The sequence below is a fragment of the Trifolium pratense genome, linkage group LG7, assembly GCF_020283565.1.
Source record: "Trifolium pratense cultivar HEN17-A07 linkage group LG7, ARS_RC_1.1, whole genome shotgun sequence".
Taxonomy (NCBI): Eukaryota; Viridiplantae; Streptophyta; class Magnoliopsida; order Fabales; family Fabaceae; genus Trifolium; species Trifolium pratense.
The window spans coordinates 57272854-57415699 of NC_060065.1; the positions used below are offsets into that span (position 1 = coordinate 57272854).

Below are 142846 nucleotides of genomic sequence, written 5' to 3' on the forward strand. Positions count from 1 at the left end.
TGATGGTGGAGGAGTATGTGACTTCCATCGTGTAGAGGAAAGTTTGTTGTTGGGAGGAGAGAGGAGAGAAGAAAGAGAGTGAAGAAGAAGAAGGGTATATTATAAGGTGTAGGAGGTGTATGATAAGATTTAATGGAAATGCAAAATCCAACCTCCCATCTTACTTTTTGAAACTTGTGCATGGTGCACAAATTTTACATTTTGTGCACCCTAAATGCCACCGTTCCAAGCAAGCACGTGCCATTTCATCAATTTTTCTCAAAGTTAGAACTCTGTCTTTCTCTCTCAGTCTCATAGTCAACTCATCTCTCTCTCTCTCTCTCTCTCTCTCTCTCTCTCTCTCTCTCTCTCATGCTGCATTCAACTAAGTGATGAACTCAATTTCAAGAATCAACCATAGATCTTCAAATCTAATGTAATGTAATGCTTTCTTTATGAGCTATGTACTTTTTACTACTTTGCATGTTCTTTTACTAATTACTTGCTTAAATTAAATGCTTTTCATATTTATTTAGCAATAAATTACAATTTTGAATCTTTATTATCTTTCTTGTGATGGCTAAAAGAAACAATCTTGAAACACTGATTAAACTGTTCTAAGAGTAACAAGAAAACAAATTTAGTTAATTTCCATGTTAAGAACAATACCCAAATGGATTAACTTGCAAAAGTTTGTTTTTTTTATTGAATTTAGTTATTGTTTGGTGGATTTTGATATAGAAATTAATCATTTTTTTTTATGTTTGTCTCACTTTACTTTCTTCTTCAATGTCAGAAAACTGTTGGAGATTGAAGCATTTTTTTGGTGAATTTGGGGGAAATTAATGTTTTTACTAAAAGGGGATAGAGATTTTTAGTGATATATGAATCATGATTGTTGAAGAAAGGAAAATAATGGAGGAAAGTAGCAACAATAGAGGTGAATTTCAAGCTAGTTTAGCTAAACTTTCTTCATTGAGGTCAGGTGGAAGTTTTAAATCAACATTATCGGGAAGAACAACTCCGCGAAGTAATTCTCCTTCGTTTCGGAGATTAAATACTAGTCGTACGCCGAGAAAAGATGGAAGGGGTTTTGGTGGTTCGGTGTTGTTTAGGAGCAATCGTGTGTTATTGTGGTTGCTTCTAATTACCCTATGGGCTTATCTTGGATTTTTTGTTCAGTCTAGGTGGGCACATAGTGATAAGAAAGAGGAATTTTCTGGCTTTGGAACCGGGCCAAGAAATACTGGCATAGATGCTGATCCGAGTCTTCGTCGTGATTTGATTGCTAGTGAGGACTCGTCATCTGTTAATAATGAGACAGTTAGAAATAAAGGGGGGATTGGTAGAACAATAAATGTAGCTTTGGCAAAGAAAGAAAATGATGAGGATGGTGTTTCCCCTCCAAAAGGTAAAGCAAGCTCGAAGAAGAAGAAGAAGAGCAGGCGATCTTCGAGAGGTAAAGCTCGTGGTAAGAAGAAACCAACAGTGGAAGTTAAGGACGATGATATAGAGGAGCCGGAACCGGAAATACCTCAAACAAATAGTACATATGGATTACTTGTTGGACCATTTGGCTCAACGGAAGATAGGATTTTGGAATGGAGTCCTCAGAAACGTTCCGGGACATGTAATAGGAAGGGGGACTTTGCACGTCTTGTTTGGTCCAGAAGATTTATCTTGATATTCCATGAGCTTTCTATGACCGGAGCTCCACTCTCAATGTTGGAATTGGCAACAGAACTTTTGAGCTGTGGTGCCACTGTTTCAGCTATTGCACTTAGCAAGAAGGGTGGTTTGATGTCAGAGCTTTCTAGAAGACGAATCAAGGTGCTCGAGGACAAAGCAGATCTCAGCTTCAAAACTGCAATGAAGGCCGATCTTGTAATTGCTGGTTCAGCTGTATGTGCTTCATGGATTGGTATGAACAGATTGGTTACATTTCATTTCATTATGTATGGTTGTGGTTTTTTTAGTGACAGAAAGTTAACTTTTAATAACTCAACAACTAAATGCTTTTCACTTAAATCTTTTCTTTCGCCCTTTACTTTTTGTAGCTTAGACCAAACAAATGCTTTTTTCAACCTAATGGTGCCAACATTGAAATTGATCTCGAGCTATCAATCAAAAAGATATGCTTGTTAGTTGTTGCTCATTGAAACCATAAAAGGAAAGGTTAAATAATTTAATTTGCTTAGTCTTACATAGAGGTATGCATATTACTTAGTTCATGGAACCTTCTACCATTATCTAGTTCTAAACCTTGGTGTATATCGGGGTAGATTCATAACTGTCGATTGTAATTATAATTATCATTCATTATTTCCTTTATTATTGGTATAGTTTCCGTAGATAGTTTAGTTGTCAGTGACTTTGCTTCTATTACCGAGGGAATTCAATTATGTCTCTTGTAGTTGTATAGGTCCATTGTAAAATAGCAATACAATAATATTCAGATTATTCAAGTATAATTTGTATTGTTCTTCTACATGTCTTAATAAAAAAAAACCTTTGTTTTCTTATATGTCTCCAGAAAAATATATTGAACGTTTTCCTGCTGGTGCGAGCCAAGTTGCTTGGTGGCTCATGGAAAACCGTAGAGAGTACTTCGACCGTTCAAAGGGTGTCTTGCACAGAGTAAAGATGTTGGTTTTTCTTTCTGAATCACAATCTAAACAATGGCAAAAATGGTGCGAAGAAGAAAACATAAAACTGCGATCACAACCTGAAATTGTTCCTTTGTCTGTTAATGATGAACTGGCATTTGTAGCCGGCATTTCTTCTACACTTAATACTCCGTCTTTTAGTACTGATAAAATGATTGAGAAAAGGCAGTTGTTGCGAGAATCGGTCCGAAAAGAAATGGGATTAACTGATAATGATATGCTTGTGATATCTCTGAGTAGCATCAACCCTGGAAAGGGCCAGCTTTTGCTTCTTGAATCAGCAAGCTCAGTAATAGAACAAGGACTGTTGCAAGATGATAAGAAAATGAAAAAATTATCAAATATAAAGGAAAACTTGTCTACTATGACTAGAAAACGTCGTATTAGAAAATTGTTACCATTGTTGAAGGATGGCAAAGTAGCAAGCAATTCTTTAAGCAGGTTACATAAATTTGGAAATAAATTCTATAACATATAGTTTTGTGATTTCTATTTTTTACTCGTTGCACTGATTATGCGAACTTTGACAACTACAGAAGGAAACAGTTGTTGGCTAATAACAAAGAAACAATGCAACAATCTCTCAAAATTCTCATTGGTTCTGTTGGATCTAAAAGTAACAAAGGGGATTATGTTAAAAGTCTTCTGAGTTTCTTAGAACAGCATCCAAACACTTCGAAATCCGTTTTGTGGACTCCATCCACAACACAGGTTGCCTCACTATACTCTGCTGCAGATGTTTATGCCATAAACTCTCAGGTAGGCCGCGTTTATATTATTTATAAAAAAGTAGGTAAAATGTTTATGCGTTCATAATTTCATATCGATACATGTAAGTATGCTTCATTATCATCTATTTATGAATATTGTTGGCACCTGACGACGTTAATATAGCTCGAAGCAAAGATATATATATTTTGGTGAAAAAAGCAAAGATATTTTAAATGACAAAATTGTTCAATCATCATGTTGGAAATATTATTATGTTGTGCTATCTGTTGAGAGCTTAAGATAGATGAAATATATTATTTTATTTTCTGATTTGCAATCTCTTCATCTTATATTGAAGCTTACATTGTCCCGTTTCTAGAATACCCTCTCATCTATATGATGAGTTTTTGTTACTTAAAGATGTTTGAATTCTCATCTAGTCTATTTAGTCTTCTTTATCAGTATCGAATAAGATTTACTGAGTAATCAATGAATTTGTGGAAATGGTAATGAATGGCATTTTTGGCTTAGTTTTCCATTGGAAAGTTAAAAACTATTGCATCATTTTACAACTTCAGATAATTGCTGAAACTACAAATTCCAGATGATACTTATTTTTAGAGCTATTAGTTTAATTACATAAATATCCTCCAATGTGGGAAGCTGTTGCTAACTAACAAAATGGTGAACAGGGACTTGGAGAGACATTTGGACGGGTGACTATAGAAGCAATGGCATTTGGTCTTCCGGTATGACTGCTAGTAGTTTGCTTTCCCCTCGTCTCTATCTCATGCAATTCATTACATATTTTAAGTGTCGGACTTTGGCCTTTTTTAGATAAACGGCTTATCATATAATTGCTTAAATAAATTAAAATAATCCAATCGAAACAAGCCCTTGATCCTTTTGATAATTGTTACCAAAGAAGCACACACATGTTTTTTATACCGGCCTAAAATTAAAAGAAAGACTAGGAAAAATGCTCCTAGATTATGATATTAAATTATGTTTTGATACTATCATAAATGTTTATGGATTAAACAAGTTATCAAAAACATTCCATCCTGAGTGTAGAAATGAATGAATGAATGAATGATAAGAGTTATGTTCCATTTAATCTAATCTTATGCATGGGAGCAGGTTCTTGGAACGGATGCTGGGGGAACGAAGGAGATAGTTGAGAACAATGTTACAGGTCTTCTTCATCCAATCGGACGTTCAGCAGGGAACGACGTCCTTGCGCAGAATCTTCTTTATTTGCTTAAAAACCAGTTGGCAAGAAAGCAAATGGGGATAGAAGGCAGGAAAAAAGTGGAGAGGATGTATTTAAAGCAACACATGTATAAGAAATTTGTTGATGTTATTGTTAGGTGCATGAGAAGCAAATAAGCCCTTGTAATAATACTCTCATTCTTTCTCTTTTTCTCATAGTTGTGCCAATTTATGACTAGCTAGTTCTCCTCTATTTTCTTTTATCAGAGGAAATGAATGTTATTATGCATTTCTTGAAAAGCAAGATTCATTATGGTTGGTTTGTGTACAACAAATCAATTAACTCAACATAGTACAATAGAATCAATAGTTTTTTTTCTTCCCTTAAAGCTTTTACTATAGTATTTACAAGTTATCATACTTCTCTATAACTCTTTCATATATAAGTCTTGAAAAGTGTTTTGAGTTTTTCAGTTTTGGGGACTAAAAAGGTGAAAGAGGTCAAAGTTGTTTTGCATTTCACATTTCTTTTTTTCTTTTTTTTTTTTTACGGAACAAGTACTCTTGTTAGTATTAATTTTATAACTGATTCCTTAACAAATACTGTTACTGTTATTTTTTTTTGTTGACCAAAAATAAAATAATACCAGATTTTTTGACAAAAATGTTCGAGATGGTTGAAGGCAAACCCGTCGGTGATATATAGTACCATTCATTACGAAGTCGGCAGAACTCAGCGCTGGCAGTTTCCGAATGATCCTTATAAAATCCCAGTATTCGGTTAGTCATTGATCGAAGATCTCACATTATGTTTTTTCTCTTATCATATTAAACCTCGTTGAATTCGTAAGTAAATAAATAAACTTCAATATCAGTAACAAAATATGTATGTATGTATCTGCAGATCCCGACAATATGACTCCTACCTATGGTCCTTCCTGTGGTGATGGTAAAATACTTCCGAAGCATGATCGCATGATCCACCTTATTGTTCCAACCAATTTTACATTGAAATTTTTTGGATTTTAGATTCCTATGTTTTGGATATGTTGAGTTCTTGAAGTGTAACATCATGTAACTTTCAACCATGGCATTTATTTACAAAAAAGTTGAATTTTTATTTTAAGATATATAAATTTACTTGTTTGGTAACATCGTGAAGATATAACTTCTCTAGCAAATGCAATTAGAGCAAGTTGCAGCTTATGGACAAGACAATGAATATGGTATACATATGTCCAGTGGCGGAACTAGAAAAAATATCGTGGGTGGGCCGAAAAATAGTCAATTTATTTTCAAATTGAATTTTTTGCTCTTCTATTTTCACATGTTATTATTTTGGTACCAACAAACTATATTTTTACTCTAAAAATTGTGATTTTTGGCTATAAAGGTAATTTATTGTCTCCAACATTGAATCTAAAGATGAAATATCAAATTTGAGACCAAAATTCACAATTTTTTCCTATTAAAATTCGCTAATTTTACAGCAAAAAAGTAATAAAAAAATATTGAGATAGGACTAAAATTGCAACAAATGTGAAAATATGGGACTTGAAAAATTTAATATTAATTAAACATATTTTTTATGTCATTTCATATTTATATACGCTAGTTCAACTGCTAATTTTATCTATTATTATAAATTCAATTAATTATGAACTAACATTTACACTAATACTTGAACTAATATGTGTACCGAATTACTTATAATCATCAATAATATACTCTAAATTAATATTTATATTAATATTTGTACATATATATACCGGGTGACTTAAAATTATTAATAATACATTTAAATTAATACCCTACATATAAAAAAAAAATTATTTTTTGGGGGTGGGGTGGGACGCGGCCCACCTCAGCCCACCCCTAGGTCCGCTGCTGCATATGTCTGTAATGTAACATATGATTTCAATCCATTATTCTTCACCTACTCCTAAATTAATGCAAACTTAAACATACGAGAAAAAACTATGCTACAACCTTAACTAAACATATATACGAAAATAAACCTTAATTAATGCAAACTTAAACATACGAAAAAAAACTTATTTACTATGTTTAGTGTTTGGTCAAAGAAATTATTTAGTGCCTGTATGAAATACTTCTCTATAACTCTTTTATAGTTTTAAAAAATTAACAAATAAAAAACATGTTTGATACACAAGTTTTCATGTAGTAATAAGTTTTGAAAAGTGTTTTGAGTTTTTCAGTTTTGGGGACTCAAAAGTGAAAGAGGTCAAAGTTGTTTTATTTTTCACATTTTAATTATAATTTTTATGACAAGGAATTTATGGCTTTGGAAAATGATAGTATAGTTGACTAGGTCTCTTGTTTCTTTACAAAAAATATATATATATATATATCGTTTCAATTAATTAGTACTTGATTACGTGATAATGTTTTAATAAATACTATTACTTTTTGTGCTTCCAAAAAATACTATTATTTTTTGAATAAAAAAAATGGTACTTTTTTTTAGGGAAAAAGTATGTCTCTGTGTGTTTCATTGTTCTTATCGACCACTACAAAAACATTTTTAAATGGTCATACTTACACGTGTGTTTAGAATAATTGTTAAGAAAGCAAAAGAATAAAGTTTTATATTAAAAATAATATTTTTTATAGATTTTTAAAAAGTTGATTAATTATAAAATTTCCAAAATACTATTATTATAACTGATTCCTTAACTTTAGTAAAAAAAACTGATTCGTTAACTAGGACTGTTACTAAATTAAATTGTTAGTATTAATTTTCCCTTGAAAATTATGACTAATATAGAATAATTTTTTTTTACAAAAATTTAAATAATACCAGATTCATGCATTTTAACACCTTGGATTCATTTAGTAAAAAAAACAAAAAAAAACCTTGGATTCATAATACCACCATCACTGACTATATATATACATGTTCCAATTGGAAGCACTTGAGGGATAGCATTGCATTAGTAGTTGTGATTATTTAACAATGTCATCTATTTTCAATTTAATAGATGGAATCAAGGCTCCAATTCTTATGGTGCTGATTCAGATTGCTTATGCTGTGAATACCATATTGTACAAATTAGTTGCAAATGAAGGAATGAGTTTGTGTGTATTAGTGGCTTATCGCTACCTCTTTGCATCAATTTTCATGGTTCCTCTTGCTTACTTTGTTGATAGGTATCACTTTTTTGATTCAATAACTATGTGTAACAATGTTCTTTTTTTCTTTTCTTTCATCATTTACTATTTAAGCCACTTTAATTAGGGTTTTATCTCTAGAGAGTAGGCGCTTCAAAATATTACCACAATTTAGTAGGCCTTTTGGGTTCGTTGTGGGACCAATCATCGAGTTGGCGGTATGCGCAATATGTTATTCTCAACTCATTATTATTTGATTAGTTGAAATTCAAATGAGTTTTACAAAATTATTATTCAAAAGCTACACTACCAACATGCTTTACTCAACACACATTTTCACTAACCGGTTGAAAATTAAATTAGTTACACAAAATTTAGATTAGTTGACATGAATTGATCGGTCGGGTCTATTTGAATTTCAACCGATTAGAATGTGCATTGACAAATGACAATATTGGGCTAGAAAGTGTGATGATATAATACTCATCATGCCTCAATTGCTTTTCAGGGTAAACAAAGAAGTAATCTAGAACATGTTTGACCCAAAGAGTATTTTCTGTTTTTTTTAATTATATACAAATATGTTATTTTTTTAATTCAATAAACACAATTGATGTTTGATTTATGCTTCCACAGGAAGAAAAAGCCAAAAATCACAGCACAAGTTCTTGTTCAAGCATTTCTTTGCGGATTATTTGGGTGAGTTGATTCAATATCATTTATTTGTTTTACTAATTAAGATTTTATGAATATAACAAATTTTTATCTTTTTGTCTCGGGTAGCTCAGTTGATACCTACAAAGTCATTATTTTAGAGATGAGAGTTCAAACTTCAAATTCTTCACACTTATAGTAATTAACATTTACGTATATAATTACATCATCAGGGCAAGCTTACAACAAAATTTGTACGCAGAAGCAGTGATATTGTCAGGTGTAACATACGCTACAGTCATGTTTAACCTTATTCCTGCTGTTACCTTCATCTTAGCAGTATGTTTTGGGTAAGGAATCAAGCCTTCATATATGATAGTATATAGTATATAGTATATAGTATATATCACACACATTGAAGATAAGGTTAATGCTATAGCAATTTAACATAAGGTTAATTTGAAGATACATGTTATAACCTATGAAGCACGGACACAGACACGGGCACCGGACACGATACGGACACTGACACGCCGACACCGACACGCCTAATCTAAGGAGTGTCGGCGCTTCCTAGGTTATAACTACTGTAAAATTTAACATGACATGATAAATAATAAGGCTACAATAACTACACATTGCTTACCATTAGTAGTATTTGATTTGAAAAAGAGGTCTCTTTATGTGTAAATATCTAATTTTTGGTTGATGTATATCTACATCTTTTGACACATTGGTGCTTCTTAGATAAGTCATAAGTCAATCATAATTGCATTTGCTTATGAAATTGTAGTTTTATAAGTTTAGTTTTGAACAATACTAACTCTCTCAAAGTGAATGATTATATAAGGCAAAAATGCACTCTATGGTCTTAAAATTTGAGTTTGTATAGTTAACAGAAGTGAAAGTGCATTATTTATAGAGGAAAACCCATATGATTTCATGCATCTTATTGTATATCGCATGTACTTGGAGGGCCGTCCCCGAGAATTTGAGTGCCTTGTGTAAGTTATAATTTGGGTGTTCCATTTTTATAAGTCATATAATTATAAATATATAATAATATAAAAGAAAAGTTATAGATTATATTCATATCGAAAAGTTCAGATCAAATAGATTCAATTGTTAGAATTTATCCGATAACTTTTAAATCTTCAAATAGATTTCACTATTAAGATGAGTCTAAGTTTATTTTAAAATTTAGTTATAATAATTATATAATTTATTTATTTTAACACACAAGGAAGCACGCACGCACGCACGGACACGCGATTGCACATACATACACAAAATAAAAATAAAAATTGGTGCCATTAAAATTTTGGTGCCCTATGCGATCGCTCCTCTCGAATACCTACCAAAATCCTCCTGTGCACTTGAACGGTTGAAACATGTAGTACACATAACAAAAAATATATCTACTTTTGCATGTTAATCACATAATTCGACAGTATCAGTTTATTTTGGTGTGTATTTTTAAAATATTTGTAAGTTATCATGAAAAAAGTTAAAAAGAAGACATAAATAAACATATACGGTGTTACATATGATATTTATATCATATTTTGATGTTCAAATAATGTAATTCTTTAATCAACTATCACACAATGATTTATTTTAATTTTTTGTATTAATTATATTTGGTTTTGTAATTTTCTTAGATTGGAAAGGTTGAAGATTGGAACATTAACAGGAAAGGCCAAAGTGATTGGCACTATAATGGGAATTAGTGGAGCCATGATTCTCACATTCTATAAGAGTATTGAAATTCACATATGGTCTACTCATGTGAATTTGTTGAAACATACACAACCACAAAATGTGTCTTCTCATAATATTTGGGGCTCTTTTCTTGCCTTAGGCACTTGTTTATCATTTTCAATATGGTTAATAATTCAGGTCACACCTAATTTTTATTTCATATAAACAAAAACAATAGATCTAATTTTAACTCATTTTCACTTGTACTAATCATATACTTTTATTTTATGTGTGATATTATTTAATTATAGGCTAAGATGGGTGAGAAATTTCCTTGGCATTACACAAGTGCAGCTTTGATGTCAGTGATGGCTTCCATTCAAGCAATTATATATGCTTTATGTATGGAAAGAGGTGACTGGAATCAATGGAAGATTGGCTGGGATATCAAACTTTTCACCGTTGTTTTTTCGGTATCAAATTACACTATGGTGTCAAATTAAATCTATTTTCAAAAGAACTAATTTTATCAAAAAAAAAAAAAAACAATTTCAATAACCATTTTAAAATTTCTTAAAATATTTTAAATCAAATTACAGACACTGTATTTTCAAGAATTAAAATTGGGATTGGCTAATGTATATTTTGTATTTGCAGGGGTTTGTGGCCTCAGGAATAGTTTGGGTTTCAATTGCATGGTGTGTGCGCATAAAAGGCCCACTTTATGCTTCTGTTTTCAACCCCCTCTTCCTTGTTCTAGTGGTCATTGGAGGGTCTCTCTTATTAGATGAAAAGCTCTATTTGGGAAGGTTCAAACATTTAACTAATATTATTAAATTGTTAGGTCTTATATATTAAACTAATTCTATTTTAAAATTTAATTATAATAATTATTTTATTTATTTATTTTAACACACAGATGCACGCACGAATGCATGCATGCACATACATACATACACTAAGTATACAAAAAATCTGGTGCCCCTAAAATTTTAATGTCATATGCGGTCGCTCTTCTCGAACACTATTCGGAACCTTCCTGTAACAATGGGATACATCAAATATGAATATCTTATGAATATTCATCAAATGAGTTCATTTTAATGTATCTAGTTTTTTTATAAGGCGGAGAACATCTAGTTATCAGAGGTTCCATAATTTTAAGTTTAACATTATGGTGTCAATTGATCATGTTACAATTAGAATTAAGGTTAAATAAAATTTTAAGCCTTTGAACTATAAAGTGTACTCCTCTTACGATCTCAAGTTTAAATTTCTTTGTGTCACTTTTTAAGTTAGGTCAGTCTATATAGAGCAAAACTATAACTTTAAAAGGACTCTCGTTGGTGGACAATAAAATTGGTGTTACTAAAATTAGTCAATCTTTAAATCATATATCGAGTCTGACAATTTTATATTTAAATTATGTTAATGTTTCATTTGGAAAGTTTCAAACTTTTTCTTTATCATTGTTATTTATCTAAAACTTTTTCTTCTAAATTACAGTGTAATAGGATCATTGATAATTGTGATCGGGCTATACTTTGTCTTGTGGGGTAAAGGTAGAGAATTGAAGAAAACTATAGAGCAAAAGCAAACAACGGACTTGGTGGAGGATCAACCATCGAAGATAATTACTACAAAGCTTGAAGATGATAAAAGTGTTGAAATTGTTGTAGCTGTTAGATAGTGAAACTCTATAGATCTTATCATATGTTGTCTAAGACTTACAATTTTCATTTCATTCTCATTTTCCCTCTCCTATCAACCCTTATGTATTAATAGATATTAAAATTTTGTTTATTTTTTTATCATAGATAGACACTATGACAATTTGAATACCATTCTTTTGTAAGCTTATGTCAAATTTGAGGATTTAATTTTTTGACACACCAGGACAAGTAGTTGAGACTTGAGACGGTAAAGGTTAGGATGAACTAGATTCCCCAAGAAAATGTTGATTTTGTGAGAAAAAGAAAAAAGGGAAATTCTATGGTACATTTGATAATTTTTAATGTATCGGTACATCAGGTTATTAAAATGATAGGTAAATGAATTTTTTTTAAAATAAATAATTTTTTCTATCATTAAAAACATTATAATAACCAAATATTATTTATCGAAATTGTCAAAAATATAAAATTTGATATTTTTTAAATTTTTATTCCTTATATTAGTCAATATTGTATTTTTTGATCAAAAATTTTAAAAAATTAGTGAATTGCTTATAAACAGTGAAATTGTGATTTTTCGTGTAATATTATTATCTCTAAAATACAATAATCAGCTTAATTCATAAAAATAATCATTAATTTATAAATTTAACGACTTAATGTATCGGTACATTCGAATTATTCCGATGTACCGTAGAAGCTCCTAAAGAAAAATAAAGAGTAAGATATTGAGATTGCAATATGGAAAGTGATGGAAGTCCAGCCCATGAGAGTAGAAAAATAAATAAAAAATAATCAAATATTTTTAAATTATATATAATTTAGTGTGTTTTGTCACATGCCTTTGTACAAAAACTTGAGATTCGTTAGTTAGGAAGAGACGAAATGTATATTGATAAATGGGTTCCGTTTAATTTGGACCAACAACTCTTTTTGTCCATCTTGGACCAATGCATTTGATTATCATGGATATAATATAAATTTATTTGGATGGCTGAGATTAAATGCTTGCTACCTTTTAGGATAAATTTGCAAAGACAGAGGTGCAGCATGTAAAACTACCATACATGATTCTTTCTTTCTTTCTTTTTTTGTTACCAGATTAGTGGACTGAACCTTAAGAAAGTGGACTGATGATCGATATTTTTTTCTTAAATCAAGAAAGCTAGTAAAAAGCTGGATTCTTCCAAATTGCTTCCACAAAGGAATGAAAAATAAAACTAGCAATCGATCGAACCAAAAAAATGACTATATGAATTATTATCGGTACAAGATTCCAATATTTGATATGTGGTAGTTGTGACTTGTGATGATGATCAAAACAAGAGATTCATAAGCATCGTTAAGAGATATTGTTCAAGAAAAAAACAAAGGAAGGGATATGGTCATCGGATTTTTCGGTAACAAATTAATTAAGGAGCAAATCACATAAAGGATATCATGTGAGTTTAGTAAGTGAATGATTTAAGACCTTTGGATTAACTTAAATGGATGGATTAGATTTGGTGTTCAAAATAAAGTTTGACACCTAGTGTCAATAGATCCTAACTATATATATATATATATATATATATATATATATATATATATATATATATATATATATATATATATATATATATATATTGATTAAATTTATATCTTTTATGAATATGTAGCAGTGTTGTTGTCCTGTATTTGTGTCGTCGTATCCGTGTTGTTTCGCCGCGTCCGTGCTTCATAGATTATTGGCGCGAACTTAATGACTTAAATAATTTTACTTACTTCCTCCGGACACAATTATAAGCAAAAAAAACCACTTTTTAGATTAATTGAAAAAATAATGTATCCGGTCTATATTATTTACTAGATACATTACTTTTTCAATGAACCTAAAAAGTGGTTTTTTGCTTATAATTGTGTCCGGAGCGACTAATTATTAAGTAAAAAATTACTTTCTTTTTTTAGTAAAAAAAATAGTTGAATTAGGATTAATCCATTTTTTTAGTAAAAAAATACTTGAATTAGGATCCGTCAATTCGTTGATTCTGTAATTATATAAAGTGAGTTCTTTGATTCTGATAATCGTAAGTGTGAAATACAATTCCTCGGTCCCCAATTCGTTTTTATTTATTACAATCTAACTTTTGGATTGGTAATGTTTAGAAAGAGTGTTAAAGTCAGTCAGAGTTAAGTAAAACTAGATTTACTCATGTCGGTTGGATAAACTACACACGTTCAAGGGTAATCTACGAAATAAAAAAGGCTAACTGTCCAAGGTCAAAATCGTACAAAATAAAATTGTATAATTGAAAAGTTTGGTCTCTTAAGTTTTTACTATTTGCATTAGTTACTCCTTTTCGTTAGTTTTTCAACTAACAACGTTTGAACTATACATGTGTCAAAGTATCAAAGTGTCAACGTGTCTGATCACACATACAAACTGTCTGTCCACATATACAAACCGTCTGCCACATGTGATAAAATTGACGGAAAGTACTAACTAATGCAAACAATGAAAACGTAAAAGACTAAATTGATATTTTTTAGATGTAAGGGGCCAAATCGAAACATAAAATAAACGTAAGGAACCAAATTTTTAGTTAAGGCAAAAATAAAAAAAATATGCGTAAGTATTATTTTTCTAGTTATACAAGCAAAAATTAAATAAACAAATATTTTAGAAAAGACCGAAATTAAATCTCCATTGAAAAATATAGAGTCTAATATTTTTTCCTGAATAAATAATAATAGTATTCCTCCCTCAAATAGAAAATAAAATAAAATGCAAAACTAAAGTTGACGAAGCAAAGATTGAGGTATCATAAATAAAACATGTTTGATGATTTTTGAGATTTCGATGAGGTTGAGATATCTGTCCTCTTCTTTCCCATAGACTCCTTTATTACTTCATCATCATAGTACATCTGTAGTGTACGACATCGCTCTGAGCAGAAACCATTGCTCCTGAAACGAACAAAAAATTAAAATAAATATTTCAACAAAAGGTGTGTTAAATATTTTGAGTAAAGCGTATTTGTCAACAAAAAAAAAAGTGTGAGCTCTAATTATTTTACAATATTACATTTTTAGCAAATGAATTATGAAACGCCACAAACCAAAATTAATCTTAAAAATTGGTCCCTAATAAAAATAAAAGTTCAATTGGATTTCTAATTATTTAAAAATATTTTACTTTATAAGTGAAGCACCAAAAATTCAAAACTAACTTATTACGTCTTGTGTTGTTCATTTGTTTTCACATCAACAACATAATATTTACTCGCATTCATAAATAAAATAAAGTAAATTGAATGGATACCATTGTAAAATAAGAATTGAACTTTTACCCTACATTGACTATATAATGTAATCACTAAATTTAAAAATAAAAAAAAACATTGACTAGAATTGGGTGACAGAGTTAATAATAATTAAATCAAAAGGTGCCTAGAAGGAATTGAGGAAAATAAGATGCATGATATTGCGAATTCAAATTTTGTTCAAACTAACAAGAATAAAGAATGGAAAGAACAAATCGTTGTAGTCTAGTTGGTCAGGATATTCGGCTCTCACCCGAAAAACACGGGTTCAAGCTCAGGAATAAAAAATTTTCAATAATAATATATTTGTCGTTAAAAAAAAAAGTGGAAACAAATAACGATTGCAATCAACTAATAAATCACTCAAATAATAATAATTCTAACTAAATAAAATTCAATAATTAACTCGTACCTGTACATGTAGATAGTTTTATCATCCATGTTTTTCTTACATACAAAACAAACCCTTAAATCATGCGAAGTCACATTCAAACTAAATTTCAATTCAAATTTACCACCCTTAAATCTTTGTTCACCACCATTTGATGTGTTCGTTGTTTCTTTTGTTGAACAAAGAGGTCTCTTCCCTGACATCTTCTATTTTTTCAAAACGAAAAATCTTGTTTTGTCTTGCCACTACTCAATTGTCTTACCCTTGAATTGTCTTGTCGTGTATATATATATATATATATATATTTATCTTGCCATATTTTGAAAGACAATATTGTGAGAAGATTGTGTTAAAAAATATTCAAATATATCCAATAATAGAAGTAATTTATTTTATAAAGAATCTGGCAAATCTTTTTCAAATATTATATTCAATCATAAAGGTATTAGGATTGTTTCGAAAAAAAAAAAACCAAAAGAATCCGGAGAAATATCCTTTCTAAAAAAAATATAATCAGATTATTTTTCTACCGCATTAAAGAGAGTAGAATCCAGACTAATTCTAACATGGACCTGTCTAACATATGGTCTATGATGGACAAGGAATAACAAGCTTTAGATTAATTTTTAATCCACCATAATATCGTGAGCCCTCCACACATGATTTTAACGGGTCCGGTTACTGTGCATAAGTCATACTTATGCACGGTGCATAAGTCTCCTTCGTACACCCCCTCCTTCGTCATACACCCCCCATTCCAAAACCCATCTCCAAACGGCCCAACTCCAGCCCTCTCCAAACTACACACATCTCATTAATTGCAACGGTTAAACGATTTTCATCATCATCAACATCATAACTGTCATCAACATCATAACTGTCATCACCGTCGACATCATCATCACCCTTGCCGGAAATCAAAACTCAACATCATCACCGTCGTCGTCGCCATTAACGCCTTCCATCTTCAACGTCGCCGCCGTTCATCATCAGTTCATCACATTTCACATCTTCACTGTCACCATCATTTGAACGAACCAAACACAAAATGGTGAAAAGAAAACAGGTTAGAGCTAGATTTTTACTTCGATTTTGGGAATTAGGTTTTATTTTGGTTTGATTATTTTCTAATTTCACAAGATTAAAACCATTGGATGTACTAAATGGTTTCCTAATTATATTTTGGGAATTAGGTTTCCTAATTTCCTAATTTTTTCTTGTATGTTTTTTGGACTGCCTTGCTGCAAAGCAGAAAGTAGGAACGTTTGACAGATTTTGGTAATATGAACAGTGTGGCTGTCTAGAAATTAGATGCAATTTGTAGAGAAAAAAAAATATGAAACTTGCATCCAAATTGGAACCGGCATGGATACGGGCTATCAATCTAATATGAGTTTTGAAACTTAGTAATTCCACAAGTGTTGGTACATTGATAGATTGGTTGATGAATTTTTAGTGTTGGATTTTGCAAGAGTGCATTTGGCTCCAGCCTGTTATGCTGAGATAGATTGTTCTCAGTATTGCTGAAATTAAGATTTACAGTCTTGTCGTTATATTATAGTTAGGATTTAATGCATGTGTGTTGACAGTGTAATGTGTAAAGATTTTTCACACTCTTAATCTAAGCTCGTTACTTTTCTTTATAAACCTTTATAGGTAGGAAAGGTTTTGGAAAGCATTGTGTCTGAAATGTATTAGTTAGTTGAGTTTGCATATGGTAGATGTACCTTGAAATTAGAAAGGTAAGAGTGGGAGCTGGCAAATTCAGTTGAGAGAATTGAGTTCAACATCTGCATATTCATGAGTCCAACATTATTTGACTTATGTACCTTGGTTCTTAGTAGTTTAGTACTTGTAAAAAGTAAAAATAAATTAAGTTGTGAAGCTGTTTGTTACTTACTCTTGTTCTTTTTGGTAGTAATAGCTCCTGCAACAAGTTTGCTTTTCATTTTCAGCATTACTTGTCCTGTTCTATGTATGTAAACAGAAACTATTTTCCAATGCAGATCACCTGCAATTACAACCAAATGAATTTTACTTGTTTTTTCAAACTATATTATGAGTCAGTTTTAATAACTTAAGTTGTAATTGATAATAACGATAATGATACCGTTGCGAGTCCGTTTGAGTAATTCACTGCCCTTAGCAAGTAGCTCTTGGATGCCGGAACCTGAAAAATTATCTCCATTCACAATTTCTCCACTGTCACTGGTGTTGTTGTTTATGTTATTAGCTTTTCCACATACTGTCATACCCCCCATTCCTTTCTCTAGTGGTGTTACTGCAGCAATATTCCATACTTCCTTTAGAGCTCTTGCTTTTAATGTTGCTGCTCCTCGAAGAGCTACATATCAAGGATCATATACATGTATTATATACATACATTTTTTTAAGTAATAGACTACGTTTGACTCTTGGGAAAGCTCTGTTTATTTTTGTCAAAAACACGCTGCCTCATTTGATTTTCCTCTATAATGGATTTCTTTTCATTTACTGGCACAGATTGATTGGCAACGAGCAGGAGAGCCTATTGATGAAACATTGATTAATAAGGCATTGACTTTCTACTTAGAGATCGAAGAAAGCACAAGAAAAGAAGAACCAAAACACTTTGCAGAAACAATGATTAAAGAAAATGCAGCATTCTATGCTATGTCGAGGCTTCAAATTTGATAGCAAATTTTGCTATCTTTCAATTGAAAGTATAAAATTGATTACTACTTTAGTTTCCCTTATACTATGATACTAGTGGAATATTGAAAGATTAAAAAGGATTGCTACTTTGTTTTTTTTTGTTACAATTGCTACTTTACTTGATTGTATATACTTGCTTGATAGTCTTCTATGAGAAACCAAAATACTTGTCTAATGGTTTTGTAATAGAACATTATTATTGTTAAATGATTTTATATAAAGATTATACACTGAAACCATTACTCTTGTTAAATGGTTTCAACATGTTATACACTGAAACCATTAGTCTTGTTAAATGGTTTCAGTGTTGTTAACCCATTAATATTGACTATGAGGGTAAAAAAAAAAAATTATTGATCATAAACATTCTCCTCCTCTCTCCTTTAATAATTTTCTTTCAAACAAAATACGAAATTCCCCATATCTTTCCTCTCATCTCTCAAAGTCACTCCCGTTTTTTTCATCTTAAGTCTTAACTATAAAAAAGCCTAAATCTTTTTACCTTTCACACCAAAAGATAATTCATAAAGAACTAGACAAGTAAAAGAAACATGACACTAATTCTCGCAATTCTTGACTTGAAAAATTATACACTGCTTAGTCCATATCAATAGTAGTAGTTACTAGTATATTTATAATCCATTGACTAATGTTATACACTGAAACCATTAGTCTTGTTAAATGGTTTCAATATGTTATACACCGAAACCATTAGTCTTGTTAAATGGTTTCAGTGTTGTGAACCCATTAATATTGACTATGTGGGTAAAATAGATTTTTCAAATCCTTAATATTGGCATTTATAAGTGAATGTAATAGAACATTATTATTGTTAAATGATTTTAAATAAAGATTATACACTGAAACCATTACTATTGTTAAATGGTTTCAACATGTTATACACTGAAACCATTAGTCTTGTTAAATGGTTTCAGTGTTGTTAACCCATTAATATTGACTATGAGGGTAACAAAAAAAAATATTGATTACAAACATTCTCCTCCTCCCTCCTTTAATAATTTTCTTTCAAACAAAATACGAAATTCCCCTATATCTTTCCTCTCATCTCTCAAAGTCACTCCCGTTTTTTTCATCTTAAGTCTTAACTATAAAAAAGCCTAAATCTTTTTACCTTTCACACCAAAAGATAATTCATAAAGAACTAGACAAGTAAAAGAAACATGACACAAATTCTCGCAATTCTTGACTTGAAAAATTATACACTGCTTAGTCCATATCAATAGTAGTAGTTACTAGTATATTTATAATTCATTGACTAATGTTATACACTGAAACCATTAGTTTTGTTAAAAGGTTTCAATATGTTATACACTGAAACCATTAGTCTTGTTAAATGGTTTCAGTTTTGTTAACCCATTAATATTGACTATGAGGGTAAAATAGATTTTTAAAATCCATTAATATTGACTATGAAGGTAAAATCATTAATAAGTGAATGTAGTATAACATTATTATTGTTAAATGACTTTGAATAAAAATTGTACACTAAAACCATTACTCTTGTAAAATGGTTTCAACATGTTATACACTGAAACCATTAGTCTTGTTAAATGGTTTCAGTGTTGTGAACCCATTAATATTGACTATGAGAGTAAAATAGATTTTTTAAATCCTGAATATTCAAACCATTATTCACAACTTATAGTACACACTTATTCACAAATGCATTTCCATTTTCGCCTTAAACTATAGAACAAATGTGATCAATAACCAAGCACTACCATCACCCCTATCTTATTGAACCAGTATGATCTATACAGTTTGACTTGAGCTGAAGAAGAAAAACCAAGACTCTTCAAAGATATCATAAGTAGTAGTCTGCAAAAAGTTCAGTAAGTGGGTCTTTTTTTTCAATACATCAGCACCATTCAGATGCTTCAGTCGAATGAATATCACCAATTTCAGATGAAGTGGACGTTAAATCCATTTAAAACACAATTGAACCAAAACCTATACAAAAACACAATCGAATCAATAAAAATCAAAATCAAGAACACATTCACTATATAAAAGCCTAAAAAAAGAGAAATATAACATTGAAACCATAAGTATGGTTTTATGGTTTCAGTAAGTAATACACTGAAACCATTTACCAATATTAATGGTTTCAATCTGTTGCTGACCTACTTGACTTGGACAATAAACAGTAAATACTTCATAAGCAACTTTCCAGTCTATATATAGTAAAACAAAAAAACATTAAGGATAATGAGCAAATGATTTCTTTCCTTTTGATTGAAGTAAATAAACTAAATTTTACATTGAGCCAATTTCCAAAGGCAAAGGCAAGATTGAACTTTAAATTGAGTGGCTGAAATGAGGTGATAGAGTTTATTTGTGTGAGCCTTATATATAATTTGAACCACCTTGATTACCATTTGGTTTTTCTGCTTGAGATTTAAAACTAACATAGTAAAATTTTGATAGAAGAGACAGAAGAACTACATAGTCATTCAATAAACAAATTATCTTGAAGAGCTACTAGGCAGGATATCTGATACAATTAAGAAAGTATGTCTGTTGCATTATTGAAGCAAGGATCTGGCACAGTTTTTGTAAATATTTTCAGAATCTTTTTCAGCAAAAAACTGGTTATGTAAAACTAGTTATATAAGACATCTGTATAATGGTGGCAGGGACCTGTGTTTGATTCCTTAGGTTTTTATTTATTTTTGGGATCGGGAATTGCAACGATAGATCAATATTCTCAATTCTCATGTGATGGGGGTCGAGACATCCAAAGTATAAGAAATTATATAAGAATCTTGTTGACTTGTATGAACACAGTATGCAATTGTGAATCCTCTAGTAATATTTTCTATTTGGCATTTAAAGGATATGGTCAAAGAATGTTTTCCAAGCTTACAGAACTATTTTCATTGTTGTTACTTTGGTGATCTTTTGTTGCTGTGATGCACATGTTATAGTTTATGGCTGGGATTTAATGGAACTTAATAATTCACATTCTTCCTACTTTTTCCTAGTATTGATTCAGATCATTTTTGAATCATTAGATATGAATGCACCTTCAATAGATATATAAGGATATTGCTTATATACACATGCTACAACACAAGGGGCTTCTTTTGAATTACTGCTGGTCAATTCATAATTTTGTGTCAAGATTTCAGATTTCACAAACATGCTACAACACATTAACACTCCTACACATGATATGAATTTTATGGAAAATAAGTGAGCTCTTACATGTGTCTTTCCAGATTCAAACAGTGAGTATTTCTACTTCCAAGTTCAGTTAATTGTCCTTCACGTAACCCACCTCCAATTAATGCATCAATCCTAAATTAAACAAATTCAAACACTATCAAGTTTCACTTTGAAGTTTCAAGTTTCAGGCCACACTTATTAAAAATCAAATATAACATTATCAAGAACTCAATAATATAAACTGCAAAAGTTTCAAACACCACAAGACAAAATAAAGCACTATTCAAATTGTGGAAAATCACTCTCAAGTCATAAGGTTTTTCCTAATTAAGCACGTAGCTAGCTTATCATGTACCACATTTTCTTATTGGTGAAGGTTTACACATCTTTAGCTTATCAGAATACCAAAATTTTCAATGTGGAACTGAATTTGGGAACTCGCATAAGATTCTGAAAAGTTTTGCATCATCAAATTACAGTATAATACACAAAATCAATGAAATCAATGTTAATTATTTCAACAAACAGCAGATTGAATTAGGTTAATTATGAATCCTGATAATTGATTAATCTATATAAATTGAATTTGCAAGTAAGAAAACCGAAGAAACGAAGAATTGCGGTTTGGAAAAAGGAGGAATCTAGTACCATTTGATTACGGCGAGATTACAGCGAACGACGGCGAATGACGGCGAGATTACGGCGAGATTACGAAGGGAGAAGACGACGGCGAGACGGCGAGACGGCGAGATTCAGAGAGAATCGCGATGGTAAGACCTTGAGAGAGCTTGAGACTGTGATCCTGTGTGACTCAGGGTCAGATGTGAGACCTTCAGATCCATACACGTGTCATAAAAAAATCACCATCGGATGGCTGTCACCAGCTTATGCACTGTGCATAAAAATATCCTTATGGATATTAACTTTTGCCGATTTTAACTTATAACTCAATTTTTATTTTATTTTATTACTAACTCAACTCTCTCTTCCCCATCGCTCATCTCTCTCCAGACTCAGTTTTCTCTCTCTTAGATGTGCATCATCCTCAACATTAGCAAACTATAGTTTTATCCATAGTTTTCATTAGCAATCTTCCAGTTTATCCAGTTTTTCCATCTATTTCCATGCGTTGCCTCATCGGTACCAATCCAGATTGTCTTGCTTCATCGACCATTTTCTTGTCGCCGACGATTTCGATTTTGAGATTTGGATCTATGTGTTTCTAGTCATATCTTTCTCCTTTCTGATTATCACTTCGATCATTCTGTTTGACGCACATTTTCTTTTTCTTTTTTTTTAAATCCATAGTTCAATTTCGTGTTCTTCGTCTTGATATGAAACAACCCAGATCTGGATTTGGGAAGAAGATTTATGTTTTCTAATACAATAAATGAATTTTTTTTTTTACAAATTTTTGGTTACACGAATGATTTTTTTTTTTTACAAATTTTTAAAATTATGATAATTAAAAAATAAAAATTATGATAATTAAACTCAAGGTGGATTAAAAATACCACGTGGAAACAAAATAAATAGAGAAATAAATAAAATTTAAATATTTTTTATTAGGGTATCATAGCGAGTTTCATAGACTAACGATTCGTACGTTATTTATTTTTATCTTTGAAGTTTCATGACGTGCCATAGAGAATATCAAAATCGATGATATTATACCTTATTTAAGGTATTGTATCATCGATTTAATATTACCTTTTTAATTAAGACAAAGTTAAAAACATTAATATAGAAGGGACTACCCGTTATTAATGTATGATACCTAAAGTATTATCACCATTTGAACAAAATATGTATGAGTTGTATAAATTTACGTGACATTGTAAGGATCACTTATTAGTAATGTATGATACCCAAATTAGTATTACCATCGGAGATGCCCTTAGATTGATCTCCAAAAGTTCTAAATTAATTTTACTTTTTTTTTTCACCGTCAGTATCCGACTCACTAAACCGTCTAATTTGGTTAGGTGGATCAGTTCTGCCATTAAGTGGTTTCATCATCATCTAGATCGTTGTTGCGAGGATTAAACTGTGGTATTTCATACCAAGTCTAGCGTCAATCACCACTAGACCAACTAATGATTGATCATTTTTCTTTAGATAAATTCTAAACTAATTTAAGCCACTAGATTTGGTCTAGTGGTGAGGGGTTTAGGTAGTCCTGTGTTCGATTCTCAGCTCATTGTAAAAGAATTTTGGACTAACAAACAAATGAGAAAAAGAATTTTGATCACCGGACTGCGGATGTATAAAAAGACCGTAATAACAGTCTTACTGGAAAGCTAGTTTTAATGAAAGGTTCGAGAAGTTTGACTAAAACTATCAATTTTGACTGAAGATTTTGAATTTTTTATTTTTTCAATCCGACCGTTCAATATCACCTAATTTGACTAACAAACAAATGAGAATTTTTTTTTTGACCATCGGACTTCGGATGTATAGACAGATCGTATTAACATTCTCGCTGGAAAAACTAGTTTTAATGAAAGGTCAAGAAGTTTGATTAAAACTACCGATTTTGACTGAAGATTTCGAATTTTATCAATCCGGCAATTCAATATCACCTAATTGGACTAACAAAAAAATGGGAAAAAGAATTTTAACAATCGAACATCAAATGTATAGACATATCGTAATTTTATAGTATAATTTAGTGCCTTTAATCACTTTTGATCAGATTTTACTTATTTAGCATTCGAATTTTGAATATTAGACTTTTTTTTTTTATAAGAACAAGAGGTGTAGTACCAAAAGTCACTGTAGAGGTCTCCTGCCTTAGGAATTAGGATAACATTGACATCAACTCATGTTTTATTACTTAAGTCTAAGTCAAGTGTCTTGAAGGAAAATGACAAAATGGATAAAAAATCATCATACTATTGTGAAGATATACAATATTCAACGACAATAACATGATCAAATCCCTCCTCAATTTTATCTCTACGAGTCTATGTTAACTCTATCTAGAAAGTAGAAAGCAATTAGTGTTAAATAATTATTGCCTTCAAATTTATTTTACTTTTTATTTTGCCAAACAATTATTGCCATAAAAATAATATATGTACAGTGTGTTGATATATAAATAGTACTTGCATGCCCAAGTAGATTGCCTAGAATTTTGGTTGGACAGAACTTAAAAAATGGGCTTATAAAGTGAGTTATTTAACATATTTTTAATGTGTTTTTATCCAAATGAGAAACTCTTAAACATATACTGTTGGATTCAATGCGTAAATATAAATGATAAATGAACTAATAACATCTGACTCAATAGATAAATTCTTATATCATCTTAAAATATTTGTTAGGTCTAATAACTCAACCTAATAAAATTATTTGCAATGTAAAATATGAAAGAATCTTTTACATTGATACAATACAATTTCATAACCTTTAAATAATTTACTATAGCCGATTTGACTACAATTAGTCTATGAGAAACAAATTGAATATGTCCAAAGATATGAATGATTAATTCTTATCTTGATTCTTTGTCACACTTTATGTCTCAATCTCAAGAATTAGTGGAACTTTTTTTCCAACACTTTACTTGTCCAGTAAATAAAATATTGCAAAACATTGCAACTTTGCAAGCTTTACTATATGAAACTCTGACACATACACTCACAACTTGTTCATAGAATTTTAGGACTAAGTGGCTTAACCAAAGATAACAAAATTGTTGCTTCATATATTTACATAAAAATATACAATTTAACATAATTTAACAAAACTAAATTCCTAAATCTCCAAAAGGCAACCAGACTGAACATGGCCAGTGTAGTTTTCTGGGCTCTCAAGTTTAGTCCAAACACCACTCTTTAGGCCCAACACAAAGCTCATATATGGTTCCCCAAACCCACTAGACCCAATCAACAACAATGCCTCTTCCCAAGCTGCCATACATGCAACATTCCTTATCTCCCTAGGCACCTTGGCCACTACTTGCCACGTGTCACCTTTGAATGACACCACGTCATCACCCTTACACATGTACATTATCCCCTCCACATCACAACCATCGACACAAGTCCTCGGACACGTAGACTCATCCAAAAACTCCTCCTTCAATGGACCCCACTTCCACGTGGCAACATCGAACTCCTCTGCACTCCTTTCAAATCGTCCTTGCATCTCAGTACAATATCCACCGACCACCCTAATCATGCCATAGCCACTAACACCACGACAAAACACAACTTTGCATTCATCACGCTCCCTCGCCATGTCAGGAAGTTGTATCCACACGTCATTTGCCACATCATAAGCAAAAGCTGACCTCAATGCATTTTTCTCCTCATCGTGTCCTCCTACGACATAGATCATACGTTGATGATCTGACACGCAGGAGAAAAATGTGCGAGGCCCACCAGGCATGTCAGCCCCGCGACGCCACTTAGCAGATAAAAAATTATAGATAAACACCGAATTTGATGCTTTCCATGAATCTGGGGCCCACCCACCCATAACAACTAGATCATACCCGACACCCGCTATCTGACAAAATAAGGGTAACCCATCCCTTAATTCGGGTCCCATTGGTAACTCGCTCCAAATACCCGTTTCAGTTTCTAATACGTTCAATTTATAAACCGGGTTCGTCATAGTCATAGCCTTAACGAGTGAACCGGTTTTACATTTTTCTGAATCAAATTCAGACTGAACCGTGACAAGGATTTTCTGAGCATGTCCGGTACTCTTCCTTACACGGTGAAACTCCGGCAACTGAATCTCCGTGTTCCACCCTTTGCTCACGGAGGCTACCACCGGAAACTGCTGGTATGAAATACGAATCAAACAGTCTCGTGCTATGTCTTCTGGTAAACCTGAAATCAACTCCATCGTAGCAGAACAGAACAGAGCAAAACAGAGCACTTTGAAAATGAATAACAGAATCAGTATTTTACTGTTTTGCTAAAGACCCACGAATTGAAAGTGATTGAAATTAAAGAAAGTTTGAAACTTGATTGAAGGGGTGTTAACTTTTTGAGGATTCAAAGTGTGGGTTATTGAGGTTTTTAAGGAACAGAGAGTTTGAAACAGAACAAGGTTTTTTTTATGTTTTCGAGGTATATTTGAGGAAAATGAATGAGAAGGAAAATTTTAAGTTAGAGATATAAATAAGAGAGCGTATGTGAATAATTTAATGGCATTTAATTGGATGTGAAGATAAAGCTGTACACTACATAGTTTGGATTTTATAGGAGGCACATGCACATGTCAAGTGACATGGAATTTCAGGGTTTTTTTTTTGGGTGAATCAGATGGAGTTTGAGATAAGTTTCAACTTTAGATTGATAATTATGGACACAAAAAATATAAAGAAATAATGTAGGTGTTCTAGAAGGTTTTTGAGAACCGGCAATGGGCAAAGAAAGACAGAAGAGACAAGTGAACATTAAAAGAGAGGTTGTGACTTAGGAGAAAAGAAATGTATTTTTTGGTGCATTGGATGGTGACCATTGATTGGGTTTTGGGTTGGGAGAATCTAATACTGTTGGCCTTTAACTTTAACTTCTTCAAATAAAATATTAAACCTATATACAAAACTTCTTGTTGCTATTATCACATAAAAAAAATTATTTTTAAGTTCATTATTTATTTGTTAATGCGATTTTTTTAAAGTTCAAATAAAAAGTTACACTACTTATAATCATGAGAGAACGTGTTCTAACAATCAACATATATTTATATTATTTATATTATTTGATATATTTGGTTTCCTAGTATCAGATGTTGAGAATATTTTAAAAATAGTAGTTCAAAGAATCATGCATAGCAATCTGGTGTCTCCTCAATCTCTAGATATATAGTATTTAATAGGATTGATTTTGTCATTCAAACATAATTAATGCCGCAACTTGTTGTCCGTTTACCTTTCATTCAAGTATAATTATCCTACATATATTTATTTATAAAGAACACACTCTAAAAGTGCGTTTGATCTGCTAAAAAATAATGAACTGGACTGGATAACTTCTATTGTATTGTGTTTGATTTTAAAACTTTTCTGGTAATGGACAAATTGGGGGCCAAGAGACAATAAAATCACAGGAGAACTTTTTGTCCTCAGCATAAGTTGTCTAAAATACCAAAATAACCTTTTGTCCACTAAACATCGTACAACACAAAGTTTGTTCAATACCTTAAATGTTTGTACTGTGTTGTTCTGTCTTGTACTATCTTGTACTATTTTATCCAGTATTTATATTTTGCAGATCAAAGAACCTTAAGAATATTGAAAATATCGTTTTTAAAATGAATTATCCAATCGTGATTAATATTAGTAATCGGAACTCAACTCCAATTATCTTTCTCCAACCTCTTCTCCACCATTCTGGCCGAGAACTCCGGTCTTCATATACATCACAATTCTTGAGGTTAATTGATGTACCGACTCGCTAACAGACCTCAAATATTTGTTACCTAATGATACTAATTTTTTTTCTCACCAACACTTTGTTCATTTGACTGTTTAATCTAACTTGAGGATCTATTCTAACCTCAAGTAATTTTTACTGTCTCTCCATCACTATTGCGAGAGATTAATCAAGTCCAATGTCAATCACTATTACATCAACTAATAATCGGTAATTATACTTGTAAAATCTTAACTAAGAAAAATACAGAGTATTTTAAGATAAGAGGGGTGTTAGTACTACGTTATTACAATAATTGATGTTTCTTCTTCAACCATACGTAATTGGATATTGACTTTATTGTGGGTCTATGGATTAATTACATATAGTGTGAATCGTTGTATTAATCCTTGTTTAAGTAACTTCAATACAAGTAATAGGCTTATCAACAAGATTGTTTGATTCTCTCCCACCGCCCATTGCCCATTCCATCATTTTCTGCATAAAATTACAAAAAATGTACATTTAAATGCCACTCTCTCATAGTCAGCTTTATCTTTATCTTTTTGCCACAAATAAACAAAAGGAGAAAACTCACAAGATCTTTTTAAGACTATAAAACTATTCTTTTTTTTAATAAAGATCATAAAACAATTCTTTTATTTAATAAGATATAAAACTATTGGCTCTTATAAAGCAGGAATATTATTGCATTATTGCGGCACCGCTGGATTATTACTTGTAAACCACTCATTAAGCATATGTGAAGTGTACTAATTTATCATGCAATATTAGTAATAAATATCCATTCACATCAAATTGAAAAAAAAAAAATTACCTTGAAAAAATTGTGCACAAAGTCAAAATTGGAGTGTATTTTATTTTACGTTTTAGATTCAATATTCGACTCGAGTATTGATTTGATAACATCAATTGTAATGTCCACACTAGTAGTAGTAGGAAAGTTAAGTGAAAAAATTATTTTCTTTTGAAACTAAAACCGTAGTATTTTACGGAACAAATATTTAAGAGAATTCAAATTAGATTTCTAAGTGGAATAGATTTAATTAAATAAATTTAATTTCTCACATAGTCGGAATTCAAATTAATATAATATAAAAAAGAAAAATCAGAGTGTTTCTAAGTGTTAAAAAAAAAAGAAGAGAGAGAAACGGGTTATACACGGTTAACTACACACAATAATACAATGATAATTTGATTGATCCCAACATAAATTAAGTCCTCTGTATAAATACAATTAGTTGGTTATCCTTGACAAAAAATGCTCAAGTTTAATTTCAACCAAAGAAAGAAAAAGGTGCTTATCCGAAATGAAATTATCTAATCATGTCAACATGCAAGAGCCTCACTCACAGAGTTATCTAATCTAGCAAATACTAGTATTGGATAAGATTACTACTTTCAGAAAATGGGACAAAAATAATTAAGAAAGTGTTAATTAATGTTTTTAAAATATTAATTTCTAAATTTAGTTGATATATAGTGGTGATTGAAGCTGAACTTAATAGAGAGAATCATAGTTCGATCCCCATAATTATGATCGGAAGGAGGCTATAATCACTTAATATCTGACTCTAAAATTAGATTATGCGATCCAGTAAATCGGATATTGATGGTGAAAATAAATAAAAAAATATTAATATATAAGAACTTAAATACGATAAAATAATTTTAAAATTTGTGTTCTCTAATTTTTAATTTTTAATTTTTAATTTTTAAAAACATAAAAGTACTTTTCCTAGTACAAAATTTATTCATTTTTCTTCCTTATCTAGTAGTATTTCAAATGGAGTAATTAGCATGACTAAAAAAAGTATAGATAGGGTTGGCATGACTCGTCAATGTGATGGCTATATAATGGTGAAAAATGTGACGGTCCCACTTCTCCGGTGACTTGCGGATAAGAGCGACAACAATGAAAGCTTTAAGCCCAAAATATCCAAAGCTTTCAACATCAACATGATTTTAAATTTCCATTTGATTTTGGAACACAAAATTACTTCATTATAGAGACCAAATATATAGTCTAAATTTAAAATATGGTCAAACCATATTTGACTATTGCAAATTCAAGTTGTAGAACTTTCATGGAGAAACCAAACAAGCATTTGTGTAATCATAAAATAAGACATCAAAATGTAATCAAGTCCTTTATAAAATTCCAGTCTTTTTACTGCATATGTCCGTTGAGATTTAAGAAATGGTAAGTCCGCTATAATTATAGAAAAAGTGTGGGGTCGTGGTCCTTCAAAGAGTTCTTTGATGGGTTGGACTTCCGAATTAACTTTTGATCTAGTTTTATTTAATTTTTTTATATAGTTTACTTACAAAAATATATTGATTTTAATTGTAAAAATAAATTGTAACTTCACCCAAATTTTCCTTAAAATTGATGAGTAATGTTATTTTGCAAAACCAAAATTATGAAACTTGACATGATATTAGTCAATAAATTAAGCATCTACTCTCTCCATTCTTTATTAGTATTAAAAAAAAAAGTTCATTAAATAAAATGTGTCGTTTATAATAAGGAGTATATATGTTTGTCGGTACAAGTCTCACCGATTAGTTAATTCTCAAAAAAAAGAGTTTTTCCATTTTATTCTTCCAATTCCAATATAGTATAGTATTTCAACTTCAACTATTAACTCCATATTGGATAGTTGTCAACGACATTTTAGGAATATACATATGATGATGATGATGATGATGATGATGAATATGATGATGATGAAAAGCTTGCAAATTGGCATAGTGGTCTTAGATATGGTTCAAGCAATTAGCATTCCCACTTCCTATCTTTAATTACATACGTATGCATAAAGTTGAAACGTGAACTATATGCTTTGTATTTCTATCATTTTTCCGATAATTGCGTCATATATGATCTCTCTACTTGCAAGAGGCAAATAATGAGAACACAAGTTGTGTTTAATAGAAAAATTGCCATATGTTATAGTCTATACATTTATAAGTACTTTATCTTTCTCAAAATAAGTGTTATTTAAAAAAAATAAAAATAAAGTAAATGTTATTTTTCACTTTTCAATATAATATTTTTTTGTTACTATGATATGGTACAAAGTTTCTACCACCGTTAGCAATAACTAATCTACGTCAGACAATCATGGGACACATAAAGTGAATTTTTCTATCCTAACCGAACTTTCTCTATATGCATGAGTCACGAATTGTATCTCTGACCGCATGCACTATTCTCAAAAAAAACAACCAATAACTTAAAAGAATAATTTAGTAAAAATATTATTTTTTGAGAACATAATTATATTTGTTAATATATGTGTGAAAATCTTAAACGATGTTGTTTTTAAAACGAAGAAAGTACAAAATTATATTTCTATCGTCTTATAATAACTCATTTTTGTTGAAGGAATAGGAGAGTTTTTCTTCTCACTTTGTATCTTAAAATTTAGTACATTTTTTCTATGTAAGTTGCATGTGGACAGTTGACACTTAGCAGTTAGTTAGCATTGAAAGCAAAGTCATGATATATTAAATGTATATCCATGAAAAAATGTCAATGTCAATGCAATTGTAGCATTATGACTAGATGTTTTCGACCATTCTGTGTGTTTTCTTTATTGCTCCAATGTACTGATAATCTTTTTGGTTTATAACCCACTGGTTTTTAGGGAAAAAAGTCTTAGTAGTCTAGAGTTCGGCCACGAGGTAAGTAAAGTATGACAAAAAAATTTTTTCGTCCAGGAATCGAATCCGGGTTCTTCCGAAATTCGTCATTTTTTGTGAAGCTCATTAATCACTTAAGTCCAATAAATTCGTCAATGTACTGCTATTCTATTATTGAGATTTTTATGTTTCAACGCATCATAATTTCTTCTAGAAGCAATAAAGTTTCCAGAAACAATTATTTGATCATAACTTCAAATAAAATCATAAATATTTAGAGACGTACTCAACTAATTATTTTCATACTTAGAAACGTACATTACTTCAATTATTTGTGCCCAAATTATTTTTGAACATTTGAAGTTGACAATGAATTGAATATTAATTACTTTGAGAGTCTTTGGCTCCTTAATCGGTAGATGGTTAGAAGTTAGACTTCTGACTTTTGTATACGAAAATAATCCGATTGAGAAGAAAAGATCCGATTTGTGTGTCATAGATTCTTCAATAGAGATTAATCATTGTTAACAGCGGTAAAAACTTCATACTTACTAAATTCAAGAAAAATCTTGCTTGCTCCAAAGTCTCTCTCGAAACTTATAGCATCAACGTGCTCTAGCTCCACGACTATGCTACAATTCTTGATTGGTTAAAGAAAATGATCGATAGTTATGATTCGAAAATACCAATTTTGAGTTAATTAAGATTAAGTATGTAAAAAAAAAAGTATGTGCATGGTTTAGTTCTAACAATTTTTTTTATAACTTTAGATGATATGATACCTTAAAAGTTTATAATTTATTTTAGATGATACCTTGATAGCCAATGCATGCCTTCAAATATTGCATGTTGTTGAAAAGTTTTTTTTTTCTTGTCTACGCATGATATTGGTACGAAGTTCCACACTTCCACTTTCGTTAGCGATGACTAATATCTGCCGGGTAATCCGTGGGGCACACAACATGAATTCTCCCCAATCACAAACTCACATCCAATATGTGTGATTGACACATCGATTCGCTTCAAAATAAATATGGCAAACTAAGACCTCTCACTCCAATTGCATTAATCTTCTAATATGTTTCAACACACTCCAACCTTCAGGAATGACACACTCCTCACTGCTCAACCTCTTGACCACACTTAAGGAATCACTTATCAGCTCATGACGAAACCCCAACCTCCAAGCAAGACGCATACCTTCCAATACCTCCCAAAGCCCGGCGATTATAATACTACAATCTCCTAAGCCTCTTCCATAACCTCCCAACCATTCACCACTGCTGTCACGAACAACTCCATCACATCCGACAACTCCTTGCATTAGTCCTTGCGCTCAGTTTCCATACTATGTTTGATATCCTTCTGATTATATTGAACACACTTTGATTAATGAAATGTTATAAACTCTTTCCCGTCAAAATAGTCGAATGAAGCGAATCTTTCTTAAAGTGTACCACAAAGATCATGATTGTTGAGTTGAGATCCATTATAACTATTATTATTTTTTGGGAAAAATATATCAATTAAACTTATCAACTTTTTTTCCCGCAAATTACCTTTACATTTCTGCTTATCAATTTATCTATATTTTCATTAGTCCAGTAACTCACAATAACTCGATATATCCATACTAATTCCTCTTTAAAAAAGTTAAAGAATCCATAATTAAGAACTGTTATAGCCTAATCTTCGATCAACTTTTAAGTTTGACAATAATAATCGACTATTTAAAATCATTGTTTTAACAAAATTTAAAGTCAATTTTTTTATCACAAAATCAAACACACGTCAGTAGAATGCAGGTACAACAGAAACAAATATGATACTAATTAGTATAATTACTTATTCCATATAAATGAAACAAAGATTGGTGAGAAAACACACCAACCACATGCTCAGATGCTTTCAAATAATCAGTTACACCAGGATCTAACTAATTTTTTAATTACATTATACAAAATGATGATGATGCATAGAATTAGAATATAATTCATGTTTTGTCCAAAAGGAATAATTTATGTAGCTACGCGTTACGATTATATCCAAAAGGTGTTTAAAATAAATTTATTCTTTTCAGACACAAACTTAATTATTCTAAATAAAATATATACTCCCTATTAATTATTTCAACAAAAAAATAAACAACCACACTTAAATATCAATCAATATTATGATATATTTACACACACATCCAATAAAATATTTACACCAAAATATGGAGTGGAGAGGGTTAATCAAGGATGGAAGAAATAAGGCGTCGTGTAACTTAGTGGATGTGTCGAAAACTCGTCCTTCAAATCCTGTAGAGGTTTAGAAGAATTGACTGAGAATAACAAGCTCACATATGAATAGCAAGAGGACTATTATGCCCCATGATGGGCCCTTATGGGGAATGCCTCATCTTAGTAAAGATTGTTAAGGATAAAATCCAGAGGCAAGACCAAGAATTCTGACTATTGAATCAAACGTTGGCTCTACTGTAACTCCGTTATTTTGTCAAATCATAACTTTATTTTGCTTATGTTAAAACTCCAGCTGTATCAAACAAATATGAGAAAGGAACATAACTATTTTATTTTTCGGGTCATTCAAGACCATGCTTGTTAGAGTGGAAGAGGGTGATAGAGATGATAGAAAGAGATTATCAAAAGCATTGATTTTATTATTGACTTTGGTACAATTTATAGAGTTACAAATTGTACAATTACTTAACAAACAAGCTAACTAACTCTAACTGACATAGTTAGTTAGCAACTAAACAACAATACACAAAGTAGTTATAACTAACTGTTACAACTAACTAACATCAAATACTAACTTGCAAAGCAAGTAACAAACACAATACAAACAGTGAAGACAAATGTGGTGACAGATGCTCCAACATCTGTTGCAGCATTTGGAGGGATTGAATTGCTTTCTCAACACTCCCCTTCAATTCAATTTCTCTGTCTTCACAACGCCTAACATGCTCCTTAGCTCCTTGAACCTATCAGCCCTCAGTGGCTTGGTAAGGATATCTGCAATTTGAATTTCTGTCCTGCAATGCATCACATTCAGTTTGCCTTTGCTGACTTGGTCTCTTAGAAAGTGATACTTGGTTTCAATGTGCTTTGACCTTCCATGTGCAATGGGGTTCTTTGCCAAGCTGATTGCAGATTTATTGTCAACATTCAATCTCATAGGCTTCACATAGTTGATCTTCAATTCTTCTAGTAAGGATTCAAGCCAAACTGCTTGACAAGCTGCTTGTGCTGCTGCTACATACTCAGCCTCACAACTAGATAATGCCACTATGTTCTGCTTCTTTGAAGACCATGAGATAGGTGAATTTCTGAACCTGAACCAGTAACCTGATGTGCTCCTTCTATCATCTTTGTCTCCACACCAGTCAGAGTCTGAGAAACCTTCAAGTTCAATTTGAGTTTCACTGTTGCTTGTTGGAAAAGCTAGACCATAATCCTGTGTACCCTTCAGGTATCTTAGGATCCTTTTTGCTGCAATCAAGTGAGAAGTTTTAGGCTTACTCATGAACCTACTTACTGAGCCCACTGCATAGTTAATGTCTGGTCTTGTATTGCAGATGAACCTCAAGCTGCCAACTACCTGCTTGAACAAAGTAGCATCTACTGCTTGTTCATCTTCATTTTTTGACAATTTTAAATTTGCATCCATTGGAGTTTCAGCTGCTTTGCAATTCTCCATTTGAAATCTCTTTAATACATCTTCAATGTATTTTCTCTGATGCAATACAATACCATCTGAAGCATAGTGAAATTCTAATCCAAGGAAGTAATTTAGTTTGCCCAAGTCACTCATTTCAAACTCACTTTTCAATCTCCCCTTGAATTTCTCAATGCTAGTTGTGATGTGACCTGTAATCAGCAAATCATCTACATACAGACAAATGACAATAGCATCTGAGATATCACTTCCCTTCATGTATACACCAAATTCAACAGTGCACTTCACAAAACCTTCCTTTTGCAGAAATTCATCAATCCTTTTATTCCAAGCTCTTGGAGCTTGTTTAAGGCCATATAAAGCTTTGTTAAGCTTATACACTTTGTTCTTTTCTGATGCAATTTCAAACCCAGGTGGTTGCAGTACATAAACCTCTTCTTCCAATGGACCATTGAGAAAAGCAGATTTTACATCCATATGGTATAGTGACCAATTGTATGAACTGGCTATTGCAATCACTAACCTGATAGTTTCCATTCTTGCTACTGGTGCATACACCTCAGTGTAATCAATTCCTTCTTGCTGAAGAAATCCTCTTGCAACCAACCTTGCCTTGTGTTTCACTATCTTGCCATCTGGATCCTTTTTCAATTTGAACACCCATTTCACACTAATAGCTTTTTTTTGTGGAGGTAGCTCAACCAATTTCCATGTGTGATTCTTTTCAATTGAATGGAGTTCTTCTTTCATTGCTGCATTCCACTTTGAACTTACTACAGCTTCTTTCCAGTTAATTGGCTCAGCATCTGCCATGAATGCTAAATGTACCAAGTCACCATCTTCATTCACTGCACTATCTGAGGTGATTTCATGATCATTAAGCCTGACAGAGGGAAATTTGTTTCTAGTTGATCTCCTTGGAGCTTGAGCAGGCACTGATGATAGTTGAATTCTATCATCATCATCACTTGATGTATGCATATCTTCTTCATGATGTGTGCCTTGATTTTGATTATCTACTGGTTGATGTGTGATTGCAGCATCATTCACTCCATCTTCCAGTTGCATTGTGACTTGTTTGTTTGCTTCTGAGCTCCATTTCCATTGTGATTTTTCATCAACAATCACATCTCTGCTAATCACAACTTTCTTATTGTTGGGATTATACATTCTGTAGGCACCTGTAGCATCATATCCAATGAGAATCAGCTTTTCACTTTTATCATCTAGCTTTCTTCTTTTCTCATCTGGAATATGTCTGTAACACAGTGAACCAAAGATTCTTAAGTGTTTCACACTTGGTTTGTGACCTGTCCATAATTCCTCTGGTGTGTTATCCTTCAATCTCTTTGTAGGACACCTGTTCAACACATATGCTGCAGTGTTGACAGCTTCACCCCAATAGCACTTTGGTAAACCTTTACCCTTCAACATACATCTAGCCATATTGAGCAGAGTTCTATTCCTTCTTTCTGCTAAACCATTATGTTTAGGTGTGTAGGGAGCTGTTACCTCATGAATGATACCTTTCTGAGTACAGTAAGTTTGAAATTCCTTAGAATTGTACTCTCCACCTCCATCAGTTCTGAGTACCTTTAGCTTATGTTCACTTTGTCTTTCAGCTAGTACACAGAAATTCTTGAACATTGAAAATACTTCACTCTTTTCTTTCAGCAGATAAATCCAGACTTTTCTGGTGAATTCATCAACACAAGTCATAAAATAGCTGCTACCTCCTAGAGTTGGAACTTCAATTGGTCCACACACATCAGAATGGACTACATCAAGTGGTTGTTTTGACCTAGAGTACACTGAACTCTTAAATGAATTCCTGGGTTGCTTGCTTACAAAGCAACCTTCACACAACTTCTCTGGTGTGTGAATCAGTGGTAACCCTACAACCATCTTCTTATTACACAAGTGATTCAAACTTTTAAAGTTCAAATGTCCATACCTGTAATGCCACAGCCATTTCTCATCTTCAGTGATCAAACTTGAAAAACACTGAAATGCAGAAGCTTGAAGATTTACTCTGAATGTTCTATTCTTTGACAATGGAGCTTTCAGAATCAACTTGTTCTTAGGGTCAAATACTTCAATGCTGTGATCTTTTGTGGAATAATTGAACCCTTTCTCAAGTAACTGTCCAAGGCTCAACAGGTTGTGCTTCATAGATGGTACATACAGCACATCAGTGACAAAAGTGTGATTACCATTCTTCCTCTGAACCATCACTTTGCCTTTGCCTTCTACTGATACAGTGCTGTCATCTGCAAACTTCACTTTGCTTTTGAAATTTTCATCAAATTCCAATAACCAATCTCTATGACCTGTCATATGGTTTGAGCAGCCAGTGTCAAGGTACCATAGCTTTGAGGTATCTGTAACACCCCGAACTAACTACCCTTAAAAACGTGATCTTAAAAACTTTTTAAAGATAAGTAGCCGGAGCGCTACGGAAAACATTTTCAAAAACGATCGTGCACACGACACGAAACGTCGCAGCGGAAAACATAACATAAAGGATTTTCAAAGCAATGAACAAAATAGTTCAAAAGATAAATCATTTACATAAAACATAAGTTAAGATGTTCGCATCGATATACGACGGAATACAAACGATCCCCGACTCGATGTTACAACATACCAGAGCACTAATATACATCACAACCAAACTAACTTAACAAAACTATACAAAGGTAGCCTACACTAGCTCCTCACCAAAAGTGCTCCACACCAAAACGATCTGCAGCTAAAACTCGATCGAAACCTCGACCTGAATACCTGAACCCCCAAAGGTCCAGCACATAACAATTAGGTAGAGAGTTAGTAAACATAATCACATACATACGAATATAGAAACGCACCTATATTCAACCTATCACATATTACTAACTCACACACATGCTTCCATAAGCAACACACCAGATAACACATACTCACAAATACACAACCAGATAGTTTCGCGTCGTTTCGGACCACACAAAGAACTCACATAACACATAACACATAATTGCACATTTACTCAAATGCGACTAATGCCAAACATTCAATGTCATGCCAACCTAGACACGACTAATGCATGTGGTACCATCTTCTTTATCAAGGAACTTACCATTGATATCCTTCTTTATTGGACAAGTCCAATATCCTTCTTTATCAGACGAATCTGATATCCCTAAATAATGCATGAGTTTATGAATGCCATGCATTTACCAAACATATGATAATCACTTAGCACGAAGCTACTGCTCACTACATGGATAACATAATCCATTAAACTTCTTTATCAGACAAACTGATATTCTTCTTTATCGGACAACCCGATATACAAAAATACATATACTTCTTTGACATTTTATATAAATGCCATTACACAACACAATTATTAAACATATAATAATTCCAAACCAAAATGAAACCAAATACATGGATACACACACTTTACAAACATTAACAAAAATTGCTGTCACAGGGCTGTTCGCTGAGCGAAGCCGTAGCGAACCCGTAGCGAACAACATCAGAGGGTTACAGGTACATGGCGAACAGGTAGCGAACTTGTAGCGAACTTATTCGCTAAGCGAACAGGTAGCGAACCACACCAGAAAATATCTGTTCTTGAGTTTCTAAGGCGGTTTAACATCCAAATCCATCCAAAATACATTATAACATGTTATAAATGCATAACAAGTGATCAATCATGTATATACCATACATATATACATGTATTAACATTCAAAAACACCAAAACACATCACACATACAAAATCATGTCAATTTCTTGCAAAATAAGCAAAGTTGCATAAACATGCAAAACCATCATCAAACATATACATATTCCCTCCTAGATGTTCATTAAGCATACTAAGATGAAAAGACATGTTTATGATAAAGAAATTTCACCCAAACCCCAAAGAAATTGGATGAGAGAGTTCAGGAATGGAGGCTAGACACCTCCCCTCTCTTGGATCACCCAAGCTTATGCTTAACCACTCTCACCTTAGATTGAATGACGATTCTTGGCCTCTAAATCTCTTCTCCTTGCTCGTGTTCTTCTAGCCAAAACCCTAGCTTAGCTTGTTCTTGCTTCTAAGCTTACAACTTCTAACTTCTCATGAAAAACAAGTTATGAGACTATTCCTTAGTTTGACTTGCTACTTATACCACTCTCCAATGGATCATGAACCAAGCCCAATGGCTTAGGCCCATTAAGCCCTATCACACGCCCAAGCCCACTAACACGACAAAGGTTTCGCTCACAAACTTATGTTCGCGATAAATAATTATAGGTCGCGTAAATAAATATTTAACACTAACCCAAAATATATGCAAATATATAAAATATCGATTTACTAAAAATCGGGTCGTTACAACTCTACCCCCCTTAAAAGAATTTCGCCCTCGAAATTACCTAAGAGATAAAACAGAGAACGAACCCTCAACGCGGCATCTTCGGTTTCTTGCATACCGGACTCTTGTGACCTTCCTCGCCACAATTGAAACAAAACACTTTCACCCGACAAGCATCGGCCTTGTGCCCAAACTGTCCACAACTGAAACACTTGTCGCTTTTCCTCGGGCAATCATATGACATATGACCCCGCTCTCCACATTTGTAACAACTTCCACTTCCTTGCTTCTTCTTTCCATTTCCATTACCCTTGTTCTCATACGGTTTACCACGATCCAAACCTTTTCCTTTCCTATCATTCAGAACCTTATAGTAGTTGGTCTTGGCTTTGCTATCTTCATCACAAATCCTTGCCTTGGTCATAAGGGTCGGAAAATCCCTGATTTCAGAAAATCCAATCAAAAGCTTGATATCCGGACGAAGTCCACTCTCAAACTTGACACACTTATCCTCTTCGGCTTCCACCGTGTTGTAGTGTGGACTAAACACACACAAAGCTTCAAACTTAGCCGTATACTCGGCGACCGATAAATTTCCTTGCTTGAGCTCCATGAACTCGATCACTTTCTTATTCTTCACATCAGCCGGAAAGTACTTCCTTAAAAATTCCCTTTTGAAAGTTTCCCAAACGATAGCAACACCGTCCACTCCTATCCTGAGTTTCACATTCCTCCACCAAACAATTGCCTCCTCTCTAAGGGCATAAGTTCCCAAAGTAGTCTTGTTCTCCTCAGAACAACACATTGCTTCAAAGATGATCTCAACCTCATCTAACCACTTGATAGCCCCCTCCGGGTTATAGCCACCGGTAAACAGAGTCGGTTTATGCGACATAAACCTTTCCAATCTTTTCTCACTATCCCTTCCCGGGTCATTATCCCTTACCACCAATGTAGTCAAAGCAGTCAAAGCTTGTGCAATCTGAGCGTTGGTCCTAGCAGCAGCCATGATTCCTGAACGAATCACAACTCGACGTTAGAATGTATTAACAGTGTACCCAACACATGCTTCATACAAGAGAAAGAAAATCCTAATGGCTCACATGAACCGACCTGCTCTGATACCAACTATTGTAACACCCCGAACTAACTACCCTTAAAAACGTGATCTTAAAAACTTTTTAAAGATAAGTAGCCGGAGCGCTACGGAAAACATTTTCAAAAACGATCGTGCACACGACACGAAACGTCGCAGCGGAAAACATAACATAAAGGATTTTCAAAGCAATGAACAAAATAGTTCAAAAGATAAATCATTTACATAAAACATAAGTTAAGATGTTCGCATCGATATACGACGGAATACAAACGATCCCCGACTCGATGTTACAACATACCAGAGCACTAATATACATCACAACCAAACTAACTTAACAAAACTATACAAAGGTAGCCTACACTAGCTCCTCACCAAAAGTGCTCCACACCAAAACGATCTGCAGCTAAAACTCGATCGAAACCTCGACCTGAATACCTGAACCCCCAAAGGTCCAGCACATAACAATTAGGTAGAGAGTTAGTAAACATAATCACATACATACGAATATAGAAACGCACCTATATTCAACCTATCACATATTACTAACTCACACACATGCTTCCATAAGCAACACACCAGATAACACATACTCACAAATACACAACCAGATAGTTTCGCGTCGTTTCGGACCACACAAAGAACTCACATAACACATAACACATAATTGCACATTTACTCAAATGCGACTAATGCCAAACATTCAATGTCATGCCAACCTAGACACGACTAATGCATGTGGTACCATCTTCTTTATCAAGGAACTTACCATTGATATCCTTCTTTATTGGACAAGTCCAATATCCTTCTTTATCAGACGAATCTGATATCCCTAAATAATGCATGAGTTTATGAATGCCATGCATTTACCAAACATATGATAATCACTTAGCACGAAGCTACTGCTCACTACATGGATAACATAATCCATTAAACTTCTTTATCAGACAAACTGATATTCTTCTTTATCGGACAACCCGATATACAAAAATACATATACTTCTTTGACATTTTATATAAATGCCATTACACAACACAATTATTAAACATATAATAATTCCAAACCAAAATGAAACCAAATACATGGATACACACACTTTACAAACATTAACAAAAATTGCTGTCACAGGGCTGTTCGCTGAGCGAAGCCGTAGCGAACCCGTAGCGAACAACATCAGAGGGTTACAGGTACATGGCGAACAGGTAGCGAACTTGTAGCGAACTTATTCGCTAAGCGAACAGGTAGCGAACCACACCAGAAAATATCTGTTCTTGAGTTTCTAAGGCGGTTTAACATCCAAATCCATCCAAAATACATTATAACATGTTATAAATGCATAACAAGTGATCAATCATGTATATACCATACATATATACATGTATTAACATTCAAAAACACCAAAACACATCACACATACAAAATCATGTCAATTTCTTGCAAAATAAGCAAAGTTGCATAAACATGCAAAACCATCATCAAACATATACATATTCCCTCCTAGATGTTCATTAAGCATACTAAGATGAAAAGACATGTTTATGATAAAGAAATTTCACCCAAACCCCAAAGAAATTGGATGAGAGAGTTCAGGAATGGAGGCTAGACACCTCCCCTCTCTTGGATCACCCAAGCTTATGCTTAACCACTCTCACCTTAGATTGAATGACGATTCTTGGCCTCTAAATCTCTTCTCCTTGCTCGTGTTCTTCTAGCCAAAACCCTAGCTTAGCTTGTTCTTGCTTCTAAGCTTACAACTTCTAACTTCTCATGAAAAACAAGTTATGAGACTATTCCTTAGTTTGACTTGCTACTTATACCACTCTCCAATGGATCATGAACCAAGCCCAATGGCTTAGGCCCATTAAGCCCTATCACACGCCCAAGCCCACTAACACGACAAAGGTTTCGCTCACAAACTTATGTTCGCGATAAATAATTATAGGTCGCGTAAATAAATATTTAACACTAACCCAAAATATATGCAAATATATAAAATATCGATTTACTAAAAATCGGGTCGTTACAGTATCCTTCTCTGAGTTTGAAGTCACCATCATCAAAACACCATCTGAATCTGAATCATTGTGTCTTGCATGATTTGCCTCATTCTCTTGCTTCTTCTTTCCCTTGCTTCTGCACTCAGAAGCATAATGACCCCACTTATCACAACTATAACATTGAATCTTGCTCTTATCACCTTTCTTTCCACCATTCTTGATTTTATTCTTTGAAGATTCAGAATGATCCTCCTCACCATTATGATGATTCTGATCATGACTGCCATCACTCTTTCCCTTATTCTTATTCCATTTATTCTTTCCCTTACCATTCTTGTTCCAAGAACCTCCATTCTTTGCATACAAAGCCTGATCTTGATTTGCCTTGTTATCTTTCCTTTCTTTCCTTTCTTGAAGCCTCTGTTCATGTGCCTCAAGTGAACTGTGCAGTTCATTCACAGTCATTGTGGAAAGATCTTTGGATTCTTCAATTGCTACCACTATGTGATCGAATTGAGGGTTTAATGTTCTGAGAACCTTCTCAATTACTTGCTGATCAGATACACTTTCACCATAGTTTTTCATTGAATTAACCAAAGTCTGCAATCTAGTAAAATACTCACCAATGGATTCCTTATCCATCATGCCTAGCAATTCATATTGCCTTCGAAGGTGTTGAAGCTTCACTTTCTTGACTTTATCTCCACCACCATGAGCATTACTGAGTATATCCCAAGCTGCCTTAGCTGTTCTAGCACCAGAAATCTTCTCAAAATTCGATGAATCTACACATTGATGAATCAAGAACAGAGCCTTACTATCTTTTTTCTTCATTTCTCTGAAAGCCGTTTGTTGAGCTTCAGTCGCATTTGCTGCAAGAGGCTCAAACCCAGTACTGATGATTTCTTCAACTTCTTGATAGGTAAAGATGACATTCATCTTCACACACCATTGATCCCAATTCTTTCCATCTAGAATCGGAAGATTTGCAGGCAAAGAATTACTGTTATTGTTCATCGTGATGAATCAATGAACAATGGAACAAGAAAGAACGAATTTTCTGTGTAAAGGGAATGGAATTGATCGAAAACCTAAAGGCTAACTGATACCACTTGTTAGAGTGGAAGAGGGTGATAGAGATGATATAAAGAGATTATCAAAAGCATTGATTTTATTATTGACTTTGGTACAATTTATAGAGTTACAAATTGTACAATTACTTAACAAACAAGCTAACTAACTCTAACTGACATAGTTAGTTAGCAACTAAACAACAATACACAAAGTAGTTATAACTAACTGTTACAACTAACTAACATCAAATACTAACTTGCAAAGCAAGTAACAAACACAATACAAACAGTGAAGACAAATGTGGTGACAGATGCTCCAACATCTGTTGCAGCATTTGGAGGGATTGAATTGCTTTCTCAACAATGCTGACTATGTGCCAAAAGCTCATCCCCCAAACCCCTTATGTCCTCCTTCGTCTTGTGCACCAAACACAAAATGATTTCACGTTCTTTCATCGATTAGTTACTCTTTTCTATTTGGATTTGGATTATGATTTGGATTAGGATTTGGATTATCTCCTTGTCAATTCTCTACATCAAAGAAGGTGATCCAACTTCCTCACTCAAGATAATAGGCCAAACCTAACAAGTCAAAACAAATCGAATCTCTGTATATATAACCGCAACCATCCGACGAAACAAATTTTATGAGTAAAATTTTTTGTAACAACTTTAATCCTTCAGCCCAAATTGTGAACCTTATAAATGTAATTAAACCTAAGATGATAAAATATGATGATTTTCTATTTTTCTTAGTACATAAATTTTTTTAAAAATAAAATAAAAAAGCGTGGACGGCAGGATTCGAACCTGCGCGGGCAGAGCCCACATGATTTCTAGTCATGCCCGATAACCACTCCGGCACGTCCACTTTTCTGTTATTTATTTCCCAAAACCTTTATGTATCACTATCATATTGCGAAACATTAGAACCGAAACCCACTCAAAAATCAAATTACTCGCAAAACCTTTCACAATACCAAAATCAAACGCTAAAGAAAGAAGAAGAAGAAGCAACTATTCAACCAAAAAGGTTTTTTTTTTTTTATATTCATCAATTTATCATTTAATTTAATATCTTATGTAATTTTATTATTATTTCATTTGAATAAGTGCAACGCATTATGCATGCTAAACAATCCTCAAATTCTAATTAATGTATGTTTCTATCAATTGATGAAATTTTGAAACAATTTATGATTTTTATACTAAACCCTAAATGCAGGTTTTTCTACTGGAACTTGGGTGTGTTTCAAAATTGGTACTTTATCATCTTCCATGTAGTTTTTGTCATGTCTGATATTAACAAAGGTTCTAAGAGAAATCTTCCATCATGGATGAGTTCAAAAGATGATAATGAGGATCAGAATTGTGGAAAGAAACTATCTTTGGATGGTGAAAAATCAAGTGAAATTGAGACTTTCAACAAGAAGACCAAAGTTGAATCCAAAAATGGTGGAAAAGTTTCTACTGAAAGTTTGGAATCTAAAGGCTTCAACAAGCTTCTAGTAAGGAAACTTGTGTATTTTGTGTTTTTGGGTTTGCTTGCATTGTTGTTGATTGAGCTTAAAGCAAAGAACTATTTTGGTCATGGAATGTATGATGTGCTGTTATTGCAGTACCTGAATCTATCAAAAATATGAAGCACGGACACTCCTCGGACTAGGCGTGTTCCAGTGTCGGACATGCGTCGGTGCCGGACACCGACACGACACCGACACTTATATAATTACATTGAATTGTGTCATTTTGTCAAATTACCATCGGTGTCGACGTGTCAGTGTCCGCCGTCCATGTGGCGTCTGTGTCCGTGCTTCATGATTCAAAATTGCAAATGTGTTCTCAAGTGTCTCTTATATTTGTACTTTTATGGATTAATTAAATTGACTAATAAAACACATTTGAGGCTGTGTTTGTAATTTTGATATATTCAGATACTATAATTACATGACCTCACACATTTGGGGACCAAAATGGTTGTTTCCCTTAAGGTTATTAACTTGTTAAACTGGTTTGTGGACAGGAAGGTGTGGTTTTTGTGCTGTCGGGCTTTGTGAATCCGGAGCGTGGCATCTTGAGGTCGCGAGCTATGGAAATGGGAGCAGAGTTTAAGCCTGACTGGAACTCTAATTGCACTCTTTTAGTTTGTGCATTTCCAAATACACCCAAGTTTCGACAAGTTGAAGCTGATTGTGGAACCATTGTGTCAAAGGTTTTCCTTGTCCCTTTCTTTTTACTTTTGCATGCGAATGGTCTCTAGACACATTCTTTGACAAATACTGCTTATCTTTTTAGGAAGGATAGAAGTTGAAAGGAAGAACTCTTCAGGAATCTATGTTTTATAGTTATACTCCTTATGAATATATATTAACTGTGTTATTCTCGCTACTTCTGACATGGATAAGTACATTGTTCTAGGTGTCATTTTATTAATGCCTCATGGTCAGAGTTGTAAACTATTTATCTACAAGCTAGATCTTTGGTGTTGATCCGTTATTAACAAGCCCATAGATTTAAAATTGAAACTATTGTCTTCAATCTTGAACCAGCTAATAGCCAAGAAGCTACTAGGGCATCTCTATGTATAATGTCATTTTTCAAATAATATTGGGTGTCAAGCTTACCACTTTTTTGATTTTGGTGGAGAAGTCCTAGTAACATTACGTTGATCTTGGTTGCTGTATCATTCTCTATATATTATGTTAACAAAAATGTAACTGATGTATCCTTTATTTTGTTATGTGGTGTTAGGATTGGATACAAGAATGTTACACCCAGAGGAAACTCATCGAAATTGATAGTTACCTTATGCATGCTGGAAAACCATGGCGTAAAGGAAGTAGATCACATGAAGTCAATGAAGGTGATGTAATTGTGTATGCACTAGCCACTAGTAAATAGATAGTGCCTATATAGTTAAAGTTCTTTTTTGGCATTTAATAAATGCTTTACTGACTACCGATGCATCTTGTATATTACATGACATTTGAGCTTAAAAGAAGCCAATTAAAGATTGTTTGGACCTTGTGACTTGCATCTTGGATCTTACATTTCATATTCATCACTTTTCTGTGTTTTTTCTGGACAAGTAAATCGAAAAATAAAAATGACATGTTTTTGCAGCAGAAATTACAATTTTCACAAGACCGTTATTTTCAAACTATTTACCCAAGTATATTGCTATTATCTATGCTCAATTTTTTCTGAAATTACTCAAATTTTTTTTTTTTATTGGGGTGCTTTTAAAGCTTTTTAGACCATCATCTTCTACACGTGTGTGTGTGTGTAAAGTGCAAAATCATAAGGGCAAAACCAAATTAACTGATGGCCTATGCATGTTATATCAAATATATTTATGAGGTGGTTTTGCCAACTTCCTACCCAAGTCTCACACCATTATCTCCGTCCAGCTTTACATCTGATAATTCCTTCTTATGAATTTTATGGGTGAGTGCAGAACAAAAACCATCTGTATCGCATAAACCATCAAAGCCTGTTGAAAGAGAGCCTTCAAGGCCAACCACTTCTGTAAAATCAAAGGTGAAGTCTGGCAAAATGTTTTCTAATTTACTATACTATGCAGGAATAATGGATATCTTTATTTTATCTGTTGACAATTAAACTTGCTACTTTTTTGTCTGCTACTTATTTCAGGGAAAAGACATCGACGATGCTAGCAAATGCTTTACCCCTTCTGAAGTCCAGAAGTGGGCTCGTGCTGATTTGAATAAAACAATTCAGTGGTTGGAAAGTCAAGAAGAAAAGGTCATGATCTTCCATTTCCTGTATAAACACTGGTTTTGTTCATTCTATAGGTCACGGCTTTAAGTAAGCATTCAGAATTTGCATAGAATCAGCATAAAGGCAAAAAACAAGTGTGTAGTGGAACCAAATTCATTATTAGAAAAGCATAGTAGTTCGGTCGTCACTCTTACCGTGATAAATGCTTAGAGTTAGAAACGGTGCCTATATGTTGTTCTAACTTGATTGTGTTAAAGGTCATTAGTTATATCCTATGTGAAACTAAATTCTTATGTAATCCTTTCAGCCAGATCCAAGTGAGATAGCAAAAATAGCCACAGAAGGGATTCTGACTTGTTTGCAAGATGCAATATGTTCGCTCGAGGAAAAACAGGTAATGCACATCATTAAAACTGATTGTGATTTGTATTGCTTAGTAAGCAACTATTTTAGTTATTTCTTCCCCTGGGGGATGTTAATATAAGTAAAAAAATTCCTTGCATGTGGATTTTTAGTTTTGTATAGAGACATTCCTTCAAATTTTGTGAGAATAATCAGACTATCAGAGTATTAGACTAATAATAGATGCAGGGTACAGGTTTATATTATCATTTAAATGCAATTCATTATCATTTGAGAGATCGTTGCAATTTTCCTATATTTCTTCTGAAGGTACGAGATCAGTTAAACGGAAAACATAAATCGTTAGCATGTCAAATTTTCTCTTGCATGAACACCAATAATCCTTGGTATTTTCTATTTCCTAATCATTGTCGTCCCAACTTTTTTTTGTCCGTGTCAAAGTGTTATCTCAAACCCTTGCACTTATTTTATCACCGGACAGAAAACGTATAATGCCTACATACTTAATGATGCTGACTAATTATAATGCCCAAGCATCTAAAAACACTGGATAAATTTACTTGAATAAGAATTGGCTAATCATTTGGCCGAGTCATCAGACTGAATGGCAGTCGTTTACATTAAAAGTATCCTTACAATTTTCATCTAGACATGTTGAATTGCTTATCTAGCTTTAGTATTTAATCTTTGTACCTTTCATTTATTTGGCCTAAAACAGATGTTTGAATTCTGTGCCATCTCGGTATTCTTACTTTTAATGTGGTGCTGTTATATCAAGAATGAAATGAAATGCTTGATTTCGCAGCTGATTGTGTTTGTCTTGTTAACTTTAACCAGGACATCGGGAGAGGAACTGAGGACTGGAAATTCCTACCTCGAGTTGTTGAGGAGCTTGCAAAATTGGATGCTGCGAGAAACAACAAGGCTTCAATGTCAAAGGAAGATATCCACAAACAAGCACTGGAGTGTAAACGTATTTATGAGGAGGAACTAGATAGGTTAGATCATGAATCGACAAAGAACTCAAGGATAAATGAAGAACAGAAGAGCAAAAAGGGAAGAACAAATGCTGCATCTTCTAGTGCAGTTGACTATGATAGTGATGATACAATCGAGATGACAGAACAAGAAATATACATTGCATATAAGAGTTTATCCTCTAAGATGTGTCACCTGTGAATGCTGATTGAACTGGTTTATTTAGCGATGAAAAGTAGTTATTTTGGTTTACACAGTTTTGGTTACTTCTTCCGACGACAATATACTACAGAAAAACCTCAATTTGCCTCTGTTTAGAATTAACTTTTTGACACTGATTTTGTTAGCTTTACATCTCAAGTATGTTTTGCTGCATCCATATATATACTGCATACTAATCTTTTCCAGATTCCTTTTTTTACTTAATGTTGAAAGTGGCACCTGAATTTAGGGGGGGCATTTGGAGAACATTTTGGACTTGTGTGCACTTGCAGCAGAAGTATTTGGAAGAACTTATTGTCATAATATACTTTCAGCTTACATGAAACTCATTCTCACTTTTCCCCGTGAATAGACTTATTTTCACTTATTGTATAACAACTTATTCATAAACTCATATTTTTTTGAAGCAATTCATAAACTCTTTATATGATGAATGCTTATCAAACAAGTACTTAATTTTAGTCGTGTATGTAATGTTGCATTACTACATTTTGGTCGTCCTTGTATGTAAGTTTCCAAATAGTCACTACATTCTTATATGAGGAACATTGTATAGACTTCAAATGCTAACACCTAAAGCAACGGAAAATTAAGCTAAAACTATGAAAGACAATAAAGACTAGCTAACAAATAAAAGATAATGCTCGACTATATGATTCATAATAAATATTTTCATTTCATTAGATATTTAAGGAAAATGCAATTTAGTAAGAAATTTGTTTGCAAGAAAGAGAACAAATTTATGTGACATATAAATTTTAGAGCATTGCTATTTAGTAAGAAAATTTGACCACTAAAAAATTGGCTAACTATACATGAAAGGAGAGAATGGTTATGATTATTAAGTGTTAAATGTTGGCACATAATATTATTTTATTTCTTAAAAAAAATCTTCCTAAATTATAACCACTTACCAATCAATGATAAGTGTCAAATTTCATATTTTTATAAACTCTTCTCTTTCTTGTCTAAATTTTTCTTACTAAATAACAATGCTTAATATTTAATATCCGCTACTAAAAATTTAGCCTCAAAACTGGATAATTGGACTCGAGAACTTTTGGCCCTACTTCATAAAATAGGCTGCACTTCCTGTGGGCCGACCCTAATCTTATCTATTAGCTAGAAGTCTGCAAACTCGTGTGAATGCACTAATATTTTGCTATAGCAAAGCGGCCTTTCATTCCCTTGTTTCGTCGTGACACCCCCCCCCACCACCCCCACCCAACAACACCCCCACAAGCACCCCCCGCAAAGGGGGGACCGTAGTAGGTTCATGCTCTTTTCGATTTCTGATAAGCGAATAAGTCGAGGGGCTTGCTTCCCAAAATAAACTTCCCTTGCCTCCTCCTGGACACTCTAGTTATGTTTCCAGTCCCCCTACTCATATTGGAATAGAAGACGCAATGTGTCGAAATATCATAATTGGGTCGACCAGACCAAGCCCATATCTTTTTTCTTTTTTTTTTTTTTTTTCTGGTATGCCGCTCCGCGAGAATGGAGCGAAAGAATCAAGTGATTTGTGGTAATGTCAGAATTTGATATAAATAAAATTTAACAAAATATTTTTTTTAAAATATATTTATAAATGATTAAAAAAAATATTTATAAATAAATAAATTAGAGATATATTTGAGAAAATATTTTACTAGATTTGTCAAAAAAGAATAACACATAAACAATAGTATAGTAAGGACTAAGTAGTAAGTCACTTGTTGATTCCTTTTGTTTCATTCATTCATTCGTGTTTTGTTGTGTTGAGAAGACAAACAAACAAAGAGTAGGGTTGGGGTGTGTGTCTACAACGCCATCCAGAATCTCAATTTCAATTCAATTCAATTCAATTCACAAACCCTAGATTAATTATCTCTTAACTCGCTACTCATAACTCACTCACTCACTCACCGAGTCACGTTGCGGCGGCGACGATAATGGGTGCTTCTCTTCCTCCTAAAGAGGCCAACCTCTTCAAACTCATTGTTGTAAGCTTTCATTCTCTTCTATCTATCTCGATCCAACTTATGCTTCTTTCCCTTTTTCATAAACCCTAGATTTTGTTCACTTTCTTATGCTTACTCTACCTGCTCATAATCCACTGTAAATAGCTCATATCAATATAAATTAATCGAATAGGGATATTCAGTGTGTTAATTCATGTAATTTTACGTTAATTTGAATTTGAACTGCTTTCACTTGGATTATGGATGGGAAATTTTATATTTTTGTTTTAATTTATCAAATTATCAAATATCAATGGGTGCGTTGATTAACTGAGTTAATCATTTGGGTCTGCCATGGAATGAATGAAAAAGATGATTTTTTTTTTTGTTTAAATTAGAAGGGAATGAATAAAGTGAATTTTTTTCTTCTTATAATAGGGACTGGAGGTAGTAACTAGGTTATATGATTATCCTGGTTTTCTAATACCATGTTTTGGGTTGGAGTTTGGTAATTTGGTTTTCTCAACATGAGAAAAGAAAGCAAATGTGTGCTTATAATTTTGTGTAATTAAATTTAATAATCCTGGTGATTGTGAATTTAGGAGTAAGTGAAATGCTTTATTGCCAATATGGCAGTGGGAAATATACTTTTGTTATGTGGGACTTAAGTTTATATTCTTGTGTTGGTGCAGAAATCCTATGAAACCAAACAGTACAAGAAGGGACTCAAAGCAGCCGATGCCATTTTGAAAAAGTTTCCAGATCATGGAGGTATACTTTTTTAGTGCTTGTCCTTGTTTTTTCATGCATTTACTTCCTCGTCTTGAATATTTTATTTTGTTGTTATATGTATGGGCGTTTCTCTTATTTATGTGTTTGTTCCCCCTTTTGGTTGATAGAAACTTTATCGATGAAGGGTTTGACATTAAATTGCATGGATCGTAAATCTGAAGCATACGAACTGGTTCGCCAAGGATTGAAGGTATGTTGCATTTGGTTTTGCACCATCCATCAATCTTTAATTTTTTTTTCATCTGATGCTCCAAGCTTAACTTTTGCTCTGCTGCAGAATGACCTTAAGAGTCATGTTTGCTGGCATGTTTATGGTCTTCTCTATCGGTCTGACAGAGAATACAGGGAAGCAATCAAGTGCTATCGAAATGCACTAAGGATAGATCCTGACAACATTGAAATCTTACGTGATCTATCTCTCTTACAGGTACCACATCAAATTCTTTTGCTTCTATTTGGTTTATTTGATTAGTCGTAGATTTAGAAATCTCATAGCTTTTTCTACAATGGAGTTAACTTGGATGTTAGTTTCTTTTTACTACCGTCATATTTGACATTTCCTGAACGTTGGCCACTGTGATATGGAGAAAACTTTTAGTGAACTCTGTTCCTATCTTATCATGATTGCTAGAAATGTTACTTCCTTTTATGACACTGTACTTTTCTATCTAAATTTGTTTATGACTCTTGGTGAAGTTTGTGGGTACTTAAGTCAGAAATCAGAATGCTACTGCTTATTATCCTTTCGAGTTCAGGATATATCTATTGTAAATATTTCTAGAATCATATATGTCATTGAACTTGTGCTGGATTAACAAAGAGGTCAAAAGAAAGATATCTTTCCAGCCTTTTCCGATTGTAATCTTACAATGCATAAGCAAGGGCCACACCATGGGAGGGTTCTCTCATCACGTACTGGAGCTAACAAATGTTCTCCAATGACATTTTACCGTCACATTTCACAATGCACATGCACGTTCTGCAAACTTAATGGATTCTTCTATGATGTACTTAAATTTTATGTGTCATGTGATTTTATTTACTTCTCGTTGACAGGCACAAATGCGAGATTTATCTGGCTTTGTTGAGACGCGGCAACAACTTCTGACTCTCAAGTCAAATCATCGCATGAACTGGATTGGATTTGCTGTTTCACATCATTTGAACTCTAAGTATGATTTTAGATTACCTCAAATTAAATGGTTTTTCCTAGTGATGAATCTGACGATTGCTTGAACTAACTTTATAATAAATAGTAGCTAAGGATCATCTTTTGTTTGCCAAGATTTCTGTTGTTTAATTTGTTGTTGCTTTTGAGATAGTGTGTTATGTGATTATTTGCATGTTTTTTTAATGGTACATACCACACAGTGGGACTAAGTAAGGACCTAAGGTAATGGGATTTAGAGAGGATCGCCAAAATATCAAACATATCTTAGTCACCTCTCCTATATATCACAATGGGGTCCACAGAGAGATGTTATTTGAAATTTCAGCACAAAAGACTGTTAACTATTGTTTGAATATTGTGTTAGAAATATAACTATAACTGTATTAAAAATTTCAAAGATTTTATTGTTATATTCAGATATTAACATATAATACAGTGGCCCAATTATGGGGAAAACAATTTTCTTTAGTGCCCTTTTTTCGGTTTTTCCTTTCCATTATTTTATATGCAGAAATGGTGCATAGAAAGGTGTAAATGCCTTTTCCCAATCTATCTGACCTTGCATGGTGAAATGGCAATTTTTTTTAAAATTTTATTTTTTGCCGTTTGTTGATCTGAACTTCATATATGAAACAGTGCATCAAAAGCTATTGAAATTCTGGAAGCATATGAAGGGACATTAGAAGATGATTATCCTCCAGAAAATGAACGAATTGAGCATGGGGAAATGGTTTTATATAAGGTATTTCCTCTGGCCATTGTGTTTATTGTTCGATGTACATTTGCCATAATTAAATTTTGCCATAACATGATAGGGTTTTGACTTGGCTTTTACCATTTGTGAGTTTTAGTAAAGGCTGCTGATAGCCTTATCCATCATGGTCACTATAAAATGAAGCTTTCTCAGCTAAACTCTAGTCAAATTATATTTTATTTGAATGTTATTATTCTGCTGTTACTTGTGCATGCTTCGGGATTAGGGAAATGAAATTTTTTTCATATTGTTCAAATATCCTTACTATTATTGCCCTAATATGGTGATTTTCTGCATAAACCATCTTTGTTCAGGTCTCTTTGTTAGAGGAATGTGGATTTTTTGAGAGAGCTTTTGAGGAGTTACAGAAGAAGGAGCCAAAAATTGTACGAGTTTTATTTACTAAGATAATTTGATAATGAACTTGTTATGCTTGAAAGACATGATTTCATTACTTGTTTGGATTATATCTTTTCAGGTTGATAAGCTTGGATATAAAGAACAAGAGGTTTCACTTTTAGTCAAGCTTGGTCGCTTAGAAGAAGCCGAGAAATTGTACCAGACATTGCTTTCCATGAATCCCGATAATTACAAGTGAGCTTTCTGCCTGCTATTTTTAGGTTTGAATGTCTCAATTGCAATGCATGTCTAGATGTTTTACTTCGTTATGTTCTTCCACTATTGCCGTTTCCTTTTTGCATTAGCCACCAGCATTATAGGATATCGGATAACTTCAGATCAGATGCCTTAATATTTGTTTCAGTGGTTCTTTCTGTGTTGATGAACTTTTATTGATTAACTTTTATGTTGTACTTGTATCCGGTTTTGTCTTGGTAATGCTGACCTGTGGAAGCTAGAGAAAAGTTTCATGTTTCATTTTACTAAACATCTCTGAAATGAGTTGGGCTATAGTGCGTTGCTATAATTATATTATAATTCCTTTCCTGGTAGTCTGTATTTTTTGTTCTCCATTGTACTGATTCACAGAAAAATAGATAATTATTTGTGCTCTATGTTGATGCTCAGATATTATGAAGGCCTTCAACGATGTGTTGGGTTATATTCAGAAAATGGCGATTTTTCTCCCGATGAAATAGATCGGTTAGATACCTTGTACAAAACACTTCGGGAGCAATTTAAGTGGTCATCTGCTGTCAAGGTAGTGCAGTCAATACTTGAATTACATTACATATATTTTTAGTTTAGTAGCCTGTCTTCATCTTCACGCAATAAAATCATCACTTATTATTTTTCCATATTATTTTTGTCAGAGAATACCACTAGATTTTCTTCAAGGTGATAGATTTCGAGAAGCAGCAGATAATTATATTAGGCCTCTCCTAACTAAGGTAACCCAAATCCTCTTTGGTGTAATGTTCTGCCTAGTTTACCTAGCCTTCAACATTAAAATGAGATTTCAATTTGTTTCTTTTCTAGGGAGTTCCATCTCTATTCTCAGATCTCTCTTCTTTATACAATCACCCTGGGAAGGTTCGTTTTATTACTTAAATTTGTCCGTTTAAATGGTTTGGCATGTTTTATTACTGTATTGTATATTTTGGTGGTAGAAAATATTGTTTCTGATTTTGTGGATTCTGATTTTTTTATTCCAGGCAGACATTTTGGAACAACTTATTCTTGAGTTAGAGAATTCTATTAGGACGACTGGTCAATACCCTGGGAGGTAAGATATACACAAATAGTCACTCAACAGCTGTGTGTTCCACAAGAGTTACAATTACGGTGTTTATGTGCTACAAGGGAAAGCTTGGAACTTTTTTTTCCCCTTGTGAGATGAAAATTAATTCTTACATTAACCCTTTCCCATTTTTTTTTTTTTAAATTCTTGTGTTAATATATTATGTGAGAAAAGAGAATACACATCTAGGGGGAGGATAAGTCAAATTGGCTAAAAAGTTGCTAAAAGTCTACATGGTGGGAAAAGAGCCCAGGAAAATATTATCCGATTGCTTTGTATAGCAAATAACTTATAGTTGACAATGAAATTTTGATGCTTTTGAGCTTGTATCTTGTGCTGGAATAACTAATCATTAACTATCTTGTATACAGGGCAGAAAAAGAGCCCCCCTCAACTCTTATGTGGACTCTGTTCTTGTTGGCTCAGGTTTCTGACTATTTTTGGGACTTTTTATAATACAATTTGTTTGGTTCCTCCATTATCTTTGTTTTTCTTACTCAGTGAAATTTTATTGGTGCAGCATTATGACAGACGGGGCCAACATGAAATCGCACTTTCTAAAATCAATGAGGCTATAGAACACACTCCTACTGTCATTGATCTATACTCTGCCAAGGTTTATTTTAATTAGCTTTCTGACTGTTTCAAAAATATACCATTCTCATTCCTATGTGGCCTCCTGCTATATTGTCTGTGTGTAAATGTATGCGTATAACTTTAATCTTTAATTCTTTATATTCTAGTCAACAAAATATTTTAATTAAAGGACACTTTTATCTATGATTTTCTAATCATCTTTAGCAAGTGTAAGTAGCACACATAATTTAGAGAGACTTGCTACACTAAGAAGTGTGAAGCACCAGTTACTGTGAAATATTGCATCTCGATATGCATTTCTTTTCAAAACCTTTGGGATAATCACTTCAATTTATCTTTCTCTTGCAAATGCCTGACCAATCTGTTAAACCATATGTTTGCAGTATATAAAAAGAGTTCAAATGCCAGTTATGTATTTATTCTTCAGTAAAAAGAATATTAATATCAAACAAATTGACAATAGAAAACTCTTTAATTTATTGTTTCTTTTAAATATGATATCTGACCAATCTGTTATGCCATGCAATGAAGGCACCAAGAGTATGGTTTTTTTAAAGCTTAAATGTTGTTTTAAGTTTGTATAAAAGCACTATTTATGTTTTAAAGATTTAGAAATTATTGTTTGTTGGTCAGAATTACAATGGCACTAACTTTAAAAGATAGTTGTAATTATTGCTTTAGTTTTAAAAGCTACTCATTCAACTACTTAAGTATTTTATGAAAATTATCATTTTTATTTTTAATTATTGTTTCATGGCGAACAAATGGGTTCTAAAAGTTGAAAAAGTTTATTGAAGATTACTTTCTTGTATTTTTATTACCAAGAAAAGGAAGTAGGTTGAATGATTAAATAACAGTTGTGTTTCATATCAAAAAGTGAAAATGAGTTGATGCAGTTGGGATTAGTGATGAGCGGTGATTTGCCCCGACAGTATAGCATACTGAAAAGCTGTTGAATAATCATTGCATGTCTTTGAATACAGAGTCGGATACTGAAGCATGCTGGTGATTTGGCTGCTGCTGCTGCATTTGCAGATGAAGCTAGGTGTATGGATCTTGGTGATCGTTATGTTAATAGTGAATGTGTGAAACGCATGCTGCAGGCTGATCAGGTTTTTCTGTCTATTACTTGGAATTTCATTGAACTTGAGTTTTGAAATTTGGTTAGCTTTCCCTGTTTCCTTTTTCTGACTTTTTTTTGTCTATGATACCCTTGATATCCAGATGGTTTTGGCAGAAAAAACTGCTGTGCTATTCACAAAAGATGGGGATCAACACAACAACCTCCATGACATGCAGTGCATGTGGTCTGTATTTAACGATGCATATCATTCTGACCTGTCTTTGCAATGTTGAGGTTTCATTATCTGTAATACTGATTGTATCATCTGTCTTTGGAAGGTACGAGCTCGCCTCTGCTGAAAGCTGCTTCCGCCAAGGGGATCTTGGACTATCTCTCAAAAAATTCTTAGCAGTGGAGAAGCATTATGCAGATATTACTGAAGACCAATTTGATTTTCATTCATACTGCTTAAGGAAAATGACATTGCGTACTTATGTGGAAATGCTTCAATTTCAAGACAGATTGCATTCGCATGCATATTTTCGTAAAGCAGCTGCTGGAGCTATCAGGTGAATGTTGTATTTAATTTAATTGGTTTATTGCATGAGTTGTTTTATATGCTAGTTAGTGTTATGCACATTCATCTTTATTCCTACACTTCAGTTGCAAATTGTATCTAGAAACTGAACAGCAAATCCCCCCCCCCCCCCCCCCCCCCCCCCCCAATTGTTTTGGACATGAACCAATTGTCTCAAAAGTTTTAGTTATTAAGTGAAGACACAAATGGCTTTATCTTATTTCTCTAACATGCCTTTTCCATGCAAAAGCCCTTTGAGTTGTGGACGGTGGAGATTACAGGGACAAAACTCTAGACCACTTGATCATAGAGGCTCTGATATCATTTCATGAACTAATTATTCAAAAGTTGAAGTTTATTAAGTAAATAGTGAATACACAGGAATATATTTTTATGTTATTTCTAATAGTGTCTCCACCTTGGTTCTCATAAAGTTTAGAGTTTTCTTATTTGTGCATGTGTGCGCTCATAATTCTCTGGCTTGAAACATCATTTTGGGACTTCCACATCTGTCCAGTTTGAATTTTGTATTAACAAATTGAATTTATTTCTGATCTCATGTCTGTGGTCTCATGCATATAATGTTATCTGCTGCAGATGTTATATAAAATTGCATGATTCTCCTCCAAAGTCAACAGCTGAGGAGGATGATGAAATGTCTAAGTTGCTTCCTGCTCAGAAAAAGAAATTGAAGCAAAAACAGAGAAAGGCAGAAGCAAGAGCTAAAAAAGTATTAATAATTTCTCTCGCTTCTACGCAACTTCTTGCTGCAGAAATTTATTCACGGTTTTGATTTATTTCCTTTTCAGGCAGCAGAAGAGAAAAATGAAGAAACAAGTGCTAGTGGGCCATCAAAGTCCGGGAAACGTCATACAAAACCCGTTGATCCAGATCCTCGAGGGGAAAAGTTGCTGCAGGTTAAATTTCAGTACATATATGTTGCCATTAACATTCTTATATTTGCATTCCGTGTCCAACATGGAAACCTGTTTTAAATTTCTTGATTATACAAAATCAAACTCTCCTCTGTAAGTTCACATACAAGATGAGTAAAACCTGTCAAGAACCATTGCTCCCAAAATTTTGAGATGAGCAAGTTAGGCTTTATATTGTCTCTAACATGCCCCTTTATGCAAAAGCTCTTTGGACCTTTTAAGTGCAGGCTAGGGCAATGCTCATGCAATGCATACTCTACCTTAAGTTGACCTTTTTTTCCTAATTAGGACGGGGGTACAAGAGTGATTAGGACCTGGTCATGGCATCTGTAATACAATTTTAAGCTCTTCTAAAACCCGACATGTTTGGTGAAGATCTATGATTAACTTTAGGGTTTTATTATATATAAAACAAATCCCACTTATTCCAAAGCTGGATCCTCAATAAATTGCTCGTACATTGTTGTTTTGGAAACCTACTACCTATAGTGAAGTGCAACTTGTCATAAGACTCATAACTAAACTGTTAAGACTTAACATCAGTGTAGTTGATTAAAGTATTTGGTTGATCACATACTAACTTTATCAGGGAAATGCTATCAAACAGATTCATGTGAAACATTTCCTGGAAATATTTCTGATGAACACTTCGTGTTATCATAATTTAAGATTGATATTATGCTGTTTATTTTATGGTGCAATTTTGTCCTGCATAGGTTGAAGATCCATTGTTGGAAGCCACAAAATACTTGAAGTTGCTGCAGAAGAATTCACCTGATTCGTTGGAGACACACTTGCTCTCCTTTGAATTATACATGAGAAAACAGAAGATTTTGCTAGCCTTCCAGGTATTAATCTGTTAAACATGGTGCCTATTCTCCAGCATCTTATTTCTGGCTTATAGTACCTTAATAAGGCTGTTTTCCTAGAAATTTAGAGTTAGTTTAAGGGGCTCTGTGTTGTGATTTATGCTGATTAAGTGAATATTTATTTATTGTAAAAAAAAGTGAATATTTATTTATTTTGTATATCTGAAGCTTATATAATTTATATTATACTTTGCCATTTTTGAATGTATGCCAGTCATTCATATATTGTTCTTTATATTTCTATTTGTAGGCATTAAAACAATTGCTGAGATTGGATGCTGAACACCCTGATTCTCATCGTTGCTTGGTAAGTTTTCTTCTGAAGAACAATTCAATTTATGTTACCGGGGTTAGAAAGTATAGGCTGTTTACGTTTACCAGCATCAAAATATAACATAATAATTTCTGTTGTCTAATGTCCTACCGCTTCAAGTAATCTTTTTGAATTGTTTATATTTAGCATATAACAAATATGGGAGTAGTAGAAAAGAACAATATTCTTTCAATTTGGAACCATCCTCCCCTTCCTCTTCTTCCTTTTGTCCTATTTTTTCAGAATATATTGTTCTCTCTTATGATCCTCTCTATTGTGATTTTTTTCCTTTCTCCACTAAGGAAATGGATTTTCTTTCTTTCGTCATTCATTTCTAAGTCTATACGTTGCAGATTAAATTCTTCCATAAAGTGGGATCCATGAATACTCCTGTGACTGACAGTGAGAAACTCGTTTGGAGTGTCTTAGAAGCTGAGCGTCAAACTATAAGGTTCTATAATGCAATTGTTAACATTTTTCTAGGGTGATCATATTCACAGTTTTTTAGATTAATTCATGATTTAATGCATGTCATAACTTAAATTCTAACTCTTCTATTCATTGTAAGCAGTCAGCTACACGGGAAATCTCTGCTTGAGGCAAATAACCTTTTCCTTGAAAAACATGAAGGTCATACTCAATATGTTATGAACATATGTCAGTGAATTTGTGATACATGTTTTAAGCCTGATTGTGAAGGTTTCTTGTGTTTTTTCCCGTCTTGTTTGCAGGTTCTTTGATGCATAGAGCTGCTGTTGGAGAAATGATGTACATTTTAGATCCCAATAGAAGATCTGAGGTTGTCAAGTTGATTGAAGGGTCACCAAATAACCCCGCGCCTAGGTAATGTTCTTACAGTATCTTTTGCTTCATCGTGCTACAAAGCACCTACTCAATATATTCTGTCCGTGTCTTCAAACTTATATGACACTAGCATGTGATGCAAAACTGTATATTCAAATATGTTGAACATAACTTATTCTATAATTCTGGGGTTTGCTGTGTGTATGTGTTTGATAGAATTTTTCCTTCCTTTTTTACTTTTCTGGTCTGGACTTATGTTTAACTTTCTAATATGTCAAATGGTAATATTAATCATGCAATATTTTTTCCTAAAAGAAATGGCGCACTTGGACCAATCCGGGAATGGACACTTAAAGACTGTATTGCAGTTCATAAACTTCTTGGATCAGTCCTTGATGATCAGGATGCTGCATTGAGTAAGTATCATTTGGATCAGTTCTTATTTATCTTCTCATTTTCTCAATAATAATCCATCTATGGCAATCTTGTGCTAATTTGGAAGGGGAAAAACCTCCAAGTACATTGTCATATTTCTTTTTTTTTTTGACAAAACATATTTCATGTTTTATAAATTTGGAAATGGTAAATTCTTGCAGGATGGAAAGTGCGATGTGCTGAGTTTTTCCCATACTCCACATACTTTGAGGGTAGTCAAAGCTCTGCCACACCCAACTCTGCTCTCAATCAAATATGCAAAACCACTGTAAATGGGAGTTCTAGCCATTCACAAGGCGACCATGTGGAACATGTCGCATCAAACGGCAAACTAGAAGCATTTAAAGATCTCACTATCTGATAAATTAGAAGTTCCCACATCCCAGCAAGGGTCACTGAGTTTCGGTGCAGGTTATATAAAATTTTGGGAACAAAGCCGCGATTTATATTTCCTTTGCACGAGTTCTCCCTCCCTCTAAACTGATTTGTATTCCTTTTGCAAATGTGTATAATTTTATCTCTTAGGGTTGAATTTTTTATTTGATCACCCCTTTTTCCTGAGGGATGTTGAAGAGCAGGGTCAATCATCATCGTCCAAGTTTACACCATTTAGGTAGCAGGGAGAGCTACTGAAATTTTAAGTTTCTGGTCCTGCATGCGGCCACAATACATCGAGAGCATGTTGTACCTTTCTATTTGTTGGCTTCTTTATCATGTATAATTATTAAATCATGTGAAAATTTTGGCTTAGATATCATACATTAATTTATGTGAAAACTGTTGGTTTAGTCTTTAGCATGGTTGAGACATTGTAACGAGTTATGATAGAATAAAGACTTATTTCCATTTTTGGCACCCAATTATGACGATTATGTGATACTGGTTTCCTATTTTATTTTTTTTTAGATTTTGGTCCTCTAGTTTTCTCTGTTTACAATTTAGCTTATGTTTTTGTATCACGGTGGATAAGCCAGGATCATACCAGAATCATGGCCTGTGATTTTGGCGTATCCACCATGATTCCAAGCATAGGCTTAGTAGATCCTCTCCCCAATTTCCCTCAATTCTGTGTAGATGTGGCCAAAATAAATACTGACAACCATCAATTTTCATGTTGCATTTCCTTTTAAATTAAATAAAGAAATTAGGCCACAAATAAAATCTTAGAATTGAAATCATCAATTCATAAACCATCTTATGTATTCTTTACTATTTCTTTTCATATTCATTGATTATTTTTGTCATGAATTCTGTTCATTTTGAGATTTTGAATCATTGGAGGTGCTAATAATAAGTATTCCAGTCCTTCATTTTTTTTTTGGACACAAACTCCACAAGTTCACGAACATTTAGGAAAGATAAAAATCTTTTGTAGACTCTTGTAGTTTTGTATGATTGTTCCTCCAAGTTCTGAATTTCAAACTCTTAGCATTCTATGCACAAATTGTTTTTTTATGTGTAATTTAAACAATAGCCGACGTGTAAATAAGAGTTGGCTGCCACAACATATATTTTTGCCACATAGTAGGGAAAAAATGAGGTGGAAGATTGTGAAATTACAATATTTGAGGGGTCCAAAGTGAAATTAGGCCTAAAATAAAAATAAAATGGTGGTACAAAAGTAAAATAGTTTATTTATTCAATTCAAAGTAAGGCTTTACACATAAATATGTATTTTCCTTTTCTCTTTCTTTTTTTTTTTGGTGAATTCTTTTTTTGGTCAAGTTCACTTATTTTTTTTGCAGCCAGATAATATATTAAAAACTTTATAAGCACAGTGCCTAAAAATAAAATAGAGTTGTTACAGAACAAAGAGAAAAAGAACAACACAAGTCGTCACAAACACGCATATCCTAAAATCATCTCACTTTCATAGTTTCATTCTTTTACATTCTTTACTTGCACTTACTTTTCATCCAAACAAAGCCTTCATACCTATAATATTTCAGAAAATGACAATTGTTTTCATTAAATTTGGTTATATATACACATGGAGAGCTGATAAACAAAGAAAGATTTGATACAACCTATTTTCTACACAACTATACATCATGAGTATGTAAAACCAGTGGAGAGAGGTTGAGAAAACAGGAAGAAAAGGGTTCTAAGATGGGGAAACACATTTTACTAGCTTGTAGCATTATATATGCTTAACATACATCAAGTGTCTTTGCATCCATCTTCTGTTCTGACCTTGAAAGCGTAAGTCAAAAGTTTTGATGATTTATACTTGCAAAGCTGCGATTTCATAGGGGATATGTGCCTTCTGTTAAGATAAACTCTCGTGACCTTTTAATTTGGGACCTAGTCCCAGGTTGAAGGTATACCCTTAATTACTGGCACCAATTTCACTTTTACAAAGAGGACAAGATGCATTTATCTTTAACCATTTGTCAACACATCGAACATGAAATATGTGTGAGCAAGGTAACTCTCTAAGTTCATCATTATCTGCATATTTTGTCAAGCAAATGCAGCAAACCTGAAACAAATTTCAGAGTTAACACTTAAATCACGATAATAAATTTAAGCACCAACCTTACGAGGTACTTACATTCAGGTTCCACTTATAACATTTTATTCATTTTTCTTTTTGCTAAGTATAGATTCAAAGCAATTATTTCCGTTTTGTAATTTTAATATGATATAACTATCTATAAAACTTACAGCATCTTTTCCTGAGAGTATTCGCTCTTTTTCTGTCCCTGCAGCCAAAATCCCACATTCTTCTAAAGCTGCATTTTCATTGTTCTTCACTTTGAACTTGTAGACTGGTAGAGAATTGATTGTTTCTACTGTTGCTCCTCTATTTTGAGATAAATCATCCCGAATATCCAAAGCAGAAATTATGCAGGGTAGGCAGCAACAAATAGTTGCACAAAGTATAAATGGCATAACATATCCAATACAGCTAAAAGTAAGAAACACAATACATAACCTGCGTGCAATGAAACACAAATTATTTTGAAGACTTTAGAGAACGGAAAAATACTGGTAATGGAGAAACAGCGTGTAAGTTGTACCTGTATAATTGTGGAGCATCAGAAGAAGAGGTGTTACCTCCAAAGATCCAAACAATTCCTACTACAAACCAAACTGCAAAGAAGCAATCCAAGGCCATCTTCAAATGGTCTACTAATCCCTTAAAACTGCAATTTAGCAAAAACAAAATAATAATATTTGCTTAGTGCACTATTTGTTGTTGATCAAACATGGATAAAATTAGAATAGGTGTCAAGGTTTTGTCAAGTTGAATATGAAATTGTAATAAATTAATATAGGGCTTAGAGATTAAAATAGGCCAAAAATGCATTAGATATTTTTAGGTGATTAACCATGCTTTCTAGGAGGATCTAGAAGAATCCAATTAGACGATTCATTGGTTAGTTTGTTAGGATTAACCAATGCTATAAATAAAGGCATGAGTTAATGTAATGATTAAGCAAAATGAATGAAAGAAGTTAGTTTGTTAGCTTAGAGTAGTTTGTTAGTCTTTTTTTAGCAATATTCTCTTCCATTTATGAACAACTAAAAAGTTGTTCATAACAAAAGCGCCAATGTAAGGAATAACTTTTTAGTTGTTCATTAATTTACTCTACTTCGAGGGTAGAGAAACCTCCGAAGAAAAGATAAAACCTAAAGACTAATTTCTCTTTTCTCATTTGATTTGCTTGCTCATTACATTTCCCAATGCCTTTATTTATAACATTGGTACCATACTAGAACGTTCTAGAAAGCACGAGTCATAACCTAAAAATATCTAATGCATTTTTGGCCTATTTTAATCTCTAAGGCCTATATTCATTCATTACAGAAATTCAATTAAGTGCCCAAGAAATAAAGTAAGGCTATTCCATCTACACCGTCATCAAAGAATAAAAGAAGCTCTAATGATAGTTTCCTAGGCCTATAACTTAAAAAGTTTCCCTGCCATGGATAAAATTAGATGCAGTTTTGCACAAACTGGAATTCAACATCAATAGCCTTGCTAACTGAGGCGTTATAATTTAACTTCTGCAATAAAATGTTCAATTCTACAACATCATCAATGCAAAGAAATGTCCATGCTAAAAGGGAACAAAGAAAAAGAGAAGGGCAAAAAAGAAAAATCATACCCAGAAGTAAAGACACTGGGAATTATAGTGTTTCCTGTAGCTGATTGTATAGCATGACCATTCTCCTCATCCGAAACATGAGAAACATACACGGCGGTATGAGAATTATCTAGATGATTACTTGCAGAAGTTTCTTGAGATGGCTGAGAGGTATGTTGTTCAGTTCTTTGATTACGGTTTTGAAAACGCCAATAAAGAATAGGAAGTGTGGCAATACACCCAGATGCATAACCTACAACCCACACAAACAGTGGTGCTTGTGGATTTTCGTTTCTTGACAACAACAAAACCACAATAGATGCTATGATTTGAATCACAGTGACAACAAGCTCAACAGAAATCCACAGTCCAGAGTTCAATGGATTCGTTCTGCGACGGCCATACCCCTCACGACTTCTCAATGGAGCGGAATATGTAGAGTCTAATCTAGATGCAGAAGATGAAGCTGTTTGATGAGTGTAGTCATCTGTACCCCCAGCTGGTTGATTATTAATCACCGGTAAATGTGTTTCCGAGTGTTGATCATTATGAGATGATGTAGACAAAGTTTCATCATTCCTTGTAACATCAATTATGTGGTGATGTCCATTACTGCTTTCTGGCTGCTCCATCAGCAAAGGATGTTGTTCAGTTTGGATGTTGCTATTTGACTCCAAAGAAGTAGCATCCATCTAAATTAAGGAGCACACTAATAAGGAGGTCGAGGGTTCGTTCTCCACCCTCAACGTAATACTAACAAAAGAAAACAAAAAAAGACAATAAGGCATAGATATGTAGCAATGAACAATGTTTCTTATCTACACTTTCCTCTTACTTGATTGTTATTAACATATAAATAAGCTGTAATATGCAGAACCAAATGTACCAAAATTTTTGCAACATACTAAGATCACAGCAATAGATCGTAAATCATTCTGGATGTTATTAATATAAGGTTTTTTTTTTCCGGGGTTACCATGTCTCTGGTACGAAGTTTAGTAGTGACTAGTTTCGGTGAGGGAACTTGTGGAGCACACTATGTGTTCTCCCCTCCCAACTGAATTGTTTCCATAGACAAGGGTCATGGATCGAATCCGTGAACCCGTGACCACTGCTTAAGTCCTTTATCACTTAGACCAATTCATTGTTGGTTATTTGTTGAAGATCTTATATTTAGGACACATTTGGATTAGCTTATTTTTTCTTACGAAAAATAGCTTATGCAAATAAACAAGCTTTTATGTTAATTGATAAGTTCTTGCTAGTAAAAATTGTATCTTCATAAGCTATTATTTCATAAAATACTTTAACAAACTTATAAATAATACATAAAAGCTTATTTATTTGTATAAATTGTTTTGCATAAACTCAAAAATAAGCCAATCCAAACATGCCCTTATTCATATAACAAGAGTATACCCTAGAGCTTGAAATTCAACATAAAAACAGATACCATAATGAAAAGAACATGAACATGATATCTTAAGCTAAATCTATGCTTCAAACAACATTAAAATTCATAATAAAAACAGTGTTTCAAAATATAGCAGAAAACATCTCCAAAACCAAAATGAAATCGAACAGAAAAAAAAAAACCTTAAACAACTCAAACTTGCGACATGATAAAACGAAATTAGACACATTACAGATTTTGAGTGTGTGGAGAAGAAAGTTTGCACCTAATTCTGATTCAGCTCACTGTGCCGTTTTCTCTTCAGATTTTCCTTTTTTTGGAAACTCAGATTTTTTTCATTTTTTTACTTAACGAAAAAGATAAACACATATTTTTTTATTTATATATTTATTAAAAAAAAAGTCACCACAAAAAGTATATTTAAAAACCAATCCTTCTAAAGTTCCAAAATGTATATTTAAAAAGTCACCACAAAAAGTATATTTAAAAACAGATTTAATTATAACAAGCAAAGTTGCTCCATAAATCTGTGAAACGATGTAAATATATTTCATAAAATAAAAATGTTAAAATTTATGATGAAGAAAAATTGTGAGTTGTTACGAAGAAAAGATACATTTTATTAAAAAAAAATTAATCAAACAAACTTAATGTATTTCATCAACTAATAAATATTCAATGTTCTATACATAAAAGAATAATATCAAATATACGGAAACTAGCCCAAAAATTAACCGTCTGAGCTATGAGCAAGAGTAAATGGTCAATACATTTTATTAATTTTATTTTTACAAAAAAAAAATATAAGAAAAGATACATTGCAAGTTTTTTATTTTATAATAATGATTGATACATTTAAATCTTATAGAGACAACACTTAATAATTTAGGAACTAAAATGACAAATTAATTAAATTTATAATAAAGACGATATTTTTTTAGTGGAAAAAATTACTTCATTTCATTAATAATAAAAGATTCTTTTTATTTTTTTTGTTAAATTAAATTTAGAGTAAGAGAAATATTAGAAGAAATATAATGAAGGCTGAAGTAAATATATATGTAGTTATCCGTTAACAAACTCATTTGGTAAGACATTGCAATATGTTAAATAACACTAAATTAATCCACTTTTTGTCTCAGCATACTTACAATGTTTGGAATCACTATTGAAAGGGGAGCAAACATACCGTGGCGATAGATAGAGTCAAAGATGGACACAACCCGACAACTTGGATGTCGAACCACTAGGTCGTCATTCCAACCACCTTATCAAGTATTTTGAGGTAGGTTGTGTTTAAAAACTCAATAACATTTTCAAATGACATTTATAGTTTTAGATAGTTGTCAATGCTAATACTGCATTAATTGTTTCTAACCTCACTTTCAATCAGAGAATTGAAGGGGTTAGTAAAATCAAAGATGGACACAACCCGACAACTTGGATGTCGGACCACTAGGTCGTCACTCCAACCACTTTATCAAGTATTTTGAGGTAGGTTGTGTTTAAAAACTCAATAACATTTTCAAATGACATTTATAATTCTAGATAGTTGTCGATGCTAATACTGCATTAATTGTTTCTAACCTCACTTTCAATCAGAGAATTGAAGGGGTTAGTAAAATTAAAAATGGACACAATCCGGCAACTTGTATGTTACCAAACCTGCTCCTGGATCGAAGGAGGACTTCATTTTCTATACAGCCAGTGGTGGCCATTGAAAGATCAGTCTTTTTAGAGAAAGAGCAGCCACAATGTATTCAGCCATCCCCTACACAATTTCACAGTTAATTAAAGAAGAAAAAGAAGTGTATCGTAACTAAGCTACAATCGTGATTTTACAGGACTAAAAACAAGTAACTTACTTTAAGTATAGAGACAGTTGTTATTTTACGAGACTGAAAATTTATTTAATCTTTACTAAGCAATATTATTTTCTGATATTTTTATTTTGTAAGACTATTAATGTAACTTAATACAACTTTTGCTTAGGTTTTAATAGAGCACCATTATGGTGTCGTAGTTTATGCTATGATCGGATTTGAATGTTCTTGCATTGTGCGAACGAGCGCGCAGTATATATAATATACTAATACTAAGAGCTGGGGTATGCGGGTTAGTCCGCTCCGCATAAACCCACATATTAAACGGGGCGAATAAGCCCGTCGGCAAATATAAACGAGTTATAATATTAAGCCCGAGTCCGGTCCGCATAAGCCAACGGGATAAACGGTTAACCCGCGGACTATTACCAAAAAAAATAAAAAATCATTTTTTTCAAAAAATAAACTAAATTAATAAAATATTGATATAAATTATAATGAAAGCTTAAAAAAATATATTATTAATAATTTTATGTTATAACATATAAATTGTAAATAACAAATAAAAATAAATAAAATTTGTGATATCATTTAGTTTATCTATCTTCTCTTTGTAAGTAATGTAACTAAAATCAAATTCAACCGATTCTGATCGTCATTTTTGTAACATCCATTTTAGTGAGAAAAACTTTCTACATGTACCCAAAAAAGCATAAAAAGATTAACAGATTCAACTTGACTAAATCACATCAAGGTAACCAAATTATTCAAAACATAATAGCGGAAAATACCATCAAGAAAAATAACTATCCATTTAGACATGTATATTTTAAATACTAGCAAATGTATATACAACTAAGACAAAGTAAAAGATAGTGCAAAAAGAACAAAAAATTATAAGTATCCTGATGTTTTGTGTTGTTGTCTACTTGATTAAAATTAGAGTGTGTTGTTGCTTTTTATAATTAGGGTTTAGACTAAGTTTTTTTTTTTTTTTGTGGTTAAAAAAATTGAATTTGGACATGAACCAAGTTATTTATATATGATAAATTTTGTAATTAATTACTTACATCATCAAGAACTTGGCCTTGTTTTCCAAGTAGCTGATTCTATTGTTTTCTGCAATCATCTGATTCTCACATAAGGTACATTCATCATCTTTCCCTACCATGTTCCGACAAGCACAGTTGCCCGTATCAACTCGATTCTTGAAGTCTGAAGAAAAAAGAAAAAAACAAAGAAAAGTAACAATGTATAATTTATGTATATATTACTAAAAAAACGAAGAAAAAAGAAGAAGAAATAAACAATGTATATATTACCACCCATGGTATCTTTCCCTACCATGTTCCGACAAGCACAGTTGCCCGTATCAACCCTATTCTTGAAGTCTGAAGAAAAAAGAAAAAAACAAACAAAAGAAACAATGTATAATTTATGTATATATTACTAAAAAACGAAGAAAAAAGAAGAAGAAACAATGTATATATTACCACCTATGGTTGAAGGTTGAAGGTTGAACGTTGAAGGTTGAAGAAAGAAGAAAGGAGAAGGCAGTAGCTTGAGAGAGTGAAAACAAACTCTAACAGAAAAAACCGCTCGTATTTTCGCATTCAAATGAATGTAAAAAATAAGTACTTATTACCAATTATTTTTACATTTTGGATAGATTTGAGGGGAATCTAATATATTATAACTAATGAGTTGGTTCTTCAATATATTATATTAAATCTTTCTTTTTTTTTCTTCAAAATATCATGTCCGATACATACTCGATACCGATACTCGTCCGATAAATAAGGCCAAGTTCTTGATGATGTAAGTAATTTGTTTCTTCAAGAAACCGTTTAAGGGAAAATTTAAGGGTTTCTTGAAGAAACAAATTACTTACATCATCAAGAACTTGGCCTTGTTTTCCAAGTAGCTGATTTTATTGTTTTCTGCAATCATCCGATTCTCACAGAAGGTACATTCATCATCTTTCCCTACCATGTTCCGACAAGCACAGTTGCCCGTATCAACCCGATTCTTGAAGTCTGAAGAAAAAAGAAAAAAACAAAGAAAAGAAACAATGTATAATTTATGTATATATTACTAAAAAATCGAACAAAAAAGAAGAAGAAATAAACAATGTATATATTACCATCCATGGTATCATTCCCTACCATGTTCCGACAAGCACAGTTGCCCGTATCAACCCGATTCTTGAAGTCTGAAGAAAAAAGAAAAAAACAAACAAAAGAAACAATGTATAATTTATGTATATATTACTAAAAAAACGAAGAAAAAAGAAGAAGAAAGAAACAATGTATATATTACCACCTATGGTTGAAGGTTGAAGGTTGAACGTTGAAGGTTGAAGAGAGGAGAAGGCAGTAGCTTGAGAGAGTGAAAAGAAACTCTAACAGAAAAAACCGCTCGTATTTTCACATTCAAATGAATGTAAAAAATAAGTACTTATTACCGATTATTTTTACATTTTGGATAGATTTGAGGGGAATCTAATATATTATAACTAATGAGTTGGTTCTTCAATATATTATATTAAATCTTTCTTTTTTTTTTCTTCAAAATATCATGTCCGATACGTACTCGATACCGATACTCGTCCGATAAATAAGGCCAAGTTCTTGATAATGTAAGTAATTTGTTTCTTCAAGAAACCGTTATATGATGTTGTTGTTGTGAATGAAAATTTTCCCCTTATATGATGAGATTTGAATGATGATTATGATGACCATGTGAATGTAACAACATATAAAGGGGGAAAATTACATTCACATGTCATCATAATCATCATTCAAATCTCATCATAATCATCATAATCATTCATTCATAACAACAACAACATCATGTAAGGGTTTCTTGAAGAAACAGATTAGATTACTTACATCATCAAGAACTTGGCTTTATTCTCCAAATAGCCGATTCTATTGTTCTCTGTAATCCTCCTATTCTCACAGAAGGAACATTCATCATCTTTCCCAACAACATTACGACATGCACACTTGCCAGTATCGACCCTATTCTTGAACTCTGAAGAAAAAAGAAAAAAACAAAGAAAAGAAACAATGTACAAGCACTAACAGAAATCGTATTTTCACATTGAAGTCTGAAGAAAAAAGAAGAAAAAAGAAGAAGAAAGAAACAATACCCACGGTTGACGGTTGAAGCTTGAACGTTGAAGATTAAAGGAGAAGGTAGTAGCTGCGAAAAGAAACTCCAACAGAAATCATATTTTCACATTAATCACTTATTACCGATTATAATATATTTGAGGGAAATCTAATATATTAATATATTAATAAATTCATCAATTATAAAATATCATATAATTTTAATAGAATTAAAAAAATTTCAAAGATTTTAATATTGACTAATGAAAATTATAAACAAAATTATTACTAACTTTATGTTAAAGTTCATATTTATGTTAAATATTCACATTGTTTTTATATTATGTTATAAATAAACATTTTTATTAAAAATATGTAATAGTTTAGTAGAGTTGTATTGTTTTAAATTGATTTACATATATTATAATATAATAATATAAATAAAATAAATAAATATATATTATGCGGGTATGGGGCGGGGTGGGTACTAAGGTACCCGTACCCGCACCCATACCTGTTCATTTTTGCGGGTAATTACCCATACCCGTGCTCGTACCCAAAATGCGGGTTTTTACCCTATCCGTTGTGGGAAATTTTTGCGGGTACCCTCTGGGTATGGGTCAAATTGTCATCCCCATGTTTATATATTGTGCATTTATATATTTAATTTTAAATTTAATTTTTAAATAACGTATCCCGGACGTATCGTATCGAGAATTTTGAAAATTTTCCCATATCGGTGTCGTATCGGTATTGTGTCACGTATCAGGGTTTCATAGTTTATAACCCTCTGGTTCCTAGGGGAAATGAGCCCTAGTAGTTCAGAGTTCGACTGCGAGGTAAGTAAAGTCTGGCCAAGAAATTGTTCCACCTAGGAATCGAACCCGGATTCTCCTGAAATCCGTCCTTTTTGGTGAAGCTCATTAGCCCACTTGAGCTCAATGACTTGGTTAATCTTGATGTTTTCTTTTCCGTGTTTCTTTTATACTTCCTAAATTTCCAATTTTGCCCTTGCGAAAAACTTCGGTTCTAGAAACTGAATTTTTTTTACCTTGAAAAAAAAAATCGGTTTCTAAAAACCGAAATTTACTCTGAATTTGTACTAAAATATAAAAAATTTATAGCGGTCAATTTGAACATTTTGGAACATATCAAATGAAGAAATTCCAAATTCCGAGATTTTATTTGTTATTTGAAATTCCTTAAATTTTGTTTAAACAAAATGTTTCATAAATTTTCACCATTTTAAAATATTTTCAAATTAATCATCAAAACAAAAAAAATTAGAAAGAAGAATTTAAATTCTCTTAAAAAAATTGCTTGATTAGTAGAGTTAATTCTTTCTTATTTGACCTAGTTTGAGTTAATTATTTATTAAGTTGTTATATAAGTTTGCTCATTTGAGTTAAAATTTTGGAAATAAATTCAATAAAGATGTGGCGATACCAAAGTTTTGGATACAATTTTGATTGCATAATATGAGGAAAGAAGAGAAATGAATTGAAATTCTCATTATTGTTACAATTGGAGTAATTACATGCATTCTCTATTTAGAGGGGAAGCTATGTAAACTAAGTGGTAAGCACTAGTATGTAGCTGATTAGTGACTAATCTAACTAGAAGAACTGATTCTGTTTATGTGGTGGACTAGAACTAAGATAGTGACTTATCCTTATCTTCTACATTTGAGTGTAATACATAAATCGAAGTTTTATATGCAACATTTAGTAGTTAGTAAGTACTACATTATTGTGAATCACTTTTAAAATGGTTTGTTTCTTATTATGTTCTATTAAAACGTTTCTTATATGCAACTTAAAATCTTGCTTTGTATGTGATCGAAAGCACCCTATTAATATTGGAACAACCATCATTTCTGCTTGTAAGTTTGATGAATAAGGAAATTAATATAGCAGATGCTAGAATAATCAAATTTCTAGCAGAAAAGTAAGTGCTTACAGGAAATTCAAAGAAACAGAAACCTAATTATTGCAGCCAAAACAGCCAAAACAACAAGCTGTTATCACCTATTTGATAACTAACAAATCTTATACAAGTTAAATAATAGAATCAAACCTATATTTTGCACACTATTTTTTTTTATCATGATAAATTGTCACTCACTTATTCAGCTAGCATCACTCGAATTGTAAAAGGTCAAGAAACATAAGAAGCCAACGAATTCCGCAGAGCTGCCTCAAACATTCATAGTTACACTGCTTTCTTGATAATTTTGATGGATGACTTCATCCCTTCAAACAAAGATGGAGATCACGGGATTCGGCTTAAGACCTTTGCACTCTATGAAAAGAATCTAGAGAGATTTTTCAGAGTTTAAGAGATGAGTTTAGAAGATAAATCTACTACATTTTCAAATATATTTTGTATATTAAAAAAATAAAAATAAAAAACGTGACAAATGACATAATACCTCAATCGTACTTATTTGATTTTAAAAAACATTTTAGTGTGTAATTTAAATGAGAGAAATAAGTTATCTCCAACAAAATTCTCCATCCAAATATAAATTTGAAACCTCTAAATTTCACTCATCTACGTTTCTTTACCTTTGTCTCCATCTCTCTTGATTCTCTTTTTCTCACTTCTTTTTCTCTCTATTTTAAACTTCATTACATCGCTATCTCTCTTATTTCTACCTAAAGCCACTCTACCTTTCCAGCACCAAAGATAGAGAGATTCTTGTCCACCAAAATATACCCTTTAAGATAGAGATTTCTTATTATAATATACTCTCTACCAAACACATACATAGTATTCAAAAGATAGAGATTCTTGTCCACCAAAATATACTCTCCTCAAAGGATTTCCCCTTCACAATAGAAAACACTATTCACAATTACAATATTCAAAGATACCTCTCTAACTCCACAATTGCACTATTTATACAAATTTAAATACTTCTCTAACTAAACCAATAACAACAAATAACTAACTAGCTTCTTAACAAATCAATGGCTTCCACTTTATATGGAGCCCTTCATCAATACCCAGATAACATGTGACAAATGAATGTTGTAACGTGGCTCAGCATGACATGCACACACTACAGGGGAATAATCAAATACATGATGATTTAGTAAAATAACTCTTCTGTCTTTCAATTATCATCTTTTCTTAATTTGTGTGAAATAGTCAAATGCGACATTTGTTTCGGGACGAAGGGAGTAACAAGCATTCTCATTCATTTCTAGCTAAGAATCAACAGCCATTGATATTTAAATGTCATAAATAATTGAAGATACAAACCATAAATACATTTTCAAGTGCATTTGAAATCTTATACTTAACTGTCTACTAAATGTTTTGCCTAAGCATTTTCTGACAGAAAGAGAAGAACATGCTATCTACACTTGATTTCCAGCTACAATGACACGAGACTCCCCGATTATACTGCTTTATACACCAAGAATGATCCAGTACCAGTGTAACTACATGCTAATGCCTTCCCAACCGAGGTTGGCAGAGAAAAAGCTAGCTGAGCATGTTCAAGCTCCAATCTCGCACAGAAACTTTTCCTGCCACAAATTTAGTGCAAAACAGAAAATGAATCAACAAGCTGGAAATTGATTGAAGAATAATAAACCAATTAACACTATTACACTAACACAACATAGCTAGTACTAAATGCTTAAAAGATGTGAGATATTACATAATGCCATCCTCAATTAACTGTGTACTAGTTGACTATGCACTATTCAGATATTGCAGGGTCCTATGGTTGCAAGATCTATTTTTCCATGAGAAACACAACTGAAGCAAATTTAATTTACCTCACAGCATCCAGCAATTGGCTAGCAATGTGTTTTCTTCTGTTGGAAGGAGTGACCCAGATGGCTCTAATGCCACAAACAGCAGCAACAGGTTCGTTTTTGCAGATGATTGCCCTACCATCCATCATATCAGAATCACTCATATTTATAGGTCTTTTCTCAACTTCCCTATGAAAAGCCATATTCCCAAACCGGAGAGTGGTTGGACACAGCTTCTTTCCCTTTTTACTCGCGCTATCAGAATGTCCAGTAACTGAGCAAGACTCAACTCTGAATGCTTCTTTGATTGGCTGTGCAACCAAGCACCCAACAATTCTTTGGTGAGACACGGACAAATAGACCTGAATGTATACAAGTTTAAAAGCATAAATAACCTTAATCTTAAGAACCTAACATAATGTTTACATATATTAAAAACAAGATGTAGAGTATAAATGTTTCAAGAAGTCTATGAGAAACCACATAAATTTCAGAAAACAAATAGTAAATAACTATTGCTTATAATAAGTAGAGATTAACATTTGCATCTTAATTTTATTTAAGAAGCTTGTCATTTGATATTTCCATGAATATCTACACGTTTAAAAGCATTTTTCCATAAACGAATAATCATAAACTTATTTTAATCAAGAAACTTAAGTGGGTGTTTTGTTTTACATTTGAGAGTAAAAACCGACTGTGAAGGCAAAAACTTCAATTTCTAGCTTCAAGGTTAATCACCAAGAATTAGTAGTAACATTGACAGAATCACGGTGATTTTGGCCAAAGTTACATTATGGAGCTTCAACAAAATCACAGTGTCAACACGATTTCATCAAACTCACCGAGTCACAATGAACTCAAACATGCACTAAAATGAATTCAACACCTCTAGAATAAATTTTAACTCATCCAAGAGTCAAACAAAACATACACTTACATAATTTAAAAGCTAATCTAAACAGCACCACAAACAAAACCAATCCTACTTTGGCACATCGAAAAACATTAAAATCAATTTCATTTCATCGAAAAGTCAAACCAAACATACCCTTATATAATTCAAAAGCTATTCTAAATAGCACCAGAATCAAAATCTAAATTCCAAGTAAATTTTTTGTGGTAAAGTAGAGCTAGAACATTATCAACCTTACAATGCTGATGAGCTATCCATCCACTTCCCAACTCAATTTCCATCATCTTCACAACTTCTTCTACCTATCATAACAACAATTTCATAGAAACTTGTTCAATACTTCAAATCATAAAAAACTAAAATTAGAACTTAAAATCAATAAATCAATAAAAAAATAACCTTGTTTCTATGAGAAGATTGATCAGTATCCAACACCAAAATAATTCTACCACTCTTATCAGAAGAAATAACTCTTTCATTACTCCAACCCTAAAAAAACAGAATCAATAATCAAGAAAATTAATAAACAAGAAATTGACATAGGAATCAAATAATAGAGATTAGAAAAAGGGAAATTAATTACCCTAAATTGAATTCCTTGTGTGAATTGTTTATGAAATTGCGCATGTGATTTCTCATCTTCTACATTTCCAGGAGTGAAATCAACACCACAAATCGAACACGCGCGTAAGAGAAAATCCGATTGACCGAATTCCAAATGAAACTGTGCATAGGTTCTCTTCTTGTTCTTCACCGCCAGTTTTTCAATTACGGTAGAAGGTGAAGGAATTGGGTTAGGATTAGGATTAGGGTTCCAACGAGTTCGGCGGTAAGTGTTGATAATACGGTGGTGTTTGTTTTCCCAGTCCCAATTGGACAAATCATCGTCACCGTCGTCGTCGACGGTGGCCGGAGGTGGAGTGGAAGAGGAGGGAGATTTGAAAAAATTGTTGATCTTTAATTGCATTTGGCAATGCAGTTATTTGTGTTAAACGACGTGTCGTTTTGTGTTTTACGATTACACTTTGCAAGAACTAGTAAGAAGAAGAAGAAGATGTAGTTTACTTTTTATTTTTTTTTTGTTTAATATTTTGAGCGGGAATTTAATCGCGCCATTTTTTTAAGCCCCAAAAATTTAGGGATGTAGGGCCAGTCAAACTTAAATTGTTTTTCGATTTTTTTATTTTATTTTTAAGAATCTTCTATCCAACATGAGAATTCAATCACTTTTTTTTTTTTTTTTTTTTTTCTCACTGAGTTTGGAAAATTCCCAAATTTCGTAGTCTATAACCCATGAAAATTGTGAAACAAAACTATCAAAATGAATAAAATAAGGAAAATGTTAACATGTGCACCAAAGGCACATGTTAAGAATACAAATGTAGTAATATTCTCTTGTAACTTGTGCATTATATTTTTTAAACATTAAATTCTTTTATGTTATTAAATATAAATTTCTATTTTTAGATACCTTAACATGTGCTCCAAGAGCACATGTTAACATGACCCATAAAATAATATCCGAGACTTTTTTCTTAGGAATATTCTATCCCAGCACATATAGGATATTTGTGGTTGCATTTAGATGAGGAATCAAATAAATTATATTTTTTCATTGACATTGGAAAAATGTCATAATTCGTGGTCTAAATAACCCACAAAAATTGTAAAAAAAAAGGCTATTGAAATGAATAATTAATTTTTTAGCTCATTTTATGAAGAATCTTCTATCTCAACACATATAGTGCATTTGTGGATCCATTTAGGTAAGGAATCAAACAAATCTTATTTTTTCACCCACATTGAAAAAATTCTCATAATCCGTAATTATAGACTATATATATAACTTTTCTAATAAATCTAAAAAATCAATTTTTATTTATATATGGGATCGGAAAGAGTACGTGGTTATAGTTAACTTGGTCATATTTAATTTATTTTATGTAAAGAACCTCAATTTAAAAATTGATTATATTGTAAAAATTATCATCAATGTACCATTGATCTTAGCTTCTTCGTCATGAATGATGTCATTGTGAATCCGCGAACCAAATTTGAAAAATGACACAAAATGTTAGTTGGTTCAGTGGTGATTAATGCTTAACTTGATAAGGAGGACCACGGTTCGATCACCGCAACTGCATTTGGGAGGAGACTGGAACCACTTGATGTCAGAACTCGTCCCGAACTCTGGACTACTAGGATCTCCTTCCACTAGGAATCAGAGGGTGAAAACCAAAATTTTTTTTTGAAAAATGACAAAAATGTTGTCCATAATCCATATGAAAGATTTTAGTGTCAAACAAAAAAAAATATGAAAGAAATTCAAATCACTATGACGGTACGAGTCAGAGTCTCATCCGGCGTTCTTTGCTTGAAGGGATAGGGATGATGCGAATGAGTAGGATACACATAAGGAACCATAGTACTTATATTTTTTTGTCGGTGATTAAAAATTCTCATTTTTGGTCCCATAAGTGTAGCTCAAATGGTAGCTATCAGGGATATTATTGGAGTGGTCGGGGTTCGAACACCGGATTCCACAATTCTCCACATTTAAATGTGTGAGACTCTAGCCACTAGGCTACTTAACAAAAAAAAAATTCTACTTTTTGAGATGTTCGAGCTTTAAATTTCAATCCTACATATAAATATACTGTCTCTTACCAACTAAGCTATGTTCATGGGAACATAGTACATACTCCTTTACTAGAAGTTTTTTTTTTTAAAAAAAACTCTTTGTACATCTATTTTTTTATGGTACTTAAAGTATCATACCAACATTCATTATAGGTAAATTTTACAAAGAATAAGGTGGATGGGTATTAAGGTACCCTACAACACTCACACCTGTTATTTTTTTTGGATAATTACCTATGTTCGTGCTCATACTCTTAGTGCGGATTTTTAGCTTACATGTTGCAAGTATTTTTTGGAGGTATCCACCGGACATGACATGAGTCCTATTGCTATATTTATTAAGGGAGGGCCAATTGATCGTATAGTGGGACCCTGCAATTATATTTTTATCAAACCTTCCAAATTGACCTATCAATGTGTTTAAAAAATGAGAAAATTAACTGATAATGTTGATCCAAGTGGCAAGAATTTAATCTTTTTAAGTAAATAGTTAGAGGTTCGATTCCTGACTCATGCATAATCTCCGAGAAAGATTAGTTATCACTAACAACAATAAAAATTTCATACCAATATAATGTGGAAAAAAATTCTAAACATTAATATAGACATATCGAGTATATTACTTCTTCCTTGGATTTACCTTGGAAGTGATTATGTGAATGATTATGTTTTACCTTAATCCTACAGAGAGCCGAGGTTGCCATTAATAATGGACCCTGGTATAAATTTTTAAAAGATAAATCGTTGAGAGCTATAAGCCGAAAATAACTTATGAATATGTTATAAGTTGTTTTTATAAATTTCTACAAACAGTTTCACTAATATTTATGCTAATACATAAAGCTCAAATAAATCAATCTAAACAACCATCTACTTGTCATGAGATTCCCCGTTCTTTGCTACTTTTTTTAATTATGCTATGCTACCCTAAGAAAAATATAACTCTTGTATTTCTCTTGGGATATAAATTGGTGATTCTATGCTTTTGATCAAGTTGGAACAAGTTCATTTCTTATATATAATGTAACTAAAACTTAAGGGTTTGATTGGTAAACAACTTAATTAAGTGCTTATCATATAGTGCTTATATGTTAAGGTATAAGTTATCTTTATAAAAAAATATAAAGTAAAATTGTTTTCATATATTATCCTAAAATGTTTATGAAAATAAACTAAAAATAGTTTATAAACATGTCATAAACTTTTTTTTTATATAATTTTTATAAGCTCTTCAAACAAGCCTTAAATATAAGATGCACAGGTTGACAACATATACTTAATTTGAAGTTGGTATTGACATAACCATATTAGGTTAAATATGGTTGAGTTTCTTGGTCATAAATGGATGTGAAGGTTGGTTATAAAGAAGTCATTAGAGTAGATAGCCCTAATAAATTGAGGCACGGGTCAGTGTATGTTATGGCTAATTTCTTCCATGCTTTCATTCACATGTTTTCTAGACCCCTATAGCAATTTATACAATTTTTTTTAGGTAGAAAGTAAGGGTTGAAATATATCAAATCAGACACCGATATCAAGAGTTTGACCTAATAATCTGAAAGAAAGAAGTAAGTTAAAATCTCTTCGAAAACCGTTGTAAAATAATTATTAGGGTCGTTTTAAAATAATACTAGTATATGGAATTGGAGTAGGATTGTAAGTATTGAAACAATGCATGCACTAGCCTTAAATTAGTGAGTGTGACCACATTCCTACCATCTAAACAGATTAGATGACAAAGCATTCTTGTGTGGCGGAGATGGTACTATTGGATATAAAGTTGTTAGAATCAAGTTTTTACGTTAACTCGTTTTAGCTAGGTAGAATTGAAACATAGATTCAATTCGTAAACTCGTAGAGTTTACCTCATGATATATATTACCATATTAAATAAAATAAATATAGATAATTATATTTTAACTTATTTAACTATAAAAGTAATATAAAATTAATTATTTAATTATTTTTAATTTAGAAATTTAAATAGTATGAATAATAATAATTAAAGAAAATATGACAATCTTATAAAAAAAACAAAATTAATATATTATTAATTTTAAATATTAGATAATTCACACTTAATTAATTTTCTCTCATTCTCATCAGGTAAATATGATTATATTCCCTTTCAAAAAAAAATAAATTATATTCATGCATTTTAATAACAAATAACCCAACAACTATACATATCCCATCAATATATCTTATAAAGAAATAATATCTCTCTCATTTTTTCCACATATTAAATATGACTCTTTGAATCATGCATCTCATGTGAGATTAAGTATTATATATGATTGAAATGATATTATATATGATTGAAATATCACGTGATTGTATATTTTAACCCTTATTGTTTTATTTTATCAATGTTTATATATATTTTTTTTTTACATACTTACCATTTTAAATAAAACCATATAATTTTCCATTAAAACACAAAAATATAAAGATTTGATAATAAAGTTAAACAATATCAGTTAAACAAATCTCAATTAAATTTTCATATATCACATTTATAATTTTCAAACTATAATTTTAAATAAATTAAATTTTTAAAATAAATTATAGTTAAAAATGTTTATAAATATAATTTTTAAAAATTAAACATACATGGACTTTTATGTCATTTTATATTTATCAGCCACTTGAAAAACTAATTTTACCAAACACTTCAATTTAAACCCCTGTTATATTATATATCTTCTATTTTTAAAAATATTTATGCATCTATTATTTATAAAATTAGCTATTACTCCCTCCGTTCATTTTTATTTGTTGTTTTAGAAAAAAAAAAAGAGAACAAATTAAGAAAGTATGTTTTTGCACCGTATCTTCCTATTATTATACCCTAATTTTAATTCACCAATAAATTCATTTATTTTTGCACACACTTTCTCTTTCCAATAAATTTAATATATTACTAGCGGGTCAGGCAAGCACGTTCCGCGCCTGCCTGTTATGTCAAAAAAAAATGTCTTATATTATAACGAGTTTGTTAATAAAAGATTTTTGCTGCTAAAAAAATGTGTCTTATGTTATGGTGAGTTTTTTAATAAATTATTTTTGTTGCTACTAAAAAAATAAATTTAATATGTTATGTACAAAAAATCTTTAGTGTTCCAAATATATAACATTAATTAGTTTTATTTTTGAGAGGAGGCTATAATAGACAAAATATAACCTTAAATTATCAAAACGACAAATAATTTGAAACAAATATTTTATATGTACTTATGATTGCAACATTTCAAAAATCTCTTACCCTTTGATATTTTTATCGAGCTGCTTGAACACCGCATAAATTATTTTTTCTAGATTTGTGATCTCATTTATATTTTGTTTTGAAGAACACTACTGGGCATTGCATGATATTGATGATGAATGGGTCAACCTCTCATCAGATGAGAGGCAAGATTTCATGTATGGGGCTGAAGAGCATCTGGACTCTGAAGTAGCAATGCAAGGGGTAAAAACTCCTCTCTCTCTCCTTTGATAATTTCTTGTGCAAATGCAGAACAACAAGAGACGAGTCCTTGTGGAGGATAAGAACCAGTGAGAGATTTACTTTAAAGATAACAGGATTGGTAATGATGATCTGTGTGTTAGGATAAAAACTCTACAAACAAATACTACTCCCATAATGTACATAATGTAGGCTGCTTCAGATAGAAAAATATAATTTGTATTTCTTGTTATGTTTAGAGTTGAACACACTATACAAATATATACATTGGTGAACAACATATACGCTCCTATAATAATGATAGTCATAATAGATATACATTAATTTTAGTAACAAAATATGCTTAAGCAATAATGGATAGATAAGTGCTATTCCTGTGCATGACGTGTTGTCATGATCCGATCCAATAATCAAGGAATTATTATTTCTAACTCTCCCTCTCAAACTGGTGGTGAGAGGATAACACCAAGTTTGTCTCTAAGTTGGCTGAAACGTGTGACTTAGTGGCTTGGTAAGACAATCTGCAATTTGATCCGCTGTAGGAACATAAACTAAAAATAGTTTATAAACATGTCATAAACTTTTTTTTTATAATTTTTATAAGCTCTTCAAACAAGCCTTAAATATAAGATGCATAGGTTGACAACATATACTTAATTTGAAGTTGGTATTGACATAACCATATTAGGTTAAATATGGTTGAGTTTCTTGGTCATAAATGGATGTGAAGGTTGGTTATAAAGAAGTCATTAGAGTAGATAGCCCTAATAAATTGAGGCACGGGTCAGTGTATGTTATGGCTAATTTCTTCCATGCTTTCATTCACATGTTTTCTAGACCCCTATAGCAATTTATACAAATTTCTTTTTAGGTAGAAAGTAAGGGTTGAAATTGAATTATCAAATCAGACACCGATATCAAGAGTTTGACCTAATAATCTGAAAGAAAGAAGTAAGTTAAAATCTCTTCGAAAACCGTTGTAAAATAATTAATAGGGTCGTTTTAAAATAATACTAGTATATGGAATTGGAGTAGGATTGTAAGTATTGAAACAATGCATGCACTAGCCTTAAATTAGTGAGTGTGACCACATTCCTACCATCTAAACAGATTAGAAAGTTGAACAGATTAATATCCTAACAAGTGAAGTCAATCAATTCCTTTCTACTAACAACCATAATAAATGATCGGTTAGAATAGGTTCAAAGATGAAGTGTTATCTATATATATGAAGCCTTAAAAATGCAACAAAAAAAAAAAAGTCATTTTGTGATTTACTTAAAGTATAAGTCAAACTTAACTGATTCTACTTTGAGTTTCTCCTTATACTTCTTCTCAAAATACAATGGTGTCTGCACCAGCACAGCAGCAGAAATCATATGATGATCGCGTTCGTACCCGCGAAGAAAAAGGATGCCTCTTCAATTTGTACATATACATCTTAAGATTCTAATTCTCTTCATTTTCTTTTTTGTTTTCCAAATTTCTCTTTGTTACACACTGATCAATTGATTCTTTGTTTCAGTTTCTATACACTATGTTGCTGCTTTTGCTGCTATGAGAGTTGTTGCAAATGCTGCTCGGAACGTACCTGCTGTTGCTGTCCCTAGATTGCTTAATTTCCAAGAAAGCGTTGCCGAGTTTATGTTTCATCTCTTCTGTTGTATGAAATGATGATTTTGAGGAGCCATTAGGGAATAATCTTTGAATACTTCAATGAATTTTATATTTTGTTTCTGTGTAAATGTAAAGTGTTGATCATAATACATTATCCATCAATAAACCAGTACTCAACATTTCAATTTCAATAAATCACAATCACAAAATTTGTGATCAGAATTTGGTTTATGTAGTCATTTATTCCACAAGAAAAACTAGAAAGCATTAGGCATTATTATTATGTGTCAATAAAAATATCCTCTATACATTTCAATGAAAATAGTGCTGATACATTTTCAACGCCGAATGGCTGTTTCGATTCTTCAAAGAATGGAAAAGCTAGCAATGTCCTATTATCTAGATAAACTAGACACCGAGGATCGGGTTTCTCTTTTCATCTATTTCAATGGTTAGTAGATGTTGAGGATCTGATCCATTCGGACCTTGCGAGTAAAGTGTAGGAAGGTATGCATTGTATGCTGGCAGGTAGCGAGAAACAAAATCTCGCACCTGTAGAGATCACAAACGATGAAAAATCAGCATATATTCATATTTAATAAAAACATAAACCGTGCGAGCAACAAACATACCTCATCATCAGACATTCCAGGATTGCCTGCCTCCCTCATAGCAATCTCAGCCTGCAATTTTCAGGCACGATTCATGCACAGAATGTTACAACCAGGTTCTGATCACAAATTTTGTAATTTATATAAGAGGATTTAGAAACAACATACCTGCAAGCGCCACTGGAAGACACAACTTGGGTCCTGAATCTTAATGACTATCCATGACTTTATATATTTGTCCCACGCCTCATAATAAGCTTCGAGGTTTTTATTTATTATTTCTAGCTGCAAAATAAACAGTTGATTATTTCTTTACACAAAAGCGTATTTCACTATGCTTATAAGAAAAGGATAGAGAATTTGCATAAGCAGTGTGCTCATGCTAGATAAGTTCAAATAAGTCAATTCAAACAGGCCTTACGTCAGTATCATAAACTCAGTGTGTATATAAGAAATAAACGGATACTTCACTAATCCTAACCTGGGGATCAACAGCCTTTACGAGTTCATCTGGAACGGGCTTGAAACCAAGCATCCAGCCTTCAAACAACACAACCTAAAAGTACCATCCGTGCTTGTTAATGGAAGGATCAACACTTATTTATGAAACTAAGTATATATTCGCATTAGGCAAATACTAATTGTTACATGGCAAGAGGTATTTGCATTCTCAACAATTATTAACCGGCTTATTATACACATTGAAGAGGTATTTGCATTCTCAACAATTATTTCAAAAAAACTCATAAAGTTAATGTTGTGTATCATTTTTCATATTCGGTAATGGACGATAAAAACGTTAGCAGACTGACATCTTTAAGGTCCATTTTCCCTCATTTTATTGTCTTTGTTGTATCATTTTTTCACGAACTGAACCAGACCTATTAGAAGTTGTTCAAAAGTATTTTCTTACTGTTAGGGGGCCTTCAATTTCAGGCCATGTCGAAGGATCAGCACGGTCACCTCTCCCACCGAAAGCAGACTACAAATACCAGACAATTCACCATAAGCAACTACAAATTCAAAACATATTTAAATAGCCCAAATATGCACACTTTAGTCCCTTACTTTATCATATCTTGGTAACTTCATCTTGATACCTATACTTCAAAAATAACAATAAATTATATTTAAAATACAATATGATATAATAAAGAGAAAAAATGAGTTCAAATAGCTAGCTACCTTCTCTAGACATTTTGGTTAAAGATGTCAAAGTTTCAACAGAAAAAGGAAGATCGTGGCTTCCTGCATTTCCACGAAACTGGAACGAAAAAGGAAGGCAAAAAATATTTTAGTCGTCATTCTCATAATGTTCCGAGATTATACTTGGTTTGCTACTTCTCATGTATGCGTATAATTACCTCGAGAAGTGCATTTCCTGGATTAGCTTCTCTTAGTTTACTCTACAAACCAGACACATTTCATCATCCCAAAAGAAAAAGATGGAAGTATTAACTAAAAAGTATGTATTAGAAAACAGCTTCTATATACCTGACCTTCAGCCGTCAAATAAAAATCATCGATAGATATTGTTGCCGACTTCCTGAAAAATTTCACATACATTAGGAATTTGTTAATTAATCTCTTTCTATATTGTCATCAAAACAAAAGATAACTCAAGATCACCGTTTCTTCAAAGCTCAAGCCTACCTGCCGATCATTTGGAAAAGGAAGTCAAGAGCAAAGACGAGGGTCGTCTTTCCACAGCCTTGAGGAGCACTAAATCCAATCTGAGTCGTACAAAATTAAAAAATTATGAGATACTTAAAAAAAAAATTATAGTTATATATTTACAGTTACAGATTATTGAAGGATGGCATGTATATACCACTAAAGGAGGAATATCTTCTTCGTCTTTGAATTGGGATCGATGCCGAGCAATCTCACTTTCACACCAGAGGAAGACTGGTATATAGTAATGATAAAGCCTAACTTTCTGAGGTTCCGTCAAGAACAATTCATTAAGCTGAAATAGTCTGCATAATTGCAGACCGTACGATAACCACTTATCTATAGACTCGGCCACATTCTCTGACGTCAAACCGATTTTGTCAAGCAAAGGTCCTGAACAAATAAATTCAAACAGGTCTTGCACAGATGAAACTTGGGCAGGTGATGAAGGAAATGTTGAATATACAGCACCCTTCTTGTGCTCACTGTTGGAAGCAGTGGCACTACTTTGCAGCCACGAACTTCCATTGCCTGCAGGAAGTATTGTAATTGTAAATTAAAGATTCTGATGACATATGACGAGATTTTGAATTCTGTGTGTCGAAAATAAGACCACACTGCATTCATAAGGGGATTACAATAAAGGCCTAATTCATATGATTGCTAACTCTAATCCTAATTCTAATACAATGAGAAAGTGTAGGTGTAGCAGCAAGCACCACACCCAAGGTGGTCCCCGACGGCTCTGGTTGAGGAGGGACCGTCACCAGCAAGCCTCAATCAGTGGTGATGCATCCGACGGCTTTGGTGGTGGGACCGGCCGTGGGACTGTTGCGGAAAGTGGCCAAATGTCCGGTGGTTTTAGTGGCGGTGAAAGGACAACCGATTTCTGTGTTCCCACGTATCTCTAACTACCACCTCCGGATTGTCATCTGGCAGGTCGGACCAATTTGATGTGAACTCGATTCACACAGTAGCAATCAACAGAGAAATTAAATCAATAATTGGAAAACAAAACTATACTATTCCTGAAAAATAAAAGATTACTGCAAAAGGATGAACATCCTGGCCCATATAGCCAAACTCCTACAAAGAAAACTATAATTCTGTCCAACAGAATCTATAATTCTCACAATCATAATTTCCCTCTCTCTCCACTACCCCCTTATAACTGAATTCCACTGTTTCCAACATCATCATTCTTTCTAAACCATGGGCCTCTTTTGCTCATATGCAAGTTTACCATTTTGGCCTTCATTCCACAATTGGATTCTATCAGTAATCCTGTTGTAACTAACTGTAAAGACTAATCCTTCGAGTCATATAAAATTCACTGCAAAGACTAATCCTTAGTATTGTTTTTATGACTTAAAGACCAAAAATGAGAATTTTCACTGCAAAGACTAAAACTATTGAAAGCCTAATACTCAACTATGTATTAATATATATGTAACAACTTCATTCATACATGCATGTAACAAGACTAGAAACACAAATTAATATATCTAGAATACAAATTTATAACCTGAAAAAAAAATGTACCTGACTTTGAGAAGATGTTGTGGAAATTAGAAAGCTTAGTAGGGGTAGAGTGGGAAGAAGAAAGAATAGAAAAATTATGAGAATTGGACAAGAAACTTAATTTAGAATTTTGACATGAATAAACATAGTTATTGTTGTTGTTGTTTAAACTTGAAGAACAACATAGTGAAGATGAAATTGTAGGATGCAATGGTTGAGAGAAAACATTCAAAGTAGACATGTTTGTGTCTCTTATTTTCTGTATCTATCTACTTTTGAAACAAAAAGTCAGCAAAGGATCTTAGCTGCCACGTAATCTTTGCCTCATACACTCTTTGGCCAATGGCCACACCAAAGATTTGCACCAGAAAAAATATAAAAATATTATTATAGTGTTGTATTCAATGTTTTTTGAGAACCTTATTCTATTCTATTCTATCTATATATATGTGTTTATGTGTATAGAATTCTATTCTGAATTCTCTATTCTATCTTCTTTCACACCCTAACCTAACATATTCTATCTACCTATTGTACAATTGTGTTGTAACGTTTTAGTTTTCATATGGTTCACGTCATGACAACTTGTATTTGTATTAGTGTGATACAAAGTTTCAACAATATATGTGTAGCAAAAAGACAAAGTTTAAACTATTTATCAAAAAGTTTAGGTTATATAAAGTTCAATTCAAAGTATTGAAAACCATCAAAATTTGTGATTATGAAAAAGAATTACAAGTATAATAATAATAATAATAATATATTCTAACATAAAAAACTAAATTTACCATGATTCATGGTGATAAAGTAGAAATGTCTTTCTTGAGAGTTGTGAGGAATGAATAACATAAAATTGAAAGAAATTATGGAAGTGATAACCCTTGTTAAGTCGTCGTCAACGAATGTTTTTCTTGAGAGTTGTAATAAAGGAATAACAAAGAATTGAAAGAAATATGGAAGTGATAACCTTTGTCAAGTCATCGCGCCAATTATCCAATTATAATTGGATTTGGATTTTCTTTCCTTCTTTTTTTAATCATGGATTTGAATCCCTTCTTTTCAAATACTAGTTGCATCGTCATCATCTCTATCTCCATATTGACTTCTCTCTTGATTGAATCATTATCTCACTATTTTAGGAAATCCTCGCATAAGTAGACATACTTGTTTGGATTAAGTTATAGTATTTGAGTTTATGCAAAATAAATTAAAAATAAATCAAGTTTTATATCAATAATTTATAAGTTCCTACTATTAAAAACGGTAATTTTATAAGCTATTGTTTCATAAAAACATATTTATTTGCATATGTTGTTTTGCTTGCATAAGCTAAAAAATAACCTAATCCAAATGAGTCCATAATCATGTTGCTTATTTATTTGGGTAAGTTTAGATTTTAGACAGATATGTATGGCAAATTCAATACAAACTCTCTTATTGGGTACTCTTGTGTCTATAATTATAAGCATTCACCGAGAGGAAAAAATGTCCTTATATACAAGGTCGGTCCTAAGATATACTCCCCCGTCCCAAATTATAAGGGAAAAAATGTCATTTTTTTTGTTCTAATTTATAAGAGAAAAAATCATTTTCAAGAATATTTTTTCCTTATTTTCATAAAATTAAATGCAAATTGCATTTAATTTCTTCTCTCTCTCATTTTCTCAATAAACAACAACCAATAAAAATTGTTTTTACATCTTCCTATACAACTTATTCCAAAGAAAACCCACAAAAACATACTTCAAATTCTCATGTTTTACTTTTTCTTAATAAGTGTGATTTTTTTTATTTTCCCTTATAATTTGAGACAGAGGGAATATATCTAAAACAATCCAATTATAGTATTATTTTTTTATTTTCACCACCGATCCACGGGACCGTCTAATATAGTTCGGAGTCTGTTCTACCATCAAGTGATTTCAGCTCCCTACCAATTGCAATTGCGGGGATCGAACTATCTACCAAATCTAGTATCAATCACCACTGAACTAACTAACTATCGGTTCTAAAAATCCAATTAACTTATATGAATTAGTATGAATTCGTATGCCAGATGAGAACAATTATTGCCCAGACGTGAATTACTGGCCCCTTCTCACAGAACTAGAGAGTTAATACTAAAAAAAAAACTTATATAACTTTTCGAAATTGCTAACTATATCACTTTTCCACTTAATTTGAAATTGCTTTCTTGGTCTGAACAGGATATAAACATCCAAAAGTATTTAATTCTAATATCATATCACTGTTACAATCAATTAATAACAACAGCAACAGTTAAACCATTTGAATTGAAGAAGTTGTACGCAACATTCTTCATCTCACTATTCATACAACTAACTAAGCAAGAAAACCCCTAACCAAAAAGGTCATTAAATGTATATACAAAAGAAGAATAGACAGATAAGATATGTCATGATGAACTCTTTTGAAACATAAAACCATCATGTATGCCATTCAAAAAATAAAACCATCATGTATGTCTCCTGTGACATAGTACACAACATCATGTATCAGTTACAAATTAGGGGTCCTTTCATTCTTTTTGTACACCACCTTTATCTTCAGAACATTGTTTCAAGTAGTTTTGTTGAAGATAAAGCTGCTACACATTTGAGCTGAAAACAAAAAATTCACGTTATGAACATCGTCAAAGTTAAGGTCAGTTTTATCTTCAAAATGTAAGTACTAGACAGAACAATACATGACAAAATAACACATGACAAAGTTTAAGGTATTGAACAAATTTTGTCTTGTACGACACTTGGTGGACAAAAGATTATTTTAGTATTTTAGACAATTTGTGCAGAAGACAAAATGTTGTCATGTGGTTTAGTGGGGGACAAGAATTTCAGTTTTTGTTCAGTCCCTTGACCCACAGTTTGTCCAATACAATTGAAGTTGTCATGTTCGATTTCATATTTTTTAGCATATCAAACGCATCCTTAAGGTTACAAAGTAAAATAGATTTGTGTACAAAAATATGTATAGAATAACAATAAACAAGGCTTATCTGACATAAGACATTTTTTCCTGTGATATCATACCTTGTCTTGTGAATACTTCATGCGGATCGCAGTTAAAGGACATTCATTGTTATTCAGCTGCAGATCTTGTAATGCAAGAACTGTGGCTTTCAAATCTGGTGCTTTGTAAGAGGCATAATGCTCAAGAGTTGGATTCTGCAAAAGTTAAAAACAGATGAAGAAATTAAGGTCATGTGTCATGTTCCCTTTGTGTAACTTCCTGTATGGAAGAAAACATGAAAGATAAGCACCAACCCATGGATGGTTTGACGGGTCTAACGTCCATCTTGCGAGAAACACAGCAGATGCAGCAATCATAGAAGGAAGGAAATTTAAGAAACCATAGTTCATAAGTGTTAGTTCAGCTAGGAAATTTGCCAAGTACTCCAATTCAATGCTAGGTCTCTGCAAGTTTTTCAGTAGGCAAGCAATGAGTATAAAAAAACAAAATAATCGAACAAGTCTTGGAAGAAGCAGCATTGTCACAGATCAATCTTTTCACCTTGTAAGTAGCTTGTGCCGCTCGAAGAAACCTCCTATGAAACCAAGAATGTACTTAGATAATTGCAAGAGGCCTCAAAATTTCATATATTTTATAAAGAATATTAAATGGTAGAAAAGAGTTCAAGAAGCACCTCAAGAAAGTTTTTGTAGTTGGAGCAAACAGTTGATATGCAGAGGATTTCAACACTAGAGACTCCATTTTCAGTACCTGTCAATATATAGAATATTATGATAAGAGTCAAAAGTTTCAAATCACATACGCGTATATATTGGTATAAAAAATTATTGTAATACACTTAACAAAGTCCGCAATTGAAGTGTAAAATAAAATAGGCATTTTTGTTGTGTGCTTTTCTCGGTATTTCAGTATTAATCATTTAAGCGTTAATCATTCATCTTGAAGGAGTAAGACATACCTCATCTTTTGTGTATGTGTTCTCTGTAATGAAGCAGAAGTCTTCAACACGAGGAGCGTTAATTTCTTCGTACTTCCTTCAACCACATAAGAAAGAAGACAAATGAGCATTATTAGGTGCAGATGTCAGTATCACACACACCTATAATAATCTGACACATTATTATTCTGAAACATTATCTTTGTTTGAACTCTTTCTTGGATGAACATCCATTGACGAGGAAACAAGGATAGAATATAACGTCTTCTCAGAAAAAGCATAATGGAAAACAAGAGGTCAAGATGACTTACGAAGCAATTAGCATGCAAGTGATGCCAAGCAGCTGAAGCCTCTGTCTTTCAATGTGATTTTTGGAGAGAAACCAATCGATGAGATATACAGTGAGGTAAAGAGTGTTTGCTTGCAATTTGTATCCCTCAGAAACCTAAATATAAAGTTCAACACACAAGAAATCAATGCAGTATTCATATTTCATCAACTGATATAATACACATCTAAGTTATACTAGTATCTAGTTTCATATACTCGATTTAGTTCATATTGTTCAGCCAAAACCCGGAAGTTTGAATATGCGGTTAAAGTCCAATAATGCAAACCTCAACAAGCCAATCCACGAGTATCGCACGCATGCTTGGAGTGATATCTTGCTGTACTGTTTCCATGAAGCTAGGATAAGGCCTTCTCGACAGCTGAAAAATGAAATGTTTGACAAACAACTTATTATCAAAGGCAAAATTAAAGAGAAGTTGTTGACATAAAGGTTAAGTATCATAACATGCGTCAGCCGAATAATTGTTGAACCACAATTACCATGTACTTTATTATTAAGTTCATAACTATGTGCTATAAAGCAACATCGGTAGAGATAGTAATGATAGGGCATTTACAGGACAAACCTCAGCAACACGATAGTGATCATATATATCAGCAGCATAGAGGCTGCAAAGTTGAGGATCTTCAAAATCAGCGTCTATGTCAGCAACATCTGGATGCTTCGCCACATCCAAAATTTCAGAATAGCTGCCTTTCTTGGATGCAAAAGTTTGTGAAGCTGAGAGAAAAAAATAACCACAAGTAAGCTACATCAACTAATTAAAAAGTGAATTATTCCTTTTAAGAATCTCTTCAACAGATTTCTTTTATGGTGATACTAAAAGAATAGAGGAAAAACCTTTATTTTGAGAAATCAAAGGCAGAGTAGATATTCGAGATGTCTGACTGTGAAGCAGATTATTATTTGTGCCTCTAACAAGTGCATTGTCTTCCGACCTACTAACTAAGCACATTATATCTTCTGATGACCTAAGCCGCATTTCCGTTGAACTCACCGGTTTTGAGTCAGCTACAAATTGTGGTATCTCTATAGCAACTGGTGGTTGAGCAGGCTTGGCCAGCTTGCGTTTCTTAGCCTATCAAGCCATAAAAGTTACAAGTTAAGTCTTAGAATCGTTAGTATATGGGCAGAGGAAAAAAGTACTCGTCCACTATATAGATATGAATCAATCAATACATTTCAAGACCAAGACAAGAAACATTTGACATATAGAAAGAAATTGTCTCATTTCTACCGAAAATTGGAGGTTGTGTACAAAATATTGGATGCATAACAACCTGAACTTCACAGCTAATGTTAGTAACATCCTGAAGAATTGCCCTCTTCTTATGCGGAAGACATGTATCATCCGAAACTGCTCTTTTTGAATTGGCTCTTAGGGGATGCTTCTGAGTTTCTTGTCTTGCATCCTTCAATGGTGGCAACTGTCCAGTTGCACTTAAAGCGGCAGCGCGAGCACGAGTCAGTCGAGTTGGGACCTCTCTAGCACTCAAAGTGACACTCTTCCTCATCTCTACAAGATCAAAAAAAACTTTGAAGACTAAATCTTGGTGCTTGAATTCTGCAACACAAGAGAAAATCATGAGACAAGAAAACAGTACTAATGAGATTTGAGAGAAGCAGTGTAGATCAGTAAATGTAAACATAGAAGCAGTGGCAACCTTTTGAAGCCGATGAACAATTTTATTTTTTTAAACGGCCAATGTTAGTAATTAATTGTTTGGTTAGTATTTTAATCCTTTGTCCGTGTTTGAATTCAGGACCTCCAACTCCTTTAACCCTTAGCTCAAACAAGTTGAGCTACCCACCCCACCCCAGATCAACAACCTAGCATCAAAGAAACATACTTTCCTTCATCCATTCAACAATGTTTTACAATATCCGTGATTTTTTTCAGCAATCTTATCTCACTACAAAATCATGTTTCAAATGCACATAGTGTTGGGCCGTGAGGGGGAGTCTCACTGGGTTGGATCAACACATTGGACATTGAACAACAACACAAGTGACTTTGATGCCACACGTTCACCCAAAACCTTACAACATTGAGTTTATGGGTCCTCTCAATCTCAAATTTTCCAACCAATGTAGGACTTGACTCACATTTGATAGATCTCAACACATAGAACAATAAAAACCTTTGGATTTGATAATATGTTAAATCAAAACATGAAGTACGCAATTAACAAAGTCAACAATTTTATTTAATCACCAATTTCTCTCCTAAATACCCTAAAAGTCACAAAATTTGGAAGGTAGAGAATCCATTTCCTAACCTTAATCATGCATCAATAAATGTTTGGATGTCAAATTTGGAAAAAAAAAAAACACACATTGCAAAAAAAAAACAACAATAAAACAAAGACAAGACAAACAACAAATATGGTCCCTTCATTTCAGCAACATGAGAAATTGGAAACAAAAAAAGGAAAAAAAACACTTCCTTTAAATGTTGTCGAAGTTTCCCATTTTAAAATGCGTATGAAAGATTCAAACTTTCCCCCATTTTTAATCTTTTAAGGTAATTTTATCAAAGACCCAAATAAGCGCTTATAAAAAAAACCCCAAATAAGCATGACCCATAAACCAACCCAGAAAGATAATAAAGAAAAATGTGTCTTTGTTTTGATAGATTTGTGAATGTTAAAAAAAATTACCTGAGATTTAAGCTTCAAAGTTCAACAGCTCCTCCATTGAAGGGAGATAAAAGGTCACATAAAGAAACAGAGAAAAAGAATTGATTTTTGTTGAAAACAGCTATGAAGATGAAATGAGTAGGGAAAGCGGGATAGTGATTTGGATTTTGGGTTTAAAATCTGTGTGAGATAAAGACAAAAATAAAAGAGATTTAATTAAGTTAATTAAAAGATTAATAGTAGTAGTTTGACTAGACTTTTCAGTTCACTTTTTTAAGTTGACTCAATAGAATAAGTCACTAAATTGCTTCTCCAACACACTTTCTGACATTATTTCTCCTCCAACACTTGGCACAAATAGATGAGAATCACGTGAACATGGATAAATCACTGTGTTGTTATTTATGTGTATATAGTACTTTTTTAAAGTGAGTAATGTATTCCCTAAAATATCCATGTGACTTAAGTTTTTTATTTTATTTTATCGGATACTTTAGAAAACTATAAATTCCATATATTTAAAGCGGATAAATAAAATTTCAGAGGCTTGTAATATCTTTATTAATTGAGTTAAGTTTACGAAAAATTAAGTTTTTTTTTTATAGTATTCCATTAATAAGACTAGAGATAGTGCTATTTACTTTTTAGAAGTTGGAGTTTGAATTTTAAATACTCTAATTATAAATAGTGAAATTCTTATCATTAAGCAACTTCAAAAAAATTCCTCAAGAAAAAAAAATGTGAATAGTAGTATACGAGTAGAGTGAGAAGATCAGAAGATGGATAAATGTATGTTTTGTTCATGGACCAAAATTAATTTTAGAAATTTATAATTAATTTTGATATTTTTTATTTTTTAGAATTATTTTCCCAGCCGAATTTGATTCAACTTGAAGTTAGAAATTGTAATTTTTTATTTTAGAATTATTTTATTTAGGTGAATCAAGAACATTCTAACATTAGGGAGTAGCTAGACATCCCAACTATATATTGGCACCCCTAGATACCCTATCCTATGTCCGATGCCCCCTAACTCATAAATATATACATTATAAAGAAGAAAAAAATGTATAAAAAAGGGACTAACCCTTACCCCAAAGACGAAAATGAAGCTACTTAAATCTATAACATGGGAGTCTTAACTTATCTTTCATGAAATCATCTCTCATACAGGACGGAATACTATCCCACCACATGAAAGAGTCGTGCGAATGTCTGTGTTTTGCGAGCCTATCCACGCAAGAGTTACCTTCACGATAAATGTGGGAAAGAAAAATATTAAGACTAAGCAACAAGCAGTTTCCCCATCTATTTCAAAGATTCCATGGCACTATGTTATGATCATTGAAAGCCTCAAGGGCCACCTTGGAGCCTGCATCTTGCACTGTGAGATTTGCCAATTATTTAGAATCAACATATCAACTTGTGCTCCAATGGTTTGGCCTGTTTAATTTTTGCTGCATGAATCGTAATTGACGTGTTATTGAAGCGAATCACATTTCTCGCCATCCAAATCGTGTGTACTGTGTGGATAATCGCAGCTAGCGCAATCTGATGCACTTGTGTGCTCCACGCGTTATTACAACTCTCAAAAATAGATTCAAGGCAAGAAATATCAAACTGTACCATGAAGTTACTTTCCAGCCAGCGCCACAGTTCAGTTGCAAAAGTGGAGTGCAGAAACAAATGTGCTGTAGTTTCTTGGGCTACCATACATAGAACATACACCAACACTGTTACACATCTGCGCTTCATCAGATTGTCGTCAGTTGGCATTTTATTATAAAAGCATCGCCAGACATCAAAGGAGTTAGAAGGCGGAATGAAGTTTTGCCAAAGCCACTCCGTCCAGTTCATAGCAATAGGAGTAGGATAAAGGAAATTATAAGCTTGCTTCGCCGTCAGACAACCATCATTAGACATTTTCCACACCAATCTATCCTCATATGACTGTCTCGGGATCACAACAGACCGAATTCTGTCAACTAATGACGGATAAGAAACTGCAATATCATTAGGAATAATCCACTCAAAATTATTGATCAGTTCTGCAGCACGCGTATTCAGCAACTTGTGAACTGGTGTAGGAATAGATAATGCATCAACTAGTGGAACTGGTGTAGGAATTAATTTTTATACTCATGTTCAACTTATTTTTACATATAATTTATCCAAACATAAATCATTTTAGTTTAAGTTAATTTTAGTCATAATTAATTTTACAGAATCAATTCACTCAAAAAAATCTTAACCTTGCTTGCAACTTGATAATTCATCTACTTTTGTTTAAGAATTTTTTTTTTAAATACTGATTATGTGCATCAACTTGTTACGCATAGGTGAGCTTTCTTAATTATATGCATATCACTCACGAAAGCAAACATATAGTAGTTTGTCATATCACTAATTATGCTTTACATGACACGTGGCAGACCATTAAACACTTCTTCATGAACCACAAGGCGAGCTTGCATAGTTGTACCAAGGACTCGCAGCCCAGCATGACCTGAATGATCGAGCCGAGGTAGGCATGTTAAAGGTGGAGCTCAGCGTGACATGGATGATCCAGCTGAGCTAAGCATACTGAACGTGGGACTCAGCATGACCTGGATGATCCAGCTGAGCTAAGCAGGTTGAAGGTGGAGAAAAGTGTAATAGAGCTTCATGGTATTATAGTTATCCATACTAGTCCACTCACCAATGTGATATATTCGGTATTTATATATCTAACTTAACTCATATTTAGTCTGACAAAGATTTTGTTTTAACTTAACTCTAATTTCTAATGGCATGAAATGAAAGAGCAAGGTGTGACAGAGGACAGATTAGTGCTTTTGAAGGGTGTTAGTGGCGCATTCAGGCCCGATGTTCTCACAACTCTGATGGGTGTAAGTGGAGCTGGTAAGATAACTTTGATGGATGTTCGATCTGGCTGGTAGGAAAACCGGTGGATATATTGATGGAGACATAAAGGTTTCAGGATACCCTAAAAAGCAAGAAACATTTGCTAGAATTTTTGGCTACTGCGAGCAGAATGATATCCATTCACCTCATGTTACAGTTTATGAATCCCTTCTTTACTCAACATGGCTTCGTTTACCTGCGGGAGTTGATACCAAGACCAGAGAGGTTCAATATTCAGACTCTATTGACATTATAAATGACTGCATATGTTCATTGAGGAAGTCATGGACCTGGTGGAGTTGAACTCATTGAGGAACTCCTTCCTTGGTTGGTTAGCCTGGTGTGAGTGGTCTCTCAACCGAACAACGCAAGAGGCTGACTATTGCAACCGAACAAGCGGCTAATCCATCCATCATTTTCATGGATGAGCCTGCTTCTGGTTTACAAAAATTCAAATCTATATAGGTAAGCTAATGCATATGGATAAGAATCTATAAACTATAGTAGCTATTGCTGTCATGTTTGTTTTCTTGATTTGCAACATGCTTAAACTGTTTTGTATGACTCTTCAAGAGAAACAAGCAACTTATACAAGAACTTGGCAAGCCTGCTCCCTGTTCAAAGGATCTTCATTTCGCTAGTCAATTTTCGCAGTCTTTCTTGGTCCAATGCTAGACATGCTTATGGAAACAACATTGGTCATATTGGCTCAATCCACCATACACTGCTGTGAGGTTTTTCTTCACTACCTTCATAGCCTTAATGTCTGGAACAATGTTCTGGGACCTTGGTGGCAAACAGTAAGTCAAACTATTTTTAATTAGAAAATAAGTTCTTATTATACACCAAATATTATATTTTGTCGTCTCTATTTATCTATACTGGAATACTAATTCATTTTGGTGACTTGCAGCGCAAGTCGACAAGACCTGTTGAACGTTGTGGGTTCGGTGTATACTGCTGTTCTCTTCCTTGGAGTACAAAATTCTTCTTTTGTGCAGCCAGTTGTTGTAGTTGAAAGAACTGTGTTTTATCGAGAAAAAGCTGCTAGAATGTTTTCTGCCTTACCCTATGCATTTTCACAGGTAATTACTGACTTATTTACTGCTTAATTTAGTATGCAAACTAGAAATTCTGATATTAACACCTTCCTTTTTGTCACAGATTTTGGTAGAGCTACCTTATGTCTTTGCTCAAGCCGTGACATATTGAATTTGGAACCTCTTTTCAGGATTTGTCATCCCTAGACCTGTAAGTATTAATATAGATCGTTCATCGAGAAAGACCGTTTCAATTGATGTCTATACATCATCCATGCAGTAGATACTTAGGAATATGATTTCACCCTCCTGCCAATTTGCAGCTTCTTTTTGATAAATGTAAAAGCATATGAATGAACGAATGAATGAATGAATGAATGAGATTATACTTTTGTATTTTCTGTTTGAGGCCAACCTTTTATAATCACTTGAGTTCTTAAATCTCTATTCCTTCTCTTGATAAGTAATATTCATCCTTAATGCTGAATTTTCATATAAGAAGATATTTTGAGGCCAACTTTTATCACAACTCAGTTTTACATAATAAGCACCATACAAAATTAAATGAAATGCATGTAAACATTATTAACAGTAAGATTTGATTATCAAATTTGAGTGTTGTCAAGAGAGTGCTATGCTAAAATATATAAAAGTGTTCCAAACTCTACGCTGCATAGTTTCAAGTCTTTGTGACTTTAATTGCAGGAAGTTAAAAACTAAAAGTCTATATACACTGACAAAATATTGATTTTCTTATATCGTCGTTTCGATCACTATCGTTGTATCATTACAAATACTTAATTTTAATCATATTTATTTATGTTAAAAGTTATACTAATACTAATGATGATTTGAAATCAGTTGAGATTGTAACAACTTTTTTTTTAATTAATCCTCTAATTTATAGAAGAAGAGAGGTCATGATAATCTAAAGTTCGCTCGCGAGATAAGTGAAATTTGGCCAAAAATTATTCCCACTAAAAATCAAACTCGGATTCTCTCGAACAATTTGTTCTAGAGTGAACACATTAACCACTTGAGCCTAATTACTTAGTTAACATCGTGACAAATTTTATTTTACGATGGCCAACTACTATGTGTCATAATGTCTGTATCATAAATCGAGTCTACTGATAAACATATTTGAATCTCTGTTAATGGTATCCATGAATCCATTTAACTCCAACTATTTGACTATTTTCTATTAGATGTACCTTGTAACCTATGCTTGTATATTGTACTCATGAATGCACAAACCACCTTATAGTCTTTTCTTCAATGAAAGCTATCCTAACTTTTCTACAATGATTTCACTTGTTTGCAGCAGTAGCGATAAAACTTTATGCAATAGTTATAGTCCTACCTTACATATTCTACATTCGATAAGAAAATAAAAACTTTCTACTACTTTTCTCTTATTTTGTGTTTTGTAGGTCCTAATGCAAGAATAAGAGAAAAAGTGCACAATTGATGCAAGTTTTGATGACTTATTGGCTAAGGCACCATATGAGGATAAGGAAAGACACTCCTTAATGAATGATAGGTGAAAAACCAACAACCAAAGCTTAAATTTGTGGGTTAAAGGCTAGAAAACCGTCACCAAAAGCAAGGAAATGTGAAAAGTCAAGATTTCTCTGTAACCTGGAACCGTCACCATGTATTTGTTATTTATCTTAGGACAAGAAGATAAAGCACTGAACGTTAAAGTCAATGTATGTTCTAATCCTCTAGACTATGACCAGCGTAATGCACTTACCGTGCGTCTAGAGGTATGCGAAGATCTTCATCTTGTTTTCGCGGGGTGTCCCGTTAATTGTCAGCCCGAGAGGGGACGAATGCAAGTGGTTATCCCATTACCTGTAACTTGTTTTAAATATGTTTTCATATGACAAATGTATCATTGGATTGAGTTGGTAATCTTGTGCTTGTGATGAAATATATCATCCTAGGGTGATTTTATTAGAAATATACGTTATCCAATGACAAATGATCGGCGCTTATTTACCAATGTGGTTCTCAATATAGAGAATAAGAGAACAGTTACTACTCCTCCGTTCCAAAATGTATACCACTTTGAGAAAAATATTTGTAGCAAATTATATAAGTCACTTTACATTAACAATGAAGTATTTATTGTTATTTTTCCTATTATACCCTTAATTATTTAATACTCTTTCTTCTTTCAATTATTCAATTTATCTTTCTTATACGTACCATTAATGAAGAACAATTTTGTAAACTAACTTATAATTTCTTTTTTCCATACAACATTAATTACATGTCTTAATTTGTGTAATTTGGCCAAAGTGACTTACATTTTGGAACGGAGGAGGAAGTATGTTGTACTAAAACATTAATAAAGTATGATTTCAATTGAAAACATAAAAAATAAGAGAGAAGAATTTAAACAACCTTGTTCTTCATCTCTCCACAAAAGTTTTGTGTTTTCCATTTCCTTCATAAAACCTTTTTTTTTTCCTTGAGAAATTTCCTTCATAGGAAGAAAAAGAAGGGAAACATAGTAGTACATCGCTACAAAAATACTACATCCGTCCCATAATATAAGCAAAAAAAATATTTTTACATTTATTAAGAAAAGTAAAATATGATAATTTCAAGGATGATTTTTTGTGTTTTTGTTGAAATAAGTTTCATGGGAAGATGTAAAAAAAGTTTTTATTAGTTATTGATTATGAGGAAAAGAAGAGAGTAAATTAACTAAAAGTCTATCTTGAAAATGATAAAAGTTGGTTTTTTTGCTTATAATTTGGGATATGAAAAAATAATTTTTTTGCTTATAATGTGAGACGGATAGAGTACATATATAAACTCTTTATCTCTCTCTGCTTATTCCATTTTTTTTTCTTCAGTCCACTGGATCGCGTAATTCGACAGTCAATTATGTCATCAAGTTCTATTTCAGCCCCTCCTATCGCAGTTGCTTATTTCATATATTTTATCACTCCATACACAAAACTGTGGTTTAAGAATAGTTCAACGAACCATACCAATAAATTATATGAGGATCACCAAAATAATGAGAATTAATTTGTTGTCTCTATATATGATTAAAAACGGGATGATTAATTAATCTTTGCTTGTTTATTAATAGCAAAATGTAGTTACGTAAAGTAATTGTGCACTTTTTGTACACAAAGATAGATTGTAATTCTCTTTAGTACGTAAAATGATGCATGAATGTGTTTTGGAAGACTAAAATGGATGCACAAATGGAACATTTTTTAATTTTGTAATGGTCTTTATTTTAACATTCGAAATTCCTTCTACCATTAAAAATATAAAAATATACAAGACCATTACACTAGTACTAGTATCATACATGCATATACTGTATGATTTAAGTCAATTTTTTTTTTTAAAATAAAATAAAATTAAGAGTTAATTAAGTCATTGAAACTAAATGATTGGTCTCGGATAATTAATGAGTTATACTTAAATGAAATTTTTGTAGATTTTGAGTTCCATTCTTAACAATTATTTGATCAGATTTTATTTATTTTTTATCGAATTATAAACCACTAGAATTCTAAGCCATTAGGTTTGGTTTAGTGACCGGTAAAAGATTCGAGTAGTATATTAAATGTCATGAGTTCAATCTCTAACTTCATTGTAAATAAAAACCGAAGACTTAACACCGAAATAGTACTCATGTTGCAATGAGATTTTTCATCTTCAAATAACTTTGGCATAAATCTACGAGCTGATTATTAACATAATTGGGCAAGGCAAATAAATCCTAAGCAATGTATAGATAGCTTCATAGGTTTATAAATGAATGAATGAATATTATACACAAAGAAATTAAGATGTGACGTTCCAAATCCAATTGAGTTGAAACATGAAGCATCTTGCTTTTATCGTGCTACTACGTTCTTCATCAAAATCATTTGCTGCAAGTAGAAAGCTAAAACAAATTGTTGAATGTATCCAAACACTTAACACACTATGACTCTAGATATTTTTTGGATTTATTTCACTTTTCTATCACCTATATATAGGTCATTTACGAAATTTATTGTTTATTTATTTGAAATTATTTTGCTTTTCTGATTGTATATGTTAGGTTTGAACTGTGTAGTATTCGTGTACTTGTCTTCAACAATAATAATTTTGCTTAGCTCCTACAAATTCTAATGATTCTAATTTCTAAGTTCAAGTCCATTTTTCCCTCTTAACCCATACAAATTTTTATTATATTTTATTCAATGAATTTTTCTCGCCTATTCACTCCTCTCCCCTCTCTCTAACTCATTAGTGTAAAAAAACGCCGTCGGCTCTACCAAGATTTGTTGGTTTGTTTATTTCAACCAACAAACTTTTGTGAAAATTCACCTTTAATCTGATGCATGTATGTTCAAAAAGTTTTAGAATAGCCTTTATGGCTCTATTGCCGGTGGTGCAACATAATCTACATATTGAAGATGCATGATACATTTGATTATACCTCTGCCTTCCAAAATAATATCCAAAAAGCAACCCTAAAGGCGACAATGGATCCTCATTCTAATCCTTCTTTTTATGTTAATCTAAATTATCGTAGTCAAGGTTGTCAGAACCGGACCGATCATCAAACCGGTGAGCTTATTAGTTCAAGGTTCAATTGGTCGGATCGGGGTTCAATCGGGTCAAACCGTTTTAAATTAAATATATATTTTAATATTTTTTATATTATATAAAATAATATTAAACAAAAAATTACATAATATTTTGTATTTCACATTATTAAATATTTTGTATTCAATTCTTTCTTTATTTTTTTTACAAAGTTGTACTCGATTCTTATCTAACAATCTAACATGTTACTAGTAATCTCCCTCAAAAAAAAAAAAAAAAAAAAAAAACAGGTTACTAGTAGTAATCTTTTATTAAAAAAAATACTAGTAATCCTTTATTAAAAATTTTAGTAGTAGTTTATATTTGGGCCAATGAATAGTAAAAACATTTTTGACCCAAGCCCACTTATATATCTCTTAACCCTAATATTGGTATTTGACTAATGAAAGGGAAGAAGAAGCGGCCGCCACATTATTTTGTTCTCTTCTCAGTTCAATCTCCAAACAACATGTTCTCTTCTTCTTCTTATTTTTCTCGTTTCATTTTCTAAACATGATGTTTTAATGGTTCCTTTATTAATGAATATTTACTTGTTGCTTCTTCTTCTTCTCCACCTCCTTCCTTCTCCTCTCATGGTAGTCCAAATTGTGAATATGAGTTTCAACTTGAACATTGGTAGAAAAATTCAGAAACACATAAAAGTTACAGGGAAATTCAGAAACACGTTATTATTTTATTTCCTTCTCCTCCTTCTCCTTTTGTTTCCAGATTAAAAAAAAAAACTCAAGAACCGTTAAACCGCCCGCCGGTTCACCGGTTTGAACCGGTTCATAACCGGTCTGAACGGTTTTTTCCTGTCGGCTTGCTGTCCATTTTTTGCTCCAAACCAAACCGTCTTCATGCCCGGTTCACGGTCTGACCGGTCCGGTTCAGTTTTGATAACCTTGATCGTACTATTGTTTACTCCCTTTGTCACAAATTGAGTGACACAATTGATTATATTGTATGATTCACACATATTGTTTTTATCATATTTTTTTACTAATAAATAAAAATAAATATTAGCATATAAGATGTTATTGGATTTGTCTCGATGAGTATTTTCAAAATATCAAATTTTTATAATTTTTACTATAATATAATTTAAAATATTAATGATGCATCAGCATGCGTGAGACAGTCAACTGTGTCATTCAATTTGGGAGGGAGTATTAGAATTGAGACTTTTGATGTGTTAACTTAAGATATTCACATATCCACTCTCCATTTATTTTGAAAACTCATTGTCATTTGCACAAAATATAAGAATCTCCATTTTGTATCATTACGTTATGATATATAATTTTTGAAAAAAAATAAATCCCAGAAACATGTTTGATCTGTCGTTTCACTCAAAAACCTAAAGGAAACTATAAGCTCGGCCTCTCTCGTCTCTTCATTTTCGATTCAGAAGTAAGAAATTTTGAATAAGAATAAAACTTTCTCTTTTTCTCGCATTTGCACCACACGTTTCTTGTCGTCTATGTTCTTTGATGATTTTATTTGCGTTCTTTTATTAATGTTATTTGTTTATTTCATTTTGTTGCTTTGTTCATTTTGCATGCTGTATGTTTTCTTATTCATGGTGTGTTTTTTTCTTCTTAGATTTAGGAGGAAGAAACTAGGACCATATTTACATAATTTACTTGTTTTATTATGGAACTTTTTAACAACTTTGCTATATATGAAGTTTGAAATTAATTAATTTTTTTTTATGTTAATTAGGATTTTATTATGTATGTGTCATTTAAAGGGTTTTCTAAGTTTTTATTTTTTAATATTTTCCATAGACACTTACATGAGTTATAAATATATAAGTTGAGTTTATGAACCCTCGACGAGTCTGCATAGATTCGCGAGCCTCATAACTGCTTCAAAATTACATACATGTCTTATTAGGGTTCGTTTGGTGCGCATGATAGGATAGAAGTAGGATAGGATAAGAAGCTGGATAAGGATATGATAGGATAGTGACAGGATAAGCATATATTCTGTCATGTGTTTGATGCACACATGATAAGAAAGAGGATAACATTATTTTATCATATCCTATGTTTGGTGCACACTTGATATTGACTTGATAAGATACATGTTATATTTAAATGAAAAATTTATTCTCGTGAAGCAAATGTACATTTTTTATAAAAATAAATAATTTTTTTATTCAAATAATTTATATTTTTAATTAACATTAAGAAGAATAAAATAAGTTATTCAAAATTATTTTATACACATTTTTTATAAAATAAAATAATATAATATTTTAGTTGGTATTAAAAAAAGGGTTGAATAAGTTTTTTAAAAAATTAATGAATTTTTATTTTTCATTCTTAAAAATAAAAAATGTGATTTTTTTTTTTTACAAAAAATGTGATGTTTTTATCCTCCCAAATATTTCTATTTCGTTTTATTGCTAGTCCCCAGTTTTATAATTATTGCCCACCATGTATTGAAACAATTATCTATTACTAATATATTAAAATCGATTACTACCAAAGTTCTTAATTTTTTCTTATTACTTTTAACTATATTGCAAGTTTTATATCCTTCATTATAATTTTACTAAAAAAATATTAAAAAAAAAATAGAAAGATGATATATTAAAAATATTTTTCACGTATTAGTTAAATATGAAAGAAACTTGAGATTGCCATATCCTCTCCAAATGGAGAGAATCCTGACTCAAAATGAGTTAATTCAATAAAAAAAATTGAATAAATAAGTTTACAAGAAATACTTAACGCAATAATTTCATTTAATTAAATTTGTTTGTGTAAAAAAAATAAACATACAAACATTACTCAGTCAGTGATATATTTTGAAAACAATAATATTTTTTTTTGACAGAATTGAAAACAATAATAATATAAACATACAAAGATTAGTAAAAAAAAAATAGTATGTGGGTGAGGAATCAAGTAACACGTGTGGGTTACTGGAAAAATAAAAAGTAATACGTGTGGGTTGGTATGCATATCATAAGTAAAATATGGTGAATCAAATAATAAAAAATTCAGCAAAATGTATTCACCGTGACTCGAAGAGAGGAAAAGCGTGACAGGATTAGCCCATCCTATCATATTGCTAACCCAGCTTAAAATCAGGATTAAAATAACAAAGGTTCAATAGGATAAGATAAGTAATAGGTTTGTTTTATCATTTCCAATTGATGCACCAAACAAGAAATTTGAATAGGATAGGATAATTTTATCATATCCTATCTCTTTATCCTGTGCACCAAACGGGCCCTTATAGTCTATATTTAAATCAATACTTTATTGAACTTCAAAACATAACGATTGAATCTGGACCTTAACTCAGTTCGGAACATAAGAAAATACAGTAGTACTTGCTATTTCGAAGAGTGAAAAGTGAGATACATAATACCGAATATTGGTTAGTTACCTTACCCCATATGATTTCCACCAAATTAAAAAGTATATATGTAACCAATAACCTTTCACACAATTGGTATGATAAAACCTATCTAATATGTGAATTATGTAAAACCTTTTTGACATCTATATATTTTTCATATAAATGATATATGCCTAGCTGCATATAATTGTTTTTTTCCTTAAAGAAAACATAATTAATATGAAAAACAGTGTGTTGTATGAACCCAAAAACAAAAAAACCGACCTCACCATGTTCGTACCACGTGAAGTGCATGTGCACATGGAGAGAGTGTAATATGAATGGGTGTTATATGTGATGTTATGAACACACACGAGACTATGTCCCATGAATGCTATTCATCTCATGAGCAATTACAAGAACAGGTCCACCATTGTTCATCTTTTGGTATATATTATTTTTCAATTATTAATCGAGATGACATCATATATATCCATTATATTTTTTCTTTTTCATTTTATTTAGTAATATATAATATAATTGGATGGTAATGTACTAATCTATGATTGCATGGTATCTCGGGAACCACATAAATGAGTACAAAAACTTATACTAGTACAATAAACAGTTTGTGTGTAGAAACTACAAACCTTATAGGTAACGAGTATTTATACATGTACATCCAATTAATCCATTTTATACTTCAGGTGAGTTTAGCGGTAATCTAGAATGTTTCGAAATTTTCTTTGACATGGGTATGAGTAGAAAAAATAGATTGGGATGAATGTTAATTTGACAAACTATTGTGTGAATTATCTCGAAACTCTCAAAATGACGTTTTCTTTTTTGGAATGAATTTTTTCTGTTGAGTGACTGGTTAATATGGTGAAACTTTCATCTTGAAAAATGGTTCATAGGTAAAAACTCTGGCCCTCTTTGTTCTTTTTACGAGTGGGGTATGCACCCTATCTTTTGCTGGAACCGATAAAGTTTGTCGAGATGTTGACTCGGATTTTCGTGAGGTCTAGTTGATTAGAGGTCTCTTGTGTCTATCCTTCTTGATGGCTGATTCTTGCCTCTTTCTTTGAGGGATCTTTGGATCTTCTTGTGAACTTCTGGTACCTCTTTTGTATTTTGAACTTTCTATTGTTCTTATTTTGTATTATTATATATAAAATTAATTATTTGACATTAAAAAAAAATACTTCAAGTGAATTTGATATATAAATATATTTTCCGTAAAAAAAAAAGATGCGAGTTTCGTATTTTTACTTTTAAGAGCAAAAAGAAGTTAAGAGCAAAAAAATAAAAGAGAAAAAAAAGTGTAAATTCGGTGCACAAGATAGTTTTTAGAGTAAGCCTATGCCTATGAAGAATATCCAAAAAGTAAATAAATAAATTTAGTTACTTTAAACCAAAAGAAACTCCAAACAAGTTTTTTTAAGGAAATAAGTAAGGTTACTTATATTTTTTTATTCTAAGGAAATAAGTAAGGTTACTTATATATGAGTCAAAAAACATATAGTAAGATTCCCTAGTACTACTCCCCCACCCCTTCTTGAATTCGCTAGCTAATTAAAGTAAAAGTGATCATTTTTTTTTAATACGAAAAGTAAAAGTTATCTTGATATATGATAGTATTTAGTTTTATATATAGTCAAAAATAAAAGTAATAAAGAAAGTTTGTAAGTAATTAAAATTTATAAATTAACATAAAAATTTATTCATTTACTTAAATTATTTTCATAAGCTTAAAAACAAGTTAAAAAGTTATTTTTATAAGCTTAAAAATAAGTTAAATTCAAACGGTCCTAAGTCAATCTTATGTTTTATCTCAACTTTATTAAGTGACAAGTAAATGTAGTTGCTCATACCTTAGTTAGGACGACCTATTCGTAGTCTCAATCAGTAGTCGCTGTCTTTTTCATTTGATTCCTCATTTCATTGAGAACATTTAGATTAATGAAATGAGCTGAGTTTGTTATTGTCATTTTTTTTTGTTACATTAAAGCCAATGAAATTTGAACATAAGACCCCAGCATCTTACTCAAACCTAGGTTTTTTGTTCATATATGGACAATCTTTTTCTTTTAAAAATAGACTTTTTTTTACTAAAATTTTAAAACTGCATAGAAAACAAAATATTTTGGTTCAAATAAAAATCTTATGCATGCAGTTATGGTCTCTTGAATTCGCTAGCTAATTAAAGTAAAAGTGATCTTGTTTTTTTTGAAAACTTGGTATCCGGCCTTAGGATCGACTATAAAAGTGATCTTGTTATTAACAGTAGAGACTAAAACTGAATGCATAATATTTTTATTTGAAGCAAAATATGCAACTATTTTTTTATAGAACTAAAAACAAAATTTTATAATATCAAAAACATATTTAACTCTATCGAGACAAATGTACATTGTACTATATATGTGTGTAAGACCCTCCTATAAAATTTTATTGTCTTTTTGTGAAACGTTTTTCAAGTTTACAAGAAGCATTACTTTTTTTTTTTTTATACAAAAGTTTATTTACAATCAATTGTATAAAGATAATGTAAACTTTTGCAAACGAAATATTATAAAATGTTTGAGTAGCAAACTCTTAATGTTGTTGCATATTCAAATCAAATATTATAGTCATAATTTTAATTAATTTAAAAGAAATTCGCACCATCTCATCTGAGTTATGCATGTAATTTGTTTTTTTTTTTGTTTATAAAGTTGAGGATCGAACTCAGGACCTAGAGCGTACTATCTAAGCCCCTCATCACTAAACCAAACCTAGTGGTTTTGTAATTTGTTTTTTGGAGCTAGCTGCTAATGGTTATGTATTAGAATATTTTAATTTAGTTTTTTTGGGTGATATCATGATAGAATTAACCATTTATATTTTATTGGTTTTCGCTATCAATTTAATCTGGTTTGGGGTCAATTCTGATATTAAGTAGTTTAAGCCTTCTCCCGATTGCAGATGCGCGAGATCGAACCGTGATCTTTTCTACCAAATTTAACGTAATCAAAACCAAGTAACTATTGATAGAATAATATACTACAATGAGTGAGTTTGTCTTTTGTGTTTCTATGATTACATTTATTTGGAGATGGGCATTTTGGTCACCATTGCAGCAACCCAAATATGGGGGTATTGTAACTATTGTCGTTTAGCAATGAGATAAAAATGAGAACCAAGTTGAATGAGTTTGATTTAAATGTTTTTCTACTTGAGGACAAGACATAGGCACATGTTGAGGTAGGGGTCCCTACACTTTTGTGGAATCCCTTAGACTTGAAATTGAGAGGTGGAGATGCTTCTCCTTTCCGTATTTAAGTTATATATTTTATACGTACAGGACAAGATGGTCTTTCCATTTTTGTTCTTTTCCTTGTACTGTTCCAAAACGCCATTTTTTCAATTATAAATTCTGTTTGCACATTTCTTACATCATCATAGATATAATACCGTTCCGTCCAAATCCTTTAACTTTATAATTATAAATAAGGCTTAATTAGTCTATTGGTCCCTTAAAGACATTTTAGGTTTTACAATGGTCCCTTAAAGAAAAAAATGTCCGGATTGGTCCTTAAAGAAAAATGGCCCGGATTGGTCCCTTAAAGACATATATTTTTGTCATATTGATCCTTTCCGTTAAATTTTAATTCCAAATATAACAAAAAATTTCAATGGTTAAAATTTTAAAAATTAATAAGGTTTTTGGTGGACCACTTACACTTAATGACATCCACAATCCAGTCTACTAAAACTAACATTTTTTGCAAAAAGTTAACGGAAAGGACCAATTGAGAAACAAATGTGTCTTTAAGGGACCAATCCTGACCTTTTTTTCTTTAAGGACCATTGTGAAACCTAAAATATCTATAAGGGACCAAAAGACTAATTAAGTCTATAAATAAACAAATGTTCCATCACGTGTAATATAAGTGGTAAATATTTGAGTCTCTTAATCATTTGATTTCGAGTTCAATCTTGGCTGGTGCGTATGAAGAAATATTTGTTGAGAAATGTCGATCCTTAAATGGATCTCAGTCACTTTGATGCGATTATTAGTCTCTGCAGTTGCGTGTAGAGGATATCTTTGCATTACCAAAAATTTTATATAGATTTAAACAGAATATTATTAATTAAAGTTTTAATATTTTCATCATAGTTTTTTTTGTCTTTTGGTCTAGTAGTCTAGTGCTTAGAAATTCCACCTTAAAAGTGAATAAGTGGAGTGTCCAGGGTTCGAATCTCGGCTCCTACATAATATATATGTGATGTTTCTACCAACTGAGTTAAGCTCACGAAATCATCTTATATTTAATTCATATAATTAATATAAGAATAAATTTAATTTAATTATTATATATTTGTAGGCTAATACGAGTTTAGTGTAATATACTTTTACATGTATAATGTTTAATCATATATAGCTCTCATTATATTTTACCCGATTAACTCACCTACTTTTCTTTTTTATTTTAGTTTTTATAAGTGGCTGAAAATTCATCCTAAAAGTGAATAAATAAAAAAATTATGTTCAAACCTTGGTTAATATGGCTACTATATACTTCATCCGTCACATTTTATAAGAGCTCATTTTACTAAATGACATTATTCACTTATCTTACTTTGATCATATTTTTTTAATAATATATAGATATAAATATTAGCATATAGATCTTGTTTGAGTTGTTTTGAAGAGTATTTTCAAAATATCAAGTTTTTATAACTTTTACTAATAGACAATTAAAGATATTAATGATCAAAATTGTGCGTTGACATACATGCAGTAGTCAAATTAATTCTTATATTTTAGGACGAAGGGAGTATATAATATGATGTTCCCACTTACTGATCAGTTATGCTGACAAGGACGGTCACCCAATTTTTCCCCATGAAATATGTTGTATTATTTCCTAAAATATGATTATAAATAATAAATGTCCAAATGGTGATATTATTGGATGTTTGTCCTTACATAATCTTTTAATAGAAGAGAGAAAATAATAATTTGTGGTAGGAAAATGCTCTCTATATTTTTTTCAACCATATTAAAGAAAAACTATCTTAAGATTCAACATATAGTGTTCAAATTGAATGTTTATTCAACCAAGATTAATAATTTTTTTTTGAGTAATATCTTAAATTATATATTTATATAAAATGATTTTTAGAATCTAAAATACACTGACTTATAATAATTAAACCACCACTCCAACAACAAAATCAACACCTGAGGAGGAAAATAATTTTTAGAAGAAAAAAAAACACACACTTAATTTCTCTATCTTTGGGTTAAGGGTAAGGGCAACATTGTCGCCATCTATACCCCATCTCATCTATATATACTCACTTCCCACAATCATTTTTTTCAACTCATCTTTATAAGTTTTTCTAAGTTTCTATATAGTACTATGTTTTTTTGCAAAGTGTACCAACATCAATAACTCCATAGTACTACTTTTGAACTATATAGTTCATCATATTAATTAGTCACATATTCCTAGCTAATTATATTTTCATTATTGGTCTTAATTAATTCTTTCTTGCACCCTACTCACTATGCCTTCACTCTCAGAAGCCTATAGAGCCCACCCGGTGCACATTAACCATAAGCACCCTGATTTCAACTCACTACAAGAACTCCCTGAATCTTACACTTGGACAAACCTTGATGATCACACAATTAATTCCAATAATATTATGAAGGATTCTTCAAGTAATAGTAGTGTCCCAATTATTGATCTTAGTGACCCAAATGCTTCAAAACTAATAGGCCATGCATGCAAAACATGGGGGGTGTATCAAGTGGTGAACCATGGCATCCCTTTAAGCCTTCTTGATGACATTCAATGGGTTGGACAAACACTCTTCTCCCTTCCCTCTCACCAAAAACTTAAAGCGATTCGTTCCCCGGACGGTGTTACAGGCTATGGCCTTGCTCGTATCTCCTCCTTCTTCCCGAAACTCATGTGGTCTGAGGGATTTACCATCGTTGGGCCACCTCTTGACCATTTTCGACAACTCTGGCCTCAAGATTATGCAAAATACTGGTACGTACGTTTCAGAGTTTCATGTTACATATAATATAATAATATAAAAAAATTATTTATAAGTGAAATATTTTTCAACTTATACGCATTAATACTTAACTAATTTTATGGTATTGAATTAGGTTAAACTTAAATTTTAAGATATTTCAACCATATCATCCAAATGTGTGGTGGTGTGTCCTCAATTCTCATCCAATGCTATAAAAACAATAATTAAACTAAACTACCTACCTCCTAATTTCTCTTAATTCTTATCCTTTGTTGACTAATTTATTTTATTTTTATTTTTTAATAAGAGAGTTTTGTTTTGATATTTTTGTGGTGACAAATGGCCAAATAATACAAATCCATTTATTTTTCCTATAATGCAATTAGCAAAGATCATAATGAGAGCTCTATATATACACATATATGGACCCACCCACCCTTTGAAGAATGAAAGGGTAACTAATCATAAGAATCTATTGCACCGAATCCACTAGTTTATGTTTGAAATCTTTTGAGTATTTAGTCAACATGTGGTGTGATTTTTCCCAACACTCTCCTAATATGTGATTTTTCCTAACAATAGTTGTTTTGTCTTTTCAGTGATATTGTCTTGCAATATGATGAAACCATGAAAAAGTTAGCGGAGAAACTAATGCTACTAATGTTAGACTCTCTTGGTATTACAAAAGAAGATATCAAATGGGCCAGCTCAAAAGCCCAATTTGAAAAAGCTTGTGCAGCTATGCAATTGAACTCCTACCCAATTTGTCCTGATCCGGATCGCGCCATGGGTCTTGCCCCACACACGGACTCGACATTTCTAACGATCCTATCCCAAAGCGACATAAGCGGGTTGCAGGTTCAACGAGAGGGTTTTGGGTGGGTCACGGTGCCCCCACTCCATGGAGGACTAGTTGTCAACGTAGGCGACCTATTCCATATTTTATCGAACGGATTGTACCCTAGTGTGCTCCATCGGGTTTTAGTGAACCGAATCCGTCAAAGGTTTTCGGTTGCTTATTTATATGGGCCACCATCCAATGTGGAGATTTGTCCACATGCAAAATTAGTAGGCCCAACACAACCTCCCCTTTATAGGTCAGTGACTTGGAATGAGTACCTTGGCACAAAAGCAAAACATTTCAACAAAGCACTATCATCCGTTAGACTTTGTGCACTTATTAACGGTTTGTTTGATGTAAACGATTCTAACAAAAGTAGTGTGCAAGTGGGCTAAATAGTTTTTCAACTTTTTCGATCCTTCCTTCTTGCATGGTCTATTTTGTACCAATCATAAAAGCCAAAAGGCAATTCTAAAATGAAACACTAGTTATTTTTCTAATTATTTATTTATGTATTTATTGATAATGACCTATCTTTTAATTTGCATAACTTGAATTTTGGTGGTTAATCAATTGGATATATTTGGGGGGTACAAACAATAAAGAAAATGAAGTAAAAGATCGAGGGCATAAAGATAGAAAAAATTGTTTGGTTCTAAATGGGAGAGGGAGCCATTATTAATATAGAGAGATAAGATACATCCAATCAAACATTTTTTTTATAGTATCAAACAAAATTTAAAAAGTAGCTAGTAAATGCAAACATAGAGATTGTACCAAAAAAACATAAATGCAAACATGAGTCTTACTGTTTTTTCATTTGTGTTTGTAGTGAAAGGAACATGACAAATTTTCAAATTTGGATATTCAATTACACTACACGACAAACAAATTAAAACAATATTTTCTTTGGAACTTATTTGATATTTATTTTTTTAACTTATGGCGTAAAGTACTGTATGTGCGTACGTTTCTATATTAAGAGCATTGTTATTTAGTAAGAAAGATTTACAAAAGAAACAGTGAGTTGTTATAGTTTATAAGTATTAAGGGTTACCACATAAGATTCTTTTGTTTCTTACAATGAAATTTCTTTGGTCTAGTGGCGAGAGATTCGAGTAATATGCACGAGGTCATGAGTTCAATCCTCTGCTACATTGTAAACAAAAAAAATCTTACTAAATAACATTTTTCCTATATTAATCTTAAGTTTGTATACATAAAATAAAATAGTTTCAAATTAATTTTGTAACCAAGCCTATATATCATCATGGATAGGAATTTTGCTTGGTTCAAGAGCTTAATCACTTATGCATAAGGGTTTTAAAATGGGAAACGTTTCTTTACACAAATTTTTTACACCAACAGTGCATGTGGTGGTAGTAGTTAACCTCGTTGGACTGACTTTAATTTATCCATTTTCTTTAAATTGATTGATCGATGTTAAGTCTCCTTTGTAGTTTTTTTTTTCTTTCTTTCTCCTACTAATTTGAAAATATCCAAATGGATCAAGTTGAAGATGTATATGTGTATTTATCTATCTATCCAAATCCATAATATAATATAATGTGAAGGACGTGCACTATGAGATCCTTACAAAATCACTAGAGAATTGATTTCAACCAGCCAAGTTGTACGTATAATTTTGCTCTCTAATCGATGGGGGTGCATATCTAATGAAAGGGATGGATATATATAAACTTATAGAGTAAAACAAATATAATTAATTAATTTGTACATATATTGAATTAAAATATCTAAATACGGGCGTGGTTGATAAAAGATCACACACGTGGATATGGAATGTATTTATTTTCCACTATAAATAAAAATTGAGTAATGCATGTGAAATGATGTGGAATATATTCATCTCATTTATAAATAAATAAATAAATAAATAAAATTATATTAAATGATTGTTCATTGATGAAATAATAATTGTCTGAAAGTCTGAACATAATGTTCTCTGCAACCCACGTGTATTGGTGGCTAGTTAGCCTTGGTCAAAACCATAGTAGCACTAGCAGGTTCCACAATTTATCATGTTTGATCGACATCTTTATAAATAAAAAATCACAATTTAATTATTGAATAATAGATATATTTTGTTTATAATATAGATTATTTATTCTCCGGTCTTAATTATAAACAAATTTTTATTTTTAGATTCATTGATCATCATTATAGACCAGATAAATTAATTATCTAATAAATCTAAAAATTTGCTTATAATTAAGTTTAAAGGGAGTTTTTTTTTTTATAATAAAAAAGAGAAAGTTTAGTTGATATAGTTGAAGACTTGCCAACTAGTTTGGTATCCCTTTAACTAATCAACAAATAAGTTAACTCAAAAATTTATTAAAAGAGCCGTTCAAAAAAAATTATTAAAAGAGAAAAATATGGGGGACTAGATGAGAACGTAACAAAATACACCACCCTCAAAAAGTGCAGTACGTGCTCCAAAAAAAATTAACAAAATCTATTTCTAGCTAAGCATGATTAATACTACTAGGTGTAGTTTCTTGAAAATGGAGACCCAAATTGATAATACCATCGACATATTACTTCTCTATAAATGTGAGATATGGTAAAAAATATCTTAGTGATTTCAACACAATTTAACTAACGATTTCTGAGTTGCCAAAGAACCATAAAATGATTATGAAAAGCATGTATAACAATTAAAGAATCTGTTTCAATCCAAAGAAAATTTCAACCCTTTGAATTAGCAATTTCAGTAGTCATTATCACACTCACAATCTCAACATGAAAAGTATAAGTGACACGAAGATTCTTCACAAAACAACCAAGTGTGGTAGCGAAATTATCTCTAAACCTAGACAACCAAGAGTTGTCCCATATGTATTGCATTTGATCCAATACGCTATAGGAGGGTGCCCCAAAACCTCTTCAATGATAAGAGCGTTAGGAGGATGAACTTTAAAAATTTGAAATTCTTTAATAGAAGTTGAGGCAGGATCTAGGAAAAATTGCTAGTTATAGAAACACCGGCACAAATACGATTCACGACAGTTTAAAAACCAATATTTTATCATAAAACCGAGCTTAATTACAATAATACTAAATGGTATCAACAATATTGATGACCCCTTTTTATAAGAAACACTTAATTACAATAATACTATAGGGCAAAAAGGGGTCATCAATATTTTGCCCTCCGGTCCTTTTTATAAGGAACACTTAGGGCAAAAAATTTGGTCCTTTTTATAAGAAACTTTGACAAATTTTCAAATGTTTTAAATGTTCAATTTCACTAATGCCCTTATTTATTATGAGAGATAATTTAAAAATAAGTAAGTTAGTTGAATAAAGAGTAATTAAATAAGGGTATACATGGAATAAATTTAAATTTATAAGTGTATTAAATGAAAATAACTATGTTAAATGTGCTTCATTGGTCTATGTGATTTTTTCAAAGTGTTCCTTATAAAAAGGACCGGAGGAAGTATTATATTTAACCAATAAATTTAAAAAGTAACTTTTATTTATAATAGCGATCAAAAGTATATGTTTGTCTTTAACTGTGCTTAAAAAAGATACAAGTCTCTTTTCACGAGACTGGAAATTAATCTCTATCTCTATAGTTATAGGCGAATTCTAGGGTGGGAGACCATGATAGGTCTCTCACCAATGTACCACGTGTTTTGTGGACTGAATTGAATGTGTACATGATATTATGGTGTACTATCAGTATTATATTATTTTTTATTTTTGGAAAAAAGTTCCCGATTTTTCCGGAAAAAATATTCAATTTTTTTTTCGGAAAAAAGTTCTCGATTTTTGGGGGGGAAAATTTTGTTTTTAGATAAAAACAATTCCGGAGATTTTGTCTGAACAAAAAAGTTTCCGTTCTTTTTTCGGAAAAAAAGCTTCGGATATTTTATTCGGAAAAAATCCTTGTGTTGTCATGTCACTATGTTTGTATTGGAAGTTTGCTGTTGGGGTCTTCTCTTCGCCTGCCACAACTAAAAATCTTCATTCTTTCAATTATTTTCTTTATTAAATGATGAAACGAAGCATTTCATTTGTCCTTGGAAAAATTTCAATTATTTCTCATAAGAAAAAATTGAAATGAATAAAAAGTTTAAAAACTATGTATCGTCTTGTAAATTAATTTTACAATAATATTTTAATAGAAATATTTAATCTTCTATATTATATCAAGAAATTGATAAGATAAAGTGTTAGAATTAATGATTGCTATGATTAATACTCTCTCCGTCCCAAATCTTTAGTCTTTTTACCTTTTTAGTTTTATCCCAAAATTTTAGTTCTTTTAAGAAATCAATGCATATTTAGTGATACTTTACCACTTGTACCCTTACTAAAGTTAAAACATTAATTAAATATATTTTCTCTTTCTTAATAAAATAAGGGTAAAAATGACTTTACTTATCATTTTTTATCATTTCTTAATCTCCGTGAAAAATTTCAAAAGGACTAAAGTTTTGGGACGGAGGGGAGTAGTGTAAAATTATGTTACACTATATGTACGCATGGGACACTTTGTCATGACTGGAACTACATGAATGTAAGGAACATGTTCTATAATTGAAGGTGAAACTATGACCTTGATTGAAGCCATGAACGGAATGACTCGTCGTGGCATCTCTCATGTCATTTTTGAAATCGATTCAAAAGTGTAGTGGATGCAATTCATAATATGCACTCGGGTATCTCAGAATTTAGCACATTTATTTGTAGTATATATTCGTAATGTATTGTCATTAAATTCAAACTTTAAGTTCGGAGGTGAAGGGATATCTTTGTCAAACGACAATCGAACATAGTAGCTCACAAGCTTACTAGAGCAACCATTTTTTGGGCTAGTCATTATGATTTTGAGATATTCTCTATTTTTGAAACTATATTTAGTTTGTGTTTGTAAAAAAAAAAAAATATTCATTCAATTGCGAGTAGATAGAGCGGAGGGATGGAATCAAAACATCTCCCTCATAGACCACTTTTCGAAAATCAAATGAACTATAATTTTTATTTTTTTTTTAAAGAAAAATAAACTATAATTATATTAACAAAATCTACTCATCGCATAAGGTGTGTTGTTATTTATGAATAGAAAAGAAACAAAAAAAACTACAAAATAATCTTTGAAAAAAATTCTCAAAACACCACCCCGAAAACCTCCAAAACCAATTATTCAAATAGCTCCATATAAATATAACCCAAGCAAATGAAAGTTAATTTGCACTCCAATGTGATGAAGGTTGAAAGGACCATGCACCTTAGATTTAATTCATGCCCATAATAAAAAAATGACCATGTTAAGAATGGAACTTGTATTGTCTCTGTTGGAAAACCAAATTATTTTTATATTTCTTAAGTGGATTAAAATGCACGCAAGTCATCTATAAGATATAACTCAACTAATAAAACTGATATTTTTAAGTTGAACACGTTCATCTTAACTTAAATTTGGAAAGTCGTGACTGTGTGTGTGAATATTTAAAAATATTCATTTGGTAGTCATTTATACTTTCTCCATAAAAATTTTAAAAAATGCACGCCACGTGTCGCACCGTCGCTATACTTCAAAAAATGGAACCAACAATAAACATCCGTTCAAATATTTAAAAAAAAAAAAAGAATTGGAAGAGAATATTGTTGTGAATTTTCAATGGCTTCACATATAAATTTTTAGGGTAAATAGTGTCATACCCCCTACAAAATAGGCGAGTTTTGCGTTACCCCCCTGCAAAATAGTTTTTTGAGATTACCCCCCTGCAATGTCAAGATTCCTTGCGTTACCCCCCTGGCTCAATAAGTGGCCATATGACATGGACGAATCTTGACGTGACATGACACGTGGAAATTAATTTATTTTTTATTTATTTTTAATTGCCAACTCGGTAATTATTTATTTTTTAATTAAAAAAAATGAAAAAAACTTTTTTTTTAAAGAAACTTTTTTTTTAAAGAAATCTTTTTTTTTTAAGAAGCTTTTATTTTAAAAAAAACTTTTTTTTAAAGAAAATTTTTTTAAAGAAACTTTTTTTTTAAAGAAATTTTTTTATTTAAAGAAACATTTTTTTTTCGTTCCGTTCATATGCAGCGATTGTTCTTCGTTTTCAATTTCAATTTGGGGGTTAGGGCAAAGCGATTGTTCTTGCGTTACTATGTGATTGCAGTTTTTCTTTTTTGGTTACTCTATTATTATTAGTTATTATTATTATTATTATTATTATTATTAGTTTTTTGGTTACTATTATTATTATTAGCTTTTTTTTCATCTTCGTTTTTTTTTGGTTACTCTATTATTAGTTATTATATATATATAAGAATTTTTTTATATATATATAATAACAACTTTTAGTAAAAAAAAAAAAAACTTTCTTTTAAGTAAGTTCATAAAAATATAACAACTTTTAAGTTTTTTTTTTCATTTTTTTAATTAAAAACCCACATTAATTAATGAGTTGGCAATTAAAAATAAATAAAAAATAAATTAATTTCCATGTGTCATGCCACGTCAAGATTCTTCCACGTCATATGCCCACTTGTTGATCCAGGGGGGTAACGCAAAGAATCTTGACATTGCAGGGGGGTAATCTCAAAAAAATATTTTGCAGGGGGTAACGCAAAACTCGCCTATTTTGCAGGGGGGTATAACACTATTTACCCAAATTTTTATATGCTAGCTAGTGAATTGCACTGCTACACTATAGTATTGAACTTTTTTTTTTTTTTTTTTGATAAGCACTATAGTATTGAACTTTGTTGTTGTGTGCAAGTTCATGCACCCTGCAGCATATATATGTATGTACCTCAAATTGGAGTTAGGCACTGTACGGCCGGCATATCATCCCCAACAAAAACCCTAGGCATAAAGACATGTAAAAACAAATGTTTCAATTTTAAAAAAAAAATTATTTGAGAAGTACTTGAAAGAAAAAAATATTGTACGGCAATATAATTGAAATGTATCATTTACCAACTTATTGCGCCACTAAGAGCATCTTTAATAAGGATATCTTAGTGAGTTTCAAATATAGAAGGATGAATTTGTTTTTTATTTTTCATCTTCATTGGAGGAACTTGACTAAAAATCAAGCTTAGATGCCGAAGCTTCAAATTCTTGCTTCAAGTTATAATCAATTATACATGAATGCAACATCGATTCTACTCGAGAATATCCGAACATTTTGAAACTCCTTTAAACAAGTGAAACCAAACAATTACTTATTCGATTTGAGGAATACTTGCGAATAGATACATAATTTGTATTAGAAAATATACTAAAGCTTGGAATTTTAAAGAAACGTTGTTTGTTATTATGCTATATATGATTAAGAGTCCTATCATAAGGGAGGTTTAAATGACTAAATCATACGAATGATTGAAGTGCCTGCCTTAAAGTAAAAGAATCTAAGTCCCAACTTTAATTAACCAAATAATTGGTGACACTTTCATGAAAAGAAGAGGCAAACCCCTTTTGTGGTGAAGCTTTGAAGTTGTGTTTCAATATTGGCGAACGAAATGTTAAGGAGTTTTTTTTTTTTGACACAGAAATGTTAAGGAGATATCTCTATTTTATTGAAATGACTAGTTTTGTGTTCTTACATGCATTGAGTTGCATAATGCATCCATTAACCAATTAATTATAATAAATTTCACACGAATATGCGGCTCTTTTCAATGCATGAATAATCAAGGTTGATTCTCTTTAAGTGCTTTTATCTAATATTAGAACAATTAAACTTTGTCTCCGTGATCTTAACTTATTTGATAAAGACATCGCATTTTATATATAGGAGTTAGATTTCAAACCCTAGATATTACACTTATTCATCTTAAGAGTGAAATTTCAGTCAATAAACTACTTGATAAAAAAAAATCAATAAAGCTTCTCTATGGTTGATCAATCTCAATCACATCAATTACAAAGATTTAAGAGTTAGCTAGTTGGATTTGTATTACGATTATGTGAATACCAATTGAATAATTAGGATAATTAATGTTTTCATTAATCTTTTCAACATTTGCCTTTTCAATTGATTATTAATATGATCCAAAATCTGATCCCACCACACGATCGAGCAACAAGTCTATCATGATCAGATAGTAGCATCCATGAGTCATGAGTGCCAATTAAAAGAAGAGAAAATAATTATCATTTATTTATTTATTTTTTATTAAAAAAGCATATTTCTCCGTCAAAGCCAATTAATTTATGTCTTTTCAAATTGTGAATGACCACTATATATACCTTTTGGATCATTGATTAGTGTATAATTATATATTAGTTAATTTCTTAAATCTTATCAATGTGTAAGTTCATGGAGCTTGTCTATATATTGATTCCAAATTAGAAAAAGTTTACAAATTCTGTTCTGGACTAGACTAATGCTAGTCCACCTAGACCTTCACCAAGTCCACATGGCTTGCCCAATCACCTCCATGTCAGCATGGTACAACCTCTCAACCAAGATAGGGTAAAATTACTACCCTACCCACTATCTAAGGGTAATATCTTGGCAGTCCCTCTTAATGGGCCTTGGCTAGTCCAGCCCACTAAGAGGACCTTTGGCCCAGAGCTGGGGGCTATAAATACTCTCCCTCATGGGAGAGCAAGGTAGAACACTATTCATTATTGCAATTACTCTCTCTCTCTAACTTCTCTCTAGTATCTCTTTTGCTCTCTACCCTTACTGACTTAGGCATCGGAGCACCTGCAGGTACAACCCCCCCCCTCCGTGGATCATCTGCTCGGATTACTGCCTACCATCTGCTCAACGGGCTTCCAGCTGGCCTTCTACCTGTTCTGATCAACAGTTAAGATCAGTGGCGCCGACTGTGGGGATCTGAGTTCTCCCCTTCTTTGTTTCGAGCAAGTAAACCAAAGAACAAAACCAATCAATCACTTTTTCATCATGGCCAGTTCATCTCATTTCAACAATGACGTTGAGGACGCTGCTCCTCCATCTTCTCCCCGTCTGTCTCCTGCTCTCATCACTGACCTCCAGGCCCTCCCCGAGTCTGACCCTAGAGACGGGCAGGAAACTTCCTGGACTTCTGAGGACGGCGACTTGGTCGTCTTGACTGAGAAGCAGGCAGGGAAGCGCCCTCAGTCCGAGCAGGGCAAATCAGCAGAAACCGACTTGTCCACTGCTTCAGTTACCAATGCTGAACTAGCAGCACTCATAGCTGCCCTAAAGCAAACCACCGAAGCTCTCCAAGGCCAGAATCGCCGAATGGACGAGCAGAATCTGAGACTAGATCGCTTGGAAAGGAATCAGCGATTCTCAAGAAACAACTCTCCCCCGAGGAGAACTCCCACTTCTCAATCCCCTCCTCGTCAGGAAACTGTCAGGCAACGACGACCTGCCCTTGAGAGGATTGAGCAGCCTGGCAAGAAAAGAGACCATGTCTCCCCTCCCCGCGAGGGTATATCTTCTCCAAATGTAAAAAAAGGAAAAATTGTGGACCGAACACCTCCTCGTCGTCATTCTCCCCAGGGACTCAGCTTGATGACCAAACAAGGGCAGCCAGTAAGCCGCAGCCATCACACTGACCAATTCTCCAGGAGCCCAACTCCTGATCGTGAGGGCTCACCTCCCCTAAACTCACATGAGAGTGACGAGGATGATCTCCGCTGCCCTTTATCTCACGACATACTTCAAGCACCCGTTCCAAAGGGATGTGAGCGACCACCTCCTCTCCCAGCTTATGATGGACTTTCTGACCCAGATGAACACATCGCATCAGTCAATGCTACCCTGAACTTCTTGAGGGTCAGCGGAGCGATTAGATGCAGAATATTTCCAACTACTCTGAGAAAGGGAGCCATGGCTTGGTACCACAGCCTAGCTCCTCGCTCCATAACCTCATGGATGGATCTGTCCGACCAATTCCGCAGGCACTTCACTGCTTCCCGCAAGCAGCCAAAGACCGAAGCAGTCCTGGACGCCATCTTCCAAGCTGATAATGAATCTCTCCGCAGTTTCATAGAGAGGTTCAACAAAGAAGCCGTCCAGGTTGAAACAACTGATGACATGAAGAAATACCTGCTCCAAAGGGGCCTTAGGCCAAATTCTGACTTTGCAAAAGCCGTTGGAATCGAAAAACCGCGCACCTTTAGCGACCTACTCCTCAAATCTCAACCCTACATCCAATATGAAGAGCAACAAGCTGCAGATGCTGCCCGTTATGGGCGAGCAGGAAACAGTCAACCTGCTCCTCGGTCTAATGCTGAACAGTTCAGCCGAGGAGGAGGAAGACGAAGAGGCGAAAGGCCTAGGGAACCCCGTGGACCTCCTAGCACGTTCAGCAATTATACTCCCCTTAGCAAAACCCAGGAAGAAATTTGGAAAGAGTGCAACTCAGCTGAGTTCACTAAAGCAGGAATTAAATTTCCAAGACAACAACCCACAAAGCCTGGCCAAGACAAGAGCAGGTACTGCAAGTACCACAAAGGTTACGGCCATCTGACTGACGACTGCATACAACTAAAAGACGCCATTGAAATTCTGATTAGAAATGGGCAAATCAAACAATATGTGAAGAGGGGCAATGCTCCCCGGGCAGAAGCTGCTGAGACCAGCAACACTGAAGAAGCTGCACCAGAAAAATCCGGGCACAAGCCAGTTGCCCTCGCCATCTCCAGAGCTGAAGACTTCTTTGTTCCTGACTACTTGGACGACACCTATGTTGCTCCCACACTGAACAAATGGGACGCACTTGCCCAAGCCATGGTTATCTCTGTTGGAGGTTTTGATAAACAGACTGTGGGATCCATCAAGAGAAAATTTGAAGAATTGATAGATGGCTCCTCCAACCTGAGTGCAACTTTGGATAAACCGAAAGGGCAATCAAAGCCCTTAGCCTTCTATATGGAAGAGCTGCCCGGTGGAACTGCAAACTCCCAGATACCCCTGCTCATCAGAGTGGACATGGCAAATATGGACGTCCGCAGGGTACTGGTCGACCAAGGAAGCTCCTGTGATATCATGTATTCCCAACTTTTCAAAACTCTGCAACTAGATGAAACCTACCTCACTCCTTATTTTGGATCTGATCTCTCCGGATTTAATGGAGCAACAACCAAGCCATGGGGCTATGTAGACCTGCTAGTCACCGTTGGCTCTGAAGAAACTGCAAAAACTATCAAAGTGAAATTCCTGGTAGTAGACTGCCCTTCTCTCTACCAGTGCATCCTGGGCCGAACAGCTATTGCTGACTTAATGGCTGTCCCTTCAACCGCCCACCTCAAGATGAAATATTATACTCATAAAGGCCAAGTTGCGACACTGCATGGAGACATTGAAGCTGCAAGGAGAGTCTTCAATGCGTCCTCCAAAGGAAATGAGTATATCGGGCAGCTCCCCGAGTCCAAGAAGTCCAAGGCAACAACTTCCCTGCCCTTGCCAGAAATCAGCTCCATTGACCTCGACAGCCGCTTTTCCAAACAGGAAAACAAAGATGAGAAGAAGCTCCGCAAGGAGAAGAAGGAAGACGACGAGGCAAGCCAAGAGCACCGTCGTCCAGTTCCAGACGGCGAGTTCGAGCTGATGCCCTTCGGAGAAGACCCGAGCAGGGCAGTGAAGATTGGGACCGGGCTCCCCGAACTTGCTAGGAAGCAACTTGAAGCCTGCTTGAAGGAAAATGCTGATCTGTTCGCCTGGCACGTTTCCGAGATGCCCGGCTTGGACCCCAACATAGCATGTCACCAGCTGACTATTGATCCCACTGCACTTCCCGTTGTACAACGTAGGCGTAGGCAGTCTCCTGAGAAATCGGAGGCTGCAGAAAAATGTGTAAAAGACCTCCTAGAGGCAAATTTTATTTCGGAGGCCAGGTATACAACCTGGCTGTCCAACGTTGTACTCGTCAAAAAATCTAATGGAAAGTGGAGGATGTGTTGCGACTATACCGATCTTAACAGGGCTTGCCCTAAAGACTCTTATCCCTTACCTTGCATTGATAGACTTGTTGATAATTCTTCTGGCTTTAAATTATTGTCTTTTATGGATGCTTATTCAGGTTATAACCAAATTCCAATGGCAGTAGCAGATAGAGAAAAAACAGCTTTCATGACCGAGTCGGGCAACTATTACTACAAGGTAATGCCCTTCGGTCTCAAAAATGCAGGAGCTACATACCAGCGAATGATGAACAAAGTCTTCCGAGGACAAATAGGAGACATGCTCGAGGTATACATGGACGACATGATCGTAAAATCCCCCGAGGAACTCGACCATGTCGTGCACCTTCGAAAGGTGTTCGAGCAGGCCAGGAAACACAACATGAGATTCAACCCAGAGAAGTGCACCTTCGGGGTCCGAGCAGGTAAATTCCTGGGATTTTACCTAACCGAGCGATGAATTGAAGCCAACCCTGACAAGTGCAGAGCTTTTGCCGAGCTCCCCACTCCGAGCGATAAGAAGTCCATACAAACTCTTAATGGAATGCTAACATCGCTTTCCAGATTTGTATCCAAATCAGCACAACATGCACTCCCCTTTTTCAAACTACTAAAGAAAGAAGCAGTCTTCGAATGGACAGATGAATGCGAGCAAGCTCTCCAACATCTGAAAAAGGCCTTATCAGAGCCACCTGTCCTCTCACGACCAAGTGACGAGGAGGTATTATACCTGTACCTTTCCGTCGCCTCAGAGGCTGTAAGTGCAGCTCTTATTCGTGAGACAAACGAAGGGCAGAAACCAGTTTACTTTACGAGTAAAGCCTTGCAGGGTCCTGAACTAAGGTACCAACAAATTGAAAAAATAGCCCTTGCACTAGTTTATGCTGCGAGGAGACTAAGACATTATTTCTTGGCCCATACAATTGTGGTCCGAACAGACCAACCAATCAAGTCTTTGCTTGGCCGACCAGATATGGCGGGCAGAATGCTCAAATGGTCCCTCGAACTCTCAGAATTCGACATTCGTTACGAGAGCAGAAAAGCTCTAAAAGCTCAAGTCCTAGCTGACTTCGTCGCAGAGATGACGAGCTCCTCCCCTACAGTGGACGGAGCAGATAAATGGACAATTTTTGTAGACGGAGCATCAAGCGCTACAGGAGCAGGTGCAGGCATCATTCTTGAAAATGAGAATGGCTTACTAATCGAGGTCTCCCTAGCACTATCCTTCCCAACTTCAAACAACCAAGCAGAGTATGAAGCATTCCTAGCTGGACTACGTTTGGCCGAGGACTTGCAAGCCAAGGAGATAAAAATCTACACAGATTCGCAACTGGTCGCCTCACAGGTGCTAGGAGAGTATCAGACCAAGAATGATAACCTCTCTGAATACCTAGTGCTAGTAAAGGAAAAGATCACAAAGTTCAACTCTGTTGAAATATTACATGTTCCCCGCGAACACAACAAAAGGGCAGATATCCTGTCCAAACTGGCAAGCACAAAAAGGAAGGGCGGAAACAAATCTGTCATCCAAGAGATACTCCCTCGTCCAAGCATAGAAAAACCAAGCAGGGTTGTGGACATAAACGTCATTGGCGACAAAGACTGCTGGATGACTCCAGTATACAACTTCCTCGAGCACGGAACTCTCCCTGACGACCAGAAACAAGCAGCTATAGTCAGACGAAGAGCCTGCTCCTATGTCATCCTTGATGGAAAATTATACAGGAGAGGATTTTCCATTCCTCTCCTAAAATGTGTGGACGAGGACACAGCAGATTACATCCTGCGCGAAGTCCATGAGGGCATTAACTCCCAGCACCTGGGAGGAAGGTCACTTGCCAGGAAAGCTTTACGAGCAGGGTACTATTGGCCTACTATGCAACAGGACGCCAAAGACCACGTTAAAAAATGTGACAAATGCCAAAGGCATGGGGATATGCACTTAGCTCCCCCTCGAGAACTAAAATCTTTGTCTTCCCCCTGGCCCTTCGCCTGGTGGGGCATGGACTTACTTGGTCCTTTTACCAAGGGACTTTATCAAAATCGCTACCTAATAGTAGCAGTGGACTACTTCACAAAGTGGGTGGAAGCCGAACCCCTCTCCGACATCACATCACTCAGAGTCCTGCGCTTCTTCAAAAGAAATGTGCTAGCTAGATTCGGAATACCACAGGTGGTAGTCACAGACAACGGAACACAGTTTACAGACAAAGATTTTCAAGCATTCCTTGTTGCCCTGGGCACCAAGCAGCACTTCACATCGGTCGAGCACCCCCAAACCAACGGGCAAGCTGAAGCAGCCAACAGAGTAATCCTGAGAGGGTTACGAAGAAGACTCGACCAAAACAAAAAGAAATGGGTCGAAGAGCTTGACAATGTACTCTGGGCCTATCGAACAACCCCACACTCCACAACTGGAGAAACCCCCTTCCGAATGGTATATGGAACGGAGGCAGTTATCCACGTAGAGATTGGGGAACCATCTCGTCGGACTGAGCAGCCTCTCGACGAGGAGCAAAATGACGAAGCACTCCGAGAGGAGCTTGACCTCGTCGAAGAAATTCGAACAGGAGCTTCTTTAAAGGAGGCCACCCTAAAGCAGAAAATAGCTGCCCGTCATGACACCAAAGTCATCAAAAGAGAATTCGAGGTGGGCAGCCTCGTCCTAAGACGCAATGCAGATTCCCAGGATGGCAAACTTGCACCCAACTGGGAAGGACCATACCGCGTCATTGACAAAACAGAAAATGGTGCATACTATCTCGAGGACCTTCGAGGAAAGAAACTTCCTCGACCTTGGAATGCCCAGAAATTGAAACAATATTACAGCTAAGTTATTGCCACACTAAAAGGTTGCTCGCACTTCAGAACACAATGAATCGAGCACCTTAAACAACGGAGGGCACCATGGCACACGTGCTCATCTAAAACCATAGCAGGGGAACTAATTCACCATAAGGGAAATGGAACTCCTGCTAGACGAGGATAACTCTCGAAACGAGCCCATCGTCCCCGTGCCACGACCTAGCACCCAGCTCGCGATGGGAGGTTCAGGTTGCGAAGAAGGGTACACTAGCGTGCTTGTATTCGCGTAACTTAGAAACAACTCTAAGTGCTTATACAGTTCCCTAAACTGTTTAAGTCAAAACAGAGGAGACTACCCTCAATAAAACATGCTCAGTATCAAGCAGGGGAAACCTCCCCGGCAAAATAACAACGAGCACAGCATTCATACATGCAAAAATACGATAAACAGGCAAAACTTAGCATACCAACTTGCTCGAATGAGCATACTAGCATGCCCAGACGAGCACCTCAATAACGGGGAGGTAAGATCCCCGGCACGAAGTTTAAACAACAAAATTCGTTAAGTTAAAAATGGGGACAAGCTCCCCGGCTCAAATTTTGAACAAGAAGTTAGCATAAAATTTGGCTAAATTAAAGGTAGGGACCAGACCTCCCCGGCTGAAATTTTAAACAACAAAATTTCGTAAAAATTTCTAAGTTATTAGACGGGGAGGCTCCCCGGTTGAAATTTTTAACAACAAATTTCATGAAAAAATTCCTAAGTATGAGACGGGGAGGCTACCCGGTTGAAATTTTTAACAACAAATTTCATGAAAAATTTTCTAAGTTATTTGACGGGGAGGCTACCCGGTTGAAATTTTTAACAACAAATTTCATGAAAAATTTTCTAAGTTAAGGAAATATACATGCGAGCAGGTATAGACGAGCAGTTATATACGAGCATATATAAATAAAACGGGCACCTGCCCGGAATTGTCATAAATATCAAACGGGGACAAAAGCCCACTTGTTCCAAAATTACAAACCATGGCTCAAAGGCCCCAAAAATTCAAAAAGACAAAATAAATTACAATAAAGGGCTGGGGACATCTACTCCTCGCACCTATCCTCCTGCTCATGCCCGTCACCCTGCTCGTCTTCATGACCCTCCTCGTATACCACGTCAGCATCATCCTCTTCTTCATCAGAGTCGGCCAGACCAGCTGGGATAACAACCTGCCCATCCTTGACCTGCCCGTTCACATGCATTCCCCGGGTCACCAATTCCACGTCAGGATTAAGGCACTGGATTTGCTGCACGGCATTCCCAAAGGCATACTCAGTGCCCTCTACAAGGTCATGGGACAGCTGAGCTATCACCTTGACCAAGTCTGCTCGGGTGGTCAACCCCTCGGCAGCCTTATGCTCGTTCTCGCCCGGAGCCATGGCAGCATTAAGCCTTTCAATTTCAGCCCGAGCAGCATCCAAATCCTCTCCCCTTTTACGATGCTCGTCCAGCTGGTCACCCCAATGTTTTTGCTTCTCCTTTAGGTCTTCCACAGCAATTTTGAGCTGGTTGATCCGACCTTTGGACCGCTCATGCCTGGCCTGGGCAGTGTTCAGCTGCTCGACTAAAGACTCCCGCTCGTCACCAAGGACAAGGGAGCTCGAGACCATCCGCACCATAGCAGCCATGTCACGAGCATGCTGCTGCCTACGGGCCTCTGGTTCCTGGTCAAGAATAGCAGCCCTTTCAGTTTCAAAGACCTCCGGAGGATACTTCTCAAAAAAGCTCTGCACGGTAAAGCACCGAGGAACTGGAAACTTGCTGCATCCTCCCATGCCCGCATCCTCAACCGGGGAATCTTCTTCTCTTGTCCTCTTCGCTGGAGGAGGCCGGGGAGCTGAGGTAGGGGTGCCCGAACCAACACCTGAGGTCCCGATAACCTGCACGGAGGGGGTCCCCGGCCTCACTTCTTGGGAAGCCCTGGTAACTATCTTCTTTTTTCCTCGGCCAGACCTGCTCGCCTTCTCATCCTGCTTGGCCTTCAACATGCGCTCGGCAATGGTTTCCATTTCGTCTGCAAATAAAAGACGAGCACGTTAGTAAAAGAGGAAGAATACATACCAAAATAACAGAAATTTTTCTAAGTTAAAAAGAAAAGAAACAATACCCAGACACAATTTGACCTCCCCGGCATTTCTGCACTTGAGGAGGGTCCTAGTATTAATGAGACGAGGAGAGGCCTTAGGCACCCCGTGTTCATCTCTTATTGTAACTCCCTTACGAGTCGTCCAGACCCCGGGAGTAAAACCGGCCACAAAGGCCTTCAAATCCTCGAAGGCAGCCATGTCCTCGGGAGACAAGTCTGCGTCCCCGGTTGTATATTCCTTAGGCTCCTTCAGGAAATGGGTGTACGACCAGCTTAACGGGAACTTAGGGACTGCCCGAACTATTACTTGCCCGCTGGCATCCTTACGGGCAACACCTTGCTCGTCCTTATCTTCCTCCAGCTCCATTAAACTCTCCCGGGCAGATGAAGACTCTGGGCGGACAACAAAATACCTCTCTTTGAAATCCTTGACGGAATCCACAAACATTTTGAATAATTTAACATCCTCGTGATGCTTTAATGAAACCCAATTCTGACGAGGTGCTCGCCCAACCTCCCTCGTCGGCTTACGCTGAATCTTGAAGATTCTAAAGAAAAGGGGAAGAGTGGGAAGAACGCCTTTATACGTACAGAGGTGCTCGAACCCCATAATAAAGGACCACGAGTTTGGATGCAGCTGCGACGGAGCCACCTGCAAGGCTTTAAGCACGCTGGCCGCAAAAGGGCTGAACGGCAGCCTGAGCCCCATCTCCTTAAATACAAATTCGTACATAGCGAAACCATGCCCGTCAAAAGGCGAGCACACCCGTTCACCCTCCCCGGGTATACGGATCGACCAATTTTGAAGCCCGTCTGCTCTCTGCTGCTCGACGGTCGTATATAATCTTGGATCCTGGGAAGTAAGCGACGAGGCTATTCCCCGGGGCTCTGGAGCAACCCAATCCAGCGCAGGATCGGTTATGCAGTCGACCAATGTATACTTCTCCGCACCCTGCGTTTCCACAACCTCCTCGGTTTCTGACATTTTACAACCTGAAATGCAGCAAAAACAAAGTGAATTCGATGATCAAATCCACCCTTTCACCGCAATTCAAGTGAAAGGGCGCAGGATAGGACGAGGACGCTGTCCCCGACCAAAGCCCTTTTCAAAATGGCAATTAAAATCAAACCGAGGAGGGTAGCCCAGGTGAAAGACGGGGAGATAAGCTTCCCAGTTTAAATTTCAAACAACGAATTTCATGAAAAAATTCCTAAGTTAAAAAGGGAGAACATGCTCCCCAGCAATACAAACTATCTAAAATTTCAAACGGGGAGATAGGCTCCCCGTCACCTATACAAACTATCTAAAGTTTCAAACGGGGAGATAGGCTCCCCGTCACCTAAACAAACTATCTAAAAGTTTCAAACGGGGAGATAGGCTCCCCGGCTCTTAAATAAACTATCTAAAGTTTAAACGGGGAGATAGGCTCCCCGTCACTAGTCATCTAACTTAAAGTTTTAAAGGGGAGGAAAGCTCCCCGGCACTAAGTTCATATGGTGCCCGGCACATTCATCTTAATGTTCATAAGTTCATACAATCTTCATATAAAAACGCCCAAAACTGGGCAGGAACAACAAAAAATGGATCTAAAGAGCAAAATTTGAAAGAATTACCTTGAATATGAAGGAGATCTGAAGAATGATTTGACTAGTAAGTTGAAACTTCAGAGAAATTCACAATTGAAGAGAGAGAGTGAAAAGTAAAAATGAAATTCACTCTCCTCTATTATATAGACCAAGCCAGGGGAGTGAAGAGACGCTTTGATCCAATGGTCCTTACACTCCCTCGTAAAAATCAAAGCAGTAAATGCACCCTTTCACATCCCCAATAAAAAAGGATGCTCGAATTTCACTCGAGCAAGTCCTCAAACAAAAGGCTACGCTTTACAGAAAACCTGCTCGTCGCCAACTTCTTCGTCATGGCAACGAGCAACGATCCCTACTTGAAAATCATCTCCTCGTCATCATTACGAGCAACAACACTTCTCGTTGTTATCTCTTCGCTATAGCAACGAGCAACTATTCCATCTTGTGCAAATATCTCTTCGTAGGAAATACAAGCAACACATACTTCCTCGTAACCATGATTACGAGCAAGATATTAAACATCCTCGAAAAATCGGTTCGAGCAAAACATTGCAGATGCTTGCTACGAGCAAGTCTTTGACGAGCAACTTCCTCGTCCACTTTTGTTCAAGAGAGGTTGCAAGGAGATTTCCTTCTGCACTTGGGCACACATCTTAAGTCATCACTCCTATACCTAGGAGCAACGACTTGGGGGGCTCCTGTTCTGGACTAGACTAATGCTAGTCCACCTAGACCTTCACCAAGTCCACATGGCTTGCCCAATCACCTCCATGTCAGCATGGTACAACCTCTCAACCAAGATAGGGTAAAATTACTACCCTACCCACTATCTAAGGGTAATATCTTGGCAGTCCCTCTTAATGGGCCTTGGCTAGTCCAGCCCACTAAGAGGACCTTTGGCCCAGAGCTGGGGGCTATAAATACTCTCCCTCATGGGAGAGCAAGGTAGAACACTATTCATTATTGCAATTACTCTCTCTCTCTAACTTCTCTCTAGTATCTCTTTTGCTCTCTACCCTTACTGACTTAGGCATCGGAGCACCTGCAGGTACAACCCCCCCCTCCGTGGATCATCTGCTCGGATTACTGCCTACCATCTGCTCAACGGGCTTCCAGCTGGCCTTCTACCTGTTCTGATCAACAATTAAGATCAAATTCCAAAATTGTTGATATCGTTTTCAATACCGCACATATTGGTTCCTAATAGGAAACAATGTCATTGTTGACTTTTCTATAAACTTTCATTCATATCTTTCCAAGTTGCATTGTCCTTTCTCATTTTGGTTTATGTATACGTGATGATGATAACCTTTAATTAGCTTCCATCACATTTTGATGTGGTTCATGTGGTTTAAGAGAGGTTATGTGAGAGATTTCAACACTAAAATTTAATATTATAGGAGTATTTTTTTTAGGCTAAATTGAGTTTTTCATCCCTTAATTTAATTGTTAGTTTATTTTGGTCCCATAATTAATTAGTTTCATTTTTTGGTCTCTTAACCATACTTGTATCTGCCAAATAAGTCATTTCCGTTAAATTTTATGAAAAAATGTTAATTTTCATCCCTACTTTCATCACCATCATTATCAAACACATAAATATCCAGAAAAATTAATCAACTCCATCCCCTTTATTTGGTAAAATGAAATTACCTTGTTTGAGTTCGTGTAAACGTAATCTAAGGATGATTTTTGGGGATGAAGTTGATGAATTTTTCTGGATTTGTGGGTTTGATGATGAAGATGATGACAGATGGAGATAGATTTTAACGTTTGTTTTACAAAATTTAACGGAAATGATTTATTTGGCAAACAAACGTATAATTAGAGGACTAAAATGAAACAATAATTAATTATGGGATCAAAATGAAACCAAAAAGTAAGTTAAAGGACCAAAAGTTTAACCTATTTTTTATGTTTATGAACTCAATGAATTTTAATAGGTAGTAAATTTTTGACATAAAAGGGTCTAATCCGTGATACGAGATATATTTGCACTACAAGCACCAATTCTGTCTTTATGATAAAAGAAATGTTAATATGAACTTAGTTTTTAAATGTCCATTTTAAATTTTTTATAAGCATGGATATATATATATATATGGTCTCTAAAGCGTGGTTACTTTAGATGGATGTTTTTGAAAATGAAATTATTACATTAGAGGAAAAAGTTTTAAAATCAATGGTTAGGATTTTATCTTGTATATACTATAATGAAATTTCTATTATAGAGGAGTCAAATCACAAGACAATATAGTATAAACAACTTTAATCTATTACTCCGTAATATATTAAATTATCTATTTTTAAAAATTATAAAAATTATATATTTTGAAAATACTCATTAAGACAAATCAAATAACATCTCATAGGATAATATTTACATATACATATTAATAAAAAATACACTTAAAGGAGATCATATGAATAGTAGACAAAGTCAAAAATAGATTATTTAGTGAATCTCAATAAGATACTACTTTATTTAATACTTGGTCTTATATGGTAAGCTCCTATTAAAGACACTATTAGAAAATGAGATAGTGTATATATTGATTAGTTGATGAATGATGAATTATAAATCAAACATAATCATGAATGGTACTACAATTGAAGCTGATTCAAGAACCAATATGTCTACTACCCCCAAAAACCTATATATGCCAAGTGATTGAAGCAACTATGAATGAATAGATAAGAGACCAAAAGACAAGGCTACATGGTGTACCTATACCTATGATACAAATGGGATGGCATATCTCAATTAACCAAGGCAACCAAATCTAATAATACTTTACCATACAAAGCAAAAGCCAAAAAATAAAAAGGTCCTATAATAATAAGTGGCCTACAATATTCAATCAAATTACATACAAGAAGCAAACAAGAATTGGCCAAATACAAAAGTAATAATTTCGTCCACGGAAAACAGTGGTTGTGAAATGGTAGACAAAAATGCTGGTTTTGGCAATTGTTAGTGGATCCGACCATAAAACAAGATTGAAACCACATTTTATTTTATACATCTCAATCAAGAAATACAACACGAAACAAAGTCATATACCCATAGTTTATACACTTAATTATGAGTATATAAAATAATTGACATAAGTCCGCGAATATAGATCAGTTGATGTTTTTTGGTAAATCAAATGTATTCTCGATGCGTAATTGTGGTTATTAATCTTCTCGAGATATCCATTTAAGGGGTTAACCCACCTCTTCAATATTTTCTCATACGTACCGGCAGAGAATAAAAAACTGAACCAAATAATTAAAGTGTTCAAGTATCTACCACTTATGTCACATTATGTTGGTAGGTCAACTGATATTATATATGTGAAAGCCGATGTTTGAAGCGGAATTTTTTTTATTTATTTATCTTAAATGGTAAATTTCTAATTATTAAACTACTTAACATAAAAATCATAGCCACATTCTAACCAAAAAAAAAAAAGTCATAGCCACATAATAAATTGAAGCAAAGGAAATTACGTGATACTACTTACTATCAACATTAACAGCGATAGTGTAAATAAACACATGATTTATACTTATCTTCCACCAAACTAACAAAAACATGTCGTTGTAGTATAGTGGTAAGTATTCCCGCCTGTCACGCGGGTGACCTGGGTTCGATCCCCGGCAACGGCGTATTTTTTGTTTATTTTCGGATATTTTATTGACTTGATTTCACGAACCACATGATGGGCTGGGTTTTGTAAACTTGGGTTTAATTCAACCCAATTTAACTGTTCTATTTTAATTTTATTCTCTATAATATTTGTTCAAATTATAGAGGATTAACCAACTAACCTCTCAATTAACAGACTAACAAACTATAGTAATTGAGAGTTGAGACTCTAAGTAACAAACTAACAACCAAAAATTGAGAGAAGAAAAGTGAGACTTCTTCTATCCACACCCCATCTATATTGGTTAGAGCATGTTTGGCTAAGAGAAGGACTGTCATATTAGGATCTCTTATGAGTGATGAGATTTCTATGATATCAAACTCTTATAAGTCATTTTTCAACAAAATAATTGAGCAGGAACTTCATACATTAACTTGTATGCAAATATTCAGCATTAAGGATGAATATCAAGTATCAAGAGGAGGAATATAGAATTAAGAACTCAACTGATAATAAAAGGTTGGCTTCAAAATATTATTCAATGACTAATCAAACTAAAAATACAAAAGTATAATCTCATGCATTCATATGCTTTTACATTTATCAAAAGAAGCTGCAAATTGGCAGTAGGGTGAAATAATATTCCTAAGAAACTACTGCATGGATGATAAATACAATAAATACTATACGAGTAAAGGAAAAAATCGGGAAGAAAACAAAAAATATAACGAATCATTCTAGTAGGAGAAACAGTATAATCTATCTCTTTTGGAAGTTAAAGGTCTTGATTGCAACAGCGAAAATAACTGCAAAGGCAACAGCGATTCCACCAACCACAATTGCACACTCTCCTATGAAGTCGTGTTTGATACCAAAATAGTCGTCAAGGAAAGTTTTCACATCTTTTTCTTCTGCGGTCATAAAAGTAGTTATATCTCCAAATTGAGATGCAACCAATCCATAGATGGTCCATGCAACTGGACAAGCCCAGTAGTACCATCTCCACCAAATCGGAATGCTCTGTTATCAAAAGGTAAGAAAAAAGAATTAGGATACACGTAATATATTATATAGATATCCATTGAAACAGTCTTTCTCGATGTACTCTATATTAATACTTACAGGTCTTGGGACGACAAATCCTGAAAAGAGGTTCCAAATTGCATAAAATGCAGCAGCCACAATAGAAGCAACATGGTGATTTGGTGTCACTGCCACAGCCATCATACCATAGAAGGTAAAGTAGAGCAATGTGAAGTACATGAAGAATAGATACCAAAAGAATTTCTCTGCTGTCCAGTCAAATCCGATCATAGCGTAGACTATGACTCCGTATGTCACGGCTTGAGCAAAGACATAAGGTAGCTCTACCAAAATCTGTGACAGAAAGGAAGGTGTTAATATGAGAATTTCTAGTTCGCATACTAAATTAAGCAGTAAATAAGTCGGTAGGTTAAACAATTATAATAGTAGTTACCTGTGAAAATGCATAGGGTAAGGCTGAATACATTCCAGCAGCTTTTTCTCGATAAAACACAGTTCTTTCAACCGCAACAACTGGCTGCACAGAAGAAGAATTTTGTACTCCAAGGAAGAGAACAGCAGTATACATTGAACCCACAGCGTTCAACAGGTCTTGTCTATTATTGCTGCGAGTTACCGAAATGAATTAGTATTCCAGTCTAAATAAATAGAGAGACGACAAAATATAATATACTGTGAATAATAAGAACTTAGTTTCCAACTAAAAATAGTTTGACTTACTGTTTGCCACCAAGATCCCAGAACATTGTTCCAAACATTATGCCTATGAATGTAGTGAAGAAAAACCTCACAGCAGTGTATGGCGGATTACGCCAATATGACCAACGTTGCTTCCATAAGCATGCCTGGCATTGGACCAAGAAAGACTGCGAAAATTGACTAGCGAAATGAAGATCCTTTGAACCGGGAGCAGGCTGGCCAAGTTCTTGTATAAGTTGCTTGTTTCTCCTGAAGAGTCATACAAAATGGTTTAAGCATGTTGTAAATCAAGAAAACAAACATGCAAGCAATAGCTACTACAGTTTATAGATTCATATCCATATGGATTAACTTACCTATATAGATCTGAATTTTTGTAATACTCAGTAAAATCAACACCCAAATTAAGTTCTTGTGCTGTAGTTGTAACTTCCAACATCCATGTTGCTGGGTTATATCCATCTTTGATTTTACTCACCCCGTCAACGCTCTGGAAAATGAAAGTTATTTGTAAACTTTAGTAACTAATTACAAATAAGAAATAAAGTCATTCACTTAAATAAATTTTTAAACTACAGTAGGATCCTACCTCAAAATACTTGATCAAGTGAGTAGAATGACGTCCCAGTGGTCCAACATATATTTCTTGTCCTCCACGCTTCATAAGGAATAGCTAGAATTGCAAATGGATCATGTCAGATTCAAATCTAATGGAGAGGAAAAGAACTATAAAAGACAGCAATATTTGTCATTAATATTTATCATCACAATTGGGTACATACCTCATCAAATGCTTCAAATATGTCAATGCTAGGCTGATGGATGGTACACACAACTGTTCTTCCTGTGTCCACTGTGTTCCTAACGGTTCTCATAACAATTGCAGCAGCTCTAGCATCTAAACCAGAAGTAGGCTCATCCATGAAAATTATAGATGGATTAGCCACTAGTTCAACTGCAATAGTCAGCCTCTTGCGTTGTTCGGTTGAGAGACCACTCACACCAGGCAAACCAACCAAGGAGTTTCTCAATGAGTTCAACTCCACCAGATCCATGACTTCCTCAATGAACATCTGCAGTCATTTATAATGTCGATAGAGTCAGAATAATGAACCTCCAATAGCTTAAAGTTTTCAATAGGGGAAAAGAAAACTAAAGGCACATAGTTTATGTGTCATAAGTACTAACTAACCTCTCTGGTCTTGGTATCAACTCCAGCAGGTAAACGAAGCCATGCTGAGTAAAGAAGAGATTCATAAACTGTAACATGAGGTGAATGGATATCATTCTGCTCACAGTAGCCAGAGATTCTAGCAAATGTTTCTTGCTTTTTAGGGTATCCTGAAACCTTTATGTCTCCATCAATATATCCACCGGTTTTCCTACCAGCCAGAACATCCATCAAAGTTGTCTTACCAGCTCCACTTACACCCATCAGAGCTGTGAGCACACCAGGCCTGAATGCACCACTAACACCCTTCAGAAGCACTAATCTGTCCTCTGTCACACCTTGCTCTTTCATTTCCTGCCATTAGAAATTAGAGTTAAGTTAGAAAAAATCTTTTTGTCAGACTAAGTATCAGTTAAGTAAGATATCTAAATGCCGAATATATGACACTGTGTAAGACTTACCGCTGGCATGTCAACAGAGTATACAATGTCATCAAAAGTGATAGAATGTGGTTCAAATGGAAGAACCATTCCTTTCTTCTTTCCATGGCTGGACTCTGTAACAGAATCTCCTCTTCCTGAACTTTCTGCAAGACAATTGAAAAAATGTTCATCTACTAAACAATATGACAAACTACTATATGATTGCTTTCATGAGTGATATATAATGAAGAAAGCTCACCTATGCGTGGTAATTCAACTTCTTGTACGATCGATAAATCATCTTCTGAATCTTCAGGTACTGTTGCACTAGGCTTATCAAATGGGCCTAGTATATCGAGAGCCAAACCAAACAACGCATTGAGAAGGAACACAAATCCAGCCAATGCCCCGACGCCTATCCAATACCAATATGCATGTGGGAAGAACCCACGGGCATCGAGATAATTTTTTCCCAATTCAGAAGTAGCCTATAATGCAAGTATTAAAGAAAAATCAGGCTTGTAAATTTCAAACAACTGTAGATGAATTATGAAGTTGCAACCAAGGTCAAGAAATTACATTGTGCCAACTGTTCCCAAGAAATTCATTGGCCATCAAAGCATTCTGCCCATACATCAAAGGTGAGATCCAGTAACCCCAAATCCACCAGCCTTTGATATCCTCTGTTGCATTCGCAAGAAGCATTGGTTAGTTAAGGTTTCGTGTCATTACAAAAAATTAATACTATTAACTACTTTTTTTCTTCCATTTTTTGGTTAAAATAAAATGTGTTCGTCAATTTAACTTACTTCTTGAGAGAATGAAGCCACCCAATGCAAGAAGTGTGAGAACTGCAAATGATCCAAATGTGTTGGCTACAATCATGTTTCTACCCAGGGCTGCGGTGGCTCGGAACAATGCAGAAGCCATCTGACTCATGAAAAACAGTACAAGCCACTGCTTGAAAAACCTGCCCAAAATTCAAGACCTCGCATCATAAGTAACATGCATATGCAAACTAGATAGTAAAAGTGCCATTCGATACTACATGGTCCAAACAGAATAAAAGGAACTTCTTTTACCTGCCAACATTTGGATCAAATCCAATGACATAGTAGGTAAGAAACACCCATAGAGAAACTTCAAATATTGTAATAGGAATCTTGAGAATCCACGAAGGAATAGCATATGCCCATGAAGGATAGAATAGAAGGTCTCGTTGCTTGTAGAAAACAGGAAGTTTAGCGATCGTCATAGAAATCTCAGACATTCCATTGAACATAATCGTCACTAGTGTGAAAAACAAAGCACCAGCATAAACACCCGCTTGATCCTGATTATCGCGATGCATCTCAGTCCGAAAAAATAGTGTCATTGCTATCAAAGCCATGACGAAAAGCTGAAAAACAAAACATCAAGAGCAATATCTTTAGTCACTCAAAGTCATAATCATGAATGCATGAATGAAAAAAAAGTATCTATTTTACTTATTTATATAAAAGATCTAGATAGATTTGAAACCTGAGATAGCTTGAAGATGTAAACAAATGAATTCCTTTTCATGAGCAAGTACTCTCTTGCGAAGTTAGCCTTTAAAAGCTCAGTCTTATTAAGACCATACTCTTTGGTTGTCAAAGCAGCTGGATGGCTCTTTGTCTTGTCAAATGGAACGGAAAGTTCCTCGGCAAGTTTCCTACCAATATGGAATGATTGAAAGGCCTCAGCGAATTGAGTAACGGTAACAAATCTGTATGGTTGGTCTCTGCGCACCCAGTACTGTGCTTGATCCTTTTTCGATGTAACTTCTTGAAGAAAGTCAGCAACACCTTTCCTTTCAGGACATTTGAAACCCATAGATTCAAAAAAGTCCAGAACATATTCACGGGGGCCATGGTACACAACTTGGCCATCAGAGATTAAGATAATATCATCAAAAAGATCATATGTCTCAGGTGCTGGCTGAAGCAGTGATATGACTGCAGTTCCATTCATAATGTGGACATATTGCCTCAGAGAGCTCACAATCTGAAAAGTTGTGGAACTGTCCAGCCCAGTAGAAATTTCATCCATGAACAATGCATTGGCCGGTCCAACCAACATCTCTCCTGTAGTGACACGCTTCCTTTGTCCTCCAGAGATACCACGCAACATTTCATCCCCCACCATAGTATCAGCACATATATCCAACCCCAAAATCTGCAAAATTATACAATGTAAGATATGATAGAGTCTATGGAAGGACAATGTGAATTGGGAGCAGCCAAAAAAAAATGCAATGTGAGTTTAATTTTTACACATTGTAAGTGTAAAACGTTTTACACTGTCAACAAATCATAATCAATCATGTGTATCACTTTAGTAGTATTTATGATTAAACTCAAATGTTTTTAATGATCTGATGATTATGCGAGGATATGACTAACTATTGAACTGTATGTATTACCTTGAGTACATAATCTGTTGAAATGCTATACTCCTGACCTTCGGTTGAAATTGCCTGTTATATCAAAATACAATTAGATACGTAAAGAAAGTACAGTATATCCAATGACTATTTCGAGATTGGTAATAGCTTCTTTATGTGTACCTTCATGTAGACATCAATATCTGGGTCAGGCTTGATATTTGCTGCTTTCTCTCTTCTAGACAACTCAGATAGCATGTCTGTGGATCCAAAAAGTAATAACAGGTCAAGTTTATGCCACACACATCCCAAATTATATTTTGAAAATGTTTATAAGGTGGTAAAATGGACTAACCGTAACGTGATCCAACTCCTTGGCACCTTGCTGAAAAAGCCAAGGTTTCCCTCACAGTCATTTCTCCGATATGAACATCATGCTGGCTGATATATGCAGCAGTTCTTTGAGGTACAAACTCGTTCAATCCATGTCCATTGTAAGTCACACTCCCAGATACCTATATGAATTAAACATCGGTATCGAAACATTAAGTTTACTTTTTTTCCACAGGTGAATTATATATGTTGATGTTATTAAAGGTATAGCTAATTTACCTGAAGACTTTTATCAAGCTTTCCTGATAAAGCTAAAAGCAATGTGGTCTTTCCTGAACCAGGAGGACCTAAAAGTAGTGTCATCCTACGAGGTTTAACAATTCCACTAACATCTTTAAGAATTGCCACATGCTTCTTTTTGCTTGGGATAATATGAAGAACATTCAATAAACCCTGAAACAAAGTTAGATTTTGACTTGTGAGACTCAACATCAAAACCAAAACAGATCTAAGAAAGAAAAATCTTGAATCATTTGATGAAGTACTATAATATTGGTATCTCCTTACCTCTATAACATTAGTAGCAGCGTTGATGAAACTAGGCAAAGCTCTACCTCCCACAAAAGCTTCAGCATCAATTTTCAGGTTCTGATATCGAACTTCAATTGTTGGAATATCAAGTCCAACTCTATAGTAAGAGCAAAAAACACAAAAGATAATGAGTTATGAGATAAGGTACTGATTAATAAGGACATGTTTAGATTGACTTATTTGAACTTACATATACATCTATAAACACCTATGAGACCGTTTGAGAGAGCTTACAGAAACAACTTATGACATGTCTATAAGATGCTTTCGGCTTATTTGAATAAAATCTCCACAATAGCTTTTGAAAGCAACTTATAGCTTATATAAAAAAAAGTTTGACTTGATTTTATCTTATGTTAAAGAAATAGCATTTGAACTTATATACATCTATAAACACCTATGAGATCGTTTGAGAGAGCTTACATAAACAACTTATGACATGTCTATAAGATGTTTTCAGCTTATTTCAATAAACTCCATAATAGTTTATTAAAGCAACCTATAGCTTATATGAAAACAGTTTGACTTGATTTTATCTTGTGTTAAAGAAATCGCTTATGACATGTCCATAAGCTGTTTTCAGCTTATTTCAATAAACTCTCCATGATAACTATCAAAAACATCTTATAGCTAATACAAAAACAATTTGACTTGATGTTATCTTTCGAAGTTAAAGATATATGCTAACATAAACACTTATCACATAATTGCTTATACATAAGCACTTAATTAAGCTGTTTATCCAAACACAATGAAAACAAAGCAATGTAGCAAGAATATCCAAACAGAATGAAAACAAAGCAATGTGGCAAGAAAAATGGATTTAATAATGTACCTATCAACTCTTTCCTTGACTTTCAACAGAAACCTTTCATTATCTTCTTCAGCAACCTTAACCAACCTCTCCAAAAGTTTCTGTTTTTCTTGAAAAGCAAGATCAG

The 142846-nt window shown here is 33.5% G+C and overlaps 12 protein-coding genes, 3 long non-coding RNA genes, 2 other non-coding genes and 1 pseudogene across 30 annotated transcripts in view; 10 read left to right on the forward strand and 8 right to left on the reverse strand.

The window, feature by feature from the left end:
* Nucleotides 1-222: 222 nt before the first annotated feature.
* Nucleotides 223-4957, forward strand: LOC123897164. 2 transcript variants are annotated; one of them, XM_045947688.1, is made up of 6 exons: nt 223-415; nt 776-1900; nt 2513-3086; nt 3182-3404; nt 4049-4105; nt 4497-4957. In XM_045947688.1, exons 2-6 carry the CDS (start codon nt 871-873, stop codon nt 4743-4745), a joined length of 2133 nt encoding a protein of 710 aa, XP_045803644.1. In that variant the 5' UTR covers nt 223-415; nt 776-870; the 3' UTR covers nt 4746-4957. The 2 variants fall into 2 exon arrangements, with proteins under 2 accessions (XP_045803644.1, XP_045803645.1); XM_045947689.1 differs by having other exon boundaries at nt 249-420.
* Nucleotides 4958-7545: 2588 nt separating this feature from the next.
* LOC123896693 (WAT1-related protein At1g25270-like) lies at nt 7546-11745 on the forward strand. The gene is made up of 7 exons (XM_045947052.1): nt 7546-7739; nt 8337-8399; nt 8588-8704; nt 10016-10253; nt 10367-10528; nt 10713-10864; nt 11562-11745. The coding sequence occupies exons 1-7, from the start codon at nt 7546-7548 to the stop codon at nt 11743-11745; spliced, it is 1110 nt and encodes a 369-aa protein (XP_045803008.1).
* Nucleotides 11746-16095: 4350 nt separating this feature from the next.
* On the forward strand, nt 16096-18352 carry LOC123897165. The gene is made up of 2 exons (XR_006804842.1): nt 16096-16487; nt 17924-18352. It is a non-coding gene; the product is annotated as an uncharacterized LOC123897165 (long non-coding RNA).
* A 1556-nt stretch (nt 18353-19908) lies between these two features.
* Nucleotides 19909-22234, reverse strand: LOC123897166. 3 transcript variants are annotated; one of them, XR_006804844.1, is made up of 3 exons: nt 21953-22234; nt 21344-21436; nt 19909-20086 (listed from the first exon to the last, which is right to left on the reverse strand). It is a non-coding gene; the product is annotated as an uncharacterized LOC123897166 (long non-coding RNA). The 3 variants fall into 3 exon arrangements; XR_006804845.1 differs by having other exon boundaries at nt 20260-21436; XR_006804843.1 differs by having other exon boundaries at nt 19909-21436.
* Nucleotides 22235-24993: 2759 nt separating this feature from the next.
* On the reverse strand, nt 24994-26828 carry LOC123897168 (F-box/kelch-repeat protein At1g80440). The gene has a single exon (XM_045947690.1). It carries the CDS (start codon nt 26162-26164, stop codon nt 25064-25066), a length of 1101 nt encoding a protein of 366 aa, XP_045803646.1. The 5' UTR covers nt 26165-26828; the 3' UTR covers nt 24994-25063.
* Nucleotides 26829-44340: 17512 nt separating this feature from the next.
* Nucleotides 44341-44422, reverse strand: TRNAS-AGA. Its single transcript has one exon. It is a non-coding gene; the product is annotated as a tRNA-Ser (tRNA).
* On the forward strand, nt 44376-49285 carry LOC123899527 (DNA-repair protein XRCC1). Of its 3 annotated transcripts, XR_006805657.1 has the most exons (9): nt 44376-44584; nt 44777-45059; nt 45575-45763; nt 46303-46414; nt 47009-47091; nt 47206-47316; nt 47600-47686; nt 48493-48924; nt 49177-49285. XR_006805657.1 is itself a non-coding variant. In XM_045950679.1 (8 exons), the coding sequence occupies exons 1-8, from the start codon at nt 44394-44396 to the stop codon at nt 48832-48834; spliced, it is 1398 nt and encodes a 465-aa protein (XP_045806635.1). In that variant the 5' UTR covers nt 44376-44393; the 3' UTR covers nt 48835-49285. The 3 variants fall into 3 exon arrangements, 2 of the variants coding, with proteins under 2 accessions (XP_045806635.1, XP_045806636.1); XM_045950679.1 differs by having other exon boundaries at nt 48493-49285; XM_045950680.1 differs by lacking the exon at nt 49177-49285 and having other exon boundaries at nt 47009-47065; nt 47204-47316; nt 48493-49014.
* A 1206-nt stretch (nt 49286-50491) lies between these two features.
* LOC123897413 (N-terminal acetyltransferase A complex auxiliary subunit NAA15) lies at nt 50492-61696 on the forward strand. Of its 2 annotated transcripts, XM_045948039.1 has the most exons (26): nt 50492-50837; nt 51488-51566; nt 51695-51777; nt 51865-52014; nt 52644-52759; nt 53395-53500; nt 53827-53898; nt 53991-54106; nt 54539-54671; nt 54784-54861; nt 54950-55003; nt 55126-55196; nt 55583-55637; nt 55732-55827; nt 56792-56920; nt 57033-57115; nt 57210-57440; nt 58046-58178; nt 58258-58365; nt 59100-59231; nt 59503-59559; nt 59919-60016; nt 60137-60195; nt 60297-60408; nt 60685-60785; nt 60966-61696. In XM_045948039.1, the coding sequence occupies exons 1-26, from the start codon at nt 50787-50789 to the stop codon at nt 61163-61165; spliced, it is 2703 nt and encodes a 900-aa protein (XP_045803995.1). In that variant the 5' UTR covers nt 50492-50786; the 3' UTR covers nt 61166-61696. The 2 variants fall into 2 exon arrangements, with proteins under 2 accessions (XP_045803995.1, XP_045803994.1); XM_045948038.1 differs by having other exon boundaries at nt 50554-50837; nt 51695-52014.
* Nucleotides 61697-62640: 944 nt separating this feature from the next.
* Nucleotides 62641-66697, reverse strand: LOC123898405 (E3 ubiquitin-protein ligase At4g11680). Of its 6 annotated transcripts, none has more exons than XM_045949345.1 (5): nt 66578-66697; nt 64920-65651; nt 63828-63953; nt 63472-63742; nt 62641-63286 (listed from the first exon to the last, which is right to left on the reverse strand). In XM_045949345.1, exons 2-5 carry the CDS (start codon nt 65588-65590, stop codon nt 63134-63136), a joined length of 1221 nt encoding a protein of 406 aa, XP_045805301.1. In that variant the 5' UTR covers nt 65591-65651; nt 66578-66697; the 3' UTR covers nt 62641-63133. The 6 variants fall into 6 exon arrangements, with proteins under 6 accessions (XP_045805301.1, XP_045805298.1, XP_045805296.1 ...); XM_045949342.1 differs by having other exon boundaries at nt 64920-65590; nt 66578-66674; XM_045949340.1 differs by having other exon boundaries at nt 66545-66673.
* Nucleotides 66698-74480: 7783 nt separating this feature from the next.
* LOC123898071 (protein CHROMOSOME TRANSMISSION FIDELITY 7) lies at nt 74481-76993 on the reverse strand. Its single transcript, XM_045948921.1, has 5 exons — nt 76521-76993; nt 76337-76426; nt 76171-76239; nt 75043-75383; nt 74481-74787 (listed from the first exon to the last, which is right to left on the reverse strand). Exons 1-5 carry the CDS (start codon nt 76902-76904, stop codon nt 74658-74660), a joined length of 1014 nt encoding a protein of 337 aa, XP_045804877.1. The 5' UTR covers nt 76905-76993; the 3' UTR covers nt 74481-74657.
* A 6105-nt stretch (nt 76994-83098) lies between these two features.
* Nucleotides 83099-83879, forward strand: LOC123897446. Its single transcript, XR_006805026.1, has 2 exons — nt 83099-83471; nt 83569-83879. It is a non-coding gene; the product is annotated as an uncharacterized LOC123897446 (long non-coding RNA).
* Nucleotides 83880-83918: 39 nt separating this feature from the next.
* On the reverse strand, nt 83919-88054 carry LOC123897445 (D-glycerate 3-kinase, chloroplastic). The gene is made up of 12 exons (XM_045948092.1): nt 87488-88054; nt 86103-86476; nt 85925-86004; nt 85766-85817; nt 85636-85677; nt 85457-85535; nt 85340-85371; nt 85185-85253; nt 84753-84827; nt 84440-84556; nt 84293-84343; nt 83919-84212 (listed from the first exon to the last, which is right to left on the reverse strand). Exons 1-12 carry the CDS (start codon nt 87705-87707, stop codon nt 84069-84071), a joined length of 1335 nt encoding a protein of 444 aa, XP_045804048.1. The 5' UTR covers nt 87708-88054; the 3' UTR covers nt 83919-84068.
* Nucleotides 88055-89677: 1623 nt separating this feature from the next.
* LOC123899616 (cyclin-A2-4-like) lies at nt 89678-94582 on the reverse strand. Of its 2 annotated transcripts, none has more exons than XM_045950791.1 (12): nt 94407-94582; nt 93027-93310; nt 92587-92824; nt 92312-92466; nt 92012-92104; nt 91706-91839; nt 91416-91491; nt 91131-91207; nt 90998-91031; nt 90751-90900; nt 90517-90651; nt 89678-90087 (listed from the first exon to the last, which is right to left on the reverse strand). In XM_045950791.1, exons 2-12 carry the CDS (start codon nt 93258-93260, stop codon nt 90034-90036), a joined length of 1380 nt encoding a protein of 459 aa, XP_045806747.1. In that variant the 5' UTR covers nt 93261-93310; nt 94407-94582; the 3' UTR covers nt 89678-90033. The 2 variants fall into 2 exon arrangements, with proteins under 2 accessions (XP_045806747.1, XP_045806748.1); XM_045950792.1 differs by having other exon boundaries at nt 93027-93262; nt 94407-94493.
* Nucleotides 94583-97120: 2538 nt separating this feature from the next.
* Nucleotides 97121-97727, forward strand: LOC123898549 (annotated as a pseudogene).
* Nucleotides 97728-97782: 55 nt separating this feature from the next.
* On the forward strand, nt 97783-98633 carry LOC123898550 (ABC transporter G family member 40-like). Its single transcript, XM_045949536.1, has 3 exons — nt 97783-98089; nt 98203-98374; nt 98454-98633. Exons 1-3 carry the CDS (start codon nt 98052-98054, stop codon nt 98499-98501), a joined length of 258 nt encoding a protein of 85 aa, XP_045805492.1. The 5' UTR covers nt 97783-98051; the 3' UTR covers nt 98502-98633.
* A 13037-nt stretch (nt 98634-111670) lies between these two features.
* LOC123899771 (gibberellin 3-beta-dioxygenase 1) lies at nt 111671-113662 on the forward strand. The gene is made up of 2 exons (XM_045950989.1): nt 111671-112350; nt 112939-113662. Exons 1-2 carry the CDS (start codon nt 111860-111862, stop codon nt 113573-113575), a joined length of 1128 nt encoding a protein of 375 aa, XP_045806945.1. The 5' UTR covers nt 111671-111859; the 3' UTR covers nt 113576-113662.
* Nucleotides 113663-135188: 21526 nt separating this feature from the next.
* TRNAD-GUC lies at nt 135189-135260 on the forward strand. Its single transcript has one exon. It is a non-coding gene; the product is annotated as a tRNA-Asp (tRNA).
* Nucleotides 135261-135761: 501 nt separating this feature from the next.
* Nucleotides 135762-142846, reverse strand: part of LOC123899117 (pleiotropic drug resistance protein 1-like) — a 7628-nt gene continuing 543 nt past the window's right edge. The window contains exons 1-20 of one of the 2 annotated variants that reach the window (XM_045950183.1): nt 142741-142846; nt 141882-142002; nt 141594-141767; nt 141337-141496; nt 141165-141241; nt 141021-141074; nt 140099-140773; nt 139660-139976; nt 139387-139547; nt 139157-139260; nt 138837-139065; nt 138617-138741; nt 138177-138509; nt 137767-138057; nt 137574-137657; nt 137341-137474; nt 137006-137233; nt 136719-136890; nt 136364-136618; nt 135762-136261 (exon numbers count right to left, since the gene is read on the reverse strand). The exon at nt 142741-142846 is cut by the window's right edge and continues 543 nt beyond it. In XM_045950183.1, the coding sequence (XP_045806139.1) occupies nt 136001-136261; nt 136364-136618; nt 136719-136890; nt 137006-137233; nt 137341-137474; nt 137574-137657; nt 137767-138057; nt 138177-138509; nt 138617-138741; nt 138837-139065; nt 139157-139260; nt 139387-139547; nt 139660-139976; nt 140099-140773; nt 141021-141074; nt 141165-141241; nt 141337-141496; nt 141594-141767; nt 141882-142002; nt 142741-142846 (4061 nt within the window). In that variant the 3' untranslated portion in view covers nt 135762-136000. Of the gene's footprint in view, nt 136262-136363; nt 136619-136718; nt 136891-137005; nt 137234-137340; nt 137475-137573; nt 137658-137766; nt 138058-138176; nt 138510-138616; nt 138742-138836; nt 139066-139156; nt 139261-139386; nt 139548-139659; nt 139977-140098; nt 140774-141020; nt 141075-141164; nt 141242-141336; nt 141497-141593; nt 142003-142740 lie in introns of both variants that reach the window. The other variant, XM_045950182.1, reaches the window with a different exon arrangement.

Bases quoted from the DNA above. Each gene is read 5' to 3' on its own strand.
- LOC123897164 (XM_045947688.1), top strand. From the start codon at position 871: ATGATTGTTGAAGAAAGGAAAATAATGGAGGAAAGTAGCAACAATAGA. The intron at 1,901-2,512 runs GTATGAACAGAT...ATATGTCTCCAG, and splicing joins TGTATGTGCTTCATGGATTG to AAAAATATATTGAACGTTTT. The intron at 3,087-3,181 runs GTTACATAAATT...TGACAACTACAG, and splicing joins GCAAGCAATTCTTTAAGCAG to AAGGAAACAGTTGTTGGCTA.
- LOC123896693 (XM_045947052.1), top strand. From the start codon at position 7,546: ATGTCATCTATTTTCAATTTAATAGATGGAATCAAGGCTCCAATTCTT. The intron at 8,400-8,587 runs GTGAGTTGATTC...TTACATCATCAG, and splicing joins TTTCTTTGCGGATTATTTGG to GGCAAGCTTACAACAAAATT. The intron at 10,865-11,561 runs GTTCAAACATTT...TCTAAATTACAG, and splicing joins GAAAAGCTCTATTTGGGAAG to TGTAATAGGATCATTGATAA.
- LOC123897168 (XM_045947690.1), bottom strand. From the start codon at position 26,164: ATGGAGTTGATTTCAGGTTTACCAGAAGACATAGCACGAGACTGTTTG.
- LOC123899527 (XM_045950679.1), top strand. From the start codon at position 44,394: ATGCCCGATAACCACTCCGGCACGTCCACTTTTCTGTTATTTATTTCC. The intron at 46,415-47,008 runs GTGATGTAATTG...GGGTGAGTGCAG, and splicing joins ATCACATGAAGTCAATGAAG to AACAAAAACCATCTGTATCG. The intron at 47,687-48,492 runs GTAATGCACATC...AACTTTAACCAG, and splicing joins GTTCGCTCGAGGAAAAACAG to GACATCGGGAGAGGAACTGA.
- LOC123897413 (XM_045948038.1), top strand. From the start codon at position 50,787: ATGGGTGCTTCTCTTCCTCCTAAAGAGGCCAACCTCTTCAAACTCATT. The intron at 55,828-56,791 runs GTTTATTTTAAT...CTTTGAATACAG, and splicing joins TTGATCTATACTCTGCCAAG to AGTCGGATACTGAAGCATGC. The intron at 60,409-60,684 runs GTAATGTTCTTA...TTTTCCTAAAAG, and splicing joins CCAAATAACCCCGCGCCTAG to AAATGGCGCACTTGGACCAA.
- LOC123898405 (XM_045949345.1), bottom strand. From the start codon at position 65,590: ATGGATGCTACTTCTTTGGAGTCAAATAGCAACATCCAAACTGAACAA. The intron at 63,954-64,919 runs GTATGATTTTTC...GCTAAATTGCAG, and splicing joins CCCAGTGTCTTTACTTCTGG to TTTTAAGGGATTAGTAGACC. The intron at 63,743-63,827 runs GTACAACTTACA...CATTGCACGCAG, and splicing joins GATGCTCCACAATTATACAG to GTTATGTATTGTGTTTCTTA.
- LOC123898071 (XM_045948921.1), bottom strand. From the start codon at position 76,904: ATGCAATTAAAGATCAACAATTTTTTCAAATCTCCCTCCTCTTCCACT. The intron at 75,384-76,170 runs GTTGATAATGTT...GTATACATTCAG, and splicing joins TAGCTCATCAGCATTGTAAG to GTCTATTTGTCCGTGTCTCA. The intron at 74,788-75,042 runs GTAAATTAAATT...AATTTGTGGCAG, and splicing joins CAATTGCTGGATGCTGTGAG to GAAAAGTTTCTGTGCGAGAT.
- LOC123897445 (XM_045948092.1), bottom strand. From the start codon at position 87,707: ATGTCTACTTTGAATGTTTTCTCTCAACCATTGCATCCTACAATTTCA. The intron at 84,828-85,184 runs GTAAGAAAATAC...TGGTACTTTTAG, and splicing joins AAATTGAAGGCCCCCTAACA to GTTGTGTTGTTTGAAGGCTG. The intron at 84,557-84,752 runs GTTAGGATTAGT...TTTATTTTGCAG, and splicing joins TAAAGGCTGTTGATCCCCAG to CTAGAAATAATAAATAAAAA.
- LOC123899616 (XM_045950791.1), bottom strand. From the start codon at position 93,260: ATGAGGAAGAGTGTCACTTTGAGTGCTAGAGAGGTCCCAACTCGACTG. The intron at 92,825-93,026 runs GTTGTTATGCAT...ATGGCTTGATAG, and splicing joins ACATTAGCTGTGAAGTTCAG to GCTAAGAAACGCAAGCTGGC. The intron at 91,840-92,011 runs GTTTGCATTATT...CTTTATATTTAG, and splicing joins TCGTGGATTGGCTTGTTGAG to GTTTCTGAGGGATACAAATT.
- LOC123898550 (XM_045949536.1), top strand. From the start codon at position 98,052: ATGTCTGGAACAATGTTCTGGGACCTTGGTGGCAAACA. The intron at 98,090-98,202 runs GTAAGTCAAACT...GGTGACTTGCAG, and splicing joins TGGGACCTTGGTGGCAAACA to CGCAAGTCGACAAGACCTGT. The intron at 98,375-98,453 runs GTAATTACTGAC...TTTTTGTCACAG, and splicing joins TACCCTATGCATTTTCACAG to ATTTTGGTAGAGCTACCTTA.
- LOC123899771 (XM_045950989.1), top strand. From the start codon at position 111,860: ATGCCTTCACTCTCAGAAGCCTATAGAGCCCACCCGGTGCACATTAAC. The intron at 112,351-112,938 runs GTACGTACGTTT...TTGTCTTTTCAG, and splicing joins CAAGATTATGCAAAATACTG to TGATATTGTCTTGCAATATG.